We start from the raw sequence: 131,859 nt of genomic DNA, 5'->3' as shown, positions 1-131,859 counted from the left end.
TATAATTATAATTTATTCAAGCACCTTCTATAATACACAAGTGCAGCAAGCGTAACAAAACTTCAGCTCAATTCGAATACAATAGCCAAACCTTACAGTTCACTCAATGAAACCCTAAAAGGACCTCCCGAGTTAACGCACATGCTTCACGCACGCCAATTCATTAATGAACCCAACGAGTTCTCTTTTTTTGAATTAGTTTATAAACTAGATACAAATATTGTAACTAACATGCATTAGCTAATCAATTAAATACGCTCAATTTGCGCGGCGGCGACGAAGCGTCTGCGCCTGAGCAACAAGGAGTCAATGCTGTCAGCCAGCTTGGCGACCGCACTTAAAGGACATCACATTGAAAACGAGACGAGGCGAGCCTAGCCGAGAGAGCACGTCTATGCCAAACAAAAGACAAAAAGGACACTTCTCGCTTTTGACGCAACTGCCCAAAAATTGGCTCGCTCATCATTATTTATATGCCACTTTCTATTGAATTGAATGGCAGCGCAGACAATAGACGCTCCATGCTGTGGTGGGGGGTAGGTGTCAGGCCGAAAGGTGTTGCTGCCACAGCTACAGATGCGGTGTTGCAAGACGCGAAAGATGTGGCACAGTTTTTCTTCAGATGCTATTGTTTTATTGTTTGAACGCTGAAGCAGCGTCGAGTGGCTTTTGGTCGTGGTTTATAGCGCTGTCGGCAAATGCTTAGGCAATCCTTTTGTCTGCGGCGACTCAATAAAGAACTTATTGTGGACAAATTTCGACATTTTTCAAGCGTTGTCTCTTTCACTGTGTGCCTGTCTGTGTTGTGGCTGTAAAAGGACATGCTTGACTTTTAACAGGAATCAATTTATTTTGTGCGAAATAATCGTGTTGATGGCTGCGTGCTCGCCCCTTTTAGACGTTTTGCGTTTTTAGGTTTTATACGCACCAACCCCAGCGCTTCAACCCTCCACTCACACACACACATACAGAGATAACTGCAACGAGGGCTGTGACTGAAAGCGCCTATGTGCCTAGAAGGGTGGAAGTAATTTTAATTTATGATATCAATATCTAGTTCTAGTCGTTTTTGCGGTTTGCTACTCAACTTGATTTTAGAGAGCGCTCATCCATCAATTTGGCATGCATACGTTGCTCTGATTTTTTTATATAAAAAACTGCACTTTTGTGCACAAAAATGAGATTTGTTTATTTTGCAAGCCGCACGAGCGTAACGAACGATCGATCATGTAATTTTCTCCCGCAATATTTAGCTCAAGTAACAATTGCCTAGCCCTAGCAGAGCCCAAAGGGCAGCAGAGTTTTGTATTTTTTTGCTTTACACCTACAAAAGACACTTCAGTGCAGTTTAGAACTGCAGCAGTTCATCATTCATGATGTGCCATTCAGCACACTTGACAGCTGACCAGGGCCGTAGTTGTAGCCCTAGCAGTTGCAGCCTGGCCTGTTAGGTAAACATGAATTTATCGCTTATTATTAGCACCTTTCCATCATAATTGCACCATAGGAAGTCAAGCAACAACTAGCTATGTAGCTTGAAAACAACAGACTCGTAGGCCCATTGATAAGTGTGAAAAGGCTGCAATCCTTAGTGGCCTTTCTGCCGAACTTTGGCAAACTATTGTTGCTGCAAACGTTTCAATTTGCATTTGACTTTGCCGTCGGTAGGACGAGCCAAGCCACTTATGTTTGCCTCATTTCTCAACAGCCTTGGTAGGCGGATCAGTGCACACAGTTCTTGGTCAATGGTCTACACTCTTGGGAGCGTGCCGAGCTGAGCTACTGCAGCGGCTATTGAAAACGTTAGAAATTGTTACAGATTTTCACGTATTTCTTTTTACGCTCGCTTGCACAAATCTTTCAAAATCCTAAGACGATTGCAGCGTGTAAATCTGTCATAAGCCTTAAAGCGTGTCACATGGCAAATTGAAGAAAAGTTGCTAAGACAGCAAATCCTTAAAGTAGAGATATCTACATAGGTTGTAAGTCTGCATGTTAATCGAAGCAGCAAATCATTAAGTTACTTGTCAAAACTACAGCATTTAAATTTAAAAGCGGAAAAATAAAATGATATGCTATACGTTAAGGTCAGCTAAAGAATTTAATACAATTTTGATAAAGAAATTGTCAAACGAACTGCTAACATACTTTAAAACATTTACAAACTATTATACGAATCAACATTTATTTACTGCTCTGTTGTGTTTATAAAAGGCTTTAATACGTAGCTTTTATTAACAATTCAATTTAAGAATTCAAAACGCCATTTTATTGTTGAGCTATAACAACACATAAATTTAAAAAATGTACACCCTAATGCTTAAATTCAATTGAATTTAAGTATAGCCATAGATTGATGAACATGTTGTAGAATTGTTTATTTAAATTAAATCAAAAGAACATTATGAATTCAGCAAATACATTTAAAAAAATATTATGATGGTTCAGTAAGGTTTATTTAAAGTAAGAAATTTATACATTTAATAGTTATAAAAACAAATTGTAGTTTACAACTTATTGGGGGTTTGGAATATATAAAAAAAAATTCAAGCGTGTCGTATATTATGTGCATTTTATCTTCGTTTGCAAATAATTTATATAAATGTATGCTCATAAATAATCAATCGAGTCAAATATAATGCTAATGTTATTTAAGTTTTAAAATAATTGATGTTGCTGTATGTTCATAAATAAATAAACATTTATTTGACTTTAATAAATAAAGAAATATTTGCGCTCAACAACTTTTGTTTTGATTTGCTATAGTATATAGTTCGAATATCGTATATGCATATGTATAACCAACCCTACACTAAAAGTGTTGTAAGCCCTGAAATCCAGCTAATCCAGGGCAGGTAAATCAATGTGCTAGTCGGTAGCCAGTGTGTCGATATGCCACTGTGACATTGTTTAAAGACAAATGTGCATTAATAATGGAACGATTACCCGCCGGGGTCAACACTTTACACACATAGACAGACAAACTCTGTTAGCCCGCATGGGTATTCAAATTGAAAAACGCCACAGGACATGAAAACAAAAGCGGAGTACGGACTGGACAGTGGTCAACAGAAGCAACATTTGAATGAACTGCATTACAAGCGGATTATTGGATTTGAGGTTAAGTGCATTGGCTGCTGCTAACTGTAACGAAATTGAAATTGCAAATTCCAAAATATGTCAGTAGGATTTACACAACTGTTTTGACTTTAGCCAATGCATGTTGGCCCCTAAGCCTTAAAGTCCCAACGACCGACAATGGCAGCAACAAAAAACGCGCGCGCGCGATAGGCGGAGCTCAAACTGTAAAACGCCATTGCTCAAAGGCCAGCTGGCACACACACACACGCACACATACACAGCGAGCTGATGCGCATGTGTGCGAGCGAGAGCGCAGACAGCTGTGTGGCTTGTGCTCCAAAGAACGAAACGTGCGCCAAGCCCTGAGGCAGTTTTAGTAGCACAAACTATTAATGTGGCATTGATCGTGCTTCAAATGGTTGCAACACACGTGTGTGTGTGTGTGTGTGTCTGGACTGTCCGCCTGCCACATTGTGTGGCAGCTTCCTAACCTGGGGTTGGCTGCCAGCGCCTTTGTCTGGACCAACGACCGTCGCCGCGACGCGGTTTTTGTGGCGTTGTGTCACGGGATAAATGTTAATCGATATCTAGCTAGTAGTGTTTGTTTGTATGTGTGCCGCATCCTTTTGTTAGTTTGGCTATTGTGCGTATCCTGCGTATCCCAAAAGTGAGCAACATGCGCGATGTGTGAGCGTCGTCGTCGCTTGTACCTTGAACCGACCGCAGCACTTTGGAATTAGTCGAGTGCATTCACTTGAAAAACTAATTTGATTTATGTCTTCGCGTTATAGAGTGCCGGCCGTTGAGTGTGCCGCCGCCCCTTTTGCTCTCAGGCCAGCCCCTGCCCCACACTCCGCTAACGCTTTCCAGCAGCCGCCATTCACACCCATTGCCATTGCCATAGCCCAAGCATCCAGCTGCTTTTTGCAACGCCTCGGCAAGCGCCTTTGCTGCTTTGCTGGGCTCTAACAGGCGCTCGCATTGTATTTGTTTAATTAATTTTGCAAGCAAGCAAAGCTAACATTATAGAGCATAGTTGGGCAATTGGGCTTATGCGCTTCAATAACTGATTAGATCAAGTGCAAATTGTAGGCAAATACTTTAGCAAAATATTATAATTATAGAATATGTAAAACATATGAAGCAGAAAATATATTGAAGGCAGCTAAAGCTAGAATTTTTGTTTTATATTTTGCATATTTTCATTTTGTTATTCGTAAAGAAATAAAAAGAGAATAATTATTAATTCTTATAGATGGTCTTTTTAATTAAAATAATAATACATTTAAACAAGTTTTTGTGGGTAAAGTTTCTTTAATATAGTTTTTTATAAATGGCACACATTTCAATGATTATAAAAATAACAAGCTCTGAAATTTGCATTTGGATGGCTTTGGGTTAATATAACAAATACAATAAATATTACATATATGTATATTTTAGTTAGATTTCTTTAGAATTTCTATTGATTTTTCTTGCATATAAATTTCAAAATGAAAAATAAATAATATTACGTTTGCATTTCAATGAAATCTTGCGTTTTAACATAGAATTTTATATAAATATTTATAAAATGTAACAATTAAATTAAATTAAATTACAAAAATTTATTTAAGTGCAGTTTATAGAAAATATATTTATTACATTCCTACTACTATTACCTAACTATAGCTCATTTAAGGTACTGTACATGCTTAAGTACTGTACTTTAGTTTTGGAGCTTATGCTTTAAATCATCTATGGACTAAGACTAGTTAAAGTAACGCAGTTTAACTTAAAACCCGAACATAATCTAACTTGTAACATCTGGAAAGCTTACCAGCCAGGCTTGCCAGAATCCAAACTCCCCCTGCTTAAGCAAATGCAGGCGGATTTTATCGCACGCTAATCCTGATCATAAGTGATCTATAAAGATCACACCTAGACTCACTGCTCAATGGTGATCAATGCTGAGCAGGCCGGAGAGCCGGATGTTGAGCTGGATCGAGATTCAGCGGATTGACAGGCGGATCTCTGCCAGATTGAGAGAGATAGCTTAGTTTATCTGTTTTTGCTACAACGATAGCTAAAGTTTGGTTAGGATACTTGCGTGTGCGTGTGTGTACGTGAGTGTGTGTGCGTGTGTGTTTTTCCCTTGACTAGAGTGTCGCGAACCTAATGAGGCGCCGCTGTAGTCGCTACACGTGTTGTTTGCTAGGAATTGCGGCCTGTGAAAATTCCCTCATTAATTAAAGCATTGAATAGTGAGGCCTTGGATAGTGGCCTTGAATAGTGACGCCTTGGGCTGATTGCTCTAATTATGCGCAGGTATTGGGAGGAAAGGGAAAGTGAAAAGTGCTGTCTGGGCCAATAGCTATGAATGAAAATGAAAATTTTAGGCCCAATGGCTGGCCGTTTGTTATATTTAATTATTTTATAGCCAATGCTTTGTGTTAGGTAGGTGCTAGTTTATGACGCCGACGCCCGACGTCGACGCCGGCTGAATGCGTGGAAAATCCAACGCTCGTTTAACTGACAAAAAAATCTCTGTTTCAATGCGGGGAAAGTCCCAAGCAAGGCGGCTGCAAAGCCTAAGTGCCAGCCTACGCAAATAAGCTTGAGGATTTTTATGGCTCATGGCTACCTGTGCAAGGATTGCAAGAGTTCTGCATTTATGAATGAGCTTGGTGAATGAATATTTGAAATATACGCGTTTATGGCAGGTACTAAAAACCACCTACGGGGCTAGAATAGAATACCCCGCCAGCCAGCCAGCTAACCCGTAATGCAGGCCAAAACTGCATTCATTAGCGTGGCCAAGAACAAAGCGAGCTGCACTTAATGCTAATGATTTTCCTTTTGTTTCTAATGACGCAGCGGTAGGCTTAAGTGGCATTGCACTTTTTACTTTTACTTTTACCGAAAAAAAAAAAACAAATGGAGCAGCCAGCCCCAGTTAGCCATTAAAACTTAAAGCAACTGTACCCAATTTGACATGCTCAAACCTTAGCTCAAACCCCCAAGTATAAAACTCGAAACTTGTATAAATATATATAATGTATACACATATAAAAGTTCAAGTATATACACAGCTACAGCTACAGATACAGATACATTTTGCATATTTAAAGCACAAAGATGCGTAGCCTGGCAGCAACCCCTGTGGCACTTAATTCAATAATAAATTGCCACAGCACAGCAAGCCCCTTTTGGGTAGCCCACAGATAAGCAGAGAAACCCCCTAGGGGGATAGCTTGGGCTTGTGCTTGGGCTTGGCCTTATAGACAACAACTTTTATCAAATTGCGTATAAGGGGGGTTTGTCGGTAGGTAAGCGTAAAATTCATAATCATGTAGGCAAACGCTTAAAGTAACAACCCCCAAAAAAAAAATCGTATAAATTTCGAGAGATATGCACATAAGTATAGAAAGCTAAGTAAAAGCGAAAGTCAGCCAGGCAGTTTTCAAGAGGCGTTGAATATATTTTTTTTTTGCTGTAGAGCAGCAAAACTACAACTCAACATGCGAGTGTATATTATATACTTTATGTGCGTGTGTATGTGTGTGTGTGTGCGTGAGCGGCCATTGTTGTGCGCCGAACAAAAACCAACCCTGTTGTGCCTCTCGCTCTTGCAGACAGATAGGCAACAAATCGATGAATGAAGCAGGCGCTCAATGCGTGTAGGTAGGCCAGCCAGCCAGCCAGCCAGCCAGCCAGCTCGCTAGCTAGGTAGTCCAGGTCCTGGCTTTGGCTTTGCTTTAAATTGTGCCTGCCGCGCGGCAGAGAGCTCAGTACGAGTTGAGTTCTTGTAACGCACACAACGTCCAGCAGCCGAGCAAGTGTTCCGCCCCGTTAGAAACTCTAGTGTTGTTGTTTTTTATACTTATATACACACTCACCTCGAATATCGCATAAAAATGTCGACAATTAACTTGCATCCACCGCAAACATATTCGCGCTTGTTCCGCCCCTGGGATACGCAGCGTCAAGCCAACGCCGCCACACCGCCGCCGGTGCGTGCCATTAAACGTGAACGTGATTCAGATGCATTGAGCATTAAGCATGAGCTGCCCAGCAATGGCAGCAGCAGCAGCAACTGTTGCTATAGCCATCATGGCCAGGATAGCGATCGCGACTGCAGCTCCGACTCCAGCAGTCGCAGCAGCAGCAGCAAATCCAGCTACGAGGATGGCCTAAACAGCAGCTATACACGCACCTCCACGCCACTGATGGACGCCACACCGCAGCCAGCGTTTCAAGCTGCGCCCCAACCTCAAGCCGCCGCCGCCGCTGCTGCTGCTGCCTCCTTTATGCCTGCCAGCGATTTGTACTATGCCGCTGCTGCAGCTGCTGCTGCTGCTGCCAGCGCGCCCTCAGCTGCCTTTGGCATGGATCCCTTTACCTTGGGTCTGATGGAGCAGGAGTATGCGCGTGTTATGGCAGAGGATGCGCAGCTCAAGGCGCTCAATGCGCGCAAGCAGCGCCCGAAGAAGTTCAAGTGCCCACACTGCGATGTGGCGTTCTCCAACAATGGCCAGCTCAAGGGGCACATACGCATACATACTGGTAAGTTAAAAGCGAAAACTTGTAAATGTGATTAGCTTTACTAACTTTACTTTTTTTTTTGTTTACTTTAGGTGAGCGTCCTTTCAAGTGCGACGTCGAAAGCTGCGGCAAAACCTTTACACGCAACGAGGAGCTGACGCGACACAAGCGCATACACTCGGGTCTGCGTCCTTATCCTTGCAGCGCCTGCGGCAAGAAGTTCGGTCGCCGTGATCATCTCAAGAAACACATGAAGACGCATATGCCGCAGGAACGCCAGCTGGGTCCGGCTCTCTTTATGCCCATGTATCCATATCTCTATGGCTACTAAGCCGGCGCGCCACGCCCAGCGAACTGTGAAGCGCTTGCACGCTTTAAAAACGCTCCCTCTATAAGCAATAACATGCCGGCCAACTAACTAACTAACTACCTCAGCTGTACCTGTGCCATTTTTTAACTCAGCTACCTCTAAAAAAGCAACGAAACTCAGATAAAGCTGCACCACGTTATATATGCAAATGTTATTTATTTTTTAATAAATACATATTTACACTTCCACTACGTGACGCAGCGCAACGAAATCCACACTCACATACACACACACACATGTGTAAATACAAGTCCTTAAGTGATCCTTTCTCATATGCTAAGCGTTTAAGAGTTACATTGCCAATACAAACAATACAATCTAAGTGCATTAGTCTTAAGCAACAAGCAAATTTCCATAGTTTTTATATGCTGAATATATAGATATATATATATAGTTGATAGCAATATACGATTTACATTTAATTAAACTAGTGAAAATATTCAGAGTTGTATTATACATGTTTTTATACAAAAAAAATTAAGCAAAAAAAAAAATAACAAAAAAATGATGAAAAAAATATATGCAAAAATATTACATGAATTCAAACAAAGTTTATTTATTTTTAAAGACAATTTTAAGCAAACTAAATGAGTAATGAACGCAGCTAAAGCTTGAAGATTTTTTAAAGGCTTTTGGCAATTTGCTAATAATGATCAACTTAAAGACATTAAAACGGATCGTAGGTAATAGCAAAAGTTGAAGGAAACATGTTTTAAAAATGAATAAATTGTAGTAATTTATATTCTTATACTTTGTAAGCAAATATTTTCATTGATGAGTGAGCTAAATTCTTTATACATCTTTAAAGAAAAGGAAGACTAAACTTAAGAATTAATTCACATAAAATTTAATTTCATATTCACACAACTACTTGAGCTAATCATCAAAAAGAATCTTGCATGTTTGAATTAACAATATTTTGGGCAATTTTTGAAGAAACTCTCAAATATATTGCACATTATACAATTCACAAAGTAAAACTTTGAAATTTTCTACTACATTGACATTGAACTTACTTTGACATTAAAGATCGCAGAATAGTAAATTGAAATATAAGCATATAGCTGTTAGTTTGTTAATGACTGTCACTTCCCATTAAGCAGATCATTTAGCAAATTCTAAAGCGTCATGCCGGCAAAATCAAAGCCAACATTTGCAGTTTGCATTCGTTGGCAGATTTTTGACCCAAAAAGGGTTACAAAATGCACAAGTCATTTTCAGCTAAAACTGCACAAAAATTCATTCACAAATAGCAAATGTAAAATCATTAGTATAATAACAACTGCAACTGCATGTTTTATATGCTACAATTATATGTATTTCAAGTAGAGCTGAGTTTATCAAAATTTCGGTTGAGTTCTCACAGTCTAGACTGCTGCAATTGTTCACGTCGACTTGCCATTACTCTCGGCTGACAGCTTGCGTCATTCATAAGGACAATAAAGTGGCCCACCTGAGCAACCAAGTGCCAAGAGACACAAAGTCTAGACTGACAAAAAGAATATAAAAAACAAATGATATAATAAGATTGGGAATTTGTTATGCGAACAAGCGAACATTACCCTGGTCAATATCAATGTGACTTCTACGTGTGCACAATGGGCTGCAATTTTTTTTTTTGGGAAGCGTAGCAAACCAGTGGGCACTACTCAACCTTTTTTTTGCTCCTGCCTTTTGAGACAGACACAATGGCAATAAGGTCGCTTGATAGGGGCGTGCAGGTCCTGGCATCTGCATCGATCTACCTGTCGATCCTGAGAAGATTTTTTTCTCCAAGCCAGACAGTGTGTCGTCGTTGCCACAATGATCTAACTAATAATGTGTGCCTTTAATTTCGTTTAATTTTTATCTGCCGACGTTGTGTCTGCCAAGTTCAAATAGAAATTTTTCACGCTGTCGAGAGTTTTCATATTTGTGCACGTATTGTCGCCTAATTGCTGGCAATTAATTTGAGCGTTTGTGGATTCAATCAAATAGATCAAATGTCCAAGTGTGGGAAGACTACTAGACTATGTACATAAAGTTAATCATTGCATTGATAAGTATGTACATGGGACATGGGGGAGGCGACAATTTTGCTTTTGTTCAAGTATAAGCCATGTGCAAACATAAATTGAAGAAATTGTTGATTGGCTTTTAGAAATGTTGACTGTAAGTCAATAAAAGCCTTGAATTCAAATAGCGCTCGTTTTTTTCATGTGACAACACAAATATTGAAAATATAAAAGAAATATAAATTTTAAAGCGAAAGGATTTCAGTATAGTGGTCTAAAGAAATAAAGAAAAAATATTGGTTATGCTTTAAGTATTTAAAGATACATAATTAGTATGGCAAATTTAGATTCGTATGGCTTGATAATTAATATATTTTAGAGTTATAGTATAATATAAAATAAAAATTGTTATAATTTATTTAACAAAATTTTTAAATCTAACAGACTGCACATAACTAACTTTCTAACATTTACGAGCTGTTTTTTTTTCTATTTTCAAGCAGAAATATAGTTACTCTTGCTCAAATAAAAAAATGTTTCAGTTAAGGACACTCTACTTTCATTCTTTAAAAGACAATTTCTGCGAAATTTAAATTGAAATTGGAAAAAGATAATTGCGTAGATATAAAACTAAACAAGATTTGTATTGTGGCAGCAACAAAGCGATAGAAAGACAGAGACACTAGGGCTAACAAGAAAGTAGTTTGGCTATCAATAACCCACTGACGTCTTGAGACAATTGCCCACGTAGGAGGCACTAGCACTAACTGCCATTCATGACCACAAAAAGGCCAAACAAGAGACATCGGGTGGTCCAGCTTCAGGTCTAGGATATTTCGCAACAAGGTAATTGCCAACTAACCGTAGATTGGCCACACAGCGAGTGAAAATTGAAATGTACTTTCCGTCTGTGTGTGCCACTAATAGAGAAATATGCAGGGCAATCATTTTTGCAATGCAACAATAGCCAACAGATTCAATGAGTAGTGCAAAAAAGAAGAGCAGTGCGTAAAAAGTAATAAAAAAAAAAATGGAGTCAACTGCTACCTTTCACAGCGCCAGTTAAAACAACCCTGCAACAACAACAGCAACCCTCAACCCCTATGCGTACACACACACACACACACAGAGAGAAAGGCGCAGATACAGGCATACCCAAGGGCTAGCAGGGGGTAGTGGCAGCAGCAGCCAGCAGTAGTCGCAGCCATGGAACTCGCTGTGTGTGTGCGCTGACATTCAATACAAAGTGTCAGAGTTGGCATTTAATTGGGAAATTTATTGGCCAGCAGCACTAGAGCAGACACACTGTCTGGCCCTAGAGCCTAGCCCTAGTGCTCTTGTTTGGCTTTCTTCGGGCCTACGAGCATGTTTTGCGGTTGCGCTGGAAATGCTTTCACACAATGCAATTGGGGTAGCCTATAAAACAAACTAAAGACAAATTTATATAATGCAATGAATTTGTTACAAGTTGTTGCAGTTCCACTAAAAAATAGACAAATCTCAATGGAGCGCTACGTGTGTGGTGCTTATGGCTGGTATTTCTATTTATGAGACTTTCCCGCTAATTATATTTGTACAGGACGACAACCACACACACACACACGAACACAGCTCAGCCGATCGTATTTTCCCCAGCGCTGCCTAATCTTAGGCGGAAAAGTGGGTATGTCCCGACACACGCTAAACGATGAGTTTATCTGCATAAACACTCTTAATAAGTCGATTGTCTGGCAGCCTAATCTTGGTCAGCTAATGAGTGCGTATGTGCAACATTATCTCCTAAAACTCACACACACACACATATGCGCAAATGTATGCAATTTGAAGAGTAATCCTAACGCCGCAACTTGCACAACTCTACGTAATGCAGATAGCACTTACACACACACATACATGCGTACACACACATGTGTTTGAAGCTGAGCCTGCTAATCTGTTATTCTTTCGATAGACAGTGAGACAGAGCATAGAATTTTAAAGATAACTGCCAACTTTGCTTGTCAATTTAATCTCGCTTGCATAACAATTCTTTTCATTTTGAATACAGCACAAAAATATTTTATTTTAAAATTTAAGAAATTAGTAGATGATTTGACTGCTTATATAGTTTAATATATTACATAGAGTAGCTAAAATAAACTGTAATTTAAACAAGTGTAGAACTACACAAAAGAAATTGCTGTTCTCAATATGCGTTTAATTTTAAAAAATATAAATTTTTTGCTTTAAATTCAATTATTTGAATTTATTTTTATTTCATCTTTATCATCATTATCATCATTATGTGCTCATTAAATATAATTTTTATTTATTAACTGATTTTAATTCACATCGCATTCAGATATTTTAAATTTTTATTGGTTTATTTAGTATAGTCAGCATTATTTAAGTTGTGCAATTTATTTTGTTATAGAATAAAGTCTGTAATTTCAACGCTGCTTTTTACTCTGTATAAATATTTTTTGCAGTGACTTTATAGCTTAGACTGTCTTTGTATCTATAACTGACCGTGGCAATGAAAAATACGTTCATCATTATTATGCAATTGCATTCAAATCAAACCATAAGCAACAACACCACAAGCACAAGCAACAGTGCCCCAGCTGGCAAACAACCCAAACAAGGGTAAATAGGTAAACAGTAGGTGGTGGGCCCGGAAGTGCCTTTTTGTCTGTCCCTAGAGTTTCCCATCAACATGAGCCAAACAAACTAATCAAAACTAATGATGACATAATTGGCTCAATTGCAGCCAAAGGTAAACCAAACACACACACAAATAGTGCTATGTGCTATGTGGGCACAAACAGGCAATAGGAAGTAGCTGCCGCAGCGCAAAATTGTCCTGGCAAGGAAGCAGCCATCAGTCAGACAACAGCAACATTGTGAAAAAAACACACACAAATTGCTTAAAGAAAAATTTAAAAAGTAATGTATGTGTAAAAAAGATAATTGATTTGTTTGCAAAATGTCAATGCGATGACACTTGGATTTTTTGCTGTCCTGCCGTGTGGTCCTGCGTGCAGCAATTAGCCAGAATCTTTTAATTACAATGGAGAAATTGTTGTGACATCTTTGGTAAAAGTCAAAAACTGTTGAGCAATTCATCAAGACAGTTGGCTGCCACACAGGCTGCTTTCCTTTTTTTGCTTAATTTGATTTCTTTATTACTTTATTTTTGCCTTTTCATACTTTACAGGATGTAACTCCTGCGGCATAGCGTGTGCTACTGTTCCGTTCACTAGTGCAAGGCGATTATATTTAGCTTGAAAGAACATTTTTATATGAAGGTTAGAGCTGGGGAAAGTTTTGAATTGATATTTCGGAAAGCAGCCTGTGTTGAAAAGTGTTGGCTTACAAATAGTTCTAAAATCTTTTAATATCCGATTTGGCACAGCTAGAATGCTTGTGATTTTCAATTCTTAAAAGCAGTTATATGTTAATCTTGTCTAAATGAAAGCTATTAAGCAGCATTTAAAGTTCTGTAACTATAAATATTTATATTTATTTTTACGCTTACTGAAGTTTTTAAATCTTACGGATCACTACAGGCTGCCGCAACAAATCTATTTATGAGACTTTAAAAGATACTCAAATGAACTTGCCGGCGTTACCACAGAGGCGTCATCTATTGGCGAGAGTCAGCAACAGACTTTAGCTTCTGGTTGTTAGCAGTGACATCAACCAGAGATGCAGCCATTAGTGCATACACATACCAATGAAGTCATAATAACGTGCACCGCTAATATATAACTTTAAGATTAACTAACTTTGAAAGTTTATTAGCTAAACACTTTTTAAATAAAAATATGCAAAACCGGTTTCATATTGTTAAATGCACAACCGAGGCAATAAATTTATCTATTGATGTTTATCTCGCAATTTCTTTGACTTATATTTGTGATTTCAAAAGAATAATTTAATTAATTGTTAGCACGTGTAAATCATAGTTTCTACATATGTTTATAAAAATTTTACGTTATCAGCTTGCGGCAGCATAAAAGCAAATAAAATAATTTGTTTTATTTCTTTTAAATTATGTCATAGTATTCAAAGCCCCAGACGATGCCTAAATGAAAGTGTTTATTTTTTCGTTTTGATATGTGTGTCAATGACTGGCAGCTGTAAAATTGATTTGAAATGCAGTCTATTAATTTGAAAATTGCTATGAACTTGAGCCGAATCATAGCATAAATTTAGTGTTTGTTATGTTAAATTAAAAAGCTTATTTTATTGCACTTGGTTCTCTTATAAATGAAGGAACTACACACTAAGCATTGCACTTGGTTGAAATTAAAAGCTAAAACAATGAGTTGGATTTACTAAACTCCAGTGGACGTCGAAACGATTGCTCCAGGTTATGCAGACGCTGCTCCAGATCATTCATGGAATTGCGTAAAGCATGCCCACGCGGCCTTAATGATATTTCCGGTGAATTTTGCATCAGATCATCTTTGACACCAGAGAATGAATGACGCACACAGGAGCTGCGCTTGTCGAATCGCGTATTCTGATAATGCGGATGCTGTTGATGATGCTGTCGATGATCACAGCTGAGGCTGCGACAATTGTGCGCCACCAGCGGCTCGTCTGTTTTCAGCGAATCCTCATAGGTGTCGCTTGAGTGCGAATAATTTAAATTGATAATGCGAAACTCTCTGATTGGACTTACCTGCTGTCTGTATGGGAATGCTGACGCAGCTCGAGCTTAGCCTTGGCATGCCGTGGACAGAGCAGCTCTGGATTGTTAATGCGCTTGGAGCTGCTGTGCTGAAAGGAGTCGGGTGAGGTTTCATACAGCTCGCGACTGCTGAGAAACTCTACGCCCGAGTCCTGGCCCGTCGAGTGCAGCGAAAACAGCGAAGTTTCATAATTGTTGCTGGCAATAAAAATAAAATATTTAATTTCTAATGTGCATATAATCGAGCTGCTTACAGATTGTTAACAGGCTGACAGGCATTATATTTGAGCACAAATGGCGCATCAGCAACAGTTGCTGCCGCAGCTGCTGCCTTGGCAATGGACTTGGGCAACGGCACATCTATGTACTCGCGCTGGCTGTGCTGCTGTTGCTGCTGACTGCAAAAGCCGACACTTGAAAAGCTGTCCATATATAGTTTAACCAGTTTGCTGGACTTACTCATTGAGATACTGATGATGTTGCTGCTGTGTGACCAGCGCCTGCTGCTGATGATGCTGATGCAGCTGCTGCTCCAGTTTCTCCGTGGCCGTCGCTGTCGACTGCGTTTGCGCCGAGGAGCAGACACTCTCGGGCAGAAAGGCGCTTTGGGGACGACGCTGGCTGCTGTTGCTGCCCTTGCTGCAGTGCTGCCGCTGCTGATGCTGGCGTCGCTGCTGTGCACGCGACTTGTTGATGCCGGCTATGGCATAGGTTAAACCGGCTTCCGAGGCGGCAAAGTCGCGCTGCGACCAAAGCTGGCTGCAAATGTAGCAGAGGATTGAGAATATTGTCAATCAACAGAGAGTTGAGAAATTGTCATTAGGCCTAATGCACAGCTAAAGCAACTGTTGCTGTTTGTTGTTGTTGTTCTAGTTGTGTTTGCTTTTGTTTTTTGTTTACAGTTAGAATTTTATGTGTTGGCAGCAACTTAGCAGCAACCAGTTTGCCCCAACAACAACAACAGCAGCAACAAGACGCTTGAGTTATGCACTTTACTTAATGATTTATTGTTGTCATGTGTGTAAAATTATATTATGGCTAATACAAGTGGAGTTTTAAGTCTTTTAGTTGCATTTTAAAGTTACCGTTTTTGTCGCAGACAAAGATAGCAACAGGCAGCCAGAATGGCGCCCAAGGCAATCAAGGCCAGCAGCAATATGGTGAGAAACTCCAGGCCGCCCATAAAGCTGCTGGCAGAGGCGTGTGTGTGTGGGCGTGGCGCCTGCCCAAATTCAGCCAGCTCAATAATGCGTGGCATGCTCTTAATGCCATCGAGTTGAAGATGTTGCAGCTGCAGTGCGTCGAGTTGCAGACCAGCCAAGGCGCTTTAAATAGAGCAATATGTTAAATTTGCATTCCAGAATTACTAGTGGGTACACTTACTCTTGTAGCTGCTCCATTTCCACAATGGCATTGCTATGCGGATCTATGGCATAGATATAGGCATTGGTGCTGCAAAAAAATTAGCATAAAATAAACAAACATTTAAAAGAAACTTAAAGATGAATATGAAAGTCAATTAGGAAAATGAATTGATAAATAAATATCAAATAGCTTAAGATTAATTAGTGTGCTGCCACTTACGCTGCTTCCAGATTCGCTGAGTTTGGCTCCAGCAGACGCACGCGCACTTCTTTGCCTATGGCGCCGCTTAGCGCTTCCATTAAGCCATCAATGCGTTGCTCCACTTCGACGGGCTCGCCGGCAACAACCAGTCGCACCTGCTTGGCTTCGTCTATAATGTAAACAAATACATTGACTATGCCGCTGCGCCCATCATCAGCGCCCATGCGATCTGTAGCCTTGACATCAAAGCCATAGATGCGCTCATCCAGCGGCAGATCGCTCAGCAGTCTGATATTGCCCGAGAGCTCATCAATGCCAAATAGCCGTGTGGGTTCATTCAGCAAGCGGTAACGTATTTCTGCATTCAAGCCCTCATCCGCATCGGAGGCATGCACACGTGTGACGGGATAACCAAAGCTGGCGCTGCGTGGCACAACAGCAACAATGGGCTGACCGTTGCCACGAAACTTGGGCGCATTGTCATTCTCATCGGCAATGCGCACAAGTATACGGCACTCGTTGGCGCTTAGACCTTCGACACGCTCATCCAGCACGGGATAAGCTACCCTCGCGTAGTTGCGTGCCTCACGCGTGAGACTGAGCCGATCCGCACGCACGCGCAGCTGATAGCGTGAGATGTGCTCGCGATCGAAGCACTTGAGCGCATAGAGCAGCATGTTCTTGGCATCGTATTCAAACGGAGGATGTGCATCCGACTCATCCAGGCCTTCTTCCAGCCACAGCGACCAGCGATAGAGCTCTGGATTAATGCCAGCTGTAAGATTCAGACGCATAACCTCAAGCGGCGCTTCGTTGTTTTCAGTTAGCTGAACATCATAGTAGGCATGCTGGAAGATGCTGATGTTGCTTGGAGGCTCTGGCTTGCTGGTGGGCGGCAGCGTAGGCTCAGTGACTGCCTGACCTTGCAGATTGATGAGCACGACAGCTGTGGCCGATAGCGAAGGACTGCCCAGATCAGAAGCTATAACTGAAACGTTTAGATGCTCATAATCATTGTAGCCGCGTATGCTGGATATAGTGCTAATGGTGCCGTCGCGTGAGTCTATCTGGAACACTGGCGCATGCAACTCCTGATGCAGTATGGAGTAAAGCACCAGACCATTGCCATTGCCAACATAATCCTTGTCTATAGCAGCCACCTGCTTGACAAACATGCCAGGCAAAGTGCTGCGATCCAAATAAGCTTTGTATATGGGCAGCATTAGGCCCCGATCGGGCACATCAGCTATGTACTTGGATGCCAGCGTTTGATCATCATAGCCTATGAACTCAGGACGATTGTCATTCACATCCAGCACATTGATTTCCACATCGACGCTGCTCGACAGACGCTGCGCAGGCGGCGCATTATCGCTGGCAATCACCTGGAAATTGTACTTGGAGCGCAGCTCACGATCGAGCTGTCCATGAATCTTCAGCACACCCGAGCTGGGCTTAATGCTAAACGGCAGCTGCGCATCACTCAAGCTGTAGCTAATGTTGGCATTCTCGCCATAGTCCATGTCCATAGCCAGCACCTGGCCCAGCACGCTGTCCTTATAATCGCCCTCGGCTGTATCAAAGCTGTACCAGCTTTTCTTAAAAGCAGGCACATGATTGTTAACATCAATGACCGTAAAGCGCAGGCAGGTGGTGTCCTTAAGTCCATCTATATCGGTAACGCTTAGATTAAGCCATATTTCCACATTGGCAGCCAAAGGATAATTAACCGATAACTCGCCGCTCAGCTTATCTATGTGAAAATGTCGGACTGCTGGCAACTTTAGCATGGGCGTGCCTGGCGCACGCTCCAGCTGCTCACCGCTCAGCTCGTAGTGCAGCTGCGCATTGCGTCCAAAGTCCTCATCACTGGCGCTTAGCTGCAACAGCTTGCTGCCCACTGGCGTATCCTCATAAATGGCAAACAGCGGACACTTGTAGCCCAGCGCGCGTTCCAAGCGTCTGCGTGTTTTAGTGCGTGGCGCAATATGCAAACTCTTCTTGTCGCCATCTCTATCCATATGCAGTCTGGGTGAGCCGGGTATATGATAAGGCGGTGGTGCAAGCATTACAGTTGCTGCCGCAGTTGCTGCTGGTGGCAGTTGCATGCCATTGCTGCTTTCCACAAAGTAAATCTCCATGTCTGTATTATACTCGCGTATTTCAACGCGTGAGTCCTTGAACACCGAAATGCGCTCAAACATAGGTCCATTGTCATTAACATCAGCGACTAAGATAGTTAGATGCGCATAGCCTGTTAGACCACCTGTATCGGTAGCTATAATCTTCAGATTATATAGCTGCTGTTTTTCGCGATCCAAGCCACGCTTGCCTGTATAACTTACTTTAAAGTAAGGCCCAGCGCTCAGCTTGAAGTTTGACTGCATAAAACTTGCATGCAGCTCTTGATATTTAAACTCATCATTCCACTGATCGGTCAGATTGAATATATTGAATGCACCTGTACTGCTGCTGGCGCTGCTGCTGGCATTAACAAACTCTATGCTAAACTGATCGCTGTAGTCGCCTTGCAGCTGCACACGAAACTGCGCATTGACGCCCTCATCCGCATCCAGAATTTGTATTGCCTGATTCAGCGACAGCTCTGTGCCCACAGCGCAGTTTTCATTAATCAGTCCCACATAGGTCAGCGCATTAAACTTGGGCGCATTGTCATTAACATCGTCCACCTTAATGTTCACCTGATAAATGCCAGCGCCACTCACCAGACCCGTGCTGTACTCCACTATAACCGTCAGCTCATAGCTCGCCTGTTGCTCGCGATCGAGTCCTATAAGCGTCAGCAGCGTGCCATCCTCTGTAATGGTTATCTTGTTCACCACTTCCTGCTGATTTGCTATAATATAGCGCAGCTTTATATTCGCATCGCCCACCAAACGTCGCGGTAGTCGACGCTTTGACTTGGCGCTGCGACTGCGGCTGTGATTTCGATTGCGACTGCGAAAGCGACTGCCCAGCGTTAAATTGTTGCTGCCACTGCCGCTGCCACTTGTCGAGCTGCTCACTGCTGTAGTCAGCTGACGATAGCTGCCCAGCTCATTATTGGCTACATTCAAAGCGTTCTTGTACATCAGCTGACCTATAATGCCGCCCACCAGATTCTCCTCTACATGAAAGTTGATGATGTTCATGTTGATTTCTCTGCAAATAAATAAAATAGCATTAATAATAAACTAGGTAACAGCAGCTCCACTTACTCGATGACAGGTCTTAGCGGCACCTTCTCAGGCTCTGGTTTGTTGACTATGTGTATGGTTAGATTGGTTATGAGCACGCCTTCATCATTAAGCTCCGGCGAGGCTATTGTAGTCAGCTGTGTAGCACTTGAGGATCGCGACATGAGCAGCGTTTGATTTGTGTTGGCAAACAGCTGAAATGATATAAATAAATAAATGTTATTAAAATTATTATACAAATAGCATTAAAGACTAATTGTGGCGCTAAATTGAAAATAAATTTGCTAAAACATATATAACAGCAGCTTACATATATCTTTTCATTCTGCCTTAGAGCTCTTTATATTATTGCTATTTATTTTGGGGCGCTCAAGCCGAAAGTTAAACCAAAGTAAACAAGCAATATTTATAATCTAGACTAACTTGCTCAAATTAGCTCAAGAGATAATATTATTAAACATATATATTGTTCATAAGTAAATGTGTAAAAAATGAACTGTTTATTATTATTATTTTAGCAACTGGCAGCGCTCTCTGCTTGTTTAAGCGCCAACAGCTCAAGAACAACTGACCTGGCTGTGGCTTCTCGCTTGCAGCCTGACCTGCTAGTCTCCCATACAGTAATAAAAGATGGGAGCGCAAGCCCTTCAGAGAGCGTGAGTGACAGCCAATGCCAATCCCCTAACCATGACAGGCAGCGCTGCTCTCATCTTTCATTTGTATGCGCTCCATCGCTCTGAGCTGCTGCAACTGAACCAGAGCGTTACTGCTTTGTTGCTTAGAGAGCGCCCATCGTAAGATGAGGGCGATGGGCTTTGTTTTCACTCAGAAACTAAGACTGCCCTTAGTCTTAGCTATACAGTCAGCTATTCAATATCACAATCTTGAGTTTACGCGCCAACCCATTAAAAAATGCTCTGGCTTCAAGTATAACTTAATTATTGATTCGTAAATTAGTTTTATGAAAATGTGTCTAATAATTCAATCAAATATTTCTAATCCTCACTTTTACTTTGAATGTATGTATCATATAATTTTTAAACAATTCAATCAATCAACTTACATAGTTAGCCACAGCTTCAAACTGATAAATCGGTCGCTTGAACTCTGCCAATTCTCTGATGACTGTGATAATGCCCGAACGCTCTTCAATGGCAAATGGCACGCCTTCCGAATATGTATGCAGCAGATCATACATAATCTCATCCTCGCCATCGTATATCAAAGTGGTGCGCACTTGACCCACCGAAGTGCCCAGCGGTGTATTGGCGCCCACCCAAAACTCATAGGGCGCGCCCACAAAATCAATGGCCTGATCATCGATGGTAGCATAAACTTCTATAGTGATCACTGCCAGCGAGAAGCGACGCTCTGAGGGATTTGTGGGCTGATCGCTGGCTTCGACAAAGACAGCAATGCGTCCACGCCTGAGCGGTCCAGACACATAAATGGTGCCGTTTTTGTTGTCCAGTCGAAAGGGTATATAGCCGCTGCCCTTAGGACGCTGCAGATCGTAGAGCAGCTGCCCATTGGGGCCCTCGTCTGGATCATGCGCTGAAACGCGACCAATCTTGGTGCCCACTGCAGCTGTGATGGGCACTTTGAACTCATAGAGATTGCCATGATCAAACTTGGGATTGTTGTCGTTGCTGTCAAGCAGCGTAATCTCCACTTGAACATGGCTGGGACCAGGCTTCTTTAGATGCTTGTCATCCAGATAGGAAGGATTGCGCTCCAGCGCTTCAACCTTTAGCTGTATAGCGCGACGCTGCTCGCGATCGAGCAAGCGATCATCTCGCACTGTTATCCAACCCGAGCGTGAATCAATGCGAAAGGCACCAGCAGCGCTTTTGTTTTCAACTAAATTATATAGAAACTCAGAGTTCTCGCCCTGGTCGCGATCAATGGCATTGACTTGGAGTACGCTAAAGCCTGTGGGCAGATTCTCGACAATGGAAATGTTATAGAAGTCGGCTTCAAACTCAGGCACGTTGTCATTTAGATCGAGAACTTCCACTTCGATGCTGTGAATAACAAATGTGATTAACTTAATTTAAGTTAGAGCTGGAGCAATGCTTACCGAGCAAGCGCTTTCTTTAGAGGATTATCCTTTTGTCTAGCCTCTAGTTGCACGACAAATGTATTGCCCGGCAAGCTCTCCTCCTCCAGATCAATCTCTTTTTGCAAATACATAACCCCATTGTGTGGATTAACTCTGAACAATTGACGCTCATTGCCAGAGATAATATCATAGACGAGCGTAGCATTTAGTGAGTCCTGATCAAAGGCCATAATGGGAGGAGCAAAGTAGAGCGGTATGCGAATGGGAGCGCCAGTCATGGGATAGAACTCATTGATGCGAGTGCGATAGACGCCCTCAGTAAACTTTGGCGGCAAGTCGTCCACATCACGCACATTGATGATAATTGTTGTATTTGCCTGATTAGCGGGCGTGCCGCGATCCCAAGCAAATATGGGCAGCTTGAACTGCCTGATGCCATTGTCAAAGTCCAGCTCACGCTTGAGTATAAGCAGCGGACGATGCGGACTCTTTAGAGCAAAGTAAGGTCTGCCATCTGCTGCAAGTTGCTCCGGCACCGTGGACATGCTGAAGTGCACCTCGGAATTGGGTGTGTTGGGCTTGTCGCGATCAAAGGCTTGCACGCCCTCAAAGATAATGCTCTCCACAGGCGTATTCTCGTCCACATCCACAACATAGGGCACATTGAGAAATTCAGGCGCATTGTCATTGACATCTTCAATGTAAACTGTGATCGAAAGAAAGCTGCCCTGTGTGCCCCACAAAATAAACAAATAAGCAACTTATTATCAACTTATATTAGCGTAGGCTAACCTCTTCCAACTTTTCATTTTTGCCAGCGCAGAGTATGCGAAACTTCAGCAGATTGCGTGGCACATCGCGATCAACGAGACGCTCCAAAGAACGCGCCAGACTAATGACCAATGTGGTTGCATTATATTCCGTTAGATTAAAGTACTTGTGATCGCCGCTGGGATCGGCGCCTTTAAGCGCCACACTGCTACGTGGATACGCTTGGAGTCTGAGTATTTCCTTGCCCACCTGCGCATCTTCGCGCAGTCGGATGAAGCGCACACCTTCGCTTTCGGACGCAACGCCGTCGAGCGAGTGAAATGTGCAGCCGCCAGAGTTTGCTATAAAGTGGAACAGTTACGGTTTAGACTTTAGAGTGACAAATTATTTACACAGAGTTTTCCCCTGAGAACCCAAAAGAAACTACAATTGAAAATCTCTGCAACGTGCGAAGCGAATTGTTGTTGGGGTAGTAGTTGGCGCTTGAGTGGCAGTTGCAATTGTTAACCGAAAAAAAAAAAACTAACTTTCTACGTTTGTCGCGTGCCCCCACCCAAGTTGCAACACGCTTTGCTGCTTGCAGCTTGTCTGGGCGTTACAGTTCCCACCCTCATGACATAATTAGCCAATTTTTTTTATTTATTTAGTTTGTTTTTCTCGATGGTTGTTGTTGCTGCCTTTTTAGGGCTATGCACAAGTTGCAGCCAAATGTGGCAGGCAGGCAGACGTTGCATTGTCAAGTCAAAGTTTTGGTTGCTCCACTGACTGATTGTCTGCCTGACTGACTGACACTTATCTGTGGGCACATTTGTTGTCGTCGTCGTTGTTGTTGTTGTTGCTGTTGATTTTATTTTTTTGTTTTGGGCACAGCGCATGCAACTAACATTGTGTCTTGTCTTTTGTCTCTGCGTTGCTTTTGTGGTTGTTGTTGTTGTTAAAGTGAAATCTGTGTGCTTGGGCTTTAGCTTATTGTTTTAGTTGCTGTTGTTACAGTTGGTCTTATTTCATATTAGATTTGCAATTGCAGTTTCTATTTACTTGCAGTTTCTAGCTCGCGGCGGTGTGAACCTTTGTGGCAGCAACACTACAACTACAATTGTGCCACAGCAAACCGGAAGTGCAGTTAAGCTAAGATTCGACTGCATTCTAAGTAAATTTGTTACCAGTTTTTAAACTAACTGTCCCACTGCACATAAAACACAGAGACACACAAACTATTTAAAAAATTAAATGTTGTTCACAGCGCCAGACACTTGGGGACCACTTTAAACATTAAGTTCAAGCGGTCAGCGTTTTATTAAGACAAGCACACACAAATTAACATTTAATTAGAACATTGCGGCACTCCACAACTTGTTTGCGTCTCTCTTTCAATGTAAAAGCGCGCAAGGTGTTTAAGCCGCACACTCCTGCCTCTGCCGCTGCTAAATAGGTTGCTGTTGCATCAACAACAACAGCAACCGTGACAACAATAAATTTGCCAATTGGTACACTGCGCGCTGATTGGCAGCGTTTATTATTGTGCAAATGATCGACGTTCACTCTTGCACTTCATAGAGAAAAGAGAGACATACATAGATAAAGACGGACGCGTATGTAAATTTAAATCGGGGTTATTTAACGGTTGCAGTCAAAAACAAGTTGCAATAAAAAATTGAGACGACAAATCAACTTAACACATAAACACACACACACACACACACACACACAGACAGGCGCTCATTAATAAGGCTAAAACAACTTTAGGCTATCCAACTTGCCTTGCACCATGCCACTTTGAGCCGCATTGCTGCCAGCAGGCAACAACAGCAGCAGCAACATGTTGCTGACTGCCAGAAATTTGCACATTTTTGTAGCACACATATCCTAAAAATAATAAACGCGTTTGCTTTTTGGCTAATCCTGCGTTTCGGTTTTGAGTTTTCGGTTTGCGTTTTGCGATTTTAAGTTTTCGAATTGTTTTGCCGACTTTCACATTGCGCACCAGCTGCCGCGTCGAACCGACGAGCCACAGACTTCACGACCAACTGACTGATGCGCCCCAACCACAATTGTAACCAAGTCAAAGCCAAGTCGAGCCAAGTTAAGCCAAGCTAGGCACACTTATGATGCGACTAGTTTTCTTTGCTTGCTTCTTTCTCTAGCTTGCAACAAGTGGCAGGAAAATGAAAATGCTGCAGCTAGCAGCGGGTGGCTCGTATCTTTGTCTAGGTCAATAGTTTGTAGCTAGTGCTGTTATTTTTTTTTCGTTTTTAAAAGCCTCAGCTGATGATGATGAGTTGTCTCCAAAATCAACCGTTGGTAGCTTTTGTTTATAGACTAATTTCAAATCAAAATCAAAAGTTAATTCAACGGAATGCAAGCCAAAGCAGCAACAGCAGCAGAAAAGAAATAACAACAACAACAACAAAAGCATTAGAGGCTTTGCTGCTTTGTAGCAATAAAAAACAATAAACAGCAAACTTATTAGCATAAAGCATAAACACGCAACTAAAGGCAAGAGCAAAGAAAAGAGCAACAATTTCCCATTCCCTTACTTTATATGTGTTATTTTTCCAGGTTAGAGACCTTACAACAAAACAAATCTCTGGCTACAAATGCGTTAAGCTGCCCATCGATGAATACAAGTTGCGACGAGGCAAGCTCAATGGACTTTTGTTGCCACTGCCACAAAAGCGTCTTAACGGTTGCTTATAAAAAAGAATGTAGCCAGGCCTGCCCCAAACTGCATTTGCTGCTGCTGCTGTTGCTGCCGCTGCTATTGCTGCTACTGGCGTCGCTGCTGCATTAATAGCCTTTACATAACACCTGAGTGGAGTTGGTCTGAACGTTCAGTCAGCCACTAAGACAATCAGCGGGCTGGAAAATTGACGCGTGCGAAGGCTTCTGTACTTAAGCTATGCTAATGCTAATAACGAGGGCAGCCACACCAGTTCTCTAGCCCCAATAAGTGAAAGCAGGAAGAAATTTTAAATTTTGCATTAGCCCAAGCTAAAGCTAATTTGTTTATATGCTAATTTGCAATTTATGCATAACAAAAGGCGCGTTGCTCAAATTCGCCAGCAACTGTTTTATATTGATTTCATTAAAAGTGATGTAATTTGAAATTCGCCAGCCAAGAAGAACAAATTAGCTTTCAGCTTGGCTGTCGTAAGCAGTGCAGCTTTCATTTATTTTTTTAATAAACGTATACAAATTAAATTGCCCAATGCATTGTTTTAAATTCAAACTGTCAACACTTATAACGAAAAATATCGCACAGCTGTTAGCAGCAGGCAGCGCTAGCTATCGATAAACGCAACAGGGCTGCTGTAACTGTTTAGCGCTGACACAAACCTAAGCGCAGCTGTTTATGCTTTGAAAAAAAAAACCGTTTAACGTTTCATATTCTCCAGCGTGAATTGCAAGATGATGACAATAAAATTGACGGCATAGGAGACGAGAAACAACCAAAAGGCATTATCCAGCTCAAAGAGGCCAAGTATTGAGAATTTCAAATGCGGCTTAAGCAGCGGCCAGCTGAGCGTTTTAGTCGGCAACGCTGCCTGCAGAAGCAACAATTTTAATAACAATTTAATTCTTTATGGAAAACTTACCTGTTGGGCATTCATAGTTGCAGGCACATAGTACAGCTCCAAGCAGCGACTGCGCAGACGTTGATGCTGCAGCTGGCAGACATAGGCGACCAATATAAGCGCATATAGTTGTATTGCAACAATCAGGCAATAGTTCGATATAGTCAGCGGCACGCCGTGTTGAGCCACAAAGTACGACATATAGGCATACATATTGGCCAGGATGTTGATGAAGCTGCCCAGCACTAGCAGCAGCATGCCAGGCTGAAAAACGGAGACAAATTGCTCGAAAATACGCAGCAAATGTTGCTCGCGTTGCCAGCAGCGTTGCACTTGCAACTCATGTTGCAGTTGTCGTATATGCGTCAGCAGCAGCAGCAGCGCGCCAAAGATGCCATTGCCAAAGACGCTGCTCACGTGTTGCACATACAACTGCACGCTGTAGGCCAACAGTTGCAGCCAAGGCAGACGTGCGGCATTTTGTTGCAAGAACGGCACATTGCAGAGCAGCTCATATAGCGATAGCAACATTTTGGCCCAGAGCAGCAGCGTGGCACACCAGCCAAGCCCAACACGTTGTTGCAGCTTCACCAAGCTGTTGATCAACTTGGCCAAGCGTTGACGTTGCCACAAGTGCGCGCCCAGCAGCGCCAACGAGATTCCCAAATCGCCAGCCATTGTGCCCAGAGCTATGTGTCTGAAGAGCGACGAATGTTGCACGTTGGTGGCCTCGTACAAGGACACACTTTGTTGCAGCAACAGCGGGGAGAGCGCCAGCAGTATCAGCCACTTGATTGCAGCGCTTGTGGTCACCAGGCGGCTGCAGCGTGCGCCACGCCCACGCGCATAGCTAATGGGCGCCAGTGTGAGAAGCTGCCATTGCCGCAGCAACAACTGCAAAGCGCCAATGTGTGGCAAGCGTGGCATGTTCAAGGCAACTAAAGCAAAAGCTTGTAATATAAACAACTGTAGCTATCTATAGCAGTTATTGTTATAGTTTATGTAGAAATAGTTGTATATGTGCTTGTTATCTAGCCCAGAGGGAATTAGAGCAATTGTAGATAAGTGCCAAAACACGATCGATAGTTACAGATAGCGCCGAATGCAGTGGCAAACATTATTATTAACACAAATCGCGCTGTACAGCAAATAATTTCAAATGCAAAAACATGGCATAAGCTTATAAATAATTTACACGCAGCACAGCAGTTGCTACAAGTGGCGCTTAGTGAGTGTTTACTGTATATAACCAACGACTGACTCAAGCAGCTGCATTTAGTTTTTAGGTTTAACGCGCAATGCAAAAGTTTTGGTTAGAGTGCATAGAAAGTTTGGCATTTCCTTCATTTGGTTGAGCGCTTCGTTTTTGGTATTGGATTGATACTCATAGGCCACTTTTCTATTTACAGCGGTACACAAGCGCAGCATGTCCATGCCCTGAGCTTGACTTGCCTCATTGGCAGCTGCTTCATCCAGCACGCGGCACAAGCTTTGAATAAACCAGGAGCCATCATCCACATTGCGAAATGAAAAGTATTCTGTTGGGATTGACAATTTAATTAGTTGTTATATTTAATATATAAGTGCTACTTACTATCAAAGGTGGAGTAAAACACCAGCATGTCTGCTGTGCTGGGTATGGCATAGGTTATATGCTGTGGCTTCTCTGCAGGCGCTGGACCCAGATCGCGTGTCATGACCGAGAATGTTGTAAACTCCACAGCCTTTTCCAAGTTCTCTCCACGACAGGCTTGTATAAAGAAAAGCTTTGGCTTGTTCACCAGCGACTTACAGCTGTCGCCTAGAAAAGGATTCCACAGACGCTCCACTGGATATGACATATCCTGCAATAATATTTCACATTTAACGCAACTTGTGTAATTCGCTTAAAGCTCTTACTTTGGCATAGACCTTGCCCTCTGAGCCGTGAGACATGACAACGAGCGCAAAGCAATCGTTCTGGCTATGATCTTCACGTGCCACTAAACAAAAGATCATAAATTAGTTATAGCAATCACTCTTTGTTTACTTTATAAACAATTACTCACCCTCTTTGAGCAAATCGTTGATTTCAGCAAAGCTTAGATCATTATAGGGACGCACATCGAAGCCATAAGCTTGCAGACTTCGCTGCACATCATCGCGATCGCGTTCGGTGCCCACTCGCTGCTTTTGTCCCTTGACATCCTTGTGATTCAGTATGATGGCAATGCCTGCGCGCTGGCAGTTCTCGTAGGTGTCATCGCTGGTGGGGCGGGAGATGATGATGCGCTTCAGATCCGCCTCGGAGGTGGGCGTGCGGGCGGTTTGTGTCGCATCCGCTTTGTCTTTCTTGTGCTTGTTCTTCTTGCCGAAAAGCGAAAAGTCCGTCTCGTCCATGTTGCTAGTTAACCAACTTGTGACTAATACCAAAAATATCAAATGCGAAAAAGCTCGCAGCGTGTTAAGCTTATGCCTGTCAGCTGGTTTTATCTTATCAATGCAGCTTCATTATCAGTTGCGCTATCTCACTCACACTCTCTTTCGCTTTTTTTTCGTTGACATTTTTGTGCCTGTCTAGTCGTTGATTAGCCTGCTCCAAGGGAAGTTCAGTTTATTGCCGGCAATTGGCAGCTAATAAAATGAGTTTTCAGTTTCAGCACAAGACAATTCGATTTGGGCGACAAATCACGCCCACAAAAAGGACAAATCACACCATCAACAAACGCTCCCCTCAGCTGTCAAAGTCAGAGCGCGCGCCATAACTTAGGGCTCCCCCAAATTCGAGTGACGTCGTCGTCGTTGCTTGTGGAAATTACAAACATCCGTTTCAGTACTATTAATGTGTTTTCTATAATTCGCAATCGCAATACGCAAAATGTACAAGCTGTAAAAACATTATTATACTCGCTAAAGTCACAGGGCGTCAAACTTTTGCAACGCAATTCAAATTTTACACGCACACAAAGCAACGGAAACCGGAAATGAGTATGGCACCCAAAGAGTAGCATCCACAGTATCCACTGTACTTGCTACGCAACAAACCAAACCGTTGGAGTTGCAAGCAAAATACTCAGAGCGGCGGCTTAAGAGCAACGAATTGCGTGGGCGCCTAAGAGAGCGACCTAACATTGCGAGAGCGGAACGCGTGGCAATTGAAACATAGCCATACAGATAATGCTACTGCCCGGCTAATTAAAGTTTGATATGTTGCGGAATGTTTTGATATGGCTCAACAAGAATTCTTTACTAATTTAATCTACTAATAAGTTTGCATATTAAGCAATTAATGTTTATGTAGCGCACACACAGTTGTTGCTACATACATACATACATAGTATATGTATAGCCCGCTGAGCCACGCCGCCAATTTTTGACTTTACTGACGAGCCGCCGCCAAACAATGAAGAAAACGGCGAGACGGCGCCTTAAAAATTCCTTTTGAACAGCTTTAAAATAATTTATTTAATAAATAAAATTGATATATTGCGTTTAAAGTGACACTCTTTAAATAATAAATTACTCGTTGGTATTGAAAACCAAAGTCTATAAAAAATGACAGTTTCAAATGATATATTTTTTAAAGTCAAAAAGGAAAATTTGATTTAATAACTGCATACGCTGCCGGCCGCCGACACATAACGGCGTAAGCCAGTTCTCTCTGCCGCCAACGGCGCCGCCGAAACAAACTCAATCGCAATGAACACTGAGCATTGTTAATGGTTTCAGTTCTTGTATTGCTGATTATAAATAGTTAATGCATAATATTTATAATTTAAACATTTAGGCAATATGAATATAGTTATCATATAAAGTTATTGCATTAAATTATACGTATGCGCACCACTGTGCCTTGCGAACAACCCTGTAGTTCTAAATGTAGCGTTACTTTAGCAACGCAACGTGCAGTTCAGTCTACTGGAACATGGGAAAACATTGAAATGGTAAAGCGCTAGCAGAACTGCAGGGCCATATGCAGAAGCAGCAGCAGCAACACATTGGTTTCATTTCCAGTGTTCTTTTTCAGTTTTTCGTAGACTTTCATTGCGAGCAGACGTGTGCCAGTTTGTTAACGGCATTGAGAGCGCCAGAATCATTTGAGTGCGCGAGTGATTTGTAACTGTGTGTGTGTTAGTTCAAGTGAGTGGAGTGTATCGCGAATAATTCGCCTGCAGCAGCAGCAGCAGCAGCAGCCGTCCAAGCAATTGGAAGCTGGAGACGGGAGACCTGGGCGCTGCCTTTTACTTCTTGTGGCGCGTTGTTTTCATTTAACGATTGTTGTTGTTGGCGCTTTGATTAAAGAGGCCCAGCAAATATAAATAAAGTAAAAAATACACGAAAGCAACAGCAAAAGCAGCAAACCAAAACAAAACAAAAGCTTTAACAACACGAAATTGTGTAAAAGTGTTGTGTGCTTCAAAAATACAAAATTGTAATTCTTGTGGCATTTTGGAAATTAAATTACGTTAAGTGCATAAACCAGGCGAAGCAGAAGCAGCAGAAGCACAACAGCATCAATAACAGGCGAAAGCAATAAAAGGAGAAAAGCAAAAGGTGCAAGCGCAAAGTACGTAAAAGAGATTGAGTGCATACCAAAATGTAAATATGCATGTGTGTGCAGCAGCAAGACTGTGTATGTGTGTATATGTGTGTGTGTTTACATGTTTAAACATAATGAGCGGGTTTACCCTTGTATGCACGACCACGACAAATGTTGAATGCAAGACGTGGACAACAATAAATAAATGTTGTTGTTTTTGTTTTTTTTTTTGTTAGTTGGTTGGTTGGGTGGTGGGTTGGCAATTGACAAAAGCAGGCATACGGCAAATCAAATCCACAAGCAAATCCAAATTCAAATCCAAAGCAGCTTTTTCATAGCCAAAAGGGAAGCAGCAGATGAAAAGAAAGCAAACAACAAAAACAACGACAGATGCAAATGCCAAAGCAAAGGCGCAACAGCAACAACAACAACAAGTCGCTGCTGCTGCTGCGCCGCTGCTCTGCTGCATGAAGTGAGCAAATTTAATGAACTGTCTTAAATTACTTAACGGCAGTGGCAGCGGCAGCGGCAGCGGCTACCTGGCACCTGGCTCAACAAATATTTAACATACTTTACGACAAGCTGGAGCTGACCAGAAGCATCCCGGTCATGTCGGCACTTGTCTAGCCAAAAATATTTATGTTGCTCTTGTTGTTGTTGCTGCTCCAAAGGTTGCGCATTTTGTGCCACACGCGCAGACAGAAGCGACGCCGACCCTTTTATGCTCCCTGGGGCAATTGGCCTGGGCTGTTGGAATATTTTTTCAGCATTTTTTTTTTTTTATGAACTTTGCTTTTATTAAATATGTAAGCTTTGCCCAGCTTGGGTGTCAAAGGAGCACGCGGCGGGGTGTCTTGGGGCTGCTTTGATGTTGCGACTTGCATGCGGGCGCGTTGGGCAAACAAACATTAATTGTAACTGTAAATGGCGTGAAATGCTTGAATGAATGAATACACTGAATGAACGAGTGAATGAGTGAGTGAGTGAGTGAGTGAATGAATGACAGTCAAGTGGAGCGACTGCGGCGGCAACTGAAAATTGCGTCAAGTGACAATTTTGATGAACTCAACAAAACACTTGACAGGTGGCGTGGGCGGCAGGGGGCGGGGCGCTGCTACAGACTCGTGCAATAAACGAAATTATGACGCTAAATTGAACACGACGAAACAGCCAAAGAGCAACACTACGCCAAATGATAGTTAAAAGCAGCGAGTGGCGGAGTGCGGCGCGTTCGACGGGGCGGCTGCTTTATTTTCGAAAAGCAACAGAGCCATTCGCTTGACCCACCACGAGACCCCCCCAATCGCAGCATTTGAAAATTTAACGCGCGAATGAGCCAAAGCAACAGCAATCAGCCGTAAGGGCAGACTGAAGAGCAAGGGCCAGGGCAAGGGGCAGGAGATTGGGCAGTTCCTGGGAGTCGACAATTGTGCACGGGTGTTGATAACAACGAACTGCTGCTGCTGCTGCTGGCTGCGAACATTTGCGCCGCATAACAATAAAAGTCATAATAATAATAACAGACATAGAAAATACGGAAATGATGTTTTCGATGCTGTTCGAGGGTTGGCTCTTCACACTCGGAACACTCGCGTCAAAGGGTTGGCGGATGCGTCGGTCTAGTTTAGTTGCCACCGCAAGAGCGGAAGGTGAAAATTAAGAAATTAGCGTGTAGATCCCAGCGGGCAACTGGTAACTGTGAACTGGGAGTACTGGGAGCAGCACACAAATTGCCAGACGCTCACTTTAACTTAATTATATAAACGAGATAGAGCGCTGCTCGGCGGCTTGCTAGGCTTGCAAATTAAATGAGCTAAATGCATTTAAGGCTTAAAAGCCGCCACCGTTGCCAAGCCACAAATCAGCGCAGCAGCAGCAGCAGCAGCAACTGCATGAGTCAGCAATGAGCAAAAGCTAAAGTAAAGTATGTAATCCCAGCAACCACAAAGCAATTATGCTGCTGCTGCTCCAGCCTGGCAAAAGGTACAAAGGCGACATCTTGTCAAGCTGCAGAAATATTACACATGAAGTTCGCAGAGAGAGAAGCGACAGGTTGCAACCACATAAAGCTTTGAGTGCAAATTTAAATTGCCTCAGCACACAAAGCGACAAAGAGAGATTGAGAGTGAGACAGAGAGAGAGAGAGAGAGAGAGGAGAGAGAGAGAGAGAGAGACGAGAGAGACGAGTGAGTTGCTGGGAGAGAGGAGAGATGGGAGAGAGAGAGACTGAGAGAGAGGAGAGAGAGAGAGAGAGAGAGAGAGAGAGCGAAACCGACTGTGGACTGTGACTTTTCGAGGTCTGAAAAGACTAAAAACAGTGACCACAAACACATGCAATGTGGGCTTTGGATATCAAACAGTGTTGCCAGATGTTGCGGCTAACAAATAAGCTAAATGCTGAGTAAAAATAAGTTAGTCACTACTTAAGCTCGCAACTTTACACTGAAGCATATGAAATGTTCTTAGTTTGTACTAAATTGTTAATATTTTGCAAGCTTAACTCTTATTTGAATTCACACAATTCCCCCTTGGTTTTAAAATAAATGAACGATCTCATAACAAGAAAGAAGCTTCTATATTCTATTCTATATTCCATACTTTATTCTATTCCATAGTTTATTCTATTCTCTATTCAATTTTATACTTTATACTATTCAATATTCTTTAAATAACAAATTCACGATCATATGCAGAAAGTTTTGCTTAAAAAACGAAAAAATATAGTTGCTATATTCTTGTGCTTATAAAATATATTTCATGGAAATTTCAAAAATATTTTGTAGTAGAAAGTTTAATTATTATATAAATAAAACACGCGACAGTTTAACTTTTAACACGTTTATTTTATTATGCAGTTTGTCAAGAAGAAGAACCATCATCTGCTGTACTTACCGACTAAGTTATTCTACTTTATTGTATATTTTAAAGCTAGAATTAATACTCTATTATTATTATCAAGCTGAGTCTGTAGTCTGGTCTACTACAATTTTTATTTATTATTAAAATATGTTGAATTTGATGCTTTAAATAATTTAGATTTTTAAATAATCTAGATCTAGTGCCTGAAATAAGCTAAACTGTCAGCACTGACGGACTGTGACGACTTCTCGAGGTCTGAAAAGACTAAAAACAGTGACCACATATGCAATGTGCACTCTCTCCCTCCCTCTCTCTCTCTCTCTTACTCTCAATCAACGGTGCATTGATGCGTATGCTTGATTAGTGGGCCCTTTGCCAGCCTCTGGGCTATTGCAGCAGTCTCTGTATGGCTGGTCGGCCATGCAGTCGGCTTATCACCGTAGCAACCCTATTAAGCTGGCAGGGATTCAAGACAAGCATAATAGGCGCGCAGGTAGACGCTGTGGCTCAATTCAATTTAATGCTACTATAGAATTGCATTAAAACCAATTTATATTATGCTTAGCTTAACTGCAGTGCGTTAATAACTCTGAGCACTAAACTTTAATTGCTTTGGCTTTAAGTCGGGGCGCTATTTGCTTTGGCCAAAGTCAACAGTGTGCTGCTGCTGCTGCTCGGCTGCAATTTGTGCCTAAGCACTGTGCAGTGGCTAGCCCCAAGCCATGACCATGATGAGCTTGCCGCTTGGCCACAGGCGCTTGTGGACGACCTTTTGAACGGAGCCGCGCGCACTTGCAGCGCAACTGCTGGACTCATTCATAAAAACACACGCAATGTCTGTCTGGCCAGCCAGCCAGCAAGGTGGTGCTGCAGCTGTTGGGTGGGTGTGGGTGTGGCTAGTCCAAGTGCAAGGTTAGCGTCTATTGTGTCTATGGCTTGTCTCACAGCTCTGTGCAGTTAAGCGCTTAGCTGCGTGTAACTTTATAGTGTTTAACAAACTTACTCACGAGCTGGCAAGTGTGGCAAGCACACACACACACATATAGACAGGTGTGTGTGTGCTGCTTTGACTAAGTGTCGTGTGTGCCAGCTGCAAATAGAGCAGAGCAGCATATTGTAAGCATAATGGCAAAAGTTATCGCTACATCACTCGCTCTTGCTACAAAAGAAAAAAAAAGATGCGCTCTTAAGCTAACCAACTCGCTCTCACTCTCTACTTCGCTCTCTCTCACTCTTCTGTAGCTTACTTACTTTGCTTTTATTACTGTTTAACTGGCTTCCGCAAAAGTTTGCCATGTGTGGCATCATATGTATTTAAAATCCACCAGGTGTCCCTTTTCTCTCACTCTCTCTCTCACACTCTGTATGTGTGTGTGTGCTGCTCGTTATTGTTAATTACTGCTGCTGTAGTATGCTTAACATTATTGCTTGCTTACTCAATTACTTCAACGAGCAATTGCTTTATTATTTAATTGAGCATTTATTTCAAAATTGTTGCATTTTATTTATTTGCATGAAATCTTTGGCTGCCCAAACTTGCAGTTGAATAACTTTTGTGTTTTGACTATAGACGCTGTAAAAAAATTATATAGTTATATAGTTTAGTTGTAGCAATCGGTAATCGTTAAGTTCTATAATAAAAATTAATTAAATGCATGCATGATTAATGGCTTAGTTGTAGCTTAAGTTTAATATGCAGCGATCAAACGTTATAATTTAATTAAATAGGCTTAACATTTGTTTTTTATATATAATTGCTAGGTTATTAATCGTTTTAATACTTGAATTTTGCTTTAATGTACAGCGTCTAACACTGTCGACTATACACAACAATGCCTGGCAAATTTTATTTTATTTTTGTTGTTGTTCAAAGCTTTAACTATGTTGCCTGTGTATTTAATTTAACTAACTATGTTTGAAGCCCAGCAGGGCCAACTCTTTAAACAGAGTAAAAACTGCTGCTTACACTTGCATAAATATGTGTGTGTGTGTGTGTTGCAGTGACGGCTGCTGCATCAGCAACAAAGAAAACTCAAACACACACACACAGCCACACAGACTAGAGTTGTTTGCTATGTTTTTTACTCGCTTAGCTGCATGTAAAATGAACAACCAATAAGGAGAGCCTGACAGAGAGAAAAACAGAGAGACGAGTGAGTTGAGTTGTGTGGTGGGGAGGGGCAGGGGGCAAGAAGTTTGGTAGCCAGTAAACAAAAGCAAACATTGCGTGCCAAAAATTCCGTAAATTTTTAAAAGTCACAACATGTGTAAGCTGGATTTTTACACACACGCAAACACACATACACACACATGCATACAAGCTGCCATTCACACACACACACACATACAGTTGCTTTGCTTCATTGTTGTTGTTATTGCTGAAAGTAGGTGCGTCCCCTTGGTTTGGCTTGCTTCGGGACTTAAGTGCTAAATTGAAATTCCGAAATTAAGTAATTTCTCCCAAGGGCGCAGACCAAGCCAAGCCAAGAGCTTGGGAGTGGGCGTGTGCGACACACAGTGTTGTAAAACAACGCACATAAAACTACAAAGACGAGCCTTGCCCCACAACAACAACAACAATGAATGTGGCACTAATAGTTTGTATGTTGGCTGCATATAAAAATAAAAACCCAACAGCAGCAGCAGCAGCCACAACGAAACAAGCTGTAAAAATTATAAGAAAATGGCAAGAACATAAACAACATGTTGGGCGTATAAGCCCAGAGCTTAGCTTGGGCAAACTAAAGCTGCGCAAATCATTTACTTAAGCAAAATAAAATATAAAATATGCGCTAAGGCTTGAAAATGAAAGTGAGCGACTGGCTTTAGTTTTAAACCGAATGCAGCTTGCTTAACTTCCAATAAGCTAGTTAAAGTCTAAGCACAGTTTAGATTTCATATCGACTTTGGCTGTTAATGATATTTTCAAGCTTTTGTCATCTTTGACTTTGCTGCAAGGTTTTTACTTTTTTTCAATTTCAAGCATGAAGCAGCAGAATAAAAAGTATATTGAGCGCTTTTTGGTTAGGGAAATAACGTTGCCCAAGACTGACACCACCCTGTGGGGCATGTAGCTTGCCAAAAAGAGAAATTTACAAAAAAGAAAAAGTCTTAAACACTACTTGCATTTTTCTTATGGCACGACAACTATTTATTACCCCGCCCCACGCCCCCACACGAGTACAGCGCAACCCTCGAGGGTGTAAATGTTCAGCAGCATGCTTCAACCTTTTCCAAACCAAGTTTGTTGTTGTTGTTGCTGCTGTGACCGGTGGCAGTTGCTGCTGCTCAAGATGTTGATGATGATGCTGCTGCTGCTGCTGCTGCTGGTGATGATGATGATGAAGAATGCGCATGTGTTACTAACGGCTACGATTATTTTTATTGTTTATTTGCTTTGATTTCGTTGTGTGTTGTACATTTCATGTTTTTATTCCAGCTACAGCCTCACTGTATGTCTGTGTGTGTGTATTGGTTTGCGCATTTGTGCGTAACGAATAAATTTAGCAAAATAAATAAGGACAATAATCCTTTTGAATGCATTGCAATTGAGCTTTTTACAGCCATTGGCTGAGCTTTGCTACGATTTGGTTTTCAAGTTTTACAGCTTCATATATACAGCATATGCATTTGCATGTGTGTGTGTGTGTGTGCAGCACTTAACTCAACATTGTGGCAATTTCTGCACAAGAGAGAGTGAGAGAGCGAATTGATTGCCCCGCTGGCTCTTGTCCGGCTAATGCCATTTTATTTTGCTTGATTTGCATTTCAATTCCAAATCAAATTTTTCAATTGGCAGCTGCGCACACACACACGAACACACACACATACATATTGAATATATATATATTTGCTAAGTAGCGTCTGCTAAAACTCAAACAATCAGCCACACACACCCACACATATGTCCAGCTCACACACACACACACACACATGCGCACATAATTGAATTTGAGCGCAGCAAAAATTCGTAGCATGCTTTTCAGCGCTGCTGCTGTTGTCCCCTCAGGCCTATTGCGCACTCTTTCGCACTCGCTCTGTGTAATTGACAAAAGCTGCGCGGCAGCGGCAAAGTTGTTGAAATTTGAAATCAATTTATTTATATTGAGTTAGCAGCAAAATGCTTTAACCTTTAGCTCGGGCTACGTTTCAACTGCAGCGTCAGCATAAAAGAAAAAATCTACCAAATTTATATTGACTGACTTGGCAGCGTATTCTATGTGTGTGTGTGTGTGTCTGTTAGTCTGTCTGTCTGTCTTTTATTTGTTAAATTAAAAGCTTTATTGCCTTGCAGTTCGCTCTCATTGGCTTTATGGGCCGCTCGTTCGCTCGCTCGCTCGCTGGCGCAAAAGACTTTCAATTAGTTTTATTAGGGTGTACCAAACATTCCATCAGAGCTGCTGGCTGCTTATTGTTGTTTGGCCTGACGCTGCTATTTCAAATTGGCCTTTTGACTTTTATGTGCTCACCAAATTTTTTCGTTATGAGCTAGAGCGAGAGCGAGAGCGCAGCATTGTGGTTAACACATGAGTGCGCAATTTATTAGCAAATAAGCTAAGCTTACATTGCTGATTAAAAAATGCTACAAATGAATGAAACATTGAAATTAATTTTGTAACAGCAAAGTGAGCAGCAGTAGCTGCTGCTGCTTGAAGTTTATTTTATTATCTCTATGGCGCACTTGACAAATGTTGCTGACACGCCAAGAGTTCGCTGTGTGGGTCAAGCGCTGCTTGTTGTTGCGCTCATCATGTCACAGTTGTTGAGAAATGAAAAGTTTTTAGTTGTATAAAAAACACTTGAGTGGCTGGGCGAACTTCAAAACGAATTTAGCGCCTAGAACAGGGTTGAAGGCGGCGCTTGATTATTGAAAAATGCGGTGTGGTGTGGGGGCCAGTTGCCATAATTCAAGCACAGGCATGGTCCAGGCTAAAACTTTTATCGTAGTTTTATTTTTATCTAACTCTTGCTTTTGCATTTCGTTGCAGCAAACTCAATAAGTTGCAATGTGAAGTGAAAACCGCGCAGCCAGCCAAGTCAACAAGCAACAAAAAATAAAGAAAAGTTGAGCAACAACAAAAAAGTAGCTGACGCTGTCAGAAAGTTGTCGTTGAGCAGCAGCAGCAGCAGCAGCAGCGCAGCAGCGGGAGCATCTGCTGTGACGATTGACAAGACAAAAACAAAAACAAGAGGAGGGAGGCTAAGCAAAAGCGCAACGAGTGAGTGCGGCAAGAGTTTGACAAGTGGCACACACAAGTGGCGTGGCAGCGCCGAAAAGCACGCAGCGAAAAGTTTCGTTTCGTTTTATTCTAGAGTGAAACTCTTGGCGCTGTGTTTAGTCCATGGCCGCGTGGCTTTTGTTGCCGTGACCAGGCAACAACAATTTCAAGCGCTATGTGCTGGCCAAATACCGCAACGGTACGTCAACAGCAAACGAAATAGAGCAGCAGCCGACAAGGACACATAGAAAACAAAAAGAAAACACAGAGAACAGTTAAAGCAAGAGCCTGCCAGCGGCAAAAGGCACATGTGATGCGACAAGGACACTTGAAGTGCCGGCAACACACTTGAGCAGCAGCAGCATACGAAGCAGCAAACGTATAACTACTACAGCTAAGAATAAAAAGAAGAAGCAGCAGCAGCAACAACAACAACAGTGCAGCAATTGCAGCAATGCGCAAACATAAAACGCCGCTGCCAGCGCCGTCAGCAGCCACAAACGCGGCAGGCAGCAACACAAATACAGCACAAGCAGTTGATATGGAACTGCAGCGCAGCTTGCTAGGCCAAAGCAGCGATACAGCAGCAGCAGCAGCAACAGCCACAACAGCAACTAGTCGTCTGACGTCAAACTGTCAGCAACAGCCGCAGCCACAGCCACAGCCGCTGCTTGGGGTTGGGGGCAGCAGCAGCAGTAAGTCGTCATCGCAACAGGCCGCGGCCGCGCGTCTAATGTCCAAATCAATGCTGCAGATTGCCTGCTATGTGCTCTGCCTATGCGCGTTTAGTTTCTCGCTTTACTCGAATGTGCGACAAACGCGCCTCGAGTCGCGTCTGCAGCGCCTGCAGCAGCTGGACGCGCGCATAGTGGAGCTGGAGCTGCGCCTGGAGCAGCAGCAGCTGCTGCATTGGCCACTGGAGCAGGCAGCGCAGCTAACAGCGCCAGCTGCCAATGATTCATCAACACATCTGGCGCTGCATGTGCGTCGTGAGTTGCATCGACTGCGACGCGACGTGTCACATTTGCAGCTAACGCGACGCCAGCAGCGTCGTCAGGCAGCCGAAGCGGCCGCCAATGCAGCAGCAGCAGCAATTGGCAATGGAAATGGCAGCAGCGGCGAGTGCCAATGTCCAGCAGGTGAGTGAACAAATTTAAGTCGTCGCCAGTTGCAATTTAATTAGCAGAATTTATGGCTGCTTAGAGATTTCCATTAATTGGAAAAGTGTTTTTCCTTATCAGCATAAATTAGAGCAGCCTCTGCCTTCTATATCTATATATGTCTCAGCCGCTTTGTCTGGCTGCTGTGTTTGCCAAAAACTTTGATTACTCGGGGATTAGCCATGTCCTTTGAGTCGTCGCTGTCTGCTTGCATGCCAAGCTTGCTTTGTGGTTTGCATAAATTTTGCTTAAAGTACTTTTTAAAAAGTTTTGCGCACACAGTGCGAGCGAGACGGCAACACGTTTGCTATCAACATTACCCCTGACCTTTTGCTTATGGGATTTAGCTTGGCGCATAAAGTTTGCTGCTGCTGCTCATGCAGTCGTTGTCCTTGTCGCAGTTGCTGCTGCTGCTGCTGCTCTCGCTGTTGTCCTTTGTGTGCTTGTCGCATTAACGCAATTTGTCTTGACATTCGCACAATTAACTCATCCACTCGAGTGCCGTCGCTAAGCTGCTGCTAAACTTTTCTCTCAGCTAATCCCAGCTGCTAGCATATGACGCATACGCAGTGGTGTGCGTCTGGCTAAATGCTCAACGCAATTATTTAACAACTTGGGCACATGCAAAGAGAACTGAGCTGAGACAAGATACGAGTACGAGTAAAAACTTTTCTAATCGATGTGCACGCAGGTCGAAAGTTTCCCAAAGTGTGTGCAGTGGTCAAAGTTTCTTTTCAAAGTCACTGCAAATAAATAAATTTCTGCAGTTCAGCGCGCTCAATGAATCAAAGCAGCAGCCAACTGCGTCTTAATTTTATGTTTTGTCGTCGTCTTCTGCAAGGACATGGGCAGCACACAGGATGCTGCAGTTAAGTCGCTTAGTTGGCATTTCTCGTTTGCTTAATAAAATTAAATAACAAAATGCTTAAGACTACAGTGTGACCAAGAAATGTGCAAATTAATAAATTTAGCAATTGATAAATACATATACGTTTAGCACACTTCACACGTTGCGCTGTACTTGATGCCCACTGTACTTGCTTGTCAAACTGCAAATGACATTTGGCCACTTCTAATGCTCGTGTGCTCTTTATTACGCTAGCGAGTGATACAACCCACTGCAGCTGGACGTTGACATCTATGAGAGCTTTGACCACACACACACACACACGCACACACATGCATGTAGTGCAGTGTGCCCTCAATTTATCATAGCCAAGCGCAAAATCCACTTTAGCCAACAGCAACAGCAAAGGGAGCGAAGCGTTTGATGCTCTATGGACAACGTTGACTGCGTGTGACATTTTGCCAGCCAAAATATGTTGTACATGCCATGAAGTACACACACACAAGTAAACACACACATAGACACAGTTCACAGTTGTAGAAAAGCAGCATATGAACTATGGAAATTCCCAATTAGGTTTTAATGCGTACAAGTGCTTTTTATTCTGTGCAATTTCTCACAGACAACAAATGTGTGTGCTGCAGTCTTTGCATTCAGCTCACGCGCCAGCTCAACCTGCTGCCCCGCACCCCTCACCCCACTCCTCTTTTATTTTGTTGCTTTTTTTCTTCACACAGCTGCTTGGGCTTTGGTTTTGGCTTTGGCTTTAGCTCTCTCTCTCGGGCGCATATTTTGCCAGTCATAAATTTCAATCACGTTGTCAGGATAACACCGAGTGGATATACTCATATGTCTGCTATGACTCCGACTCTGCATATGCTGCTGCTGCTAGCAGGTGCCAGACTTAACCTTCCCATCCACCCTACGTGGTAGCTAAGGGTGCGTTTTGCAGTTTGGGTGCAGGGTGTGGCACCAAAAATTTCTGCTGCTTTTATTTTTTCGGACGCAATTGGCCAGACCACAAAACCAAACCCACACTTGCTGCTTGGTCATATCGATTGTCGCTACACTTCAATTGATTTCCTTTTCGTTTTCAATTTGGCCTCATGTATGTTTTGCCAGTTGCCTTTTGTTCGCCTTGTTTACTGCTCTGTATGCTTAAGTTGTTAAGCTGCTGCTGTTGCTGTTGCTTGTTATTTGCCATCAATTTGTGAGTTTGCGTGACTTTTGGCTTTGACTTTACCTGTAGCACACACACACACACACACACACGCGCTGATTATCATTTAAATGCTGCGCTAATAGCTCAATAAACCATTTTGTTGCCAGCAGCCAACACCAGCAACACACAACAGCAACAACAACAACAATATCAGAGTCAGCAGCAGCAAATTATTAATTAGTAAAACGTAATTAATGCGCGATGCTTGTCATTATTTTTATGCGCCCCACACACAGAGACACACCCACACACAACATGCAACATGCCACATTTGTTGACAAATTTATTTATTTGTCGTGGCAGGCAGCGCAGATTCCTTTGCTCTTCGACTCCTGCGCTGCTTTTTTGTTTTATTTGCGGTCAACGCTACTCATCGTTGTTATTGCCTCCGCCGGCTGCTGCGTGTCGGCAACACCAACAACAACAACACAAAGTTTTTATGCTATATATATCTGCATATGTGGCATTAAAAGTATCGCTGCTATATCATTCCAGACTGGAATGTGAAGACCATAAAAACCACGCAAATTATTCCATCAAATAAAAAAAATTATAAATCTCATTTCACGCACACGCCGCCAATGTTGCCGCATGCCGCATGCCACAGCGTGTAAAATCTGAATTTATATAGAGTTTTTATCATAAATACAATTTTGTTGATTGAATGTCCATCAGGTGGGAAGTCAATTAATATTTAAATTCATTTTCTTTGCCGTCGCGTCCGAGGCCATAAATATGAAAGTGAGCTATGGGTTTGATTTAAATTGTGTACTAACAATATTTTAATTATATTTGCATACGTCACTTAAAACTAATTGCACTGCTATGTATGGCGCGCACAAACAAATATTTTTATTGCAAATTGTATGTGTGTGTGTGTGCGTGTGGGGGTGTGGGCGTGGCATAACGCCTAACTTTGTGTGACAAACTCAATTAAATTCATAGGCCATTGTGCTGACAACAGGCTCTCAAAATACATTGACAGTTTGTATTCAAATAGTATTATGTAGTTAGAACTAAAGCATAGAGTGCAGCTAATAATGATTGATTCATATTGTGTATATATCTGGCAAATTAATTGTAGAACTGGGCAGTAGTTAAATCGCTGCTTACTTTACTCTTCACTAACCTCTAGCAGAGAAATTTGGCACTGTCATTATCATTTTCTATATCAAATATCTGGAAATAGCAACAATAGTCACCGCATTGTTTACCGGGAACTAGTTAGGTGGCTTCCCATATTAAGATTAGTGCAAAGCATTTATATATTTTAATATATATTCTAGCTTCATATATCTATTTTAACTTATACTTTAAATACTTGCTCTAATAATTTGCAAGCTGCATTTTCTTTCTACGATTTAACCCTCTAGCTCTAGCTAAAGCGTATTTCATAGTTAGGTGCAGTCTTCTAATAATAGTATGCTAAGTAGATATGAGAAGTTTACTTATAGCTTGAATAAATTCTCAAATATCTTGCTAGTTCTTTTTGCTTTTTACTCATTTGCCCTCAACTCATGCTAAAGCGTATTTCATATTCAGGGCGCACTTTTTGGCCTAAGAATAATAATATATATCTAAGCTATGTTAAATTAGCTTATAATAATATATATCATATCTATAATAAGTTAGCTTATAGCTAAAATACTTACTCGTATATCTAGCAAGTTAATTTAGCTTGCTACTCTAAGCTTCAATTCGTATACTAAAGCGTTTCTCATAGTCAGTAGCAGCTTTTGGTTCTAATAAAAACTATAATACATATATCATAGCTAAGATGATAAGTTAGCTCTAGCTTAAATACTTGCTTGAATATCTAACGAGTTATTTTATCTTTCTACTCCTCAAGCCTCAATTTATACTAAAGCGTATTTCATAATCAGAAGCAGCTTCTTGGCCTTATAAAAATTATAATATACCATAGCTATAAGTTAGCTTTTAGCTTTAATACTTTCTCGAATATTCCGTTGGATATTTTGGCTTTATACGCCTTAAACCTCAACTCTTTGCTAAAGCGTCTTTCATAGTCGGCTGCATCACCTTTGGGCTAATAATAAATTTAAATATATAACATACCTATGATATATAGCTTAAATATTTGCCCAAAATGAACTTTGCTTTTTGCTCTTCAAACCTCAATTCATACTAAAGCGTATCGCATAGTCGATTGCAGCCTTTTGTAGAGCCTGCAGCTTTAGTTTTTTGCTGCAGCTGTTACTGGATTTGCAACTGTCTAAAAAAACATTGGCTTAGTTTATTAGCTGCATATGCGTGAATTTCTTTATAAATTTTTTTTTGTGCAGTTTTTGGTTACGTTCTCTTCTCGCTGGTGTGGGCTTGGCTGCTTGGCTTTGGCGGTTACGCCTCATTGCCTGTGTTCCTGGAAATTGAGCGCGTTGGCTGCGGCTGTGGCGGCTGCTGCGGCTGCTGGCTGCGTAAATATTTCAGCGCCAAACTGAAATTTATTCGACTAGCGGCTCGCCAGTGCGACATTTGACAAGAGACGGCGATACAGTTCCAATTGCCATAAATGTGTGGAGGGAGAGGGGAGAGCGGGGAGTGAGGGTAGCTGAGGCCTTGGGCGTGCGATGCCTGCAAACAGATTTCATTTTTATACTTTTACGTGATTTTCAACGCGAGCAACTGAGAGCGCCAGCAACGACAACGACGCACATGCTCCAATTTCATGCCAAACTCACGTACGCAGCTCAGCTAGCGTCCAATAGCAGCAGCAGCAGCAGCAGCAGCAGCTTTATGATTTATTGCCTTGACACTCACGCGCTATGCACAACGCTACGCCCTTGGCCCATGAGCTGGGGCAGCGCGGCGTATGCAGTGCAGATCGCTGCGGCCAACGCGCTTTGTTTGTTTGACAGACTGACAGCTGAACAGACTGACAGACAGACCAGACGCATACAAAACTACTGCTCATCGCCGTCTGCCAGGATTTGTCGTCATACTGTAACTCCTACTGGGATTTAGCAGTAGCCCCGCAACTAGCTGCCCTGCCCCTCCCTCACCGGTTTGTTGCTCTAGCGATAAATACAAGTTTTATGATGGATAATAAATGGCTTCATTCGCGTTGACAAATAGTCTGGTTTTGTTTTCATTTGTTTTGCTTTTGCGCCTTGTCTAGCGCAACTCGCATTGTTTATGCTTCCGCCTGGAGGCGACACGCGGCAAGTGCGACATGCGGCATTGTCTCTCGCTCGTTTTGGGGTCCCTGGTCACCCAGATAAAGATGATGTATTACTGGCGCGACAGCTCGCATTGGCCAAGTGGGTGGATTATGTTTTCAGGTAGGATTACCAATTACGCCTTATAAATAGAAATGCTTGCAATTTATCATTTCTTGCCTGTGGCAGCGGCAGCAATCTCTGCATTAAAGCGTTTCAGACTCCCATCTAACGTGAATTTTATTTGCATATCGACCACGCCCCTTTTTGTAGGCAGTCTGCGTCGCGCTAATGTTATTCATTTTCAATTTTCGACTATTTATGCAGATTAACTCGCAATATGCATAAAAGCACAAAATGTCATCATTTTCGTATACATATAGCAATATATACATATTACGCATACGTCCCGTAGCGTCATGGGCCACGGCTCATTAGGCCGCCATAGATTTCAGCTCGTGACTGACAGTTGAGTGTTTGTCTGGTGTGGTGTATAAAATTTTATGTTTCAATCGGCTGCGCAAAAGAAAAATGAAAATCAAAATCAAAACCCCCATCAATGTCACAGTCAGAGACGCTCAATGCTTGGTCAGTATTTTACACACAAACTGGTAATACAATACGGCTGGCCAGGCCAAAAAGAACAGACCATACAAAGGGAAAGTCAAATTGATAATCAAAATCAAAATCAATCTTAAACTGCAGGCGCTCCATATAGATTTCAATAGAAAAAATCACAATCGATCATTGTCAAGCAGCGCATAAACGTTAAATAAATAAAAAGCATAAATAAACGATAGAGCGAGAGAGAGAGAGGAAAATGTGAACCTAATTAAATTTGCTTTTTACAGCTGTTTTCTAAGAAAATTGAAGCAGCCTGAACTCAATACTCAAGGGAAACGCTCAGTGCATGCAAAAGAGTCAAAGCTGAGAGTTGAAGGCGAACCGAACTGGTTTGCATAAAAAATTATACGCATGTAATTTGAGTGGAGTGGCGGCTGAAAAGAGATGCACAGATTATTACAATGGGAACATAAGTTTTTTGATCAGCTCAGTCTTATATTTCACAGTTAACAAAACGTTTTTTTTAACTACCGTAGAGTAACTTGAGCTACGTTGCATAGTTTTGTTTAAATAGCTTTGACACCCTTAAGTGCTGCAGACCGCAAACACTTTCAAAAAAACGCTGAAATTTTATGTCCTTTGTTGTGGGCTGACTGCTTCAATATCCTTTTGATGCGTGCCAAAACTCAATCAAAATTGTCAGCATGCATCAATGCAACACTTTGGGTTGCATGCCACGCCTTTGGCTTGCAATTAACTTGCGTTTTGCTTTGTGGGTTTTTCCTTTTTGCGTACGCGCCTTGTCTGGCTGTCTGTCTGCCCCAATACCAATGCAATTGTCGTACATGCAACATCGTTAGACGCGACTGCAGCACATGCCACACAATTGGAGCGCCTAAAATGCTGGTAAATCTAATCAAAATGCGAATGTTGCTGCTGAGTCGAGTCCACAGCGCGTAGACCGCGCTCAGGGCCAACTGTAGGCCGCGCCATTTCGCTATTCAAATTAACAGCAACAGCAACCAGCAACAGCAGCAACAACGCAGACGACAACAAGTTTTTCAAGTGCAACAGCAAGGCGACACCTTTTGACATGTTTGTTGCCGCTTGTTGCCATAGGCAGTTTACAATGCTCTTGATTGGCTATGCTGCATATTTTATAGTTACAGCGGGTAGAGCATTTAAGCAACGACTTGGGCGCAAAATAAAACGCTTAACTTGCTTTTTGTCACACTCATCTGCGTTCAACGTTGTCACGTCACGTCAGACAGGCCAAACCCTTGCCAGGCCAGGCCAACAGTCTGTCTGCTGACCAGTTTGTCAAGTTATATGCTTAGCTTACAAATTTAAGCAGCTTTAAGTTGCTGCTTGCCATTCATAACCAAGTGTAGTTCTTCCAGTTAGTTTTCCATTATGCTCGTCGTTGCTGCTGCTGCAACATTCTGGGGCACAGCTGAAATTTTTATTATGTAAATTAAACATTTGCATATTGTGTTTGACGCTTGCTCACTTAACACCTCTTAGCTGGGGGCTGCTGCACTCATGTGTGGCGGCGCTTCTTGGCTGCATATTTATTTATATTTGGCCTTTTTTTTTGAAACGTTTTAGCATCTCTCGAGTGCTGCAAGCATAAACAAATGCAAGCACTTAGAGGCGCGCAAGTGAAATGCTTAAATAAACAACAGTGAACAATAATAACAAACAAAACAAAGCTGAAGCTAAAGCTGCAGCCAATGCCCAAAGAGTTGTCAATTAAAGTCACTGACTGTGCGCTAGGCTCTTATCGTAGAACAAACTGCAGCTAAATCACATTTAACCCAAGATACTGACACCTTCAACTTGGCTATATATAGTGCCTGTCTTTATTTATAGTAGACTGGAGCAGCTTTAAGTTGTCACTACAAATTGGACATGCTACAGTTCGGGTTCGCTGCTTGATTAAGCGCCATAAATCTTCAGGGTCGCGCGACCAAAGTTTAAGGCACACAAACATATATATCTTTCATATATATCTGTTATGCACAGACTATCTCTGTTTGTATTTGTTCTTAAGACATGCCAAGCCGCTGCTGTGCTATTGTTAGTGTAGCCCGCTTCACATTTAACACTTTATATAATTTATTGTAATTTCATTGTTGCTATTCAGACGCTCGCTCGCTCGCTCGAGTTTTGTAGCCCCAGCTGTTAACAAAACGTTTTCCACATAAAACTCACACCTTTCGCTCTGCTGCTGCAGCTGCAGCAGATCTTTAGAGTTGCATCTATAACTGTTGTGTTGCCGCTTCAAGTCGTCAAGCCCACTCATATTGTAGCCATATGACTCTGACTCTGACTATGACTATGACTGACTGCCAGCAGCAACAAGTTGCACAAGCAGTAAAGACCAATATATGTTTATGCGTGGGCTAATTGTGATTAACAGTCTAGAGTTTGTTGTAATTAGCAGCCCATGGCAAAAATCACGGGAAAAAGTCTCATTAGTGTGACACTTTTCTTTCAACGGCAAAGCGAATATTGAAGAAAAATCTATTTTGAGTTCAGCTAAATAATTTTTAAATTTAATTTTAAATATATAAATAGAAAAGCGCTTAAACTTCTATGACCAGCACGGCAGCAATAATTGTAATTTATGCCACAAATTTATAAAGTCATTCAAATTTTACTTGCTAAGCAATTTTACTGAGCTACTGCATTTATTATTCGAAAAGAAAACCTAAGAAAATTTATTTTGTATTAATTTTATTTACAGTTTCATTTATAAGCATTCTAAAAGCTTTAAAATCATTACGCTATGCCGAGTTAGAGTCTTTAACGCTTTACAGTCTTTAAATTTTGCAAGTCTCACAATACACAAAATCTGTTATAATTACAAATTACAAATGGCTGCTCAATTTTGGACTTAATCCATAAATTTATAGTCATAAAACTTTTACTTGCTGAACAATTTTACTGAGCTACAGCAAAAAATATTTATTTATTTAATGTAAACTATGGACCATCGACGATAAAAGAAAAAGATTACAAAAAATATTTAAAATTAATTTTTTGTTTTTAGATTTGATAAACTTATAGATTGGGAGTGTTAAACAGATCAAACCTTCCAACATTCGTTGCAAGGATTGGGGATCAAAAAAATGTTTTCTTTTGTTACTTTTGACTACAGTTTCATTTATAAATATGCTACCAGCTTAAAATTATATAAAACTCTGCAATACGTTAGCGCTATGCTGAGTTAGTGCCTTTAACCCATTAAAGTCTTTAAATGTAGCAAGTCTCACATTACACAAAATCTCTAAAAATTACAATTTTTGCTGCTTAATTTTTAGTTATTTAATTCCTTTTTTGTTGCACTGAGTTAGCTACTTTCATATTTGGAATATACAACAAAAACATAATTGGGAAATTATGTGCGCACTAATTCTAAGCAATGCACACACACAACTGTTTTGGTAGTTTGGCCCAACATGTTGGCATAATTGCTGTTGTTGCTGGCCTTGGTTTAAATTGACTGCCATTAGAAGCCCATTTGAACTGAAGTTGGCAAACTCTGTTAGAGCGAGAGAGAGAGAGAGAGAGAGAGCGAGAGAACAAAACACAACATGAACTGAACTACATCAACGGCTTTACCTTTTGGCATCTTTGCTCATTTCCCTTTTCATGTTGCCAACTCTCTTTTTGCTTGTCAACAGGCTTAGGCTAACTGACGCCTACTGCATAGACCGCAGTCGCCAACAGCGTCGCAGCCTCCTCCTTCTCCGCAGCAGCAGCAGCTGGTGATGCTGTTGATGCTGCCTAGGCCAAGCCGCTTCCTGTGAATCTGTCGGTCTGTCCGCCTTTGTGCGCCGTTTTCTGTATCTTCATCGGCTTTAGCTTGTTCTGCGGCTGGCAAAACTCGTTTGCATATTGTCATAATTTCTGCAATACACACACAGATACACACACACACACAGATACACACACAGACAGCAAGAGACTCTCAACTGTAGCTACAAAGGCGTTTGTTTAAGCAGTTGAGCTCAGTTTGAGTTGAGTTGGGTTGAGCTTGGCTTAGCTCAATGTTCGCCTTTGTGCAACGTCAAATCAACAGCAACCGGCAACTGGCAACTGGCAACTGGCAACTGGCGGCGTTGCAACCATTTGTGGCAAATGTAGCATGTTTTATTGTTATTTTGATTGCATTTATTGTGTTTTTAAGCTGCACATTGTTGCCGCCGCCGCCGCCGCCGCACTAAGCCGCCCGCCAGGCACTAACAAACGTTTGCCCTTCACACAACACGAAACACAAAAGCAACAACCGAGCATAACGAATGTTGTATTTATGCAGTGGCAATGGCAATAGAAAGAAATACTTTTGTATTTTTGCCAAATTTATGTGCATTGAGTGATGAATGGAAAGTAAATATTTGCCCAAACTTTTGTAAATTTGAAGTGTGTGCAGCTTTATGTTTAATTAAGCTTTATTAATTTGCCTTGCAGAAACGAAAACAAAAGCAAAATAAAAGTGCGAACAATTTGTGGCATCAAAGATGTGCAAGATTTTAAGCATTTTGCGCCTTTTGTTTGATATTGAGTTAATTCTTTTTATAAAAATTCAATTTAAAATTGTTATTTTAAGCTTACAAAAGCAAAGTAAAAGTGCAAACTGTGGCTAGTTGCAACAGTTTGTGGCATAGCAAAAAAGACATTAGAGCATCAAAGCTGTAAAAGATTTTGTTGTACCCAATTTGCTTCTAAGCTGTATACGCTCTGAGCGAACTTTATTGTTGCTGAGTTAATTCTTTTTGTATTTTAAATTTTATTTTTATTTTAAGTGCATTTTCCATTAAATTCAAAGCTGCAACTCTTAAGCTGCTGCCACTAAAATTTGCTTGCATAATCAATACAAAAGCAAAGTAGAAGTGCGAACTTTAATGCTCAAGCGTTGCACTGTGGGTAGTTGCAACAGTTTCGAGCATCAAAGCTGTAAAAGATTTTAAGCATTTTGAGTTATTGTTGTTGCCAATTTTGTTGCTAAGCTCTAAGCGCACTTTATTGTTGCTGGATTAATTCTTTTTGTATAATTCAATTCAAAATTTTTATTTTAAATGCAATTACCTTTGAATTCAAAGCTGCAACTTCTAAGCTGCTGCTACCAAGAATTAATTTGCTTGCATAAACGATACAAAATCAATTTTTAAATGCAATGCACTGTGGGTAGTTGCAACAGTTTCGAGCATCAAAGCAGTAAAAGATTTAAAACATTGATGAATTTAACGCACAGCTTTTGTTGTTTTCAATTTGTTGCTAAGCTGAATTTGCTCAGCTCGCACTCTTAACAAACTTTATTGTTGCTGATTTAATTCTTTACAATTTAAATTTTTATTTTAATTGCATTTACCTCAAGCTGCTGCCACATATTAATTTGTTTGCATAATCGATAGTCTAGGGCTCTAGACTGAGTTGTGTGGGTAGATTGAAGCCTAGTCAACACTCAATGCTGACAGCATTAGCATAAACTACTCCATAGTACAAAGCAGAGTTGTGGCAGTTGAGGCAGTTGCCACACATGCCTGCCTCATTGTATTTGTCTAACGGTTCTGCATGCAGCCGTTGCATTTGGCTGGTAATTTGCCATTTAGCATTTGCATTTGCCCATTGCCTGTGCTGGATTGTCCATTAGCGCGCTCAAGCGTTCACAGCTCGCTGGAGTGGAGTGCCGAGTGCCGAGTGGCTCTGCCTGTGCCTGTCAAGCGTCTGTCTACATGAGTTGGCGGCGGCGGTGTCAGCTTACCCAGAGCCGCCCTCTTTCTTGAGCAATTCTTTATGGCTGCCAGCAGCAAGCAACTGACATTAAAACTCGTTGGAGTCTAATTAGGCATAGCGAGCGGCAATCTATCAATATAACAAACTTCAAGTTGCGCCCCCAACTATTAATTAGCAAGTTTTTGCAGCTACTTTGATTAGCGCACTCTAATTAAGAAGCAGCATAAGCTACGCCCAACTAGTTGCATGTGTGCGCAAACTTTTGGCTGCAGCTTTATAAATAAGCAAATTTGCAAGCTCTGAACTTGAACTGAATTTAAGTTTATTGTTTCGCTTGCGTAATTGATTGATAAGCAGCGCGTCCAATTGCTTCAATGCATCGCGTAACTTTAACTTTTAAAAAAATTGCGCCAGCAGCCAACAAAAATATTTGCACATTTTTTTTATTGTTGTTGCTGTTTGTGTTGAGCACGTGGCAGCGTCGAGAATCGAAAACTAGTTAAATATTCGTGGGTAACCCAAAATGTTGAATGTAGAACTTCCCAGCAGCAACAGCAACAGCAACATGAAAAGAAAGCAGCAACAAAACAAACTTTTTTCTCCCCATATATTGATTTGCTGTTCAATTTGCTGGCAGCAGCAGTTGTAACCCAGAAACTAAACCGAGCAAACCCTTAAATGCAACTAAAAGAATTTTAAAGCCCCGACTGGCGTTTGCACTTTACATTAAGCATTATTGCTTTAATGTTATTCTAATGAATAGCTAAATATTTTGGACAGTTTAAATATTTGCACTCTTGACTTTGTTGCTACGTGCTTGGTTGGCTGGCTGGTTGGTTGGTTGGTTGGTTGGTTGGCCTGCCCGGAAGCGACTCCCAGTGGCAAGTTGTCTGCCGTTTTTGTTTGGAGTTTTGAGTTGGCAAACAGAGTGCGGCGCTTGGCCTGCAGGTTTTAACCGAAAACTTTTAGCCAGCGAGAGAAATTGGACAGCTATAGCAGCTAGACAAACATAAAGTAAACAACAGCAACAATAGCGGCAACAACAATGTGGCACAAATTGTTGCAGCCACACATTGGGGCAGCCAGCCAGACCAACTGGTTAGCAAAACTGGTAACGGGCAACTCAGGGTGTCTGTGTGTGTGTGTGTGTCTTTTTTTAATTAATTGCCAAAAAGCGAGGCAGGCAAAAAGCGAGCGGCACTTGCGGCCTAAAGGCAAAAGCGCCGCACAGAACGGACCGGAAGGAAGTCCACAGAAGATTGTGCACAAAAGCTCAAGCACGCACACACACACAAACACACACACACATACGTGCAAGCGAGACAGCTGCAGCTTTAGTTGGGCTAGCATACTTTTATGCGCTGCGCTGTTTATGCGACTTGTAACTTGGTCCTTGAGCCCAACTGACTGTGGCATTGTTGTTGCTGTTTTCTCACTTCCTCAGCTGATTGCCGGCAACATATTTCGCAAATTGCTGTCAAAGTGTTAAGGAAGTTGACTTGGCTCGCCCTTTGCGCTGCTTACGCCACTTACGAGCTGCTGCAATAAACCGAATGTACTAGCAGCCAGTCAGTGTGTGTGTGCGCGTGTGTGTGTGTGTGTATCTAATTGTAGCATGTCTCGAAGATGAATTGCTAATGGCTTTACAGCAAAAACCTGTACACAGTTTTTTTTACAAAGGTCGACAAGCAACAACAATGAAAATAATAATAATAATCAAGAGGCGTGCGCAGTTAGAGAGTTTCAAGTGTCAGGCACTTGGGGCAAGAGTGTAAGATAGGCTACTTTGAATGATGGAGTGCTAGGGTGCCGATAAAGATGCTGAGGCGGCTGCTGCTGCTGATGAAGACGAAGATGAATATGCGCAGCATCGTGTGAAAGTTTTAAATTTCAATTGAGTATTCAGTTACACTTTGAGCAAACCTTTGTGTGTGTTTGTGTCTACCTGGAAACTCAATTAGTTGCAAATGCGCAGCAGCAACAACAGCAACGCTGCTGCATTTTCAATTAGTATCCATAGCTAGTTGAGTCGTGCCTTAGTCTGAGCTCTGAGCTACTTTGGAGACTGCGCCATTGGACATGCAATTAACAGCATCACGTGACCTGCAAGCCAAACCAAGCAACGTCTAGTGAAAATGAAAAATGAAGCAAACTGCAGCAGCAGCACCCCCAACTCAGTCGATTGACTTTTGGTGCTGAGCGTCAATAGCGCATCATTAATTTAAGCCAAGCAACCAAAATCCAACGTACTTCGTATTGCTAGCAGCGCTGCCTTTGGGCACCCAAAGACCAAACCAAATGAAAATAATAAAAATGTAATTAACGCCCAGCCGCAGCCGCAGCTACAGCCACTCGTAGCTGTGTGGCATGGCCTGGGCCTGCTTGCCTCATTTCTTATACAATTAAGTGGCGCTGCTTAACTAGCGTTGACGCTGCGCATGGAAATCTTGCCTAACTTTTGTCTATGCCTGTCATGAATCTCATTGGACGCGCGTAGGCGTTTCCCAGTTTGTTGTGTTTTCTTAGCTGCTGCTGCTTATCTGATTATGCGGTCCGACCTTGCTTCAGGGCAATGAATGACACGTCAATGGCAGCTCCCTTGGAGAGTTCGAAAGTTTAATTACCATTCGTCGTAATCAGTGCCAAGAATTACGGGCGTGGAATTACAAAAGCAACGTTGTATAAATTAACAGTTCAAGAGCTGAGCGGGGCTATAACACTAAAGTAAGTAGTTAGCTTTAACTAACATTTTTTAATGTTACAAGTCTAGCATACCCGCTTAGTGTGCAGCGCAGCTCACAACATAACCCAGAACACGTTCAAATTATTTCGTAACATCACCAAAGGGAAACAAGAGCAAAGCTGACCAGCTGCCTTTTGTTGTATTTCGTAGCAATGGGGCACAGGCGGCCAATTGGAGAGTGTTGCGTCCCTCGAGGCAGCAGCAGAAAAATAACAACAACAACAAGTTGATGAACAACAAGACAATGAACTATGTTAAACCTGTAGCCGCCGCAGTCAACTAACTAAACATGCGACCCAACCGACAAAATTTTTTTTTTTTTTCGTACACACACAAAAGAGCAGAGCGTTGAGCAAAAAATATGCTACACAGCTGCTAATAGCTAGAGGGGGATTGTGGTTGGGGGTGGTGAGTGGTGCGTGATAAGCGCAGCATTGAGCACTTGGCCAATGGCCATTGATTGAAGGCAAAGCTACTTGCTGTCCACTTAAGATACACAAAAGCAGCAGCAGCTAGCTATAGCTATAGCTATATGGCTGGCTGGCTATATATATAAATTGATTAATGGATGCAAATGATTGAGCAACGGCAAATAGTTCAAATGGACGGACGGACGTGCCAGCAGCTGTCAAAGGCGAACATCAAAGTTATTCTATTCGAGTTGAACAAAGGTGCACGCATACGCCATCTGGCGCATAAGCCACAAAGCCATAAAGCAGCGCAGCCATAGCTTGGACTGCTTAGCAGACATTTTCTATATAAAGTGCATAAATTAATTGCAATGCAGTCTAAGCTGCAAGTGCTTTGACTCTGCATTGTTTAAATTCATTAATTAATTAACAAATAAATATTTGTGCAGCTTTAAGGCATATTTTATTTTATGTAACTTTAAAGCAGCATTTTATAAATATTTTATTTTATATAAATATAAATGAAATTCAATGCTTAAGTTAACAAAACGAAAATAAAATTTTATTTCATCATAAATTATTGATATGAAATAATTGAGTTGACGCTTAGAGCTTAGTTGACGTAAGAGACAAATATTTAAAATTCATTTAAAATAAATAATTGCATTTAAATCATTTAAAAATATAATTTTGTTATACTTTAATGCAACATTTGTTGTAAGCATCGAGTGAATTCCAAAAATAATCAAACGAATGCTCTCAGCTTGGGATTTAAGACTTTCAGCAGTTTCATGCTTATTTATTTATTTAAGAATGACAGCAAATGAAAATATATTGATATTTATTATTGATATTTAATACGCTGCTGCAAGAGAAATGTAATAAATATTTAAAATTCATATTACATAAATAAAAAGCAACAAATTTAAAGCACAGACTCCAGACTTGGCAGCGGCCGAAATTCAATCTGTGTTTGGTTTGGTGTTAGTTAGACATTGAGACTTGTTTCAATTGACTTTAAGACTGCCATAAAATGAAGCCTAGATACATTCATTGTCTCACATTCGTTTTTAGGACGCGCAGCTGATCTCGCCAAGCTAATGCGCGTATAATTTCCAATCAATTGACTTGGGTGCAGTGGGGAATGCAAAAGTGATCGCTTTTTATTGCACACACTAAAAATCAGCCAGACCGTAGACTGTGGCTGGCTGCAGTGCATCCGTCTGTCCAGTGCTGTTTGCTTAACTGTCTGCGGCGCAAAACAAAAAGCAACAACAAGAAGATGAGTGGGGAGAAGTTGGAGGCTGCTGAGCAATTGTAGCGCAAGAATAACAAACCAAGCGACGACTTGGAAGTTGCTTTGTTGATTTTTTATTGAGGCTGTGGCCAGGGCGTTGGCGGCGACGTCGGCGTCGGCATCGCTGCCAATGACGTTGATGAATTTCTATTTACTTTGTTTAATTTCTGTTTTTATTTGCCAGTCGCCTTGGCTTGCCACTCACGCATACCTTCAGCTCTCTCCCTCTCTCTCTTCCCCTCTCTCAATTGAAACTGCGTGCAATTAGCGCAAAGTGCTGCTCAGCACTTTTTTATGAGTGTGGTGAGCGGTGGTGGCGCACTCGAGGTTTGTGTCGATTTTTAGCTGCAATTACCGTTCGCCTGTTGCCCGTTTAATTGATTTTGACGCCGGTCCACACTCCACACGCTTCACGCTCTGCGCCTTTCTCTTCCAGCAGCAGCAGCAATTAGTCTGAATGTCTGTGGTGCGTGCTGCGTTTCCAATCCTGTTTGGCTTGCCACTAAGTCCTGCAGCTTGCAAGGGCGCGCGTTCATTGTTTGTTGTGTGATTAACTGTTGCCAACTGTTTTGTTGTTGTTGTTGCTCTGATTCAAAGCTGCAAATTGCATTTTTAATTAATGCACTTTGCGCTGCATTGTTGCAAATTTAAGCAAACTTAGCACTAAAATTTAACTAATAGCTTGGGCTAGCTGCATAGCCATTGCTCATATCTTAACAATAACAAACTTGTGGCGGCGCCTATTTGGGCAACCACTAAATCAATTGGCTAGCAATTATATCAGACATATAGCTGGCATCGAACGAGCTAATAACTTGCCCCACAGATTGAATCTATGGGCAGGCAGCAAATGTTTATTTGTTATTTATTGTTTGCTTAGCACAAATCAAAAACAAAATGCAGCAGCAACAACACAACAGCAACATAAATGAAAAATATTTCAGGCGTGCGTTGAAAGCAACTTGGGCTGTCTATGAATGACTAATAAATTGGCGCTTGATAAACTTGGGGGCACAAGCGCCAAACACAAACCACATGCAACAGCAAGCGAGACGTTGCAAGAATTGTGTATCAAGTGGTAGCCAGAGAGGCTGCTTTATATATAGAGATGCGTACTTATTAGTTTAGAGAATTTAGCTACGCAATCAAATTAAATGCAGTTCCAAAACTAAAGCTGGCTCAAGTGGCAGCAACGAATGCCCGAGTGGCAACAATAGGCGAGTGCACTCGAGAGCGAAACAAGCAGCAGCCAGCAGAATTGGCGTACAGCAACAGTTGCAACACACCCACCACATTGAACTGAACCTTGTGCCGCCTTGTGGCAAATGCCTGTTGCTTGCCACAGCATGGGCGCTGCCTTCTACTTTATGCTGCAGCTCATAGTTGTTGTTAGTTGTTGCTGCTGCTGCAGGCGCTGCGGAAGCAGCAAAAATAATAAAAACAATACTTAAAAGCAACGCGCATAAATTGAACAGGCTCGTGCTTATGCCACAAGCGGCGGCGCACAAAAAAATTTACACTTAATGCAGCAAAAAGTTGAAATGAAAATTTATAAATTGTTGTTGTTGTTGCTGCTGTTGTTGCTGCTGTTGTTGCTGCTGTTGTTGCTGCAATGCGCACAATGTATAATAAGTTCTAGTGCTTAAAGCAGCAGCAGCAGCGACTGCCACATGTAGCATGCCACATGCCGCTCCTCTGCCCCGCTGTGCGCTTCTCATCTAGCCGCAGTGGCGCTTTGTTGTCATGTTGCGTACTCGCCTTACACATATTTGTTTTCATTTAGTTTTTTCCTTTGGCTGCCTGCATTTTGTTATGTTTCTATGTTTTTTGTTTAGTTTGCTAGTTTTGTTAATGATGATGAAGCGCATCTTGCTGAAAAGGTAAATAAACACAGTTTTCATTAAGCAAATAGACAAACTGCCGCTGCGGCTAAAAAAATTAATTAAAACTAAAACTTTGGGCCAATGCGCATATCACTTTGGTGATTGAGCTGCTGCCAGCTCATATACGTATACTTAATATAGGCAGCGAGTGCAAACAAAACGCACGCGCGTCACTCACAGACATTTAATTTGCATAAAAAGTTCCACGAGCTCTGCTACCCAAAGGACTCGCGTGGGTGGGTTTTGATTGTTTGCTAGTCAGCGACCCGCAACGAACGAGGCGAGCGAGCAAAGCAATAGACAAAATTAGCATAAATTTAATTTTAATTTGAAATTTTTTTTGGCCACTGGCCTCAACATTTTCAGCACATTAAATTTTTATACGAAATTAATAAGTGCGCGAGCTTAAACTTAAAGCTGACACATAAATTTGCAGCTGAAGATTTATGTCAAGCTCTTGGCGCTTGACATTTGTGGCATAAACTGCATAATTGCTGCACTCCTAATTAGCACATTGGGCACTTGCAGCCTAATGAGCCTGTTGGACATGTTGGTCGCTGCTTCGTCGTCGTAGCTGCAACTCTCGCCCACGCGCGCGCTGTAGCCAGCAATAAATATTAGATATCATGTTCGGTTTAGTTCGCAGCCCTTTGGGCTGGTTGGCTGGCTGGCTGGCTGCTTAACTGGCAATTCATGCTGTCTGAAATTTGTATTTATTAGACAGCGCGCCACAGGGCGTATGTGTAATATGCCATTATAAGCGAGCGAGCGCGCTCAACATGACAGACTCGACTCTGTGGCTTGTCTGTGGCTCTTGTGTGTGTGTGTGTGTGTGTGTCTGAGCACTGCAGTTTTGCCTGTGGCTGCAACAAAACTCTCGAGGGAGTCGCCGCTTGGATTAGGCACTCGACTTGATAAGAAATTCCAAACGGTTCTATTGAACCCAGCGCACATTAACATATTCCACTGTAGCTGTAGTTTGCTGTCTGCGCAAAAATCTAATAAAAATAATGAAACTTGCAGCGCAACAATAACAAATAGACAAGCAGCAAGCGCAACTGCTGCAGCCATAAAAAAGGGCAAACGCTACAACAAAAAGAAAAATAGAAACGAAGTTAAAATAATAGAAAGCTGACTGCTATTGTTGTTGCTGTTGCTGTTGTTGTGTCTGCTGCATATTTTTGGCTCTTAAATAAATAGACTTTGCATACGCGCAAGCTTAAATGAGTGTGTGTGTGCGACTGTGTGTGTGTGTGTGGCACTCAATTTATTTACAAAGCTGAACTTTCAGTCACTGCGGACCCCAGCGCGCAACTTCGCGTCAGTTAGAAGTTCTAAATGTGCAAGTCAACGGACTAGCAGATGCGCTAACATTATTTTAATTTAGTATAGAGTGATGTGTTGCAACTGCAGCAGCAGCAGCAGCAGCAATATTTAACGCTTGCGCACTCAATAAACAAATAACATGTCAAGTTTCATTAAAGTTTGCTAACCCACAAGCAAAGCTGTTACTGCTGCTGCTGCTGTCCGCCTAAACTAACAGCAGCAACATCGTTTTTATCAGTCAACCTGTGCCCGGCAGCCAACTAGACATACAACTGCAGCCAATTGCCACAGCAGCAGCAGCAGCAGCATCAGCAATTGTGTTGCTGTCTGTAGCTGTGTGTGTGTTAAAATGTCTGGCAATTTGGAATTTATGGCAGCAACATGATTTGTATGATATGAACGTAAGCAGTTTGCACTCACGTACAATGCACAAGTGCTGAACAAAGCGCATGAGAGTGAGACAGAGAGAGAGAGAGAGAGAGAGATAATGCATTGTCCTTTAGCTGCAGGGGCAGGCGTCGGTCGGTGTTGGCGGCGCACATTTGTTTAGTGCGCAGCAAAAACTGTTCACAATTTTTAAGCGTGCCCCGCGGCTAGCCAACATATTTTAATGACCAGTCGCGCCCTTTTTGGTCAACAGCATAATGCGCTGGTTAATTTAATTGCAAGCTCTGTAGCTGGAGTTGGGTCTGGCTGGCTGATTAAAGCGCATTGACAGCTGATGCTGCAGCAACTGATGTGAGCACATTATGCGCGCAAGCGTAAAACTTTCAATTATTTAAATTATGCCACATGAACAATGCACAACAACAACAACAACAACAAGAAGAGCTGCAGCTGCTGCTGCTGTTCGCGTTGTTGTCGCACTGACATGTTACAAAATTGCCGCAAGTTTAACGCATGTGGACACAGACAGGCTTTTTATATGCGCAGACAATGCCCCAACCCCCTGGCCACAGCATAATTCATTCATCATCAGAGGAGCGTCGCATGGCTTGACGCGCAGCATGGCGAGCAGCAGAGATGAGTGATGGTTTCCAATAACTGCGCAACGCATATCGACATGATTGCCAAGTGTCACTTTATCACGCATACGCTGCGTATGCTGCACGTGAAGTTTAACGTGCGTGCTTAGGCTTAGACGCGTAATCCAACTCCATAGCCATGGCCAGCAGCATAGCCACAATTAAACCATAACTCGTCGGGCAATTCAGAATGTTGCATATTGTGCAATTCCAGCGCTTGCTCGCTTACGTCCCATTACACACACACAGTCAGCTATAAAAAAGCGGCTTACCACACACACACACACAGCCACACACACATGACACTTTACAATGCCGCTGCTTGCAACTCGCATAAAAATAAAAACAAACAATAAGCAAAAGGAAGCAACTCGATTGCAAGCATTGGAATCTGAGCTGAGTGTGTGTGGGTAGCTTCAGTCAGTCACTCAGTCAGTCAGTCAGGCAACGAGCCGCAAAGCTATAGTTACATGTTTACATATATTTAAGGCTATGTATGTATGTTTCATTCATTGCTGCAGCGCTCGTCGCTGTGTTTATTTCATATTTCGCATGAATTTACTTTGTATCACTTGTCACATTTTTTATTATCATTGCCCCTCGCGCTGCACATAGCTGTGATTTTTTATAGCTCATTCCAGCACTCGAGTCGAGTCCCGGGACGTTGCCGTTCCCGTTGCTGTTATTATTATATCATTCTTCATCAGCTTGATTTTCATTCATTGTTGTGTTGTGTGTAAGGCGCGCACAAATATTTTCCATTATTTGTTTGCTGCTGTCGCAGCTGTTGAAGGGATTAATTTCTTGATTTACCCCTGCTACACACACACAGAGACACATACACATACATGTTTACATAAAATGCGGCTTTAGTTGCTGCTGCTGCTGCTGCTGCTGCTGGTGGCCTCTTTGTTCTTTGCCGTTGTCATTGGCAACGCTCATAATTCTGCTTGCAAAATTTTATATAATTTCTTTGGCATATTTTATTTCATGTCAAGATGTATACAATTTCAAACGCTTTATAAATGAAAAGCTTGGCATTTAAACTTACGCAAAATTTGCGTAGATGTGTAAAAAACAAAAGCTGACAATTTACTCGAGAGTGTCAAACAAAAGCACAACGCAGCAGCAGCAGCAGCTTAAGCCTTTTGCCAATTACTTAAACATAAGCAACGTTTGGGGACTTGCAAGTATTTTTACGCTTTCGAGCTTTTGCCATTTTCTTCCTTGTGCGCGTATCCTTGCCGTTGTCAAGGGATGTGCGCTTTATTAAAGCGCGCCAGGCTTTCAACTTGATCGTTTTGGGATTATTTTTGCGTTGCGTAGCAAACGGTGTTGACATTAACATTAAGCTAAGTAACAAAAAACAAAAAGTGATATAAAATAAAATAAAGCGCCAACTGATTTTTATAGCCAAAGCAGTTCGAACTACTTAACAGACTTTTGAGTACTTTACGCGCTGTCCTCACTGATTTATTTATTATGCATCCCCAAGCGCAAATTATGCACATTTTGAATTAAAAATGCGCTGCAAATATATCAAACAGTAAAGCGCCATAATTTATATAATTTGCAAACAATATGCGCAAACAAATACAAAATAAAATGACAAACATTATGTGAAGCTAATTTGTCAGCTTTTGTGCAGCACACGACTCATAATGCATATTAAATTTTGTTGCATTTGCAATCAGTGCAACGAGCGGCGGCAACAGCAATTAACTGCAACAAACAAATGCCAATTATATGGCTACAATATTTATGGCCCGAAAGCCGCAAACATTTGTCGTGCGTGGCAATTACATGTGTGTTACATGTTGACCAGTGTTGGGGGCGTACACTGTTAATTAATTGCTCAAGCAGCAGCCCAAGCCAACGCAGCAGCAGCAGCCCAAGCCAACGCAGCAGCAGCAGCTCGGACCTGTTGATAAGCAAATGTCAAAAACCCAAAGACTGCTTAGTATTTGGCTAATTGAATTCATTGGGCTAACAAACAACAAACATTTGTGGCACTGTCTAAGGCTCGCTCATGTATATAGCAAGGCATTAAATTGATGCGATTTAGCTCAGCAGGCGACCTAATTAATGCTGAGTGTTTGCAAATTATGCTCAAATAATTGAAGTTGAGCTTAAAGCGAGTTGCCAACGGTTAATGAGCTCAACTAAATCAGTGAGCAACTAACCTGTTCGCACAGCTGTTGCAAGCTCTACACACAACATATGCATCAACATTGATTTCCTGCACAGCAGGGACAATGCAATTTACATTGCGTATACGCAGCAGCTGTGGCAGCAACTGTAGCGCAACTTGAGACAGCACAAACAAAATGCCGTTAGCAGCTGCAATATAAATACAGCAAAAAATTGCAGACAGTCTGGGAACAACAACAGCAATTACATATTATAGCAAAGCAAAAGTATCGCATATCAAATGCGACGCTGCTGGCAGCTACAAGAGCAAGGACAACGACAAGCACCATAACAATGACAAGGACAAGGACAAGCGCATGGCACGCTGTGTGCTGTTGTTGCTGTTGCATTTATTGAAGATTTACTGTGTGTGTAACGAAAGTTTTTGCTGTCTCAAGTCAAAGCGCAAACTTTAGCATAAATTCGCTGCAAGTTTGTGCTAGACAGGCAACAAACTTATGCTGCAACTCATTAGACAAGTGCGTGCTTACTTACTATATAGCCAACTATATAGTATTAAAGTCAAGTGTGTGGCACTTAAAGCCGCTTTACTTATAAACAGCTGATTAGCTTTTGGGGTCTGTAATTAATCGAATATGCGCGCAAGTTTGTCAATTATACAAGTTGCCAAGGCAGCAGCAGCAGCGCTTTACAAAAGTCAATTGGCTGTTTGTCTAGAGCGCGTAAACGTTGCCATTGAGTGCTTGACGTAATTCCTTTTTCCGCTCTGGCTGAGCCACCCCAGCGAAGCTGTAAATGCCACTTGATGCCGCAAAACTTCACAGCAACGTTGACAACATATATCGCATATATGTTTGTCTGTCTGTTTGTCTGGCAGTGCAATGAAAAGGAAAACGACATCGATATAGATTTATGTGCTGCTTGCATCGCGTCGCGTCGCGTTGAGTGCGTTCAATTGGCAGCATTAACAACATTACGAGTGCTATGATGATTATGATTTCATTGTCAGCATCGCTCGCGCTCGCAAGTTAAAAATAAAGTCAAACAAGTTGTGACTTAACAGCCTTATTCTCACTTAGCGCAGCAGCAACAACAACAAACGCCATTAACATTAACTGTAAGCCAAAATGGCGGCCATCAGCAGCAGCTATCTCGCTCGCACGCCAGCTAATGGCATCAACTCGAAAGACAAAGCCCTACGTCGTCGCACAGCATGTGAGACGGCAAACGATATTATGATTATGATTATTATGTTGTTATTAGATTAAGCGTAATTTTAACTTTTTTGCTTCCGTTCGTTCTGCCGCTGCCGCTGCCAGCAGCAAAGTTTGCTGCCGCCCAAGTTAGCGCTTGGACGTTCATTGTTTCGCGCTGGCTTCGCTGCTGCTGCTTGGCCAAGCTTAATTGGTTAGCTTTTATTACTTGGCAAGTAGTGCCCAAAGAGCGCGTAATTTTTACTTAGCTTAGCGCCGCACAGTGGTGCAACATTTGTTAAACAGCAGCGAAAATTAAGTAATTGAAACTTAAGATTAAAGCTGTTAGATTAATTATTAAGCATGCTGACTAAACAAGCCTAAGTTAAGCAATTCAAGTAAGTTAGGCTACCAAAGTCGACTTTCTATTAATAGGTACTAAGCTCGACTGTTTCACTTAATAAGCAATACTAGTCCGATAATTGTTGATTTTACTGCTAGTTCGTTATTGAATTAGCTTGAGTAGATGTACATACTATAATTTAAAAGCTAAAACTATATAAAAACAAAACTGCAGAATTTACTTAGTTCAGTGTTCAACTAAGCAAACATTTTATCAACTGCAATTGGAATTGAATAAAAATATGCGATATTGAGTGTCCATTAATTCATACTTGGCTTTAAGAAAATTTCAGATTATTCATATTCTGATTATTCATATTCATACTACACTATAAATATAGTATAAAAGCTAAAACTTTATAAAAACTGCAGAATTTACTGAGTTCAGATTCAGACTATTTGAGTATTGGAATTGAATACAATTATTTGAAATTAAAAGTCAATTATTTTATACTTGGTGGCGTTAGGAAAATTCCAGATTATTCATATGCTGACTCTATATAAAAACTGCAGAATTTACTGAGTTCAGAGTATTGGAATTGAATACAAATATTCGAAATTGAAAGTCAATTATTTGGCTTTAGGAAAATTCCAGCTTATTCATATGCTGACAACGTTGCGTATTAAAACGCTGGCAATTTATCTTTTTTCTGTGTATATTTAATATCTTGAACTTAATATCCGAAACGTTTGTGACTCGCTTTGATCTGCAATTCTCACAGTTAATTTGGAGTTTCCAATTCCCGCAGCTGTTGTTTATTTTTTTGTACCAATGTGCGTGGCAGTCAAGGAAATCTTTCTTTAATTAAACGAGCAGCCAGCATTAGTGGGGCGGAGTCATGCTGGCTGCTCTCACATCGCACCTACACACACACAGACACAAGCGTGCCACGCCCATGCAGCGCTTCAGCGGGGCGTAAAGTTGCTTGCCGTAGTTTGTGGCGCCATTTTAGCGCGAAATGAATTTAAATTGTTTGAAGGCGCTTCCTGCATTAAGGGGCAGCTTCCTTGGCAGCCAGCGTGCTACACCTGTGCGCTGTTTTTTGTTGTAACGGAATTACTTAATTACAACAATTATTAAACAGCAGCCGAAAGGTCTGCGTAACAACAAAAGAAAAGTGAAAAAAAACACACAAAAGCACTGAAAGCTGCAAACTGCGCGTGTTTCCGCTTTTTTGCAATTGTTGTGGTTGTTTTTTATTTTAGACTGTTATTTTAATTAAATATTTTCACACCTACTTCATTTGCTCAGCAGCGTCTTTGGCCTGCGCTTGTCTAGTAGGTGTTAATTTCCTGTCTCCCTAGGAGTCAACGCTTTAAGATATTATAAGAAATTTTCTGCGCCGTAAAATTGCATGCGAAATAATTGAAAGGACGCGAGGATAAAGTTTGCCGGCAGCGCTAAAATAATAGCAGCCCAGCCAGGCCAACCAGCCAAGGAGGCAGCCAAAGTGGTTATAAATATTTTGTGCGCTAAGAATGCAACAAAAGTCATTTTTCAGCTAAATGAATTTGCACAAGTTGCGGACAAACTGCGCAGAAAAAAGCAGCAGCGACTTAAATAGATAGCGACGGGGTGGGCTGTGTGGGGTGCTAAATTTTGCTGTGTCATTGTACGTTGACGCTGCGGTCAGCAGCAAAGTTCAACGCGCAACTAATGAGGCGGCAGCTGTTTGACCTTAAACTTAAGTCGAAATATGCAAGTTGCCAAACTAAATGCCAAATTTAATTTCAATTGCAGGACCAGCAGGACCACCAGGACCGCCTGGCAAGCGAGGCAAGCGTGGCAAGAAAGGCGATACAGGCGACAAGGGCGAGTCGGTAAGTGCAGCGAGTGAGTCCAGGAGCGAGCTATGGTTAGCTAATGTTTATTTTGCTTGCAGGGCATGAACGGCATAAGCGGCGAAAAGGGCGCAGCTGGCAAACCAGGAGACAAGGGTCAAAAGGGCGACACTGGTCATCCCGGCGTGGATGTGTTCCAAACCGTTAAGGTAAGTTACAGTCCGCGCTAGAAGCTGCTGCAAAACTGAGATCCTAACCAAAATCAAAATTAAAACTGCTCTCAACTAATTGTGAATTTTTTACATGCAAAGGGACTCAAGAGATCTGTGACAACGTTGCACGGCGGCACGTTGGGCTATGCGGAAATTGTAGCTGTTAAGGTATTTTCGACCATTATTTATGTCAAACTGTCAGCCACGCCCACTGCCCACAGTGGCAGACTGGGGCGGCATAACTCAAGGCAATGCAGTCGCACTAAAAATATTTGCAACTTGTTGTGCTGTTGTGTGCGCTGCATTTTGTCTTGGCTTTATGTAGTAGTTCTTCTTCTTCTTCTTCTTGTTTTTTTTATAGTTGTTGTAGTTTATTGTTGTCTTAGCTGTTTGGTTAAAGCGGCTTAATTTGTTGCTTAGTCATTTAGTGCAGCAAACTGTTGGTTTATTATTTGTTCATTTACTTAACTTTGGCTCTTTTATTAAAATGCTTTGCAGCAGCTAACTCTTATTTTATTTATTTATTAAATTTAACTCTTTTGTTTAACATTTGTTTTGTTTACGTTGCGTTTTTGTTGCTGTTGCAAGGACTTGCAAGCAGCGGGCGTTAATGTATCCGCTTCGACTGTCATACAGCTGCGGGTAAGTTGCTGCTACTCACCTCAAGTTGCATGTGGCATGCCGCACACACACACACACAATTCTCGTTAACTGCACGTGTCGTAGCTTAAGCTGGTCTAACAATTGTTTATAGATTTGTGTTGCCTGCTCTCTGCTAATAAACACATCAAATTCTCAGGGCGAGCCTGGCGAGCCAGGACCACCGGGGCCACCAGGCGAACCGGGCACGGCGGGCGTTGCAGGCGAGCGTGGGCCAGCGGGCGAAACTGGACCGCAAGGACTGCAGGGCGAGGCTGGGCAGCCAGGACCCATAGGACCGCCCGGCGTGGCGGGCACAGCTGGCAGCAAGGTGAGTGATTCATTCCTACGCTGCTTCGTGTAGCATAATAAAGAAAGACAGCATAAGAGAGAGAGATAAAAAGTGTCTGTCTGTCCGTCTGTCTGTCCGTCTGTGTGTCTGTGAAGAAAATTGAACAAAGATGTCACAAGGATTAATGCATTATTTGTATCTGTTGGATAAACATTGTGACGTTTTAAGTGACTACGTTGCCACGTATGTATGTGTGTGTTTGCTTGTGTGTGTGTGTGTGTGTGTGTGTGCTGTCTGCTTTTGTTTCGGATTTATACCATTGTCTGCTTTCCACGTTATTTATCGTTTATTTATGTATTAAGCGCCGCGCCCTCAGTCCTTAAGCATTTTCCACTTAAATTTCCACACATGACTCATTAAATTCTCTCTCTCTCTCTTTCACTCTCTCACTCGTTTACAGGGTGACAAAGGCGATCGCGGCGATCGTGGCTTAACCACAACCATCAAGGGTGACGAGTTTCCCACTGGCATCATTGAAGGTCCACCCGGACAGCCCGGACCACCTGGTAAGTCTTCCAAAGCAGCTGCAGCCTCAGCTTCAGTTTTAGTCGCTTCATCAAGCGATCGCTCGCTTAGCTATTTCAAGTGTTGCCACGCGGCGCTGCTAGCTGCGGGCTGTTTTATTTATGAGGCAACACACACGCACACACACACACACGTAGGCATTGCCTAATTGAGTCATTGACTAAGGCTTGTCCCATTAGTTGTGCGTTTGATTTTTGAACCAACAGCTCGTTAAAATTTAAATCAAAAATCAAAAACTTACGCATGCATTTCCGTTGCTGTTTTTACAGCCGCACAAAATTCTTTTTTTTTTTTTATTCATTTATAAACATGTGTGCATTTGTTGTTTTCTTTTTGTCGATTCCTATACCACATTTGGAAATTTGTTTGCCTGCCGCACATTTTGCGATAACTTTTATGACCTTTTGTGCTTTGGCTTTGGCTTTGTGTGGCTGCCACATGCCGCATAGTTTGACGTCGACATCAATTAAGCACCAGCAGCTCCCACTCACGATGCCCCAATGCACCAGCAGCTACGGAATTCCATTCGCTTTTGGGCTTTACGAGCTGCTCTGACCTAACACATTTCTGCACTTTATGCCATTTTAATATACGAAAATAACCCAAATAAAAATTGTTGAAACGCCAAAGAATTCGAAATCCAAATCCACGATCCACACACTAAAATTCTCGGCATTTGTCATAAACATTTTTTTAAGAGACCCGCAGCGTCGTTAAAATGCAACTTTATGTCATTTATGTTGCTTTTAGCGGCTCATTAGCAACGCCGCTCACATGTTAACAAGCGTGTAGTAGTTACAAGAGAGTTGCAAGCCCAAAAGTAGTAACCAATTGTTTTATTGGGGTAGATCGCATAAAAAGGTAAAGATTGTAAAGACAACAGACGCAATGCAAAAAGGCAAACTATCAAAGCGGGTCGTCTTCAATGGCTCTGAGTGGCTGTATTTGTAGCAAAGTGTATATTGTAGTAGAATTTTATGTTGCATAGCAATTGCGCTCAGTCATCAATGTGAATCGCCTTGAGTAAAGTATAAGAGAAAAACTCAACAAGTTCTACTCAAAGTAAAAGCAAATCAAGACTTCATGCTTAAGCGTTGCTATAAAATTTTATAAATTGCATATTCCGTTTAAAAATGAATTGAAATATTAATAACACGATTGCTATATAGAGCGTATATCGTAGTTGAACTAAATACTTTAAGCTGCGAGCTTTGTTAATCTGATTTCTTATTGAATTTAAGACTCTCTAGTCTATTGAATACTATTGCTATTGAATATTAGAGTGTGAAGAGGAGAGAAAAACTCAACAGCTGCTACTCAATGTCAAAGCCAAATTAGAACTCAATGCAAGCTTAGGTATTAAATTTTATAAATTATCGTTTAAAAAAAGATTGAATTGCTATTTAGAAACTCAACAAATTCTACTCAAAGTCAAAGTCAAATCAAAACTTAATGTTTAAATTAATAAATTGCTTTAATACATTTAAAAAAATGAATGAAAGGTAAATAAAACGTTTGCTTATTAAAGTGTATATTGTAGTTGCATTGCAGCTAACAAAGTTTTGAATACTTTAAGCTACGAGCTGCGTTTTCTAATTGTCGAAACTAAGTCGACGCTCTAGTCATCAGCATAGACTTGGCTATCTAATATAACAAACTGTGAATTGGCTGAGTAAATCGGCTGAGCAACTGCTAATCAAAGTGTAGTTAAGCCAAGATTAAGTACAAGCTGCGCTATTAAATAAATTAATGCACATTAAGTCGCTTTAGATAAAATCTCAATGTGCGCTAGTTAAAGTGTATGCTATAGTCGAGTGATGTACGCAAAAAAGCAATGCATAACTTATAAAGCGCCTGCTATACAAAGTGTATGCTGCAGTCGCTTACAGTCAACTATAAATAGCCGCTCGTTGTTTATTTTATTTATTTATTTTGTCTGTTTCCTAAACAAGAAGCAGCCGCCTATGTCTTTAAGTGCATACCCCTAATGCCATCAATTAAGCGACCCGCATACAGTGCGGCCTCCCACTTGGCTTATCGACGGCTCGCATCTTGTTGCTGTTGCTGTTGTTATTGCATTTGGCATTGTAGTTACCGTTGGGCTGGTTGGGCCATTGTTTTTAGATTTCCCAACTAGTTTCGAACAAGATCTGTTAATGCGATAAACGCAGTTGTCGACAGTGCTACTAATGCCAGCGAAACACCCCAATGTAAATCGATGTATAGTCAGTCGACTCGTCGTCTCGTCGTCGTTGTGCGTTGATGGACATGAAATTGCAATTTATTTTCCAAAATCAGCGTCAGCAGCAGCAGCAGCAGCAGCAAGTTTGCCAGCTCTGCTGTTCTGTCTGTTGCTGGAACTCTCTTGGTCTTGATTTGAATAAATTGAATGTCATTTGTATTTGGAATTCTTTGCGCCTGCAGACTCAGACTCAGGCTCAGACTCAGCTGTGCTTATCTTATCGTTGTTGTAATTAGTTAAGCTGACTTGTGCTTTATGTGTGTGTGTGGGCTTTATGTCTGTCCAGCCTCTACCGTTGTCGCTCGACAATTTAATATGTCATTTGTAACGCTCAAACGTAGAAGAAGAAGCAGCAACAGCAGCAAAAACAAAGCAGGAAATGCTGTGCTTAGCTGTAATTTAGTAAATTTTCAATTTATTTACTCTCTGCTGGTTTGAATTTCATTGCTGTGTGCTGCTCTCTCTTTGCTGCTGCTTCATATTAAAACTTATCTTTTGCACTTCATCTGCATGCGTAAACAAAAACAGAAAAAGGGAAAACTCAAGCAGACCAACAATCCAATATCCTGTCCACTTCAATCCTCAGCCAAGCTGTTGCTGCTGGCGGCTTCTCTGGTCAGTTGTTGGCATAGTTTTTATTGTGGCTGAAATTGTCGCCTAAAATGCTTAATGCTAAATTATGCCGCCATAAATATTTGCAAACGCCCCCCGAACACAAAACAAAGCGCAATAGCAAAAATACTTTATAAATAAAATGGGCAGACGACAGGCCAAGCAACGAGGCCAACAGGCTGAAGCTGCTGGCAAATTTATGCGACTGGACAAAGGCATGAGAGCAACAACAACAACAGCAGCTCACAGTCTAAACGTAATTTTACGAACTTAATAAATTTTCTATATCTTTACACACACACAGACAGCCAGACAGACAGACTGAGTAGAGGAGCAGAACTCATTTTGACAAGCCACACAATTGGATTTATCTGCAATATGTATGCGCTGCCTTGCTTCGTATGTGTGTGTGTGTTGTGCTGTAAACTCACACAGTATGTGTGTGTGCTTGTGTGTGTGTTGTGGCTTTTATAAATGGTTTCATTTAATGGCCACAGACAACAATAAGCCAAACAAAAAAAAATGGTCCAAAATTTTTCATTTATACAACTAAAGCTCATTGCCAACAATTTTTATATAGAAATAATAGAAAATGAGGCGCAGCTTAGTGCGCTATATTCTATTATTTCTATATAAACAATAAGCGCACAGTGGCACTGAATTTTGCTGCACAGTGTTACCAACTGCAGCATTTAGACAACTTCTGCTGAATTGCACAATGGAAATTTCTGGCTAAAAGGCGAGCATAATTTAATTATTTTCATAGAAGCCCCATTTAGTTTTAGCTTAACTAGAACTGAGTGTATTTTATATATAGCATATATAGGTCAAGTTGCCGCCGCATGTTTCATTAGCATTTTAGCCATGGCTGCTAACCACTGTGAGCACAATTTTCATATTATTTTCTTTTCTCTCTACGCAAATAAACAATTTGCATTTTAAACTAAAGCCAAAGCTTAACAGCAGCAGCGTCGGCAGCAGCAGCAGCCGTTAAACAAATTGTTGACTGAAACCAACAAAACTCTTGTTGACTGACTAATGAATGCTGATAGTCCATTGAGCTGCGCTATAATTACAAAAAAGCAACAAACGCCACGCCCACGCCCCTTTGGGGGCAGCAGCCCTTTGGCGTCGTGTTGTTTGCTCTATTGAAATCTGTCACTCTAAATGACACAAAAATTTATTTACACACCCATAAACATTTGCAGGTCCGCCCGGCGAGCGTGGGGAGCGCGGCGAAATGGGACCCATTGGACCGGCAGGACCGCCAGGCGAGAAGGGACCACGCGGCAAGCGTGGCAAGCGGGTGAGTTTTGAAACAGCAAACTTGTTTGCCAGTGTATTTTAATTAAGGCCAAAATTGTGGGCGGCAAAAAATTTATTAATATGTAAATATCTGTGTAAATAGCATTAATATTGTAAATATGCTGTAAATAAATGAGAAAAATGCATGCTAAAGCGCCACCTGGCGTGCATGTGGGCATGTTTAAAAAACAAGGACATGCTCGTAACTAAACTCGTTACAGTTGCGCTGGCAGTTAACGTACGTCCAAGCGATATGAGAGCGCGCGCACAGTGAGTGTTAACCGAGTGTCAACAGTGGGCGCCAAAACTATGACGCAACGCCGCGGGTAAATTCTTAAAAAAACAGAAAATCTAAGCTAGACTAGACTAATTTATGTGTGCCCCACTCTATGGAGTATCTGCAACATTTATCTGCGCGTTATGTGCGTCGCCTCGACATGTCAACAGTGCAAAGATACTTAACATTTTTATTGGCACTTGGAGCAGCTGTTGGCCACCCCCCAGTCGACGCTGATGGATGCACGCGCGCTAGTCACAGATTTTCATATTTTGTGTGTCTATTTTTTTTTGCTTGCGATTCTATATATATGTGCATATATATATAGCTCGTTTTTTGTTGTTGTTTGTTAGGGGCGGCTTATATATGAATATGTATCTAGCACGTGTTTGTGTAACTTATGAAAAATGCATAAGCACCGCAGGCAGGCAGCGCAGTCGCCCATAGGGGAATAATATAAGCTACAATCTGATTATTGCCTAGCACTTTGCTTTGGCTGCTGCTGCCTGCTGCTTGTTGTTGTTGTAATAATAGCAGCAACTGTGGCGCTTTCAATACAGCGCAACATTAAATGGCAACGTGCAGAGTTTGCCACTTGCCACTGCCAGTGGCAGTTGCTTTGGCAACTTTTTAAACTCACACAAGCGCTGGCTGCTGCTCAAATGTGTCGATTAACTTGCGCCTCAGTCCTTTCCTTTGCTTGCTCAGCGGTTGCAACGACGTGATGTCAAAACAAATGAAAGTCTGGGGCAGGCAAACAAACAAAAGTTTTTGGGCAACAAACAAAAGTTCGCGCCACACACACACAATAGAAAGAAAGAGAGCGAGTGTGGCATAAAAAATTATTTGCAACAATTGAGACTAAGCTAAGACGAAACGTGACTAACAGTAGCCATATTAACTTTTCAATTTTAGCTTTGATTTGGCGTTGAAAAGTCGTCGGACTAATGCTAAAAAATGCGCCTATGTCAGCTTAGTACATTTAATAAACTATTAATTAGCTCAGCCGCGTCATTAAATTTGCGCGCGACTAAACAAAGAAATGCCATAAAGGCCACGCCCCAGGCCAGACAGTGGCAACGTTTAATGCTTGGCCATAAAAAAGCAGCAGCAATTGTAGGCATTATAAATTTGACATGTTATGATGCCTACAATACAAACAAATTGCGTCACGCGCTGGATCAGCGACATATATAAGATGTATACAAATTCAAAGTAGCTGCAAACTGTTTGCTGTCCAAAGACAACTTGAATGTACAACAGCTTGTTGACTTTATATATTTAAAATGCAGCAAGCGCTGCGTATACTTAACTTAAGTCTATTTTATTTATGACAACTATGAACAGAAAGATTACATCACATATTTAAAATTAAATTTTAAAGTATCAAAAATTATGTATGTTTTCTAATTTGTTAAAGCAACATTCGTTGCTGCTTTTATTTTAATAAAGCAACAATAATTCATATGGCAAAGCTGCCAAGACATATGCACAGCCGACTAACTAAATCTCTGTCGCCGAGTATTTGGCTGCAGCATTTATGTCAAATTTATGTTAATATATTTTACAATCGTTGGGCGTCATGTCACTTCAGTGTGTGTGTGTGTGTGTGTTTGCTAAATCTGCATAAATTTACTTTGCCAGGCTCACATTTCTTATCAACAACATGAGCAACCAAAGGGGGTAAAGTAAAGTTGCTGCTGCTTGTGTCTTTGCGTAAATAGAGTCATAAAAATTGCTACAGCCGCAAAAAAAGAAACTTGCTGATTCGTTACACGTCACAAGACTGTCTCACACACACACGCACACACACACACGCATGCTTGGGCTATGTAATGTGAGCTCATTCAGGCCTAACCCCGCAAACTTTGCAAGGCAAAAGTTGAGCGCGCTGCAAATCAAAGTTGTAACTTGCCTACGTGTGTATGTGTGTGCGTGTGTTTTTGGGTGTGTGCATTAAGGTATCTGCGTAACTGCCACTCAAAGGGTTGACTGCTATGTTTTGCGCCCAACAATTCGTTTTGGGTGTTGGCTAAACGACGCAATAAGCTTAACACTTTTAGCTTAGCGCGTGGCTTGAGCCTTGCGCCTTCCACTCGACTTGAGTCGCTGCTCTGATAAGCCGAGGCAAATGTGTAAACTGCGCAGCATGCAAATTTACAATTATTTGTGGTCAGCTTGCATATTGAATAAACTTACTTTCTTCCTTTTATATGTGTGTGTGTGTGTGTTCATTTTAATGTTGCCCCTGGGGCGTGCGTAAGTTTTTTTATGGCTGCCAATGATGAAGGCGCTGTGGGAGCAACAAAAGCGATTGAATAAAGAAATCTAAGCGCACATACACAAAAAAAACAACGCACATTACGTATACGCCGCATAAAAATCTCACCCATGAAAATTTATAGCCAAAGCTTGTAACATGACATGGGTGGCTTCAATTAGGTCTAGCACCGCCCGCGCTACGTCAGTGGGTGTTGGCAACATTTCAACGCATGTAACCAACACAACCGCACACACATACATTGCCAACCACCCCACCACCCAGCAACCATCATCATCAACAGCTTGAGTATGAGTTTGAGCATTGTTGCGGCAGCGAAATCTTTAGCAACGATTTCCCTAAATACTTCCGAATTTCCGCAATATCACAAAAGCAGCAACAACAATGTTGGCGGCAAAATGAAATCACGCGAATTTTTACAATGCGTCTCGAATTGCTTTTTGAGGTACAATGGGTGGCAGCCACATACCCAAATAAAATATTTAAATATACAACATTTGGTGCTGCATGCAAATCCTTTTTGACACACACTGCGCTTTAAGTTCTAGCCCAGCACACATATTTTTATTGAAGTTTATGCTGCAAAATTCCATAGTCAAGTGTATGTCGAAATGTAGCGGAACATATTACGCATTTAATGTGGCCGCGTGCGCTTGCCAGGCGAAGCCAAGAGAACTTCGCTGGCATTTTGTAATTCTTGTAAACTTTTGCGGTTGGGAGCAGCGCATTACAAGTCTGTGGCTGCAGGGGCAAACAGCAAGCAGCAAGTAGCAGGCAGCAGGCAGCAGACTGTATGTGAGCCGGAAACGAGCTGCAAAACTTTCACCTCAGGCAGCACAAAAATATGAAGAAGAAAAAAAAACACAGTCAATGGCAATGGCAACGGCAGCGGTTGTAAAAAATGGCAAAAATATGCACGCACGCTGGCAAGCTGACAGTGTGGAGGCAAGAGCAGTAGCACATGCTGCACTTGAGCACGCACTAGTGGGTGGGTGGCTTGGGTGGGTCGAGCTGGCAGAAAAGGTCGCGCTGAGATCAAAATGATTTTCAATTTAACGCGTTTACGTGCAGCTATTTGTCTGTTGTTGAGCCCTTGTACGCCCCCAAGCTGTGCCCGTTTTAAATGGAATTTATGCTCTCGGCCCGAAATTCAAAGCTGCACTTGACCGGACACACACGAACAACGAGCGAGAGAGTCCGAAGCGAGGCAATTAATTTACAATTACACGCGTAGGACTTTAATTCGTTTGCCTGAAAGTATGCAGCACAAATTGTGCGACAGCTACTTTTTGATTTAAATTGAACTGCGTATAATTTAAGCAAATATATAAACAATATACGCATAATTTAATGCCAATTGATGAGTCCTACACTGCTCTGGCTTAAGCTTGTGTGCACAGCTACTTTTAAAATTAAAATCAAGCTCAAGGCGCACAGACGGCACAAATATTGATACATTCTAATGGATTTCTAAGGCACACACACGCACGCCAACGCACACGCACACACACGCACATTGGCTGTGTGCCTTTTTCGGCAGTCAAGCTGTTTTTATCGTAGTTAGACACAGCTCTTGAGCGTGCTGGCAAACACTTGCCCAGCTTTTTGTATCTATAGCTCTAACTGTATCTGTATCTTTTATTTATGTTATTTATCGCAAACTGCCGCCAGCAGCAGCAGCAGCCAATAGCGTGTGCAGCTTAAGCTTTAAACCTTTGGGCGCTGTTGTTGTGTTTTCGATTTGTCATTGGCGATTTGCTTATCGTTGTGCTGCACTAATCCTTGAAATGTGCTTTAATTAACGCTGGCCACACGCACACAGAGCAAACGTTAAGCGTGGCTCGTTAGTTTAAAGCGCTACAAATGGCTGACTAATCACCGAATCCAGAGCCCGCAAGGCCCAAGCAGCAAGCCCCAAGGCAACTGCCCCAGGAGAGCTAAAAAAAGATGAAGGCAGAGCAAAGTTGCTACAGCTGTGCACAGTCACGCACACACACACAAACAGACACACACACATGCAGCTGAGCTACATGGGCGTAGGCTTAAAGGGTTTGCTGCCTAAGTTTTATTTAAAAAAGTTGCTGCCAACCCTTTTGTTTGCATAGCATAGCACTAAAACTTACTTCTGTGTGTGTGTGTGTGTGTGTGTGTTGCAAATGCATTTGCGGCATGCCACATACGCTGGTCGTTGCTCCAGCTTAACAAAACTGAGCTCAAGTATGCAGCCCATTGTTGGCGCTGTCTACCTTTTCTTTAATTTTGTGCATTTAAGCAAGCAAACGCTGCATGCCACATGCCACACACTACGACTATGTATGTGTATGTGTGTGTGTCTACTATTGTTTGACTGTCTCATTACAGTCATTGTTGTTACTTTTTGTCTACTAATGACTGTAAGCAGCGCAAAATGCTTGCAAAATGCTTGAGCTGCCAAGCAACAATAAGCTTTGTGCAACTTCCAATTGTTGCAGCAGCTTATTGCAAATTGCAAATAGAATTTTGCACTTAATTGAATGTTGAGCAAAAAGTTTAACTGACAAGCAGTTCAACTAAAATATGCAGCGTATTATGCGCTACGTTATAAAAACAATTTATTATCTTTCACTTTGGCACTCAACATGGCGCACACACACATGCACACATACTTATGCCACACACACACACACACTCAAAGCGCACTCGAGGCACGTCGGCTGCTTGACTTTATTTTCGACTCGCTGCGCCACACAAATAAAATTTTAAAGCTGCTCGGCATTGTCTAAGTTTAGGCAAATGAGGAGCGCAGCGGCAGCTCCAACTTGCACTTAACACAATTCCAATTCCATGGCACACAAAAGACTTTCACTCCGCACTTCAAGCCGCCAGCACCACCACCACCACCAGCACCAGCACAAGTAGCGCAAGCCCATCCCCAAAGCTTGTGTGTGGGGGGCACAACTTTTTAAGCGCGCGCATCAATGCGACGCGCGTGTGTGTGGCGCGTGCAACGCCTCGGGCGGCGCTGCCACGTGGCATAAATTAAGCTGCTTGCTAACATTTTCTCTCTCTCTGTTTCGCTTAATGGCTGCGCAGATATTTGGACCTGGCGGCACAAAGATCGAAGAGGATTACGATGATCCACCAGTTACACTGCTGCGTGGCCCACCCGGACCGCCAGGCAGCTCGGGCAAGGATGGACGCGATGGACGTGATGGCAGCAAGGGCGATGCAGGCGAACCTGGCGAGCCGGGCTCGTTGGGTCCGCGCGGCTTGGATGGACTGCCAGGTGAGCCGGGCATTGAGGGACCGCCAGGACTGCCGGGCTATCAAGGACCGCCAGGCGAAAAGGGCGATCGCGGCGACATTGGACCGCCCGGACTTATGGGACCGCCGGGTCTACCAGGTCCGCCAGGCTATCCAGGCGTTAAAGGCGACAAAGGCGATCGCGGCGATTCGGTGCGTTAAGCATTTAATTTAAGCTATGCCATGATTAATTTTTATATATTTAAAGTATCGCAAAATGCGGCGCCGACAGGACGATGGCATGGCCGATGCGCCACATATGCCCACCATTGAATATGTAAGTAGCTAGTCACACCTACTTTAGTTAGACTTACTTTAATTATAAACATGCAGCTCTATGGACCGCCTGGACCACCTGGTCCAATGGGTCCACCTGGACACACAGGCTCGCAAGGTGAGCGCGGCTTGGATGGACGCAAGGGTGATACAGTAAGTTGAACTAGCTAACTAAGCAAAGCTGCTAAATTGAACTCTTTAACATTGCTTAGGGCGAAAAGGGACATAAAGGCGATCAAGGACCTATGGGTTTGCCTGTAAGTAGCAGCAGCTTGTTACATGAAATTGTTTATGATTTGCTTATGTTTATTTCAGGGTCCTATGGGCATGCGTGGCGAATCTGGTCCCTCCGGTCCAGCGGGCAAAGCTGGCATACCGGTAAGTTAGCAACACTAACTAACTAATTAATTTAATTATTTGATTTGATTTCGAAATTGTTTTTAACTTAACATTTGGCTACAAAAACAAACAGCTTTGGTTTTTAAACGTAACTAAACAAGCGCTAACTTGCAGTATTTCTATCTCTTTCTCTTGTACTTTCTTTTTCTACTTGCAACAGGTGTGGGGCAACTACTAATCAAATACTTACGTGTAGCTAAATGTGCAGTCTAATTAATTAAGTAACAAAAACGCATTCAGTCCAAATCAAAATGCGGCCAAAACTTACACTTAACACACACATACGAACACACTCATGCGCACACACACACACACACATAAAGCAGCAGGCAATTGAGATAATAATATATTTAACACTGTGGAAGCAAATCAAAGTCAACGCGCTAGGAATTGTTCAAAGTTTTCAGAGAGACGTCGCTCTCAGCTCTGCTGTCGTCTACTATATATATGATATATATTTAACGTTAACTGTACATATGTATGTATGTAACAAGTTGTACATACACATGCATACATCAAACACAAACACGCAATGCAAATAGCTGCAGCTACAGTGACTAACAAACCCCAGGAATGAAAATAATATGAATGTAGCCCCAAATTGGAAAAGTAACAGAGCATAACCAAAGAGTCAATTGACGCATGTGCACGTTTATTGACACACACACACACACAGATCGCTGCACACTCTAATATTTGCAACTATTAATTGAATCAAGCAAACAAGCACACAAATAAGCGTTGGCAGTCAAACAAATTGGGAAATACTGTAATTGCAGCCAAACACACACAATATAAATCATACGCAGCGTATGCCATGACTGCTTGCAGCAGCTTTTGCATTGTCTTAGCTGCCGTCCAAAGTGCTTTGTCTAATAACAAAATAACTCAACACACAGCAAAGTTTTGGCCTCCCTAAGCGTTGTATGTAAAATATAAATATAACAAATTTTCGCTCTACTGTTTAAATGTGCTTAATGTTTTAAATTGACAACCAATATATATATATACATTTAAATTAGCTAGGCTAAAGTTGAATTATATATTTAATGTAACCAATGTCCGTATTACGAAACTTTTGCCATGCAATTCAATAGTCAAGCGCTTGTTAGAATTGATTGAACATAAACAAAAGGCGATATCAAAAAGTTCTATTGGTTTCATTGAACAACTCACACACACACATACACACATAATAGACTAAAAGCGCATGCATTGCGCATTGTGAAAAAATAAAAAGTATTAAATATAAGCTGCATATTTAATATGCGCGCGCTTTGCCATTTGAATGCTTAAAACAATGAGGCAGGCAAACACAGCATGCTAGCTATATATATATATATATACATATTATATGTATACAAAAAGTAATAATCAACAATAATAAAATTGTACTGCAGCAGCAGCAGCAGCATTTGCATATCCCCAATAAAATGAAAACAAATGTCCCTGAATATGCATACATATGATGAAATTAAACCTCAAAAGATTTACGCAGCAAAATACCCAAAGAAAAAGCGAATATTGTCAATTTATTTTCAATTAAATACACACACACACACACACACATATGTGCAGGCAAACGATTTTATGCACCAGCAGCAGCAACAAAAGCCCCAAGGCATGTCAATTTATGCTTTTCGAAATTGAACAAGGGTTAATTAACCTTTAAGGTGTACATACTAATTAACATACCTTACATATATGATACGTCTTAACCCCCCCCCAAAAACTTTCGCTCTTAACACTTTCTACAATTTCTGCTTGCCAACTCTTCTCTCAACTCTAAACTCAACTATAGGCTAGAATAATAAATTGTGCAACACTTTCGGTACTTTATGCTTAAACTTTTACATTTACAATATATATTTACAAAATACTTAAAAACGAAACCTTCAGCAGTTAGCAATAAGTGTAAATTTGTTAAACGTACAAGCAACAGCAACAACAACAACAACAAATTTTTGCTATTAAATAACGAATGTGTATTTATGTGTATTTATGTCTACATGTGTCCATTAGCCACAATAACAAACGATATTTATTTAGCTATTTAAATGTGTGCATGTGCAAAAGCCAAGAAATCTATATATATATATATATATATATATTATATGTATTATTATATGTATATGTAATAACGTTAACAAGCAGCTGATTGTAAGGCAAGAACATCATTTTCGTATTAATTATGCATTTTCAATAAAGTGATGGTTTTTTACTAAAAAACAAAACAAAACAAAAACTAAACCAAGCGTGTAAATATAATTTATAATAACAAAAGCTAACAGTGGGGGGCATGCAAATGCAAAATTGCGCTTCACTAATCAGTTTCGCTTCTCAATTGCTACACAGGGTCCGCCTGGCTTGGATGGCATGAAGGTATCAACACGGCGTATACTTAATTTATGCAGCATATAAAGCTAACTATGTATTTTGTAACTTTGCAGGGTGCGCAGGGTGAAACGGGACTAAAGGGCGAGCGTGGAGATCCAGGCTTGCCGGTAAGCAAAACAGACACACACACATACATATGCAATACAATAGTTTGCACACACACACATACACACACACATATAGTAATGTGTTAATTTGCCCTTATATGTGGTTTGCTAATTTAAATCATTTCTGTTTCTTTTCTTTATTTTTTTTATGCATGCAACAAACTTTTGTATCTCTCGCTCTCTCTTTCATACACGTATTTGTTTCTGTTGTGGCGTTGCACACTATTCTTTCTGACTTTGTAATTTCCCCATACACACACACTCTCAAACACGTATACGCACTGTATGCCACACTGTAAAGGGCACCGATGGCATTCCCGGCCAGGAGGGTCCGCGTGGCGAGCAAGGCACACGCGGCGACGCTGGTCCGCCGGGCAAGCGCGGACGCAAAGGAGATCGCGGCGACAAGGGCGAACAGGGCGTGCCTGGATTGGATGCACCCTGTCCACTTGGCGTTGATGGGCTACCGCTGCCGGGTTGCGGCTGGCGGCCGCCAAAGGTTAGCATGCGTTTCGAACTAGCGAAAATTATTTCACTTTCTAATTGGCTCGGCTAACTCCCGTATTCCGTATACGGATGTGGATAATTTGCATGCGCCACGCTGCTGCCAACTTAACTAATTGTATTACTTGTTTGTTGTTCTTGTTTTGCGCTCTAACTTGTTTAACTAACTTTTGCTTTTGCACACTAATACACAAACACACACACATGCACACACACTCTTATGCATATGCAATGCTCAGGAGCCCATCATTTCAACGCCTGTGCACAAGGACTATTTGCCGGATGTAACGCAGCCGGAGAGCAATGCCAGCGATTATGAGCAGGAGGAGGAGGATGACGAGGAGCAGCCGGAAGACAATGAAAACGAATATGATGAATATCAGGAAAATTTGCATACCAATGAGTAAAACGACGGCAGAACGAACGACAAGCAAAATGGCAAACAGACCGCGCTCAGCACGAGACTTTAAATCAAATCACAAACATATTCGTTACCTAAACACACGCACACGCACACACACGCACACACACATTTAGTTAGCAGGACTTACGCACTAGTGCGACTAGTTAAGCATTTCCGATTTCCGCTGAAAGCTTTTGGCTCTCTAACGCTCTTTCCATGTTGACATTTGCAATTAGCGCTCAGCAATGCAAAGCGGCTGTTGCCACTAACGGTTAGCAGCAATAGATTCTATTAGCATTAGCACACACACACACACGCACACACACACACTCTCTCTCTCTCTCTTTCGCTCTCTTGTAGCTGTAGTAATAACACATACGCACTCATCTATGGTTTACTGGCTTCGCTTTGGTGTTGGATTTTTGTAGCGCTCAAGTTTCATTAGTTTGCAATTTTTGGCAATTTTTAGTTCAACATTCTCTCTCCCCCCTCACTTCACTCACACAGGAGAACTGGCAGACATGGCTTAAGGACGAGCTGAATGCGCTGCAGCAATCGAAATCAAAAAACTAATTGCCTCAGCTGCAAACGCGTTCACCTTGTCCCATCCCCATCGACAATCGACGTGGACGCAATTCTGCAATATTCTGATGAATCTAAGAGCTTTGGTTATAATCTTATTAATTTGTTATTGTTAATATAGGCACAGCGATCAAAGCTAAACTAAGCTATCAAAACAACAACTATTTAAACCAAGCACACACACACTTACTCACATTCAATTGTGCCAAATTACTGTTGGCGGAGACCTGAAGCTCTCCCCCCCATTTACCATAGTAACGTTTAGTTTTAATTTATATACATACATACCTTCATCTATACGTGTAAACTATAATGTTGTAACTACTCCTTACTCTTACTTTTATAACTTCATTATTATTGTAAGCAACAGCAAAACATCAGCTACTATTTTGAAAATAAATATTTAAAACACAACCAAGTTGTTTAATTCTAAAATTTATATGAAATATGAAATCATGCTGTTATTTATATTCAAGCGTAACGTATTTTTGCAAAGCTGCCAACTCTTGTCATTAACTGAGAAGAGTGGTGGGAACAGTTGGTTGCTGGCTGTTGTCTTGGCTGCGCAGCTTGTTCGGGTTTGTGTACTCGATGAGCAACTTTAATTTTAACAGTGTTCACTTTCCCATGTTTTTAACATTTCTGATTTGCTTACTTAACCAAAAGTTGTTGTTTGTACATCAACAACAAAACGTTTTTTTGTTTGTACATCAGCAACCATGGTACACTAGCACCCAAACAAGACAAATTTTCGTGAAATATCGCATTTTGATAAGCCGTAATTCAGCGAAATTGCATCGTATTGCGGAGTTTCATGCCTTGTTAGACTCGTGAGATGGCATAGGAAGTTAAATTGCATTAAATTTGGAGTCTAAGATTTTCGATATTTTGGCAATAAACGTGATGTAATCATTTCTTATCATTTTCTAACTTTGAGAGGCTATATTCTCAGCCAAAAAATGCACAGAAGTTGTTTTCAGGCTTATTTTATCATAGATTCTAAATTAATTACTGTTGTGTTCAGATCAATAAAATTGTTTTTTGATAAGTATATGGCAACAAAACAATGCTGACGAGTACTTTGTTGTTTAATTTAAACTTTGCAGAGCTATGAACTCGGCTAAAATCCGATATCAAATGCTTTGTACGGTCATTATATTGGCGTGGAAAGCACAATTAAAATGAGTATAAGACTGTATGATATAAAAATTATTTGGCGAAGTTATGACAAAAGTAAACACAGACAATTTTTTGTAGATCGCACTGTTGCATGAGCTCGTTAATTAGTCGAATTGATCCGAGTTGCGGAGTTCAAGCTCTTGTTTGTCTCGGTGAGATGCTAAGAATAAACTGTTCAAAGACTTGGAAAGTCTACTGATTTTCGAATATTTTTTGGCAAAACGTGATGTACCCTGCAATTTTTGCAAAATGATGCCTTCTTCATTTTTCATCAGTTTCTACTTTGAGAAGCTATTTCTCAGCCAAAAAAAATCGACGAAGTGTTTTCTGGTTATGTTTTACTACTGAGGTACCCTAATAAACATATTTTGTAGTGTTCGATCAATAAAAATTGTTTTTCAAATAGTTATGGCAATAAAACCAATACAGCAGACCTACTTTTTGACTATCAAGCTTTGATAAGCTGTAACTCTGCGAAATTGCATCCGATTTTAGTATTTCATGCCTAAAATCCAAAATGTAATGTTTTTAGCATCAAAACAAACACGCAGCAGTAAACCGTTTAAGAATCGCATGATTTGTGGCCAAGATATGGCTAAAACACAAATGCTGCAGACTTGTGTTTTATTAATTTCAAAGTTGTAACATATGAATGAATGTTTTATTTCAGACTTTGTTAAGCTGTATCTCAACAAGGGAATTATAAAACTAAAAGCAATTACAATTTTAAAAAGAACTAAATTCATGTTGAATGTAAAAATTCAATTTGAACTGGGTAAAACTTGCGGCTGGGGCGAAGGTAAGTGCGATGGATGCAAGTAATGTAAGTAATGTTTGTTATTGTTGTTGTATTTATCCAGACACCTCCTGTCAGATCTATAAAGAGCATGCATTCTAAGAAAAGCGGAAGATGGAGCGCATATGCTATCAAACAAACGCCTTTGGGAACAATACCTTCTAAAGAACTCATTTCTCTCATATACAATAATAACAATATCTTATTTTGTTTTTGTTAGTATTTTATAAAATTCAATATATGTATATACAATACAATTACAATGTATAATAATAATATTAACAGGCAGTGAACAAAATGCTTAAATATATAAAAGTAATATTAATTGTATTATGTACAAAAATAACGTAAGGTAATATATCGACTGACAAACCAAGAGAGCTTCAACTTTTGTATGTAATTAAAATAATAACAAAATATTAAATAGTAGTTGAACAATTGTTTGCTGCTTAAAATACTGTGTACTTCTCAATAAATACAGATAACTAAAGTTAAAGATACTTCGGAATGCTTTCGAGCAGCAAAGATATCATTGTTGTCGACTGATGATTAGTCCAGATGGCTTCCGCTCTCAAGGATGTGGACTGCACTTCCTTTAGTGGAGAGAAGCTGGAGAGGCTCCGCAGCTATTGCCCATGATGTTGTTCTCATGCAGCGGAAGCTGTAAATAAAATACATAATTTGTAAAATGTTTTTTGATAAGAATAAAGATGTAGATGCAGATGAATTGCTATTTGACTTACTTTCTTCTAGAGATAGGCCATGGTATGCGTGTCATTTGCTTGACTAGCTGGCTGCCTGCAGCTCATTGCTATGAGTAGCTTTGGTATATGGCATATTTAGCAAACATTATGCGAACGAATAATAATCGACGAACGCCGCTCTTAACTCAAGGAACAAATAAAGTAAAGTAAAAATCAATAACAAAAGGTTGTTACATCAATTACAAAAGCGTTCTTCAAACTTGGACAGGCTCTAGCTCAGCGAAAAAAATCCGATTGAACTGTTTTATACCATTAATTGTAGACATGGAAAACTAAACTTAAATAGGTGTAAAATTGTATGATTAAAAAATCAGTAAGCGAATGTTATCAACAAAAGAGTATACAAACAAACCAAATTTCTGTGAAATATCAATTTTTCATAGGTTGTAACTTAGCGAAATGACGTCCGATTTCAGAGTTTCATGCATTGTTAGACTCGTGAGATGTATCTAAATAAAACTGCATTCAAATATGGAAGTGGTAAGATTTTCGATTTTTTGGCAAAATTCGTGATGTAACCCCTTTGAATTTTTTGCAAAAATCAGGCCGTCTTCATTTCCTATCACTTTCTAACTTTGAGAGCTATATTCAGCCAAAAATGATCGGACTGAAGAGTGTTTTGGCTTAATTCACACATGAGATTGTAAATAAACATATGTTGTTGTGTTTGATTAATAAAAAAATTGTTATGACAAAGTAATGGCAATAAATCCAATTCTGAAGAGGTACTTTTTGTTGATAATCAAACTTTGAGAAGCTTTAACTCAGCTAAAAATAATCCGATCCAAATGTTTTATACATCTCTATGTTGGCGTGAAAAGAACAATTAAAATGAACATAAATATGTGGGATACAATACTAAATGCAATTTAATTTTTAGTATCAATACGTGCATAAAACTGTAAACTATTTAAGAATCGAATGATTGTTGGCCAAGCAGGGCAGCCTGGCAAAGCCCAAGGCCACAAATGTAAATTGTGCTTAACGTTAAACGTTTCTATTTCCTTTTTAATTAAAACTGTCATGTTTTATTTGTCTTTTAAGCAATTGAAAATTGCACAAAGCGTAATCAAACGATGCCTATTCATATTTATTTACACAGGCAGGCGCACTAAACAAATGAGAGTGGCCCACTGTGTATGCCCGCCCCATAGAATAAAAAGCATTCAATGCAGTTATCATAGATGTTGAGCATTTATTGTTTGCAATTTGTTGGAACACTTTACATTTATAATTTATGCCCCAGAGTTGGAGCCGATAAACTACGAGACTATGCACACAAAAACAATTTGACATTTTAATTGGCTTAATTTGCACATCAACATTATACAACAGAGCTTTATCAGATAATGTTCTAATTGAGCTTTTGAGTTATCAGTAGTAGTTAGTAGTATTATAAATATCAACGTTTTATGCACACACATAAATAGAGAAATACTTGCATATGTATATATAAGTATTTAATAAATATAAAATATGTGGTAAGTAGAGTTTGGTTTTTGCTTTTTGTTTTTCTCTTGCTCACAAATTAGGCTACGAAATTAGAACATTGAATTGAGAAAAAGAGTTGAGTTGGCATTGTGGCCTACAAATACAAAGTGTCAGTTGTTGCCTGTTGCAGTTCAGCCTTAGGTTGGAGCTTAAAAGACTTTTTTAGTGGCAACAAGCAGCGAGTTGATCGCGGTCTTAGAACGAGGTCTTGCCAAAGATGAAGTTGCCAGGCGCATTAACATCCTCGGAGGCAAAGTACTCCTTCCACAAGGCGGCAAACTGCTCGCGGGTCACGTCGGTTTGGCCCTGAGCCATTTTGCTGAACGCCTCCTCGCACTCGCGCTTGTCCACGCCATAGCTGGAGCAGACCAAAGTAAACTCGGTCACATCAATGCCGCCATCATGCGAGGCGTCCTCCAAGTCAAACATAAAGTTCATGTAGGCGTTTTGCCAGTCCATCACGCTGCTGGGATCCTTGGCGTAAGCGTCCCACATGTTGCACCATTCATTCAAGCTGACCTGCAAAAACCAAGCAAAGCAGTAGATTAAAAAAGTGGTTAAATCACTTTCGCTATCTTTTTCTCTTTTTGTGCTACGCCCCGCTGCTGAAAGCCCATTCAGCGTCTAGTCTTTGTCGTGGGCGTGGCAGCTGCTCATAAAACATCATAATGGCCGCCGAGGGCAAGTTGTGGGTCATTTGTAATTTATGCCGCTGGCACGGCAGGTTCGTTGTTTTCGTTTTCTGTTCTGGCCAGGCCAGGCCAACAAAGCGAGCGGCAATTACCGCAACATCAGCAATCGACGCCTTGACCAAATTGCACTACAACTAGCGTTGCCTAAAATTTTAATGTGCCCATAAATAAGCCGAACACACTTGGACAATGAGCGCCATCAATTGCATGGCCAATTGACAGGGCACACACACCACCACCAGCAAAAACATAACAAGCTGCATATTTTTTATGTTTATTGCCAAAAATTGTAATGCCAAAAAGGCCACGCACACATCCTTGACCGTGTGTCTGGTGGTTTAATTGTTGTAGTTGTTGCTGTTGCTGGTGGCAGCCACAATAAATCTCTAAAGTTGACTTTAGCAAACTTCGTCAAAAAGCCAAAGCTGGCCCGCAGCCAAAGCATTCCGCCTAACTGTCTTACAATCTTACAAGTGCAATCAATGCGACAAAAGTGCGGTATGGCAAAAGAGTCCTCACCTCACCTGCAGTGAGGCAGTGGCAGCGGCAACCGCACATTGTGTGTGTGTCGACTGGATTATAATTTAATTTGTGCAATTGTGTTGCCAACTCCCCACTGAGTGCACAAACTCAAAAGCAGCAGCACAGGCTTTAGTTGTAGTAGTAGTTGTGGCAGTATATAGTTTGGCTTTATAATCAGCAGCGGCCTAGAAAACTAACTGAAGTCGTGGCCCGGAACTGCAACTGAATTTCTCATATAATTCACAATTCAATTTCCGCACATTGTTTGTCGACAAGGAATTTGCTTAATGCTAACCTAGCCCCCTTTTCACCACAACCCCCCCTTGAGCTACTGCTGCTGCTGCTGCTGCAGACAAGCCAAGCAACTGCCAGCTGCGCTCTACTAAAAAGTAAATTTATGAACAGTTTTCTTTTTATGCGACAGACTTTGTGTTCAAAGTGTCAGTGTGTGTGTGTGTGTTAGTGTGTAGCTGTGGCAAGGCCCACTTGGCAGTGGCTGTCACAATGGCATCGAGTGCAGTCCATGGATTTCAGCACTTTTGACAACACACTGCTCACTGCTTGACAATGAAGCCATTCAAATGGCCAGCAGCAAACCCAAAACGCAGCACTTGACATGCAGTTGCCCTTTTGGGTAACACACACACACACACACATAGAGAGACATTTGTATTTAGCTTTGCGCTTACCTGTCCATCGTTATCCTTGTCCGCCTTGGAACGCAGACCAGTCCAGATTTCCATCATTACATCGTAAGTTTCCTTGTTCTTTGGCGTATCCTTGGCCCAGCCACGCAGCGTGCACACACTCTGCGCCATAAATTGAGTTATCAGTTACGAGTTAAATCAACAGAATGCCAGCCAAACAAAACGAAACAAAAACAATAACAGAGCACAGAACACAGCGCAGAGCAGAAGCAAAACAAACAAAGGTCAAATGGTATGCTAAATCAACAGTGCGTATGAGCAAAAAAACAATTGGCATGCAACTTTTTAGTGGCATGTGGCACTTGTGCGCATCAACTGCTCGCGCTGTTAGTTTGAATTGTTGCATATTTATTGAGCAACATTGCATTCGATGCCGATGCTGCTGCGCCCCACTTACCTCGATGGCCTGCTCAAAGTCCTTAACATCAATTTCGCCGCTTTTGTTCACATCTGTTGACCATATCCATGCCCAAGCCCATGATGGTGATGATGATGTTGTTGTTGGCCAATTGGCGCGTTGCGCATTCAGCGTGAAAATTCAAAGCGAGTTTTGCATTTGGGTTTTGCCAGTTGGTTTACATTGTAGCCCCCAAAAAACAAAAAACAAAAAAAAAAAAAGAAATGGAAATAGAAAGAGACAAATGAACAAGGCATACAAGTTAAGCGGATTTCAGGGCCAGCTGGCTCAAACAGCTGGCCTATGCGGGCTCTCGTTTCCGTTGCTGACATTGCTTTTCACACCTCATGCTTTTGGCTTTTGGCCAGCGCTCAGCTCATATCATTAGCAGTTGGTAGCGACGGTCGAAATGGGCTCTTCAGAGTTTCAGTGTCAAGTAGTAGCTTGGGCTATTTTAACTGCAGCTGTTGCAGCAGCAAACAATGGCAGCCAGCCAACAATAAGCCATAACGAGAGAGAGTGTCAACTATTTACTACCTGACAATTAGTCATAATCGAACTGCAGTTAAGCTCTAAGCCAAAATTGTGTAGCACGCTTTGCAGCGCGTTTATTAAAGTTTATGCCATCACGCTGGCATTACGTATACGTAAATTTAAATTTGAATAATAAATTTTTATTGTGCATACTCACCAAAGAACACTTCGAACAGAAACACCAGCTTCTTCTTGCGGAAATCGGAGATGGACATTTTGTTTATGGCTTTAGTTTTATGCTGACTGCAAAACTGCAAAAGAAAATGCAAATGCAAATTGTGAAAACTATTGGTAACGAAAAAAAAAAAAAAACATCAGCTTGGCGCACAATAAAGATGGGCAATCAAACGCAACGACTTGAGACTTTAACCGTGGAGTGAAGTGCACACTCAATTAGGGGCCAATGTCGTTTAGAGACGGGGCGCATGGGCTATGGGCTATGGGGCGTGGCAAGCAGCTTAATCATGGCACGTGAACCGTTAAAAGGAAACTGCTGGCATGCTAAACGCATTGTTGCAGCAGCTTAGTTTATGTCAATGCTAATTCAGGCAAACGGGGCGCTTAGGGAAATAAAATAAGACTGTCTAAGGATGCACAAAAGGATACGCGCGCAATGCAACACAAATGCAAATGCGAAATGCGAACCGAGCTGCTGCTGCTGCTGCTGCTGCTGCTGCTGCTCTCTGTGTCGTCAGCCTTGCTTGCCTCATTTAACCTTCAATCAAAAGCAAACAGTCAACGAGGCCAGAGGCTGCACGCTAAATTACGGCAAAATATATGAGCGGTATGTGTGTGCGTGTGTGCGTATATCCTGGCAGTCCATGACACTCATCACTTTGCCACATATAGCGCTGGTTATTGGCTGTCAGGCTAAACAGCTACTGCGCTCGTATGTGTCTCTGTCTCTGTCTGTGTCTGTGTGTGCTTTGTGCTTTACGAGCCAAGCAACATGCCATTAAATTGCCAGCCAGAGAATCTGTGAACCTGAATGGAGGCTATGAATGCGGCCGTGGGCCTTATTCACCAACTGTTTACCTCGCATCTATGGCCAACTGGGGCCTGCTAAGCAGCTGGCGCAGTTGTTTTATTTATCATCTCATTGCATTTCGTCGCAGAGCGCGTCAAAGGCAAAGCATAATTCGTGAACAAGGAAATTGCAGCGAGCGCATCTCAAGTGGAAAGCGAAGACGGCAATGCAGCTTGGCTGGCAGCTCAACTGCCGATGGCCTAGACAAAATGAAATGCCAGCGAAATTTTTGTTATGCTGGCCAAACAATTTCTCATCACTCTAATGCGATTTACCTGCTAAACATATTTTTAAAGCAAACTGCAGCAGCAGTAGCAGCAGCTGAAATAAACGCAGTTGCAAGTATTTTTATTAGCTTACTAATATTAACACACACACACACACACACTCAAGTCAAGCTGTTGAAGTAGTTTTGATTACCTTCACAGCTGTTATTGCAAAACTTTATGCCGCAGTTAAGCCAACGAACTGAAGAACGGCAAGTTTTATGTTTTATGACCTTTATTGCATGGAAATATAAATTAATTTACTGCGCTTATGCTTAATGCACCTGCACTATAATTTAATTTGAAAATTTATAATGAGATTTGCACAATTTTTTGACTGCCCGTATAAATAAATGTTATTGCACATGTAGAGTGACAACTAATGGAATTCAATTTAGCGTTTTTTTATTTTATTTCATTGACTGCAATTGGCATGTCGCCTGCATATCCTGTAAGCCACTGGCATTGACTTTCATTTGCATGCGCCAAGAGCTGGTAATTGGAAATGAAATTTTAAATCGCTTAATAGTCAGCGCAGCGCAGCGCATTTTCTACATATTCATGAAATTAATAATTAAGTATGCATGCGAATTGAATTGAGTTTTTTGTGCATTAAATGCGCATATTACGCATACGCCATGCCATCCGTTCTGACAGAGGATAATAGCTGCCTGCCTGGCTATATCCGCTTCATCTGGCTTACATTATGAGCGCTTACGGTTTCGCTGTCAACTTGTGCATTAATTACCCCATCAACATATCGATGGCCAATGCGACATTGCACAAAAGCCACAAAATGGCTTTGGGCCAGCAACAAGACCACATTAGGCCTCAGCGCAAGGCCAGTGCGTTAATTAGAGACATTTAGCGAGCGCGCTATGTTTAATAAATGAACATGACTGTGAACATTTATTTGTAATTTTTTATGTGCCGCCACATTAATGATTATATATCGGCCCATGTTATAAACTCAATATTAGCTCATTAGAAATTTTATTGCAATTTTATGCAGGAAATAAAATTTATAAGCGCGCGCACACACATAAAAATATCCAATATAAGCGGAAATGAATTTTGATTTATTTTGGGTGTAACCCACTTTCGCAGCTTCATTTATTTAAATAATAAAATCTGCAATTCTTTTTCGCAAGCTGCACCTTAAGCTCTCTTGCGCTCTAGATTGCACTTGCTACTTGCTGCTTGCTACGTCTGTGGCATACTTTACAATGGGTCGCTAATTACTTTTGCGTTGCCGCAAATTTGCGCAGCCAATTTAAAATAATAGACAACGAACGCGACTGCCTTTTTATCTGTTGATGCAGCGCGTCCGTCGCTCTAGAGCGAGCGCAGCGTAGTGGAGGCAAACGTCTCGTCTCGTCTGTTGTGCATTGTGTTGTGGCACGGCCTGTAGTAATTTTATGTAATTTGCATTAATTTACATTTAATTTAGACGGCGACTCTTAGGCCTGCGGCGCATATAGAGCAACTGTCAGCTGCCGGACTTTGCCCACGCTATGGCAGGACAGTTGAAGGATTCTTGAGCCCGCAACGTTTGCGTTTTCAGTTAGTTTTTGTTTTTCAAGTAACTTGCTTGTGAAAACTTTCGGCCAGTTTTGAATGAATTCATTACAAAAGCAGCAGCGCTTCTCGCACTTGTTACATTTATCATCATCATAATAATGATGTGGCTAAGAGCCCGTGGGCCTCCAAAAGCGGGCAGATTGAGCAGCGAGTTCCTTTTGAAACTGTCAGCCCACTTAGGAACTGGAACTGAAACTGAAACTATAACTGGGTCTGGGCCGAGGTTTCAGCTTTGCTCTGTTGTTTTTGGGTTACTTTTACGTGCAGCGCCCACCTGCAACCCTCGCAGCCCGCAGTCCGCACCCCTCAGCACTTGTGTTTGTTTTGTTTCGCTTGTGCTTTCTTACAAGAACTTGTGCTCGTTACTTTTGGCTGTTACTTTTGCTTTTGTCGGGGGTTTTCAAATGTATGTTTTGAAAATTGCAGCATTACTTTACAAACGGAAACTCTTAGCACACACACACACAGATACACACATAGAAACACACGCACTCGCTTACAAAGTAACTGTAACGACAGCACTACAAATGTTATTGTTTCACTTTACCGTTGGTTGGTTAGTTCTGACTCTGACTCTGACTGTGTTTAGTGTCGATGTCTGACTTTGACTCTGACTCTGACTATCGCCTGTGTGTTCGGCAGCACGATTCGCAGTTTTGTGATGCTCGCTCGTGTCGAGCCACGGCTTTTATATAGGCACCCAAGCAGCCAACCAACAGCAATGGCGTCGCAGTCGCAGTCGACGCCAGCGTTGACAGCGTAGCAGACCGAGCAACAGCGAGCAGTCGTCGTCGTCGCTTTGGGTGCTTTTTGTCATCGCACAGTTTATCTTATCGCCGTGTGTGTGTGTCTGTTGCGCTGTCTGCGTCAGCGTCGCTGCTGACGCTGCGCTGCACTTGTCGTTACTCAAGTGCATCTGTGTGTGTGTGTGTGTGTGAGCTACCACGTGCTGCGTTACAGGACAGCATGCGGCATTTTTGGTGTCTGCATGCTTTTTGGAGATTTAACACTTGCAAAAAATATTAAATGAATTATTTATTAGTTTATTTAAATTACAAATTTAGAGCTTGTCACTAGAACAATACGTAATAAATGTTTAAGCACACATAAGCTGTACTGCATTAGCTATCTTATCAAAAGAAAGTGTTTTCAAAGATAAACAACAAACGGCGAACTACATATCGTATTATTTAATAAAAGATGTTTAAGATTAAACAGAGATAGAAATAAACTAAAAATAATTGGCGCATGTTTACACAATTTAAAGCAATATATAATTGTATTTTTATAGTACTGTAAGTAAAACTTTTGAAATAAAGACACTAAAAATGAATCTTGTGTTTATTTGCTCTTTTTGGCTGCAATTATATTCATTTAAACAAAATGCATTTGGGCAATTAAAATTGGGAGATTGACGCACATTCTCTACGCTTGATTAATTATTCTTTCGCCTTGCTCACAGTTTATTCAAATTCTGCTTATATAATGCAATCGCTCCAAAAGTATGCAACGCTTTTTGCTCAATTTGTATCAAGCGTCAACAACTGAAATCAATACGAAAATATCTGTGTGTTTCACCATTTTGCTTTTTAATTTGTATTCAGAGTCAACAACTGAAATCAATATGAAAATATTTGTTTGTTTATTTGGTCATTTTGCTTAGTGTACTCGTATGAGAGCGCCCACTCTCGAAAAAACTGGTACAACAAATCAAAATGTGCAATTGTTCTGGACAATTTTTAAAGCACAACCTTGACACAAACACAGACACACACACACAGACAAACAAAAGCACATATACGTAGGCTAGTGAAGCATATTTTGGCTTTGCACACATTGCCAACGTGTGGCATAATTACGGCAGTGGCGCACTCGCATTCGATCCAAGCTTGGACCACCAACCGGCCGAAAAACATTTAAGCAGAATAATTTCATGCCTGTCTTTCTTGCTTTTAATTATAAGAACAAACCGCGCAGACACACACACATAGACATACACATAGAAGCGGCTGCTGTGTTCTCTGGTAATTGTCAAGTTTTGCTGAAATGTCGCTGCCAATTTATCAGCATGAAAAAGTGGCAAAAGCGGACTTGGCTCCTGCTGAGCTGTCACAGCTTGAAGCGGACAGAAACAATGCACAGTGGCCAATGCATATGATTGTGTTCCAAATTTCAAAACGTTTCAACCAACAAGGCTAATGGCTGCTGCTGTTGCTGCTGCTGCTGCGGATGAGCGTTTTACCAATGTTTCGTCTGCTTTCATTTTGTTTCTAAGTGCACACACATGAGTGGGTGGGTGGGGCGTATGAGTGGGCGTGTGGCCGTTTGTGCAACCAACTGTGCGTGTTGGAGTAGACAAATGTTTAAATTTTGTGGGCGCTTTTACCTGTTTGCATCTCAAGTGGGCCTATGAGAGGCTCTGGCTGGGAAACGGATGTCGACATTGACACAGTTTCTGATTAACATGAGCAAACTCGGGCCAAATGTTAAATGGCTGCAAGCGTTACACACGCTGCGCTTCTGCTTCGGTTGCTGCTTTCACTTTGCGTTTATGCTTTTTTACGACAACGTTTAGCTGTCTACCTCTTGCATGTTGTTCTTGTGCTTATTGCCTGCCCACTAAGCATGCCAAAAAAAAGGAAAAGAAAACCCCGAAAAAATGGCAGCTGTGCCACACACAGACTCCAAGGTATACAAAAGCAAGCAAGCAGAGTGGGCAGGCAAACAACTGAATGAAAAGCACACATGAGAGCTAAACACGGCAGGCTGCGGCTACCACTCGCATATATTTGTGGCTGCCACGTTGCATGCGGCGGCGGCCTTTCGTGCAACAAAACCTGCGCCTGCTTAGCAGTGGCAACTTGATTAGACCAACATGAAATTAAGCAATTTTGCTGTATTGTTTAGCGTAGCACACGGCAACAGCAGCAACAATGCGATAACAAAAGAAACTGCAGAACGTATAAAGCGTCTTAACTAAAAAATAAAATAAATTTGCGCTCAATTGGGCACAAATCTTATTTGAGCAGCATGCCTTGCATATTCTGGTTTGCTGTTGCTGCTGTGCTTCACTCATTACGTATACGCTGCGTATAAAAATGCAGGCCGCATGCGAAAAGAACAACGGCAAGCATTTTATTTTCACGTACTTAAATTTGTCCGCTTTGCTCTGCGTGCTGTACGCTTGAGCTGTGGCATCAGCTGCAGGTGCCACAGCAGCAGCAGCGTTGGTTGGCACGCTTCACATTCTCTCACCGCACTGCATCCTTGGCTGGGTTTTGGGCTGGGCTGGCGTGCAATTAAATCAGCTGTCCCTAAAAGTATGCGAGCTCGTCATGCATTTTTGAGTTGGGCGTGAGCAGTGGGCGGTGCTGCTCTCACTATGTTTGTGTAATTTACTGTTACTTTTTTGCTAGCGCACTTCAGCTGCCATTAAGTTATAAGCAAGCCACACACACATACTAATTTGCATAAATGAAATAAGTGCAAGCTTTACTTTATATATAATTCTGTTATGTTTTTAATTTTATTTTAATTTTTGTAATTTAAAGCGTATCTTGTAGCACATGCTGCTGCTGCTGCTGCCGCTTGCGCTTTTAGTTTGTCTTTGTTATTGCATCACGTGAGAAATTACACATGTCCTGTGGCTCTGGCTCTGCTTTCAACATGCGAGCACTGCCAGCTGCAGCTGCAGCCGAGTGACTTTTTGTTTAGCTTGTAGATTTATGCTGCGCCACAAAATTGATGAGACGAGATTTGTGCTAGTCGCTAGTCCGCTGTGCTTTCAAGCCAAGTATCAAACGCTTATGTAATTAAATTCATGTTCCAACTGCGCAATGCGGAGGCCATTGCAAATTATAGAATTAGACAACGAGCAAGCCCACACACACACACAAACACAAACATTGGCGCTTGCATAACATTTTGGCACAACAAACGAATTTCTAATTTGTAGCCAAACAAATGCGCCCAACTGACCTTCAAAAGGCCGAAAACATTCAGTTGGCTGCGCCATGCAAATAAGCGCTAAGCCAAACTGATCGCAGTTACTCTTTAGCCCACTGTACTTTGTACTCAATAACGCATTAGGCTTTTTATATAACAAATTTTAATTTGTCAAACTTTTTGCTTACTATATTTGGATGCAGCTGTAATTAGAGTATCTAATAGCCTTGCCAAACGTTTTGTTTGCCACAGCGATTTACATGCAACACATATGCAAAATAAATATTAGACTAGCGGACGGCATCATAACAATTATTGCATTGCCGGCCCCAATTTGGCACAGACAGAGCCTTAGGCCAACGCTTGGTTATTATAGAGCTAGGCGGGTGCTTGTTATGGTTGCGGAAGCCGAAAAATTTCATTGATTTTGGCAACGACAACGGAAGCCATGAAAAAGGGCAACATCAGCATGTCGGCTCGGCAATGGCCCAAATGAGTATAGAGCTATGGCTATAACTATGCCTATGACTACGACTATGACTATATCTATGTCAGGTCAGACAGCCCCAGTATGCCACCGCCCAGACACTTGGCTTTGGCAATTTATCTATTTGGGCCTGAGGTCTAGGCGAAGGTTATACGACATGTATACAAATTTGCTTAGAGAAAATACAAGAAGAAACAAAACAAAGCCGCGCAGACCCGCAGCCGCAATTGTATCTCAAAGATAACGCGTGCCACACTGCGGCACAAACTATTTTCTATTTGCGAAACTGTTAAGCTGATAAGCGTTGTCGACAAGTGCTTGCCAAAAGTTTAAAAATAAAGCCAAAAGCTTATCAATTAAAGACGTCAGTCAGTCGTCGGCTGCTGTCGTCATCAATTGCCGCCAAGGTAAGCAACAAAAGCAAATGTGAGATTTGTCATTCAAGCTGAAATTATATTATTTTTAATTTAGCAGAGGGCAAGCTCACAAGCATTTACATAATGCATTTAAAATGCCAGCGCTTAGGCAATTCTCAAGCAATTCGTAATTATGCAAAATCAAGCTCAAGTGTGTGCCGGGGTACTAAGATCAAAGATAAAACTACGCTGAGTGACGCAGACTGCAACGCGCTTATCACAAGTTGCGAATGGCAATTCGCGAATGTCTGCAGTGCGACAAGCTGACATAATTTAAACAATTAACGCTTTGTTTGTTAGCCAGCAAGCGCAAGTTCAAACGAGTTCAATTTGCAACAAAAAGGAAACAAAGGTGCAACAGACACAGCTTGATGTTGCAGCCAAAACTGCTGCAATTCAGTTTACGTTAATTGCCATTAATAAAAAGGCGGCTTGGGTGGGCTGGCAACTGGTTCAGCTCACCAACTGATATGTTTGGCTGGCTGGCTGGCTGGCTCAGCTTTGCTTCCCAGGCATATTGCATATTAATTTTCACCAACTCAAATCGAAATGCAAAACATAGCCTTGAAATACCAATATCTAACTCATTTCATGTAACTAATTTGTAAGTTTAGTTGTAACTAAACACGAACTACCAATGCAGAAGATATGCAAACAGCAACAGCCAAAAAATAAATAAACAACAAGCAAACAGCAAAGCAAACGAATAGTGAATGCACTTTAAACTTAAATTAAAGTGCAGCAGTAAGTTCAAGCTTAAATTATAATTATTTGTATTAAAGTGTATATAGCAGTCGTTCATTGTCGCTTAACTGGCAGCCAATCTGAATTGCATCGACTTGCAAATTTTGTGCAAACATTTTTTTCTAAGCGCAACAAAATATTTCGCGCCGGTTTGCGTTTGCACGCGGTGCAAGTGGCATGCAACGTTAGCTACCAATGCCACTGCCACGACAACAACAACAACAACAGCAAGTCAAACAAAAACAAACGCTGCAAACTCTGGCAGATACAGGAAATACAACAGCAGCAGCAGCAGAAGCAGCGATATTAATTCGTGAGCAGCGACAGCAGCAACAACAACAACAGCTGGCTACAACTTGCAGCACTTTCGTTTTCATATGAGGCAGAGAGTTGGTTGCTTGGAAAGCGACAGCCGCTTTAGCCAGTTGGTAATGTAATGCGCGCATCATGAGATTGCTGCTGTTGTTGCTGTTGTTGCAACATGCAAATGCTGCTTGTTGGTTGCTGTTGGCGCGTCTCACTTCCCAATGTCGATCAGCTGTGACGACGACGCATACAGCAAGTGAAGCTGTCGACGCCCGTTTCGCTGTTTAACCGATTTGTCAGGTTTTCGAACTCTCAGCTCAGCTCCGCTCAGCTTGCATCCGTTGCATTTGCAGCTGATTGGCAGACGACCAACCACATGTTGCTATGATGCAATTGCAATTGAATAACAGGCGCATCGCTGTGAGTGAAATTGCAGCCCAATGTGTGTGTGGTGTGCGCCACTGTCTGTTGCACTCAAGGTCTCGACACTCGATTTCTCTAGCCAGGCAGCCAGTCAGACTAAGGCTAACGCCAACGCCAACGCCAAAGATTTACGTGCTCAGTTTGTCGGGCTTGACTAATTTGGTGGTAGCTGTAGATGAAGATGGAACTGAATCTGCAGCTAAGTGACCCGCAACGCTTCCGTTGATTGTCGCCGCACGTTGTGTGCGTAAACATTTCTTCTATTAAATTTCGACAATTTATTTTCCGTTGTGTGCGTTGTGTTTTTGTTTTTGTTTTTGCAACGCTGAGAAAGTTCACATCAGTCGAGTCTTAGCCAGTTGGTATTAGCCTTAACTGGCAACTTTGACTTTCCAACAAAAAATTTACGCTGATTGTGCAAGCGATTTTCTGATTTTGATTAACGTTCGTCATAGCCCAGGCAAAGAGCAAAGGCAACGGCGCAACAAACAAACACAAACAAACAAGCAGACAAACAAGCGAACATCAACAACTTGCCGCACAGCTCAAGAGGCGCCTTGCAGCTGCTGTAAATGTTGCTGCCACAACAGCGACGACAACGCCCACAATAACAAATTGACAGGCCTAAGAGGCGCTGAGCCACAGCGTAGTTGGCTTAAATGATCAATTGGCTGCGTAAACAGAGCGATGTTGTCTTCATTGTTGCTGTTGCAACTTCCCCATTGCCCAAAGGCAGGCAGCCTGCTGTTACAGCTGTTGTTGTGACTGCAACAACAAGCTGAATGACTTATGAGTTTGTGCATCAACACGGAATTCAACGGCAGCGACTGCGGCAGTGGCTGCGGCTGCGGGTCCGGGTGTCAGTCCAAGCAGTTGCAGTGCCTCAAGAGTCAGCTGCTGCTGCTGCTGCTGCTGTAATGAAAACGAAAGTAACAACAGCAACAAAGCATTAGCGGCCGCAACATAGACTCTTAATACACTCACTTACTTACTCAGCAGCATTCACTCACTCACCGTGAACACTGCAGTGGACAGCTTGTGGGCAGAGCAATCATTCACACTGCAATGCGTTTAATATTTATGCCCATGTACTTAGGTTAATCGCAGGCAGGCAGCAGCAGCAGCAGCGAACTTTAATAAATATCACTTGTCGCAGGTCCGCAATTTACGAGCCTTGTAATGAACTTTAAGTTATGCGCTTAATTGCAAACTGTTTGGCATTTCAAGAATGTGCACTGCTTAGCTAATGCATAAGCCAGCCAGCCAGCTGGACAGACAATGATACTACGTATACGTAATTTGGAACTGAAGAGCAGCATTAAGCTTACACGTGTACACGTCTATCAACAGTATTAAGTTATTTATATAGTTCGACTACTTAGCAAGCGCATTAAGTATTTATATAGTTCGACTACTTATTTGTTAATAGCAAGCAATTGCACAATTGCAATTGCAATGAAAATTGTGCATCCGCAGATTTCCGGTCACGACTCGCTCTAACTAAGTACAGCGATTACAGCACTGTTTAATTTAATTAAAACATTAAAAATATATCTAGCTGCTATTATTCATATAGACAGACAGACAGCCAGCAGCAAGTGTTAACTGTCGACTTCTAACAAATGGCCAAGAGCTGCTTAAAAGCTCTACATAAATCACTTGAGACGCGCTTAAATTTATATTTGTTAGTTTGTATTTTTGCAGTTTTATTTGCTGGTGAATGATTAAACGCTGTTGTAGCGTGCCTAATTCACGCTTTTGTTTTTTAATCTTTTTATGCATATTTTTCTGTCTTTATTTCAATGCAAAGCAAAGCGTCTCAGCGTCGGCGTCAGAGACTTTAGTTGCTCTTTTGCCCGCTTTGCGTTTGTCTTTTCACTTTCGTTGGCAGCGCTTTGTTATTATTATTGCTGCTGCTGCTGCTGTCTATGTTGCTGTTGTTGTTGTAAGAGTGCGCGCGGCATGCAACACAATCCAAAAGCCAAATGTCGACGCTGGCAGCGCAGCATCGCTGTAACCGAAACGGTAAATGTTTGCTGGCAAACCTGAGCAGCGCACAGTTGCATTTTGGCGCTCGTCAGCGTCGCTAACGATTCGCATGAGTTCGCTCCAACTGCTCCAAACACAAACTCAAACTTCAAACGCGGCGGCCCAAACGCGCGCTCTCATTGTAAGCCAAAAATAAAACCGTAAAAAGCTAAAAGAAACGTAAGCGCTTCAGCTCGCGGGCCACCCAGCAGCAGCAGCAGCAGCTATTGTTATATAACGCGATAACTTTGGCTTTGGCTTTGACTTCTGCTTCAGCTTCTGCGCACAATTTGCGAGACGTTGACGACGCCCCAGCCAGCGTCAGCTCAGTTGGCTAATTAATGCGCAGAGCGCGCGCGCGTGCGAGCGAGCGAGAAAAGAAAAGCTCGTAAATTATAATATTTGAGGCATAAAGGGTTATTAAAGAAGTCAGAGAGTGAGACTTTAAGTTGGTAGCTGATTTGGCTGCAAGCGTGAAAGTGAAAACCAACAGCAAACAGCAACAGCAACCAGCAACAGTTGCTGCCAGCAACAGCATCAGAATAGTTGCGTCTCTGACTTTGGGTCAGTCATGCGCGCAATGCGCCGCTAAAAGCAAGAGATGAAGCCAAGTCTGCTGCTGTTGCTGTTGCTGTTGCTGCAGAGCGCAGCGACCTTTGAGACAGGTAAGTGCAAGTGGAAAGGCCTGCAGCTGCAACAGCAATTGTAACTACTACTGCCCCCCACCCACACAGATTGCGGCTGTCGACCGGGCAGAAGAAGTGCGCGTATTATAGCGGGCGCCAGCACACATGAGGGTCAATTTCCGTGGCAGGCTTCGTTGGAGTTGCTGCATCCCTCGCTGGGCTTTCTGGGGCATTGGTGTGGCGCCGTGCTCATACATCAATATTGGATACTATCAGCCGCACATTGTGTGCACAAGTGAGTGGCACTTCAACTCGATCAGCTCAACTCAATTTAATTTGTTTTTGCTCGCTCTGTGTTCAGTGATCTCTTTAACCTGCCCATACCACCGCTGTGGACTGTAGTGCTGGGCGAGCATGATAGGAATGTAGAGTCGGGTCATGAGCAGCGCATACCGGTGGAGAAAATAGTGTTGCACCATCAGTATCACAATTTTCGACACGATGTGGTGCTCATGAAGCTTTCGAAGCCTGCGGATCTTTCACGCTCATCACACATACGCCGCATATGTCTGCCGTTTATGCTTAAGGAGCAGCCGCCCACGCCTGATGCCGCCGCCGCTGCAGATGTGCTCAGTCAGCAGCTGGAGCTGGACGATCTGCCCGAGAAGATTGACAACTTTCTGCGCAACGTGCAGAGCAGACGACGCTATCGCAATGTGACTGCGCCCAGCTCCATCAACATGTCCATGCGTGAGCTCATGAATATGAAAATACTGCAGCGTCTGCGTCAGGCTTATGCACAGCGCTCGCCGCGCAGCTTGAAGCGCACGCGCAGACGCAATGATAAGCTCATGAAACTGCGGCCAGAGCTGGACGCGGAGCAGAGCTTGCAGCAGTCGCCGTTCATAGACTGCGTAGCCACGGGTTGGGGCAAGGCCAACATAAGCGGTGATTTGTCCAGTCAGCTGCTGAAGACGCAAGTGCCGCTGCATCAGAATCGCCGCTGCAAGGACGCCTACGGCAGCTTTGTCAACATACACGGCGGACATCTGTGCGCTGGCCAGCTGAACGGCGAGGGCGGCACCTGCGTCGGCGACTCGGGTGGTCCGCTGCAGTGTCGTCTATCCCAAGATGGTCCTTGGATTTTGGCGGGCGTCACTTCGTTTGGCTCTGGCTGTGCTTTGGAAAACTTTCCGGATGTCTATTTGCGCATCTCGTATTATTTGAATTGGATTGAAGACACCATCGCCTCACATTGAGCAGTTTTTTATTTGTGCTTTATTCGTCGACAAATCAAGACAAACTCAGCTGTGCAGCATTAGCATTACCGTTAAACCTTAATTTAAACCTTAACTTTGTTATTTATACACAATTGTTACATAAGCTTAAGCTTAGTTTGTTTGTTTTGTATCCCTAAGTTGTTTCCATTGAGCAGAATACGATCTACACCAAAAATGAATCTCTCATGCTTAGCTTAGTGCTTTAATATCACAGTGTGCTGGGTCGCCACCCAGCTTAATTTGAGGTAATGTTCCAAAAAAACGTTGCAAACTACGTTCCAATCCAATCACACCAAACTCTTTTTTTGGTGCGCTGCAAGCAGCTGCTGTTCCTCCGGCAGCGTTGGCTCCGCTTTATGCAGCGCAGCGACCAAGCTAAGTCCAGCCAATACATTCGCTGTGGGCTTCTCGCTGGCCAGCTCTGTTTTGCTTTTACCACCTGGCGGCGACCAGAAGCAGAGCAGCAAAGCAGCGCTCAGCTGATAAAGACCGCCCAGCAGCATAAGCAGCGCCAGCGCCGACTGCAGCAGTGGAAAGCCCGTCTTCAAGCCACGCGAGAGCCACTGCAAGCTCAGCGGCAAGTTGTCAATGGTCAGATCCACCCAAAGCAGCGGCAGCACTAGATTCTCAAACGGCTCCATCAAGCGATTGAACTTGATGTTGCCCACCACCTGATTGGCCTGCAGACGCATGTGCACATGCAGCGGCACGCCCAGTTGCTAAAAGCAAAGACATACATAAGTAAACATAAAAGTGTGGCAAGAACTTGAGACTTACTGGCTGCAGCATGAAAGTCGAAGTATGGCGCGATATATTCGGACTCAGACCCTCGAAGGGCTGCAGCAAGCTGGGATCAGCATGCATAAAATGCGGATATGTTATGGCCAAGGGCATGTCTAAACAGTATAAAGCAAACATAAGGTTAAACAACAAATGGTTGAACGCTGCGTATACTTACTATAATAGCAGGGTGAAACATTGCCCACGCCTTTCTTCAGGCACTGATTGTTCTTGCAGAAGCAGCTGGTGTTATCATTATGCAGCTCGCTGTCAAAGATGTGCGGCTCCATAACAAACTCAAACGCATCCAAGCCCTTGAAGTCCAGCGTGCGATTGAACTTCATGGGCAGACGACGACAAAAGGTGCGTCGATATATATAAAACGTATCCTGCGCGTTCATGTCGCGTGGAAACAGCGTCGCATCGTGACTGCCCCAAATGCGATTGCACATTGTGCCGCTACAATAAATGTTTATATTAATTAATTGATTTTTTGATTTTGTTTGCAGCTTACTTGGTAGACGCATCGTATTCCCAGCGACTGAAGCCTTGCTCGCCATTAATGCTGTTGATGGAGTAGCCGCGTGGCGTGCCCGCCTGCCTATTGCCCTGCGCATCCTTCGGCTCTGGCAAGTTCATGTTAAACACATTAGTTTCATTGCCCTCGCGAAACAGCTGCAAGCAAAAACTGTTAGCTTATTAAAATAGTTGAGTGAATTGGCTGGCTTGCCTTATCCATAATGCCGAAGCTGGAGAAATCGATTAGGCTGGGCACAAACTTGGAGGCCAAGTGCACCAGATGATCCTCATAGCCCCACATGTACTCATGCACGCTGACCTCCAGCATGGGCTGCGCATTCAGTCGCTTGGTCAGCGCACTCAGCCCCAAGGCAGCGAACATGGACAGCTGGGCGGCTTGCGTACTTACGCCCATGTACGGTATGTTGGGCGCGCGTATGCGATCGACCTTCGGGTCACCCACCGAACGCTCCGGCACGAACTCGTAGATGCGTCTTGGTGTGTAGCTGATGGTGTTGTTGGCCTCGTTCAAGGTGACGTTGTTGTTGGTAAGCACCTCGCGGTAGACGTAGGGACCCACCTCGGTGATTTTCATTTTGGCATCGGTGCCATCTATAAATGCATCCACATTGGTGTAGTTGAACATGTAGACCATGATAAAGACCTCCAGCGGCGGATGCAGCCACAGCTTATAGAGCAGCGTGCCAGGCGTCAAGCTAATTTGCTGTAGATATAACAATATTAGCATTTTATTTGTTTTGAAGTTGAAGTTCGCTTACCCATTCCACTATCAGCTTGACTGGATCGGTTAGTAATATGACGGCACCAAAGAAGAGCAGCGTCATGCCCAGCGCAGCGCAACGCAGCAGCTCTGCAATAAATAAAATGTAAGCACATGCTGCATGCATAAATTGCAAGTGATTTGTTGTTAAACGGCAGCAACATTTTGTTGCAAGCAGTCGAAGTTCAACTAGTTTGCTAAACTACTGACAACTTGTGTGATTGGATCGCGTGCGCCTGCCAAGCGCATTGACCTTCGGCGCTGCTCGCTGCTACTGCTGACCTACCTCAATGGCAGGAGCAGGAAACCGCAAACAGAAAAAATCAAGAAAACAAACACACTTGTGTCGATGACAGCGCTAAAATAAAATATATGGCTACGTCGAGTCGAGAGAGAGTTCAATAAACGTTCTTCGACTTTACGATCGATGGAAAGGGAAGCTGAAACTATCGTTGGTTGCACTCATCGTCTGGGAATACCCAGAGGGAAACTTTTGCGGCAACCTTGCTACCATTTAGCTCATAGGCTGCTGTGTCTGTCTCCGTATCGCGTCATTAAATGAGATTTTTATCAAGCGGCACCTATGAAAACTAGTTTTGACACACTAAGCTAAGCGGCAGGCAAGAAGCTCACCTTCCGCAAGACAGTTATCATTGAGTGCGTTAAACCTACCGGTTATAAGCTAAACGCTCGATTACAAGCTAATCAACACGTAGCTCCAGCTTCAGCGCCAGCTCTCTGAGCTATACAAGAACTCGAACTCGAACTCAAAGTGACACTCCAACGCGAAAGCGAACGCGACCGCCTCGTCGAACGATTTGTTATTTGGCAAGATCATGGTCGTGCATTGCCCAACCCTAACGCAAATTGTCATCAAACAAAATAAATAAATAAAAGTATTAGCCATATTCATTTTTTCAGCGAATTCATTTAGGTAATCCCACCAGCAAAGTGACACCAAACCGCAACCTAAGTACTTGACAATTGGATAGCGTGTATAATAAAATAGCACAATGTGCACAGAACGGATCATTGAACCGCTTAACAAGCCCCTAAGTCAAAATCAAGCGGAACAATAACAACATTAACTCATTAACAAACATCAATTTTTGTCTTTCGTAGTAAAAATTTGCTACGCCGCCAGCGCAAATAAGTACAAGACCTTTAAATCGAAAGCAAAGCAAACTGATATTAAGAGCAAAAAAAAAAAAGAAGCAAATAAAGAACACCGGAACTAAAGTAAATTGCGCATCCACACGAAGAGCTTAACACATTTTTGAAATTCCTATTGGCAATACTTCTGCAGCTTTGAAGAAATTAATTAATAATAATAAAGGCAAGGTTGACTGCGCAAAAAATGTGAGAAAGGAATCACGCTAGATTAGCAGAGCAAATATTTATTAAATACTAATTTAACTGTCAATAAAGCAACGTTGAAGAAAATAATATCTATATTTTAAATAGTGGATAACTGTGGTTCAACTGAGCTTTGCTCTATTAAACATCTGTTTACTTAGTTATGGTTAAAATACTAAATGAAAACATTTACTTCAGATTGAGCCATGCTAATTAAAACCAAACTTTACTATATTGAGTTCAGTTAACACAACTCTATTTTATTCTATTTAACTAATATGAGCTTTATAACTGAGTGAGTAGTCTGATTATTTTCAATATCATAACAATTTTCGAATTGCAGTTTGTTTATTTATTTCTGTTTCATTCATTTAATGCTTGCTACTGTAAATCTCTATGCGTTTGTATATATTACATTAAGCAATTAAATAATAGAGGCCAAGTTAAGTGCAAGTTTGTTGTGGAGCATGCGCATTGTTTTAAAAGTTCCAGCTGAAAATTCCCATAACTTTAACTTTCCATACTATGCTTTATTTAAATAAAAGCAACGAATACAAGATAGTAAGTGAAGCTTTTGTTTTTTTTTTTATCGTATGACTTTGTATATCCTTGAGTCTGACAATGTGTTGGCTGATTTCGTTGACTCAGTTTCAGTTTCAGTTTCATAGTTCATAGACCGTTCGATAGCTTTGAGTTGTCGCTATAAAGCAGCTGCCATAAATTAAGCATCAAACAAAGCGCCAAATTATTCTGCTGCAACGAATCTCACACATATAAAAAAAAAAAGAAAAAATGACCAAACAACAGATCCAACGAACGCAAGAGCAAGAGACAAAGTTAGACGACAGCCAGTTAGTGGTAAATTATGCAATTGCATTGCCAAAGTAGTGATCGCGTTCCAAAAGACCCGTCCACAAAAACAAAAACCCAAACCAAAAAACCAAAATAAACACACAAAAAACATGAATGAGCGACGCTTGTCGCTTTGACAGCTGATACGGCTGAATCAAAAATTTTGAGCTCTGAACCCGTTTGTTGGCCACAGCCACAGCCGCTCTAACCTACTGAGATTGAGGCTGAGAGATCGCGATCGAGAGTGAACCTCGCCTGCAACATATGTAAAGGTATTCATGACAGCAGCTTGAAGTTCAAGTTCACTGCACAATTCGTAAGCAACGTATGTGCAACAGTTTAAGCGCCTGACCCAGTGAAGTCAAGAATATACATATATATAGTTATTGTTTTTATTTTAACAACAATGTATAATTTCAGCACCTTCAATAGTTTTGTCTGTTGCAATTACGCTTGTATGTGTGACTTCCGTCAAATGACAATAAATTAAGTAAATATACTAGCATGCTAGTCAGCTAGGGGGTCGGCTAGATTTAGCTGTTAACTGCTGCTACAAGCTGTTAAGCTGTTTGCTGGAATATGTATCTACAAGATACGCTCACGTAGCATTAGAAGTTGAAGTCGCGTCGTGTTTGCCTCTGGTTTGCCTGTGTTTGGCTAATGATTAATCTTTGCATTGTTGCTATTTGCTAGAATTATCATCATCGCCAAAAACAAAAAAAACCCAAACAACAAACAGTAAAAACCCTTAAATAGTCGCACACGCTAAACAACTGCAATTAGACGCCTGCCAATAAGGAAAAGCAAATACAACTTCCCCCCAGTTTTTTTGAATCCGCCCGGCCGATTGGCTTTGAAACTGATCGCCTTTTGTTTATAATTTTTTTTTTTTCGTAGCTATTTTTTAGTATTTGCATTGTGTCTCTAATACACACACATTAAGTTGTGTACTATTTCTATTTTCTATGAATGACGATTTTCGTCTAAGCTAAAGAATTTAGCAAATATTTCCTCTAGCCAAACAGCATGACGAATACTTTGTTGAGAGAAAAGCAAAAGTTATAATAATAATTTGTTGCCTATGTGGGTCAAATCGGACGCATCTTTAAGGTTACAAGCGCGCGCTTTTGCCTTCAATTTGATGGCTTCGAGGCTTCAATGGTAAACTGTTAGTACGTGACATTACAGCTCGGTACGGTACGGAGCGGCTCGGCATAAAATTTATGCAAGTTTAATTGGGGGCGAGAGATCTGTTAATACACGTACTTTGGAATTAGTTTACATTCAATGACTTGGCGAATCGATCTAATGATATGACAGCAATTACGAACGGATTATAACAAGTGCACTTAATAAACAAATCCAATTGGACAGGCATTTAAAACAATAACAATTTATATAGAATTTTAATATTCTATTTTTTTTTTTTTTTTTGCATAAAAATGTATACAAAGTTAAGCACTTGCTAATTGCTCTCTAAATGGCATTTATAGTTCAAATTGCAAGTACAGAATATTTTGAAACGTGCAGCGTTTGCAGTTGCGAAAATCTCGACGCGCACATTTCAAAACTTTTGCGCGTTTTCGACATTCTACACGAAATCCTGCTTTATAGCACCAATTGCAGCAGCAGCAGCCACCGAATCAAGCAACCAGTTTAGCAAGCAATGTTTAATATCTGCTCAAAAATATATGCGAGAGGGGTTCCCTTTACTTTGGGTATTATCTGTGTTTTATGGCGTTTTGAATTTTCGGCTTAATTAAATGTAAGTTGACGGCTTTACTCACTTGTATTGCGCTGAGTTTTATTGGTGAACAGTTTCATTTTTTGTGTTTGTGTGTGTGTGTGTGTGTACTTTAAGTTATTTTTATTTTTATTATGATTATTGTTAGCTTAGATTTATGAACTTTTCGCAACTACTGCTATTAGCAGTTGTTAAGTGGCTAAAATCAATTGATTAAACAGCTCTCGGGTTAATGTTTATTTATGACAGGGCAGTAGCAGCAGCAGCAGCAATTGCAAGTGCAGGACTAAGCGAACTTGTAGTATCATTAATTTGCATTAGCATTAGCTTTAGATTAACATATTTATGCACTTGTTCTAACAACGTTTTGATTGATTTTTCCGTTTTGGCTTTCGCTTAATTGATATATGGGCTCGATTACGTTCGAGTTATTTAGGATTTAATTGAAATTCTATTTTTGTTGCACTTATGTAGTTGATGTTGTGTTGTGTTGTTGTTGTGCGCTGCGGTTGAATCGACTGACACGCACTTCCTATTCTCACGATATTTGACAAGTTAATGCGCTGATCTGAACAGCACTGGAGACCTTTATATGGACTCTTGCGCCGGGCTGCTCAGCTCCGACTGAGACGTAGACGTAGCGGGTCGAGTCGTAGATCGTACAGCTGGGCAACCGAGCATCTAGCGGCACACAAAGCTCAAAAATCTTTACACGAACCGGTCCACTTTCAAGCCTCTGCTAGAGCGTGCGCAACGGCGACGCAAGCAGCGACGTCAACGTTCCCTGGGTGTCAACAGCAACAGCAAACCACAACAACTACAACTATATTTAGTACACAGCGGCAGGTACTTTCAATAGCTTCCATAAGTATTTGCGACCCAACCCCAACACCAACCCGCCCGCCCGCATAGAATGGATGAGCTGCTGCTGCTGCCTCTGTCTGGGGGTTACTAAAGTTCGCTAATAAAACAATTACTAACGATTGCTGCTGCTGCTGCTGTTGTGGCTAACGCCATTTTAAAGTTCACATGAGCGTTTCTAGGAGATTGTGCTGCTGGCTACTTTTGTAATTTTTTGTGTTTTACATTTAATAGCACAAATGACTCTATTTAATCTTTAATAAGCACGCACACGTGCCCAGGAGCTTTTGAATAAATGCATGAGTAGCAATCACAATTAGAGCCAATTTCTGAACGCCCCTTGCCCCACGCCATCCCAATGGTTATTTGCTGATAATAACTATTTAGCAGCAATGCGGATAGTAATAATCTAGCCGATCGATTTATAACTAGATCGCTGGTCAACTCGCTTGTGTCACGTGTCACAGAGACCGCCGGGAACTGCGACAGGAAGCTCTAAGCGATTAACAGTACAGACTAACTGCTGGCTGACTGACGTAAGCAGCTGCTGCTCCATAATGTGACCCAGAGCAGAGCTGCCGAGAGCTGCTGGATTCTATATTAAGATCGCATGTATCTACGTACTTTTTTTTCGCTTAGCTAGCTTAATTATAATAGCCGCAATTTGTTAATTTTATGGCCAACATCTTTTGTTCTCATACACATTGTCTGACGGACATTTAGTACCGAATTTTAAGTCGAGCGCACACGCGCTCATTAAACTAACGCCCAAGCGTTCTGTCTCCCTCGGCCTTTTGGATGAGACGCCGCCGCCAGCGCCACCGCCACCGTCTGCTTAACTGGCAGTTGCCATGCTGTAATTTGCTAAATGTTGTTGTTTATAACAAGTCACACCATAATTATGGCAGATTTAAACATATAGCAAATGCCTAACTGCCTTTTAACGGCGCTGGAAAGTTTTCGTTTTGATTTACTTTGTGCAGCTTCAAAAGCTTTTGGGCTCGTGTCAAGGATGTGGCAAAAAGCTTTCCTATATCTCTAGCTGTATCTGTATCTGTGTATGCTCGTTCAATTAGAGGCGTGACCTTAGCTTTGACGCGTGCAAAGTGTTGCAAACATAAACTTTGGCCTCTGTGCAACTGGAAAATTGTTTAAGTACACGTTGTGTAAACAAATGAGTCAGCCAGCTCAGCTTGTTTAAATTTCTAGCCAATACCCTGTGATTAGCCATTAGTTAATCGAGTGTACTCAGACTCAGCCAGGAAGACTTTTAAATATATAGTTTGAGCTTGCTAGCTTATGCTATAACAATTCTTATCTCATACATAGTAATAAATTTATGTAAGTTTGGAAAACTGTTTCATCATAAATTACTTAATAACCGTTGATACAGTTTAAGTGAATTAGCGTGGCTTGCGGTTAGAAATAATTGCAGTTAAGCGTAAATAGAAAACTAATTAATTTGATTTCTATTAACTGAGAGCTAATGCAATTTTCAAATCAATTCAAGTAGCTTGCAAAAATACTAAGCAAACAAGTTTCATAAATCTTAAATTAATGATTTAACAATATCATTAATTAATTGATTAATAGTGTGAGAAACCATCAATTAAGCGAGAATTTGTTCAATGTACAAATTTCATTTAGCAGAAGATTTGGCATACAATGAGGATATAGACAATCGGATGCCCGCATTATTTATAGCTTTGTTTTTCAATTTAATATTACATTTGTTGTTTACTGATTACAGTAATAATACTAGTTCCAGTACTAGCCGGGAAGCACACCAACCGATCTAAAAATTCCGAAATATTCAAATTATCGGTGAACTTACGTACGCCCATTACTTGCAACGATCTCTCTAGAAGTTCACACACCACACGCCCAATTTAGTACCTTGAAGATAATGCCAGGGGATAAAACACGCGATGCGTGCAGTTAACTGGGCAGTTACTGTTATATGGTCAATTTTCATTAGCATATAGACGGCGTATAACGCTAAATGACAGTTGTATGGCAAATGCATTTGGATTTATTTTAACTCTTTTGACATCTTAACACTTGCAAGGTGACAAGACAATGGTCCACAGTCAACAGCTCAATGCAAAGCAGAACAATGAGTTGCTTAGAAAGGCAGCTGCATATTGTGGGTTATGCAAAAGATCCTTGAGCTTAATGCAGCTGGGATTCCCCATGGCTAATAGACTTGACGTATATGTCTGGTGAACCTCAACAAGTTGCTTAGACTTGCATATGACTTTCTTTAGGCTTGGACTTTGCTGTCGCTCGGTAAAGCACCTAAGGGTACATTAGCGCTTTGAAATGTGCTCAAGGTTAACCTAAATTGCGCTAAACTTTGGAGGGTAGACAGTGTGTACTTGATTATTGAAATTAATAATACAGGAAAATTATTTGATATCTACTATGTAACCAGTTAAACTAAATCGAACAACAAGGAACAGAGCGACCAAGTTGGATGCTAATTAGATTTAAATATGAAACGTGCCGCCCAGTTCTAATGCATATTTAACGAGTTCAATTGCAATACTCGTGTGCTCTAACAACCAGCATCTAATCGACGCTGCAAGCATAGAATTAAAAAACAGAATAACTACAACTAAAGCAAAACAACTAAATTAAAGGTTGTACTAGTATGTATGCTTCTTGTTAATTAGCTGGGGTCATTATAAGCTAATACGAATATAATAAGCGTTTACTTACTAATAACTGTGACGTCACATGTACAGTGGCCTGCGTATACGTAATATACGTATACGTATACGTTTATGTATGCGCTAACTACTCTATTAAATCTTTCGCTATTGATCTATGCTGACACATGTGACCCCAAATTATATATCAATTGAAAGTGTACCCCTTTAGTTAAATAAGCACCAGTTGCCATTAAACCATTTACAATTAATTCTAATTAATGATTAGTTACAGCAAAGTTACGCTCCATATTGCCTTATCAGGTGAGCCGCCCGGCACAACTGTTAGCTAATCCTGCATATCTAAATTTGTCATTAATATTTCTGCTGCGATATCTCGTTAGGCAACTGTCAGCATTTGTTAGCATTGGAGCTGCGCTGGCATGCCAGCTGCTGTGGCAAAACTTTCTAGCTGGCAACATAATTAAAAAGCACATAAACAAAACAAAATATATATTTTTTGAGGCTTCGCTGTGCGGGCGGCCTGCAGGTGAGCCAAGCCCGGCCACCCACTCGCTGTCTAGGATGCGTATAAATGGCGACGCTGCCGCTCAACAGTTCACATTTGGTCCCGTGCATTGATTTCATAAGCAACTCCTCCGTTTGCTGCATAAACATTTGAGACTAGAACAATACTCAACAATTCAAAAGGTATGTTTGTTTAAAAAAGTGCAGCACAGTGAACTATTCTCATTTACAATAAATCTATGCATCAGACTTTAAGTCAATTAGCATACAAAATTGCAAATCTATTAGCAGGGCGCTCTTTAAATAATCCATTAAACTGCTCTGGGATAAGGGCATTGTAAGCTAACAAATTGTCTGTCAAGTCGCAGATAATTATGCAAATATCGTTATTAAAAAAAATCAATCAAACTACAGTAGAGGCTCGATATTTCTTATTATTTCAAATTATAATTATACATATGTTACACAAAATTTGCATAAAAGCTTAACTTGTTTTTCAAAAAATATATATTTGTATTTGTTCGCCTTAGCGAGCTTGTTCTGTAATCGTTTCCAGCTTGCATACAAATTAGACAGACAAGTGCACTGCTAGGCAATCAATCAAATTAGTTTTAATCATAAAAGCAATTATATATCTCTCTCTCTCTCTCGCTCTCTCACTTTCTCCCAGAGCCATGTCCAACGCAATGCGCTGCACTCTTTTCGTCCTTATTGCGCTGACGCTCTTTGCCGCTGGTTGCAATGTGGAGGCCACCAAGGCGCGTACGTCTCGTGGCAATGAAATTAATACCATGGAGGATGCACTCAAATATCTGCAGGATCTGGATGTTTACTACGGCGATAGAGCGCGTGTGCGCTTTGGCAAACGTGGCTCATTGCTGCATCTACTACGCAGTCAGATGCTGGAGAACAGCCAGAACAACAACAAGGACAACAACATAGCCGCAGAGCTGGTAAGCAGTAAACTCAATCAATTTTTATAGCAAATAATAAAATATTTATATTCATAGCAGCAGCATTCTGTCGGGGAGGAGGAATTCTTTTAAACTATATTCGAATGAAAACTACATCTTTATCAAACTGTTAAAAAGCTTTTCGCATAATTTTGGAGCAATGGCTTAAATAAGTTATACATTTAAAATACACTCATGTTCTTAGTGTTTCTGCAAACCATTCATAAATAAATGGTAAACTACTGATATCCACTTAGTTTCATTTACCTAGAAACGCAATCTTATTTTTAAGTATTCAAAATGTATTTCGAATATATAACATTATCCTTTGCGATATTTTCTTAAAGCGACCAACCACTAAAGACCTATTCCAAATCTGAATATATGGTAAATTAAAATTGCCATTTTGATTTCTATTGTCTATATGTATTTTAGCTCAGAGCTCAACAGCGCTTAAGCAAGTTGAATATTCTCCACTTCCTTAATAAGATCCATATGCTTGAACTCGTCTGGACGTTTTGTAAAAACTTCCAGCAGTTTCAGCTTATTCTCGTCTGGCTTGTAGTAGAACATTTGTAACTCGTTAGCCAAACACTGTGCCTCCTGTGCAGTTAGTACCTTGTTATCATACTCGCCACGCATTAGCACTATGCCTTTGTCCTCAGTTTCGGTGTAGTGCACCAAGGTGAGACACTCGGGCGCATTTTCATGATGCACTTGATAGGCCAACAAAGGTGTAAAATGCACTGTGTTGGCGGAAAACTGCAACATGAAGAATTCAAAGCCCTCACTGCGTGGCAAGGGCAGTAAAAATATGGGATGCTCCTTTGCGCGTGACATTAGCTTCTGATACTGATCCACAGTGAGCGTAGCCGCGAGCACTTCCTTAGTCTTATGGTATTCGATCCAGATTTGCGAAATCTCCTCAGCATTCTTATCGGCAAGCAGCTCCAGCTTCATTATGTCACTCAGCTTCTTGTGCGGCAACTCAGCCTGCTCCTGGGCCAGCTTCTGCTTCGGGTTCAATAGCTCAGAGTATGATCTAATAGAAAAGTGGGTTTTAAGTAACGTCATTGTCATATTCTCTTAAATTAATTAACTCACCTGGCCTGACTCTGTCCATCCTTAATTGGATTGACAACACGTTCAACGCGATCCAAGAACTCCTCGGCCGAAGTCTTCTGCATTTTGGCTATTTTATCCGCATATTTGAAATAGTAGGGATTTGTTTCCTTTAGCTGCTCAATGGCTTCCTTAGCACGTGATGACGATGACATGGCAATGCTGCGCGAGAAAACGTGTCGATATTGAAAAACGCGCAGGAACTTACGGCTGCATTCCATTCCGACAATGCTAAAGTGTATTTTTCATACAATTTTAACACTTTCTGCACGCTGGCAAACAAATAATAACAATTATGTAAGTGCTAAATACAGGGCTGCTGAAAACTAGAGATGTGCGATACTTACTTACCCGTGATTTGTCAAAAGAGTTTGAAAATCACTTGTCATTGTCGTGTAGTCACAGCAATATTTAGTTTAATAGTAAACATAGAAATGGCAAAAGTAAATATGTGATTGTCAAAAATTGTTGATAAGAATAAGTCCAAATGTTTTAGGTTTGCGTTACGTTAGTTTTATACAACACTGCACTTTTTCAACACTTATACTCAAATTCAAAGCGCGTATCGGATATTTGTACATATTACGTCGAGTTAGTGATGATGAACAGAAAATATATAAAAGCTTAAATTCAAATTTAAAAAAAAACGTATATTTTCTAATAGTATTCTATTTTTAAAACTCTTACCCTCAAATTTATTTCACAACTACAACGTTATATATTAGATTTTTAATTTTACATGAATAGTTTAAGGAACTGCCAGAGTATTGTGCCGGCAATAAAGACAAGAAAAGCTTGCAAAGCTCGATGTAACCTTTTAAACCTTGAAAAATAAAATAAAGTAAATCATTGAGAATTTTATACCAAAGTACATACAGCTTAAGACGCTTTGCGCCTCTCATAAACGATTCCTGAGTTGGTTTCTCTTTTCCTAAGTGCTCTCGCATGCCGAAAAGCGCTACTTCAAAGTATTGTGTCCAGTCGATAGCTTGCATATCAAAAGGATAAAGTTCACGGTCCTCTTGTGATAGGCTATTTGATAATCGCGTCGTATTGCGCGTATCATATGTCCAATTGGTTCTTGTAAACGGTTTGATAAGTTTAAGATTAGAGTGAATCTTTTCATATGTCTTCACCAAACGTGGCTTCTTGCCAGTCAATAATAAGCCAAAGTCAACGATGTAGGCCGGTATAATATGATAGAAAATTATACCCACATACCATAACCAATATATGTTAGTTGTGTGTGTAAAAGGATACCAAATCATCTTTGGCAATGTACAAATCTCCTTGTAATCTTGTATTTGATTAAAAAACATATCCCAGTTAATCTCATTTTTATCAGTTGGCACCAGGTTATATATAGTCGCTTCCCTATTTGTGGTCAGGCCACTGGACTTTTGGTTACGCGGTGGAGCTTCCTTCGCAGCTTGCCAAGCACTGGCAAGCGCCAAATTGGCACAATAATCCACTGGCACTATATTAGAGCGCGCACTCCTATCGATGACCGTTAAACGGACGACTCCGTAGGCAGCGCCCAAAATGAAAGCAATTGGTCCATACAGATTGTTAATCCATCCCGCATGGGGCCCCTTATGAATCGGAAGTACTAAAGTTGCATACTATTAGAAAAATTACTTAGATTTTTTCTGTGGACTATAGAAACTCACTCATGCCAGGGCGAAATATACAAATCGGCAAGTTTTGTGCTTCTACTTGGATCACTTGCTCTGCCAGAGCCTTTGTATAAGTGTAACTATTGGGATACTTGTTTAGCAGCACTGGTGCCATTTCATCTATAAGTTCGGCGCCAAGCTGTTCTTTCATCATGAGAACTTTGTCATAACTAGCAGTCAAATTTCCAGGATAGAAATGTTCATTCACGTGTCCCATTGGGCAGTTGGAGAAGGCAGTCGATACATGCACAAACGCCTCCAAATGAGTCATCTGCTTGGCCAGTTGCACCATCAGTTTAGTACCACGTACATTAATATCCAAGGCCAAGTGTAATGGATCCATAAAATTAACAGTGGCAGCACTATGAATTACAATATTAACTTCCTGCGTAAGCAACTTTCGATCTCCAGCGCTAATGCCTAGATCAGCCAATTCACAGTCTCCAGCTATAGCTGTTATACGCTCCAAGGCATTGGGTTTCGTTTTCAATAGTAAGCTGAAAATCTGCAAGTTAAATTATTAAAAAGTATCATTAATAAACTCTTTTTATACTTACCACATCGCTAGTCAAATCAGTAATACGACCTTGTATATCCATTCCCCGCTTGGTCCTGACAAGTATATAAATGCGCTTGACTGCCGTTGTACGCAGAATCGTCTCTATGAGTACTAGACAAAATAATTGAAACCGAAATAAACGGGTGGGGTCGTTGACACTTTATAAAAACTATTGAACTTACCTCTGCCTAAAAATCCAGTGGCACCACTCATCAGAATTGTTTTATTTTTATAAAACGCTTCCATATTGGTTTTGAAAAATATGGTATAATCTAATATCTATAGCACAAGTGACGGGGGCACTTACACGGCGACTAAGCTCTTGCGAATTTACGTTGATGTCTTTTATACTTTAGCCCATGCCAATATTTAGAATGCAAGAAATTCGACTTCAAATTGAATATAGTAATTACACTGTTGCCCTTGTCTTATATATACATAGAAAGTAAATGGTAGATAGTTCAACAATTGCATCGCTAATGAGCAAACTAACAATCAGTTTTACAAGGAAGCCTTAATGTCACATGACTTACACAATATCAAATTATTCAAATGTAACGCACACATTTTAAATATTATAAATTCAAATGAGTGTACTTCGTTCCCAACAGTTAAATTTGAATGTTATTTCATGTTCAACATACATATGGATTATTTGTACTTTTCAATAATTATTATAGTTGCTGTAGATTGTTTCAAAAAAAAAAAAAAACTGAATAAATGTCTAACAATCTAATAGTTGTTTGCCGTTTTTAAAAAGAGCTTATTTGTATTTAACAAAAATTGGCGCTCTTTTAGTTTTAAACAAATATTAGCTTTAACAATAGTATTGTAGATAATACTCGCTAGTTTCTCTTTTAGCTCTCTCTCTCTCGATCTTTTAGCTATTTCCAGCTATTTTAAAAGAGCGAGGCAGCTGTATTGCTGCTATCGTATACCGATAGTGCCATCGATAGTGAGAACGCTGCCGGCAGAAGCATGTTGTTGTAACATCGATATCAACAGAATCATAGGGAAACATTGTTAAAAAAAAACATCGATAGCCGATGTTTTTCTTACATCACTAATTCGCTGTTAATTTTTGAGAGAAAGTACTTATTCGCTGAGACAGAAAGAGACTTACTAAGCACGGACTCGCTGACGAAACTCTTAGTTAAATTTAAATAGTTGTCGTGTTCAGTTCGTAGCTTGGATTGTGCGCGTTTTTTGCTGCAGCAACGATTCTACAAAAGTAAAGAAAAAATTAAAAAAAAAAAAGAAAATGTGGCTTTAGCAACACAAAAAAATAAAGAAGTGCATCGGTTTAGTATTGATTGCGATGTAAAGCACGAACAAAATCTATTGAAAGGATATTAAAAGAGTTAAAAGGCACATTGCATAATTCAAAGCCTTTGGTTGTGGCCTATACACACACACATACACACATTCTCTTGCAGATATTTTTTTGTTTCTTGAATTTTGCAAAGCGAAGCTCCTTGAATTCAAACCGCAAAAAAAGCACAAGTGTCGCTGAAAACAAAAAAGAAGCAAGAAGAATGAAAAATATACATTAAAAATAATATACAATAAGCGGAGCTTAGCTTTGATTGTTGTTTTTGCTGTTTGCTTCTTGTGCTTCTGGTACTTGTATTTTACATGTATACATGTGACATAACGACTTTTAATTGGTATGGGTGCGAATGTGTGTATGCAAAATGAATAAATATTTTTGAAGCCAAGCCGCTGGCATATCGCAGCTTTGCTGTTAAAGTTATTTTACAATTACCATATAAGCTGTGATTTAGATAACTTTTTGCCAATTTTCAAGTTTCATACTAATGGGGGTGGTTTTAAGCCAGAGGGTGGCTCAATGTACATAATATATGCAATATTTATGTGTATGTTTGCGTTTTGAATTGCAGATATTTTTAACGTAGACGCGCGCTCACAAATACATTGGCAAACCCCGCGTAAGCCGCCGCGTCTTAGCAAACAAATACAAGTGCCGCTCGCCCGCACGCCGCGCGTATTTTAGTTGTTGTTGCTGCTGTAAAAAATGCTGCTACGCTGTGGGATAGGAGCAGCGCTGCTGCTGCTCTGCTGCTTTGCAACGAATGCAGCTGCCGCAGAGCTGGCTGACAAGTTGCGCGATGATTCGGAACTTTCGCAGGTGAGTCAGAGACAAGAGAAATACAGTTAAAGTAAATATAACGCCCCTCTTAAGCATAGAAAAACACATGTAACTGCTTGGGTTGGCTTAACACGTACATACGTATGTAGGTAGAGATATAGGTACTTGTCCCACTAAACACAGTTGTTTATACAGATGTACACACACACACACACACACACACAGTCATGCTACAAACTCTGGATCGAAGTTATAAAATAAAACGTTGACACATTTAGAGCTCTAGCCTGGCGGCCTAGTTGCCCTTGAAAAGAAAAAACCAAAAAGAAATGCGAGAGAGCGTATGAGAGCGTGTATGTATGTGTTGGTGTGTGTGTGTGTCACCCGCACAGGTAGTCGTCGTTAGCGGCGGCTGAGCTGCCTTCCTGCTCCACGTCCTTGACCTTTTCGCATTTGCACTTGTTGTTGCAGTTTGAAAAATCGATGCGGCTCCTAAGCATCCGCCAATCCGCCCGGCTAGAGCACAAAGTCCAGTTCGCGGTTGCTTCAGCATTAGATATGCATGCTGATTCCATTATATAAACTAAATAAAATATGCAAAAGCAAAAAATAAACTCATTGCGATAAAGTGCCGGTCGTTGCTGTCGACTGAGCATAACTGTTTTCAAACTACACACACACACAATTATTTGTTAATGTGTTGGTTGGTTTGCCTCAACATTTTTACACCTTCACACTGGACAAACGAAAAGTGTAAAAAGTCAGAAGCCATTAAAGGTGCGCAGCCTAAAACAACAACAACAAATAATAGTAACAATAACAGGCAGTTCGGTCTCTCGAGCGTTCTACTCTGTTAAGCAGTTAATGCCCAAAAATAGTTACATAGCTACATAGATATGTATGTATATATGTAAGTGTAGCTATGCATTGTACATAGGCAAAGAAACAATTTCACAATTGAAAAGAAAGCGTGCGATCTGCGAGTCTAACCTCAACGGTAATTGTCGCTATAGTTACACACAGACACATGCATAGTTAGTACCTTTAACTAGCTAGCATAAGTATATGTTATGTGAGCGTTGACTACCAGACTTAGCAGAGCGTGTGCGTTCTATAAGATACATATGAGCAGCTTTTGTCATAAGCCCCGTTCTTAACTCGGAGCCACGTCGGTTCGTTCATATGAACGCCTGAACAAAATGACCGCCTAGCTGTAATGAACAAGTGCAGACCTGTTTCTATTGATAAGACATTGATTGCTGATTGAGTTTTTTCCATTTCAAATGCAGATGCATGCAAAGTGCAATCAAGCATAATCTTATTTCTGGAAACTCATTAGCAAAAGTAGCGCAATTCAATCGGAAATCATTTTATGCATGCAAACTGATGAATTTAGCATCTATTCGACAAATTGTTGAGCACACATTGCATGTTGACCTGCAATGCTGACCTCGTACTTCCTTTCTCGAGACGAGTGTCTCATTTTATTTATCATTCTCAATTTTAATTTTAGCTTTAATTTTTAACCTTTGACTGCCGACAGCTAGAAAGACAGACAGACAAATGATGCAGCTTGTGTGGGTGGAATTGTTGTCAACTGCATAGCAAGTATAAATCTAAAAAGAGTAAAGAAGAGAGACAGCTACACACACACGGGCAATCAACAACGAATTCAATTAAATTTAATTTAAGATTACAATACAGAACGCATTCATCGGCAAGCCAAGAGGCGCGTGATGATGAAGCTACTCGGGGCTGGAGCTGGGGCTGGGGATGGGCTGCTATAGATTATAACGCCGCTACAAATAACAACAGCCAAGGCGTTGAACGTGAATGAGCAACTGACCTTAATGGGGCTCTAAGCAGACACACACACGCAAATAGAATATTGTTCCAATGTAGATATATATTGTGCGATGCATTAATGATCCATTGCGGCCGACTTTGCGTGCCCTCCTTGCTACTTGTTCTACTCCTACTTCGCTTATTCATGACAGTCTCGTGCCTGATGCCGACACCAATTAAAACAAAAACTCTGAGGGGCTGCAATTATCCCAAAACAAAAAAAAAAAGAAAACTTTACCATCTGCACACATATGTATGCATAATTTGTATCAATTAAAACTGAATACATATTTACACTGGGGCATACATTGCGTTCTGTTTCAAGTCAATGAAGTGCGCTCTCTGCTCAGGAAGCTGGCCGCCTGTCTTGTCCGCCCTTGTCCACTTTTAAAAATGTAGCGATGGCTCTATTAGCAGCTGAATTGAATTTCCTCATATGTCACACCCCCAAGAAACAAATTAATAGATAAATACACACACACACACACACACCCGTACTCGTAGCATACCAATAAAATAATTGGCTAAAACTTTAAACAAACTGAAAAGTGTGTTGCAATGCAAAATTTTGAACTCTTAGCGGTTCTCTTTCTTCTCTCTCTCTCTCTTCTCTCTTTTTTTTACAGAGCACATCCTTCAAGCGCATTATGCCGGCTAGGGTAAGCAACTAACAAAAAAACCAGAAAAACCGTTACATGTTTTTTGCCTTAATTTTGTTAATAAAATTGTAAATAAGGGTTGAGAGTATTTTGAAGTGGGCGTGGGCGTGCTACGGGGTTGCAATGACCACCAACAGCAGCTAAATTTTGTTTGCACCGCCGTCTGGCTCTAGCTCTAGCTCTCAGTTGACGCGCTCTGACTCACAATGCCCTTGACTTTGTCGTCCTCCTAGCTGTATCTATTCCACTCTCTGACCAGGTTCAATGGCACTGTGAGCGCATGAAAATCAAATGCATTTATATATTATATACACAGCGGGTGCCAGACAGAGCTCAGAGGGGTGTGTTGCTACCCCCCACAAGACTTCAGATTACAAATCGCCGCTCAATGCTGCGAACTCTGATAATGCATTAAAATCAGCCAAAGCGCATAATTGACAGCGCTTGGTGCAATTACAAATCACAAAAAATACCCTAAACTAAGTGTATATATATTTGATTAACCATTTTGTTGTTCGTTTGTTCTGTCTGCGTGCTAGGAATATATTAGCAACTCTCGATATCAAGCCCTGTCTTCTATGCGAAAGCATTTCGAAAGCGAAATGAAATCCATCTAGACTAATAACAAAGAACGATAGCAGGATAATAATAACATCGGCGACAACTGCTGTCTCAATTACTAAGGAAAGAGTGCAGTCGGTCACAGCCGACAGTGTCAGATGCTGTAGCATGGCGGCTACATTAATTAGCTAACGCACATGTAATCAGATAAGCATATCAGACTCAGCTCGTCGGTTTGTTCAAAAATAATAATAATAATAAAATAAATAAATTTGCTACAAAAGTTAATTAATCAAATGTTGATGTGATGTTAGAATTTTTCGTAGAATCATTTTGTCATTTTTGTTGACAAATCATTCAAATCAACCCATCTTATATATATTTCAAAGTTAAATAAATATAAAGTTAGAATCCCATGCAGCAAAACTATAAGATCGTTGTCAAATGTTGTACAGAGTCACACAATGAAATGTTTACTTGGCTGGTGTGCGATGCCGAAACTTAGATACGCAAATGGAGCATGGGCCAGGGCAGGTATTTGACGTGACTCATGGCAGGATAAGAGCGTAATAGAGAAACACACACACACACATACAGACATAGTTACACACACAGACACGTACACACATTAAAATGGTCAATTTAAAAAACAGTGAGCTTTGTTTGCTGCGCTGTGCATTGTGCATTGGGGCGTGGCACGTAGCATGGCAGGGCGTGCAACATTGTGTGTGCCATGGCGTGGCTCTGTGAGCTGGGAAGCCGCAAAGTGTGCGGTTGGGCAGGTGGTGGTGTTGGTGTTGCTGTTGGTGGTGGCAACGTCAACTCGTACGAAAGGGTCAGTGTCTGTTAACTAGGGTAGGCTTGGAAAATGCATTTTCCATGTGTCCTGCCAGCTGACAAGCATTCCTGTTTTCTCTACTATGTAGAACTAGGTGCAGGGGCAATAAACCGTCGCTCGCTTATGTAATTGGTTCAATAAACCTTTTTAGGCCGCCGACAGGCATTGCTCATTTATATGAGTTCCAGTTGTTTGACGTTGCCATGACGTTAGTTCGCCAAAAAAAACGAATAATAGCCATGTGTACCAACTCCCCACCCACATTAATTTATTAGCTTGCATGCTAAAGTTGCGTTCAATATACACTCTGCTACATAGTTAAGTCTATCTATTTTATATGCACTTACAGTTCTATAGCCTGCTGGAGCAGAATCCTGTGGCCAACTCGACGCTCTCGCTGCGCTCCTGCACGATCTTTGTGCCCACAAATGAAGCCTTCCAGCGCCACAAAGGCCCCACACATGTGCTCTACCACATTAGTAAGTGCAGAGATTTGTACTCTGATCCGATGAGCAATTCAATTAATTCCAATTCTATTACAGCCACCGCTGCGTTCAACAAAGATCAGCTGCAGAAGACCATGACATCGGACATGGATGGCAATCCGCCGTTGTATATAACTAAAAATCGCAATGGCGATATTTATGTGAACAATGCGCGCATTATTCCCTCACTAAGCGTGGAGCTGACCAATGCTGCGGGCAGGCGACAGGTTTGTTGACTCAATTATAAACTATAAGCACATAGCTTAATTACTTTAATTACAGGTTATGCATGTCATCGATGAGGTGCTGGAGCCGCTGACTGCGTCGCAATCCGCCAAGGCTGATGTCAACAATCTGGATGCAATGCAGTTCATGCAGCAGGCAGATCATCTGAACGTTGGTGAGAACAATCGTCTGCGCACCTATCGCTCGCAGGTGTCGCTGATGAAGAAGGAATCGCTGTACCAAGCGCCTGGCACACACACGTTCCTTGTGCCTGTGGATGAAGGCTTCAAGGTAAGCTCTGCAGTTTAATTTTTAAAATTTTAATTCATTTAATTCTTTTTGTTAAGCTCTCGACACGCAGCAGCTTAGTTGATGCCAAGGTCATTGATGGCCATGTTATACCCAACACTGTCATATTCACTGCCGCCTCGCAGCACGATGAGCCCAAGACTTCGGCTGCTTTTGAGGACCAGCTCAAGGTTACCGTCAGTTTCTTTAAACAAAAGGATGGCAAAAGTAAATAGCGTTAGCAATTTAAGTATGAGCTGCAACTAACAATTGTTTTGTTTTTTTGCTTGCAGTGTATGTCAAGTCCAATACAATCATAGGCGATGCCAAGCATCCAACGGGCGTGGTCTTAGCCGAAATTGTTAAGGCCAACATTCCAGTTAAAAATGGCGTTGTGCACTTGATTCATCGTCCGCTTATGATTATCGATACGACCGTCACACAGTTCCTACAGGTAGGTGGGCGTGGCACCCATTGACACACAACCAATCAATAGATAAGCACACACACACACACACACACACACACAGACTTATATAAACAATTAGCATTTGATAAACATTATGCGTATGGCCTGAACTGAACTGATAAGGCTTGGCATTTTGGATTGGCTGCTGGACTAGTTAGCCTCAGTAAACGCTTACACATACATAGAACATACAAACGCGCACACACACACACACATACGCAGAGATTACGGCCACATTGCTTTGCATTTAGTTGAGCAGCGCGCGTTTTGGAACAAGTGGCAATCAAAGACTCTGGCCACAAGCATTTCGGAGTTCGTCTATATGCAAAGTTAAAAATAAATATAAACAACAATTGCACAATTGATCAGCGCCGCTTGCTAAAAACTAAAACTAGAACTCGAACTTAGCGTAACACATTTTATTAATTAAAACCAATGCCCAAAGTCTGATTTTACCTAGAAACGAATACGCTTCAAATTAAAAGTTTAAAGTTTAGCAGTGCTGCAAGCGCTTAAGACTTTAATCGTTACATAATTTATGTTTCGCTTCCATGTAAAATCATAAGCAAAATTTTATTTTAAAATAATTTTTAAAATATAAATTTTATTTTAAAAAAATTTTGGGTGTAATGTAAGTATTACCAACAAATCAAAAACAAAAAAATTGTAAAAAAAAAAGAAAAGCAATGTATTTAATGTAAATTTATTTTACTTGTGTGTACGCCAATTTTTATATTTTCAAAACATCTGCATAAAAAGCTGCGACAATTGGCACAACAGAAAATAGAAAAACAAATTCCAAAAGCAGCTCGCCGCCAAAGCAGACACTGGCAACAGTTGCAAGCTACAAAATTTCCCAAAAAAAACAACAACAATTGGCTTTATTATTGCTTTACTGTAGCCAAGTCCGCTTGCCAAACTCATGTGTAAAACAAAAACTTCAAAAGTTCTCACAGCCCATTTGTAAATTCAATGTGTCTTTAGCTAATCCTTTCCATAATCGAACTCTCTCGTTCATTCGCTCAGTCGGCATGCCCTGATCACAACTTGATCGTACATAGTATATATGTTATAGCTGTAGTAGCCGCCACATGCCGCCACATAAACTACATTAAAATACATTGTTGCGCTCCCAAATCGTGTCGGCCTCATCTTTCAAAATTTTGTATATTTCTTTAGAATTCTAACTGTGTTTGCTTAGCGTTTTGTTGTATACACTTGCTATTGATATTTTCGCTCTACTGACCAGTTGATCTATATTTTCGTTTTCATACAAAACCCAATTCCCATATCGCTAACGAAATGAAATCTGATTCGACACATCTGCACTTTGAAATTGACCAACAATTTATAATGTAAAGTCGTTCAAGGTAAGCACCGAACTGAATATTAAGCGTAATTGTTTGTTCTTTTAAAAACGTTTGCTTTACAAATTATTCCTGCAAGAAACAAAATTTAAACTATGCTTGCTTAATGACTTGATTTCATTTTTTAAAACTCCATTTTTAGTTTGGATTATAATTTATACCTTAGCCCTGCACGCTTTTTGTATCAGAATAAATTGTATTTTATTACAACAATGTAAATAGTACAAACAACTGCCTGATACACGTTTCAATTTTAAAAAGTTAGTTAATAACACTTGTGTCTCAAGCAAATAAACTATAATCCTTGTGTTCATTTCAAATATATTTCCAACTCTGTGGCGGAACTTGCACAAACTACGCGCGGAACCTGAATAAACATATATATAAAATATAACTTAAAACACTTCAACTTGAAAATAACAAAACAAACCGAATATGCATATATAATTTATACGCTCTATTTCCACTACAACTTCTCCATCCGTTTGTACACCGACTGTACCGATTTAGTTCCTGAACGTAAGTAACTGCATAAAATTCATCGAATACAACAAACAAACAGTCATCAATGTTCGCAGATATTCTCAGTTTTATCATACACATCAGTATAAAGTATCAACATTTCATGCAGAAACTCGAAAGCATTAGCACATGGGCTCGAATTCGAATACAATTGGCTTCACCTTTATTATTTTACCCCCCCACTCATATTCAAAACCCTAAGTGTTGTGCTGTTAGCTGTTTGCAACTCCCCCCCAAAAGAAAAGATAATGCATTACCCAAATATTCTCACAGCTTGAACGTCCCTCGCCATTACAAACAATACTGCTTGTTTGCATTTTAGTTTATTATTTCGTTTTTCATTGTGTCGAGAAAAAGTGTGGATTATATATATTTGTTGTTATATATTTTAAAGGACAACGGCGAGAACGGCGCACTGCGTAAATTCTATGAGGTTATTATGGATGCTGGCGGCGCTGTGCTTGAAGGCATTAACAATCTGTCCGAAGTGACTATATTGGCACCCAGCAATGAGGCTTGGAATGTGAGCTCCATCGACAACATTATCAGGTAATGTCAAATGCATTTTTTAAAGTCAGTTACTCGAGCAGCGTTTTATGTTTACAGAGATCGCAAGCGCATGACTGATATACTCAACATGCATATTATCAAGGATCGTCTAAACGTTGACAAAATTAGACAAAAGAATGCAAATATGGTAAGCTCAATCTATAAAACTATAATATCTATATATAACGCTATATACTTGCAGATTGCTCAGGTGCCCACAGTTAACAATCGCACCTTTTTGTATTTCAACATTAAAGGCGAAGGCGGCGATGCTGTTGTCACTGTTGAGGGTGGTGGCGTCAACGCCACTGTAATGCAGGCTGATGTGGCTCAAACTAACGGCTATGTGCATATTATTGATCGCGTTTTGGGCGTACCGCACACCACTGTGCTGGGCAAGCTGGAAACTGATCCGATGATGAGGTAAGCATTTTGAAATTCTGTTCACACCTTGTTAAAAGATGTAATGCAATTTCACCATGCTTACACAGCGATACCTTCAAGATGGGACAGTTCTCGCATTTTACCGATCAACTGAACAACACGCAGCGTCGTTACACCTTCTTCGTGCCCCGCGACAAGGGCTGGCAAAAGACCGAACTGGACTATCCCTCGGCGCATAAGAAGCTCTTCATGCGTGACTTTGCCTATCACGTAAGCTCAACTCAGCGCTGACTTTTGTTTTATACTCATTCGTACGTTTGTTGTTTAGTCCAAGAGCATTTTGGAACGTCATTTGGTTATTGCGGATCATGTTTATACCATGAAGGATCTGGCGCAAATGTCGCTTACCACCGATCAAGTGGTGCTGCCCACATTCCGTGACTCGCTTAAGATCAAGGTCGAGGAGGAGGCTGGACGTAAGTAGCTTAAGCATTTGTGGCACCTAAAATGCTTTTTCTCTGCTCATTCGATATCTGCTTATTGGTATTGTAACTATTACTAATTGCTGCTGTTCTTTGTTCTTTAACCCCCATACTAAATTTATTGCTTTACTTGACTACTAAAATGTACAAAAAAAATAAAATAAAAGATCTACATGATGAGTCTGCTAGTCATGAATGGACTGGTGAGTGTTGCCATTAGTCAACCTATAGCACAAGCCCATCCACAGCGAAAACTTAAACATAACAAGTCTATCATAGCATAGCACACTACTAAAGTTTACATTTGTACTGTGATTAATCTATTTTATTTACAGGCTATGTGCTCACCTGGAACTACAAGAAGATCAATGTCTATAGGCCGGATGTGGAGTGCACCAATGGCATAATACATGTCATCGATTATCCGCTGCTGGAAGAGAAAGACGTGGTCGTAAGCGGAGGTAGCTATTTGCCCGAATCAAGCATTTGCATCTTGTTGGCCAACCTCATAATGATAACCGTAGCAAAGTTCTTGAACTAAACACATTAATCATTATGTAAAAAGAAAAAACCAGACAACAAACGATACACAGCCAACACAGTCGCAATCAAAAGAATGAAAACATAAAAACAGCAACAGCAACAACAACAACAGCGAATAAGCAACAACAAAAACAACAGCAATGAATAATCAAATTGAATAACCAAAATGAAATTAAGGATTTCATATGTTTAGCACATGTTGTTGTTACACACACACACACACACACACATATGTACATTGTACATTCATACATAATACATGATGAACTTTAAACTGTATTTTATACATATGTGTCACGCCCACTCTCACACACACACACACATACCGAACATATAATAATTTTCATTGCTTTGTATGAATCTCGTGGTGTACATTGGAAGAACACGTTTTACCCTACCATGGCCTTATGTATGATATGAATTATACAATTACGTTTATAATTACAATTTAAGTTCATTTAGGTTTTATTTCATTTAGTTTCGTTCTTAAGTGTATATTTTTTGTCATGTTTAGTTAATATTGTACGTATTTATGATTTGTAAAATGTTTAAAACTAAGTAGAATGCATTTGTCCAAGCAAGCTAAAGCAATAAGCACACACACACACACAATTACAACATGGATACATAAATGCCACAGACATGTAATGAAAGTCATCAATACCTTTTAAACTATGTGAAAATTTTAAATAGTAAACCCGAAATGTTTTTATTTTTAACTAAATAAGTTTAACAAAACGCAAAAATAACATGCATAATATTACAAATTTAAGCAGCATTCTTGTCTATCTAGGTTAAATATGTATGCCTACAAATAAAACAAAAAATCAAAACAAATTAGCTACGAACAAAATTCGCCTACTAACAAACAGACATCAGTAGATGTAAAAAACCCCATACTGCACTCCAGTTTGTAATTTCGTTAAATACCGCTATGCATGTTAGCGCCTCCCCCGCTCTCCAACAAACACACTTAAACATGATCAACTATATACGATCGTACATATACTACTATATACTACATGCAATGGCAACTGCAAGTTCAACTTCATACAACACCAGCAAACAAACAAACAAACAAAAAACTTTACTATACGAAACACACTAGTTCTCGTGGGTACTGTACATGATTTTGATACAACATTTTCACATATTTGTGCATATTTTTGCTTGTGCTTTGAATAGGCCTTGCCTGCCAAACAGCAGTTGTATTTTCAACTTTGTATGTAGTTATCATAAACAAACATGAAAAACGATTAAAAACTAACTAGTTTATTTTGTAGTCTGTTATGGGCAGTATCAAAATAACTTGGCTAAGAACTTGGCCAAAACCCGAGCGCTAACTTTAAACAACTCTCTTTCTATTTTCTCTATCTCTCCCACATATATAATGCTACATATGTATATTTATAGGTTAGACATTGTAACTAGCGTGTGTGTGTCCTTCCTACCAAACAGCTCGACATATGTTCTATCGCATATACATAAACCGAAAAGAATAAACAAGGATGTTGTATATGCATATCGAATATCTTATAGCCTAAACGAAACACTATCAACAACAAAATTCACGCAATCTACCTATCAAACGACCCCAACCAAAACACCCACATTGCAATGATATATAGAGAAAGCGCCGTTAAGTTATCGCCTAATCGCTAGTGACCAACAGATGTTTAAAAACTACACTAAGCCCCCACAGTCTCACATATATCTTTATCTTTAGTAATGCAGAATGTTGCAAGAGAAATTTAGTTTTTGCCAAAAACAAATAGATGAAAAGTAAACGGTAATTGAAACTGTACACATAAGCTTTAAATTATGATCGCAGCATGGAGAAGAGAGATGAATTTGCGAGTAGATAACGCCCAGTTTGTAAATGACGTAGTCAGTAGTTACACGTTAAAAATAGTGCCCTAGACTTTGTTGGGGTCGAAATACATATGACTAACGTGTAACTAGTGCCTTACTAAAGATAAAAACGCATTACCTTTAATATTTATACAAATTTACTCATCATAAACTAAATAAGAACACACCTGCTAACGAGTAGTGGCTAATAATGTCAAGCTAGCGTCTGAGTGAAACCTAATATATGAGATTATATTTACATATATATAGCGTAAAGCTCCGCTTCAAAGTTAACTCAATAAAATTGTATTAAGTCACACGCTATTTACACCAAAGGCCCATGATACGAATCGATATATGCATATTTTTCATATAATAAACAAAATGCGTATGTATAATGGAATTAAACAACTACAGAGCAACAAATTAAATATCTCATAAACTATACACTTATTAGCAATTGAACTTTCAAAGAAGCGCTAAACAAAAGTACATATTAAAGAAAACAATAAATTAAAAATATATGTATACAAAAATATATAAACTATGATAAACAGCTGTGCAAAAAACAAAAAAATAATATTCCACTTTATTTTATGACAAACGCTTTTTACAGTACATTTATTCCATTATAAAATATGTATGTATTCGTAAATAACACTAATTTTGTCTAGCATTAGTTAAATAATTACAAATGAAATGTATTAGAAAACAAAATGTGAACAACAACAAGCTTGAGCAAATAAAAATTTTAAAACTTAATACAACTGCATTTTCAAATCTAACGCATTGGCAGGGCTACCACTTGTATGATTTCACTATAATTATCGCACAGCAAATCGATAACTATACTGTAATCGTTACAAGTAATATTGGAAATATCGCCACCATTAACAAGGGGAGCGATAACTTATCGCAAACGGAACGGCAAAAGAAAATAAGATATTTAACAATAGATGGACAACGACGAAAATGATTTAAGCTTGTTGCAGCGACCTTTGCAAACAGCCCATACGGGCTTCGAGGAAGCGCGACGCGCCTACGAGGATGGTACCAGCGAGGTAAGCAAGGAAGCGGAAGCTTCTGCTCTGTCAGTTGTGTATGTGTACGTGACCCCAGTTGGTTCCACGAATGGCGTAATATAAACAATTGTGCGCAGTGTATGTGTATGTGCTAGCCTGGCTTGAACTAACATTTATGTATTTGGAACAGGTGCGGCGCCTGCTCGGCGAGGAATGCAGTCTCATCTATGAGTGCAACGTGTGCCGCAACATGTTTCGCAGTCTGGCAAATTTTATCAGCCACAAGCGGGTCTTTTGTTGCATCAGCAGCCGTGCCTCAAGACCCAATCATAATACAGGATACACAGTGAGTCGGCAGTAAAGCGAGCGTCTAATTCTAATTGCAATCAACTTTGCAACGCATTGTTATTAATTTGTTGTGCTTTTTGCAGGACCAAAACTCAACACGAATAATACAGGCAGGTAACTCACAGGATTTTGAGCATATGTTGCGAAGTCGTAGTACAGGATGCTCACCAGTGCCGCGCGAGGGTCGCTCCATACGCGGCAGCATGCGTGATATAAGCGGCGTCATAGAGCGCTTGCGCCGCGAGAAAGCACCCACAGCTGCTGCTGCTGCAGGCAAGCAACCAGTGTCACCCGTGCTGCAACTAGAGTCAGTGCCCTCATCCAGCCAGGCAGTGTATCAGACCATAAAGCTGGAGCAGGATGATAGCATTAAGACAGAACTCAATGAAGTGCATCATATGCTCAACGCGGGACAGGCTATTGTAGGACCTGATGGCAAGCCAGTATCCTCGCAGCTGTATGAGCGTCCTGGTGGCAGCGACTCGGCCGAAACACCTGAGCAGTCCGTCAGCGACGAGACTGAGACAAACATCTTTTGTGAAATATGTAATATAGCGCCGATAACTTTATAAGCAGGCTGTGCATTGATTTGGTTTTTGTATTTATCTGATTGTAGGCAATTCGACATTCCAGACGCAGAAGACGCTTGAGTTGCACATACAAAAGCATCACTCGTCGTCCGCGTTTGTTTTTCAGTGCCCCGCCTGCTCCCTAACGTTTCTGCAAGCTGCTGCAGTCATACGACATCTTTCCAAGGATCATAAGTAGGATATACAGGCTAACATTTGAATATTAGTGCTTACTATCTTTTTGTTTTGGCAGAAAACCAACGCGTCGCATACGCATGATGCGAAACACAATACTGAAGCGACGCAAGCAGCAAGGCGATGTGCAACCCAAGGGCCCAAGTCGTGAGCTGAAACGTCTGCAACTCTCTGACGATGTGGTGCATCAAGTGCCGGAGCGCAGAGATGACAATGGAGAG

General features: G+C 41.3%; 13 protein-coding genes across 38 annotated transcripts in view; 6 read left to right on the top strand and 7 right to left on the bottom strand.

Moving 5' to 3' along the window:
* The first annotated feature begins 6,977 nt into the window (after nucleotides 1-6,977).
* LOC108602719 (Krueppel-like factor 16) lies at nucleotides 6,978-7,936 on the top strand. Its single transcript, XM_017990874.1, has 2 exons — nucleotides 6,978-7,626; nucleotides 7,698-7,936. The coding sequence occupies exons 1-2, from the start codon at nucleotides 6,978-6,980 to the stop codon at nucleotides 7,934-7,936; spliced, it is 888 nt and encodes a 295-aa protein (XP_017846363.1).
* A 6,295-nt stretch (nucleotides 7,937-14,231) lies between these two features.
* LOC108601360 (cadherin-89D) lies at nucleotides 14,232-24,064 on the bottom strand. Its single transcript, XM_017989260.1, has 12 exons — nucleotides 24,004-24,064; nucleotides 22,265-22,584; nucleotides 21,491-22,200; nucleotides 20,474-21,434; nucleotides 19,432-19,604; nucleotides 16,232-19,375; nucleotides 16,031-16,099; nucleotides 15,733-15,972; nucleotides 15,107-15,406; nucleotides 14,902-15,045; nucleotides 14,639-14,845; nucleotides 14,232-14,585 (listed from the first exon to the last, which is right to left on the bottom strand). The coding sequence occupies exons 1-12, from the start codon at nucleotides 24,062-24,064 to the stop codon at nucleotides 14,267-14,269; spliced, it is 6,648 nt and encodes a 2,215-aa protein (XP_017844749.1). The 3' UTR covers nucleotides 14,232-14,266.
* Nucleotides 24,065-25,452: 1,388 nt separating this feature from the next.
* LOC108602669 (putative gustatory receptor 89a) lies at nucleotides 25,453-26,745 on the bottom strand. Its single transcript, XM_017990814.1, has 2 exons — nucleotides 25,840-26,745; nucleotides 25,453-25,788 (listed from the first exon to the last, which is right to left on the bottom strand). The coding sequence occupies exons 1-2, from the start codon at nucleotides 26,743-26,745 to the stop codon at nucleotides 25,618-25,620; spliced, it is 1,077 nt and encodes a 358-aa protein (XP_017846303.1). The 3' UTR covers nucleotides 25,453-25,617.
* Nucleotides 26,746-26,904: 159 nt separating this feature from the next.
* On the bottom strand, nucleotides 26,905-28,213 carry LOC108602193 (caspase-7). The gene is made up of 4 exons (XM_017990241.1): nucleotides 27,867-28,213; nucleotides 27,718-27,800; nucleotides 27,413-27,662; nucleotides 26,905-27,356 (listed from the first exon to the last, which is right to left on the bottom strand). The coding sequence occupies exons 1-4, from the start codon at nucleotides 28,195-28,197 to the stop codon at nucleotides 27,094-27,096; spliced, it is 927 nt and encodes a 308-aa protein (XP_017845730.1). The 5' UTR covers nucleotides 28,198-28,213; the 3' UTR covers nucleotides 26,905-27,093.
* Nucleotides 28,214-29,841: 1,628 nt separating this feature from the next.
* LOC108603813 (collagen alpha chain CG42342) lies at nucleotides 29,842-82,109 on the top strand. Of its 11 annotated transcripts, none has more exons than XM_017992921.1 (17): nucleotides 29,842-29,937; nucleotides 38,185-39,554; nucleotides 65,298-65,377; nucleotides 65,440-65,547; nucleotides 65,650-65,718; nucleotides 66,350-66,520; nucleotides 66,942-67,047; nucleotides 71,129-71,226; nucleotides 76,856-77,218; nucleotides 77,274-77,342; nucleotides 77,399-77,494; nucleotides 77,554-77,598; nucleotides 77,657-77,719; nucleotides 80,096-80,122; nucleotides 80,191-80,244; nucleotides 80,546-80,743; nucleotides 80,988-81,638. In XM_017992921.1, the coding sequence occupies exons 2-17, from the start codon at nucleotides 38,870-38,872 to the stop codon at nucleotides 81,153-81,155; spliced, it is 2,400 nt and encodes a 799-aa protein (XP_017848410.1). In that variant the 5' UTR covers nucleotides 29,842-29,937; nucleotides 38,185-38,869; the 3' UTR covers nucleotides 81,156-81,638. The 11 variants fall into 11 exon arrangements, with proteins under 11 accessions (XP_017848410.1, XP_017848411.1, XP_017848409.1 ...); XM_017992922.1 differs by lacking the exons at nucleotides 29,842-29,937; nucleotides 65,650-65,718 and adding exons at nucleotides 30,157-30,364; nucleotides 66,139-66,192; XM_017992920.1 differs by lacking the exon at nucleotides 29,842-29,937 and adding an exon at nucleotides 30,157-30,364.
* Nucleotides 82,110-85,642: 3,533 nt separating this feature from the next.
* Nucleotides 85,643-92,342, bottom strand: LOC108604741 (calexcitin-2). Of its 2 annotated transcripts, XM_017994324.1 has the most exons (5): nucleotides 92,237-92,342; nucleotides 88,973-89,066; nucleotides 88,282-88,334; nucleotides 87,867-87,986; nucleotides 86,159-86,482 (listed from the first exon to the last, which is right to left on the bottom strand). In XM_017994324.1, the coding sequence occupies exons 2-5, from the start codon at nucleotides 89,028-89,030 to the stop codon at nucleotides 86,159-86,161; spliced, it is 555 nt and encodes a 184-aa protein (XP_017849813.1). In that variant the 5' UTR covers nucleotides 89,031-89,066; nucleotides 92,237-92,342. The 2 variants fall into 2 exon arrangements, with proteins under 2 accessions (XP_017849814.1, XP_017849813.1); XM_017994325.1 differs by lacking the exon at nucleotides 92,237-92,342 and having other exon boundaries at nucleotides 85,643-86,482; nucleotides 88,973-89,030.
* Nucleotides 92,343-100,388: 8,046 nt separating this feature from the next.
* Nucleotides 100,389-102,198, top strand: LOC108604144. The gene is made up of 3 exons (XM_017993453.1): nucleotides 100,389-100,703; nucleotides 100,773-100,959; nucleotides 101,026-102,198. Exons 1-3 carry the CDS (start codon nucleotides 100,640-100,642, stop codon nucleotides 101,921-101,923), a joined length of 1,149 nt encoding a protein of 382 aa, XP_017848942.1. The 5' UTR covers nucleotides 100,389-100,639; the 3' UTR covers nucleotides 101,924-102,198.
* Nucleotides 101,915-108,552, bottom strand: LOC108604143 (scavenger receptor class B member 1). The gene is made up of 7 exons (XM_017993452.2): nucleotides 108,020-108,552; nucleotides 104,023-104,114; nucleotides 103,455-103,967; nucleotides 103,239-103,399; nucleotides 102,903-103,183; nucleotides 102,722-102,840; nucleotides 101,915-102,663 (listed from the first exon to the last, which is right to left on the bottom strand). Exons 1-7 carry the CDS (start codon nucleotides 108,054-108,056, stop codon nucleotides 102,232-102,234), a joined length of 1,635 nt encoding a protein of 544 aa, XP_017848941.1. The 5' UTR covers nucleotides 108,057-108,552; the 3' UTR covers nucleotides 101,915-102,231.
* Nucleotides 108,553-112,000: 3,448 nt separating this feature from the next.
* On the top strand, nucleotides 112,001-113,215 carry LOC108604234 (neuropeptide F). Of its 2 annotated transcripts, none has more exons than XM_017993604.1 (3): nucleotides 112,001-112,199; nucleotides 112,687-112,969; nucleotides 113,030-113,215. In XM_017993604.1, exons 2-3 carry the CDS (start codon nucleotides 112,691-112,693, stop codon nucleotides 113,060-113,062), a joined length of 312 nt encoding a protein of 103 aa, XP_017849093.1. In that variant the 5' UTR covers nucleotides 112,001-112,199; nucleotides 112,687-112,690; the 3' UTR covers nucleotides 113,063-113,215. The 2 variants fall into 2 exon arrangements, with proteins under 2 accessions (XP_017849093.1, XP_017849092.1); XM_017993603.2 differs by having other exon boundaries at nucleotides 112,003-112,199; nucleotides 113,027-113,215.
* An 86-nt stretch (nucleotides 113,216-113,301) lies between these two features.
* Nucleotides 113,302-114,387, bottom strand: LOC108604233 (ATP synthase mitochondrial F1 complex assembly factor 1). The gene is made up of 2 exons (XM_017993601.2): nucleotides 114,074-114,387; nucleotides 113,302-114,011 (listed from the first exon to the last, which is right to left on the bottom strand). Exons 1-2 carry the CDS (start codon nucleotides 114,310-114,312, stop codon nucleotides 113,423-113,425), a joined length of 828 nt encoding a protein of 275 aa, XP_017849090.1. The 5' UTR covers nucleotides 114,313-114,387; the 3' UTR covers nucleotides 113,302-113,422.
* A 355-nt stretch (nucleotides 114,388-114,742) lies between these two features.
* Nucleotides 114,743-116,638, bottom strand: LOC108604232 (fatty acyl-CoA reductase wat). The gene is made up of 5 exons (XM_017993600.2): nucleotides 116,509-116,638; nucleotides 116,325-116,437; nucleotides 115,762-116,272; nucleotides 114,968-115,700; nucleotides 114,743-114,914 (listed from the first exon to the last, which is right to left on the bottom strand). Exons 1-5 carry the CDS (start codon nucleotides 116,570-116,572, stop codon nucleotides 114,827-114,829), a joined length of 1,509 nt encoding a protein of 502 aa, XP_017849089.1. The 5' UTR covers nucleotides 116,573-116,638; the 3' UTR covers nucleotides 114,743-114,826.
* An 821-nt stretch (nucleotides 116,639-117,459) lies between these two features.
* On the top strand, nucleotides 117,460-129,144 carry LOC108603426 (fasciclin-1). Of its 14 annotated transcripts, XM_017992244.1 has the most exons (19): nucleotides 117,461-117,557; nucleotides 118,228-118,475; nucleotides 120,908-120,940; nucleotides 122,689-122,818; nucleotides 122,882-123,051; nucleotides 123,107-123,340; nucleotides 123,397-123,565; nucleotides 123,631-123,791; nucleotides 124,420-124,437; nucleotides 125,168-125,176; nucleotides 125,684-125,692; nucleotides 126,090-126,244; nucleotides 126,302-126,392; nucleotides 126,447-126,667; nucleotides 126,736-126,898; nucleotides 126,957-127,104; nucleotides 127,278-127,313; nucleotides 127,446-127,571; nucleotides 129,067-129,144. In XM_017992244.1, exons 2-19 carry the CDS (start codon nucleotides 118,362-118,364, stop codon nucleotides 129,069-129,071), a joined length of 1,992 nt encoding a protein of 663 aa, XP_017847733.1. In that variant the 5' UTR covers nucleotides 117,461-117,557; nucleotides 118,228-118,361; the 3' UTR covers nucleotides 129,072-129,144. The 14 variants fall into 14 exon arrangements, with proteins under 14 accessions (XP_017847722.1, XP_017847724.1, XP_017847723.1 ...); XM_017992233.1 differs by having other exon boundaries at nucleotides 117,460-117,557; nucleotides 127,446-129,144; XM_017992235.1 differs by lacking the exon at nucleotides 124,420-124,437 and having other exon boundaries at nucleotides 117,460-117,557; nucleotides 127,446-129,144.
* A 1,293-nt stretch (nucleotides 129,145-130,437) lies between these two features.
* The window catches only part of LOC108604551 (zinc finger protein 800), a 4,086-nt gene continuing 2,664 nt past the window's right edge, over nucleotides 130,438-131,859 (top strand). The window contains exons 1-5 of the mRNA XM_017994079.1: nucleotides 130,438-130,565; nucleotides 130,717-130,872; nucleotides 130,958-131,420; nucleotides 131,491-131,638; nucleotides 131,697-131,859. The exon at nucleotides 131,697-131,859 is cut by the window's right edge and continues 2,664 nt beyond it. Coding sequence (XP_017849568.1) covers nucleotides 130,461-130,565; nucleotides 130,717-130,872; nucleotides 130,958-131,420; nucleotides 131,491-131,638; nucleotides 131,697-131,859 — 1,035 coding nt within the window. The 5' untranslated portion in view covers nucleotides 130,438-130,460. The remainder of the gene's footprint in view (nucleotides 130,566-130,716; nucleotides 130,873-130,957; nucleotides 131,421-131,490; nucleotides 131,639-131,696) is intronic.

The sequence above is a fragment of the Drosophila busckii genome, chromosome 3R, assembly GCF_011750605.1.
Source record: "Drosophila busckii strain San Diego stock center, stock number 13000-0081.31 chromosome 3R, ASM1175060v1, whole genome shotgun sequence".
NCBI classification, from domain to species: domain Eukaryota; kingdom Metazoa; phylum Arthropoda; class Insecta; order Diptera; family Drosophilidae; genus Drosophila; species Drosophila busckii.
This window is presented reverse-complemented; position numbering and strand designations above follow the sequence as displayed.

Coding starts and splice junctions, on each gene's coding strand:
- LOC108604144 (XM_017993453.1), top strand. CDS start 100,640: ATGAAGCCAAGTCTGCTGCTGTTGCTGTTGCTGTTGCTGCAGAGCGCA. Junction 100,704..100,772: donor CGCAGCGACCTTTGAGACAG/GTAAGTGCAAGT, acceptor CCACCCACACAG/ATTGCGGCTGTCGACCGGGC. Junction 100,960..101,025: donor GCCGCACATTGTGTGCACAA/GTGAGTGGCACT, acceptor CTCTGTGTTCAG/TGATCTCTTTAACCTGCCCA.
- LOC108603426 (XM_017992233.1), top strand. CDS start 118,362: ATGCTGCTACGCTGTGGGATAGGAGCAGCGCTGCTGCTGCTCTGCTGC. Junction 126,245..126,301: donor TCCATCGACAACATTATCAG/GTAATGTCAAAT, acceptor TTATGTTTACAG/AGATCGCAAGCGCATGACTG. Junction 127,314..127,445: donor TGCTAGTCATGAATGGACTG/GTGAGTGTTGCC, acceptor TTTTATTTACAG/GCTATGTGCTCACCTGGAAC.
- LOC108601360 (XM_017989260.1), bottom strand. CDS start 24,064: ATGTTGCTGCTGCTGTTGTTGCCTGCTGGCAGCAATGCGGCTCAAAGT. Junction 22,201..22,264: donor AAAATGAAAAGTTGGAAGAG/GTTAGCCTACGC, acceptor TGGGGCACACAG/GGCAGCTTTCTTTCGATCAC. Junction 15,973..16,030: donor GAAATGGAGCAGCTACAAGA/GTAAGTGTACCC, acceptor CTCTATTTAAAG/CGCCTTGGCTGGTCTGCAAC.
- LOC108603813 (XM_017992921.1), top strand. CDS start 38,870: ATGCGCAAACATAAAACGCCGCTGCCAGCGCCGTCAGCAGCCACAAAC. Junction 65,378..65,439: donor CAGGCGACAAGGGCGAGTCG/GTAAGTGCAGCG, acceptor TTTTGCTTGCAG/GGCATGAACGGCATAAGCGG. Junction 77,599..77,656: donor AAGGACCTATGGGTTTGCCT/GTAAGTAGCAGC, acceptor TGTTTATTTCAG/GGTCCTATGGGCATGCGTGG.
- LOC108604234 (XM_017993603.2), top strand. CDS start 112,691: ATGTCCAACGCAATGCGCTGCACTCTTTTCGTCCTTATTGCGCTGACG. Junction 112,970..113,026: donor ACAACATAGCCGCAGAGCTG/GTAAGCAGTAAA, acceptor TTATATTCATAG/CAGCAGCATTCTGTCGGGGA.
- LOC108604232 (XM_017993600.2), bottom strand. CDS start 116,572: ATGGAAGCGTTTTATAAAAATAAAACAATTCTGATGAGTGGTGCCACT. Junction 116,273..116,324: donor CTGATTTGACTAGCGATGTG/GTAAGTATAAAA, acceptor TTTAACTTGCAG/ATTTTCAGCTTACTATTGAA. Junction 115,701..115,761: donor TATATTTCGCCCTGGCATGA/GTGAGTTTCTAT, acceptor ATGCAACTTTAG/TACTTCCGATTCATAAGGGG.
- LOC108602719 (XM_017990874.1), top strand. CDS start 6,978: ATGTCGACAATTAACTTGCATCCACCGCAAACATATTCGCGCTTGTTC. Junction 7,627..7,697: donor GCACATACGCATACATACTG/GTAAGTTAAAAG, acceptor TGTTTACTTTAG/GTGAGCGTCCTTTCAAGTGC.
- LOC108604233 (XM_017993601.2), bottom strand. CDS start 114,312: ATGGAATGCAGCCGTAAGTTCCTGCGCGTTTTTCAATATCGACACGTT. Junction 114,012..114,073: donor GATGGACAGAGTCAGGCCAG/GTGAGTTAATTA, acceptor CTTTTCTATTAG/ATCATACTCTGAGCTATTGA.
- LOC108604143 (XM_017993452.2), bottom strand. CDS start 108,056: ATGAAACTGTTCACCAATAAAACTCAGCGCAATACAA. Junction 103,184..103,238: donor GAATACGATGCGTCTACCAA/GTAAGCTGCAAA, acceptor CATTTATTGTAG/CGGCACAATGTGCAATCGCA. Junction 102,664..102,721: donor CGACTTTCATGCTGCAGCCA/GTAAGTCTCAAG, acceptor CTTTGCTTTTAG/CAACTGGGCGTGCCGCTGCA.
- LOC108602193 (XM_017990241.1), bottom strand. CDS start 28,197: ATGGACGAGACGGACTTTTCGCTTTTCGGCAAGAAGAACAAGCACAAG. Junction 27,663..27,717: donor AGGGCAAGGTCTATGCCAAA/GTAAGAGCTTTA, acceptor ATATTATTGCAG/GATATGTCATATCCAGTGGA. Junction 27,357..27,412: donor GTTTTACTCCACCTTTGATA/GTAAGTAGCACT, acceptor CAATCCCAACAG/AATACTTTTCATTTCGCAAT.
- LOC108602669 (XM_017990814.1), bottom strand. CDS start 26,745: ATGCCACGCTTGCCACACATTGGCGCTTTGCAGTTGTTGCTGCGGCAA. Junction 25,789..25,839: donor CAACTATGAATGCCCAACAG/GTAAGTTTTCCA, acceptor TTGCTTCTGCAG/GCAGCGTTGCCGACTAAAAC.
- LOC108604741 (XM_017994324.1), bottom strand. CDS start 89,030: ATGTCCATCTCCGATTTCCGCAAGAAGAAGCTGGTGTTTCTGTTCGAA. Junction 88,335..88,972: donor TCTGTTCGAAGTGTTCTTTG/GTGAGTATGCAC, acceptor TATGGTCAACAG/ATGTGAACAAAAGCGGCGAA. Junction 87,987..88,281: donor ACTTTGAGCAGGCCATCGAG/GTAAGTGGGGCG, acceptor TTTATGGCGCAG/AGTGTGTGCACGCTGCGTGG.